The sequence below is a fragment of the Lichenostomus cassidix genome, chromosome 1Aa, assembly GCF_008360975.1.
Source record: "Lichenostomus cassidix isolate B80296 chromosome 1Aa, HeHo_3.0, whole genome shotgun sequence".
NCBI lineage: Eukaryota > Metazoa > Chordata > Aves > Passeriformes > Meliphagidae > Lichenostomus > Lichenostomus cassidix.
Window position 1 is genome coordinate 53625065 of NC_139480.1, and position 144179 is coordinate 53769243.

Consider the following 144179-nt stretch of genomic DNA (forward strand, 5'->3'; position numbering starts at 1 on the left):
CCTCGCGGGCAATGGGAACCGCACTACTGAGGGTCCGCACTCACTTGGGGAATCCGGCTGCCGGTTCCCCTCTCACACACACACGTCCCACTCGCCGCACTCCGGGAAACCACCCCCGACCGAGACGGCTACATCTGCACAAAACGGCAGCTACTTACGCGTCCTGCGTCTTCGTCCGGACTTTTGTGCACAAAATTTACGGGAGTGACCGGTCTTCCTATCCTATCCTTTTGAATTTAGGTTCGTCGGATCGAGGGGAGCACCGGACGGGATCCGAGGCCGCCTATAGGGCGGGGCGCCCCCTCAGGACCCTCGTCTCCGTGCTGGAATCTCGATCCGAGTCACGGCACCAAATTGTTATCGATAGAGAGACCACGCCAATCGGTCTGAGTTCAATTACAAAATTTATTAATTACAGCAAGCAAAAGGATAGGATAAAGCAGCGCTGGGGTCGACAGGGGAAGCATAGTTCCGCCTACTGTCGCCCGCCTGGTCCGGCGTTTCGTGGCTTTTTAAGTTGTCTAACTTCCCGTTCTGAGCTGTACTCTGCGCATGTCTTGGCTGTTGTTAGGCAGATGTGGCAAGTTTCGTTGCAGAGGAGAGGTTGCCGTTTTGCAATCGTTGCAGAAGAGAGGGTGCTGTTTTGCAATCTTACAGTTTAGATCTTCCTGTGGAAAATAACTAGTACATAATTGTTAGCAGGGTCCTCTACTCCGGTTAAAATCTTTTTTAGGGGATTAGTGGTTCCAATGAACAATCAACTCTTTATCACAATTATCTAGTCATCATCTTCCATAATTTGATATCCTTATCCTTGCCTTTGCAAATTTTTTGTCATTTTTAAAATGAAACCAATCCAGGAGTTTTTGCTCGTGAGGGACTCAAAACTCAATTTCTATTATGTAATCACAAATCATATTCTAAACAGCAGTCCAAGCCTGGTCTAGAGCTGGTCTTTTAAGTATTCTACACTTCAGTTCTACATAGTTGCCTGCTTTCAATAATTTAGGCCACAACTTCCATGAATTATATAGCACGTGTTATAAACCGTGTCTTAGAGCAATTCAGGAGATTCACCATGGTTTTAAGTGATCTGAAAGACAGATCTCTGTTCAAAGGCAGGAACAAACCTTCCTGGGAAGTCTAAAGACAATCAGATCTCGCACCTCTGCCTTGTCTCTAAGGAAAAGACTCCTGGAGAACATCAGTAACTATTGACAGTACAGCACTTGCAAAGACCTGTACTGTGAGTGGTGCCACTTAGGTCTCTTACCTGTTAGAGTATTTGAAATGCATTGCATCTCCTTTAGCTCTCACCAACGGTGACAACTACCTAAAATACATATCTATGACATGGAAATAAGTATTCTTCTTAGGCTGGCTTAGTAGTACTGAGGCAAAAAGTGCAGGTAGCTTCAATTGATATTACTTCAATTGATATCTCTCCTTTTAGCTCTGGAACTTTCCTCAGGGGTTCAGGAATCTGCATCTCCTCCCAGCTTCAGTGGGAACAGTGTTAGCAAGTTAAAATTTTCAAAATATGGGGCCAAGGATTTTGCATTTTGGAAATGCTGAAACAAATGTCATAAGAAACAGAAAGATAAATTTTTTGCGTGTAAGACTTCTCTCAATGTTATCATAGTTTTCATCTCAACAAATGCAGGGCACTATAGACCCAAAAAATGTCAGGTAAAGTAAGATTTTCCAATTTCTTCCCCTGTGTTTTACTTCTAAAAGGAGGGAGGAAATAAAAGAGGGAGAAAAAGGTAGAAATAAGAAAAAAGACTGTATTTTTGTAAGTAAAAAGTAAATACATTACAGAAATACCTTGAAATTTCTTTTCATGAGTAAGAATGGCAAAAGCTTTTCAAAATAAAATTCCAACCAATTCTGCTAGTTGTGGTTTTCCTATCAGCTGATATTGAACCAGTTTAATTAAACACCAGTTACCTGGGCTGAGTGGTAAGTGATTTAGCCAAATATCCATTTCAAATGAAGTCACTTACAAAGGGTCTGCTTAATGAAGGTAAGGGGGATGTGCAGCTGTATTTTCCCTCAAAGACACAAATGTTCCCAGAGACATCCTCTAAAGCATCTCTCCTTTCTCTTCCCCTCACTTTTTCTCACAGTTTCTTCCGCAGTTCTGTGGAACAACATGAATCACAGTATAATTAGCTACTTTTTTCCAGCAACATAGTATTGCCATAGCAATAAAAACAGATAAAGTGAGTTTGTTGTGGTTTTTTTAGTCTAAATAAAAGAGTGCACACGCACATCAGCTGCTTGGAGCACCCTACAATGTATGAAATTAGTACTGGACATATAAAGTCATATTTCTATCTAGGATTTTCTGAAGAGGGAAATGGGACTTTGACCTCCTGAATACACCATTTAATCTGTTCAGGCACAACATGTCACATGTATATGATTCTTACCACAAGTGGCTGTTGCCTTATGTTTCAAATTTAAACCCAGTAATGTTCAACTGCTCTCAGACATCTCTCAGCCCCACCTTGCAGTTAGCTGCTGCAAGTTGGCTCACAGAATCTGTCTCATTGTAGATAAAACACTTTCCTTTGAAACAACTGCTGCATGGTGATGCATCTACAGACCAGATTTGGATCTGTACAGATGGGATTCATTTTTAATTGCAGCTGGAGGGACAATGCTTAACATTTTACAGCAATGCACATAGACCAGCGGGGTCTTCCTGAAATAAGTGGGAAGGGGGATGAATTATTTCATCAGAAGACCTGAGTGCAGCCAATTTACATACCAATTCACAAAGTGAACATTTGGCTAGGGTGGTTCTGGTCATGTTTGTTTGATGGTCTCCAGATTGCCTCAGTGTGCCAACATTTCATATGCAAAGATGCAAAAGAACCCATGGGGCCACTTGAAATGAGATAGTGCTGCCCATGACAGCTGCAGGGACAAGATGTAAAACAGAGAATGAACCCTGATGAAAGTCTGTTTAATTCCTTTTTACATTTCTCAGACCATTTCCTTTATTACAGCAAATCTGATGTAAATGCCTCTGAAGTCACATTAATAAATCTTATGCTGTCTGCCAAGGGTCTGCCTGGAAGCATTGTGCACTTCAGAGAGGTGTTTCGCTGCTACTGTTCTACAGGAACTGCTGTTTTCACCACAAAGGCTGTTTAATTTTCTATAATTTCTGTACCATATGGTATTGTTTTTATCTTAGACCTGGACCAGGTTGTGTTGTAATGATTTCTCCCATTTTTTCCTTTCTTATATGAACCCTTTAACTGTGCTGACAGGCTGGTGTCACGGGCTTGGGATGAAGTATTGTGGAAGTACCTTAGATATATCCTACCCAGGAGCTTCAGAAAGTGTATTGGGAGAGTCTTTGGGTGCAACATTCCTTGTGACATAATGTTTCTGCAGTATGCTGAAGTTTTAATTTGTTTTCATTAATGGGATTTTGTATCCTCTGCTGAGACACTGCCTTCCACTGCTGTGGAACTGCCATTGACACGTCCTACTGTAAAGGAGCAGAGTTATTTTAAATTAATCTTAATCCTTTTGATTATTTTTTATTCCAGGTTTTAATCAATGTAAAGTGAGATTTAATAAAGTTCTGTGTGCTATGAAATGGTACATTTAGATTTACATTACCACTTCCTGATTTCCAGTAAGGGTTGCAGATGACATCAGGAAGAAAACAAGAAAAAATACCAGATCCAGGACATTAGTATTTTGTACTAAATACAGGGGTAGCTAATAACACAAAGAACAGGGCATAGTGAATTAAATCTTCAACTACTGCACTTAATCTGCTGCAGTTGAATTACCTGGATGACATATCATTAACTGAAATACAACACAAAATGTGATCACAATGATTTTAAATGTCTTTGGGGTTTGTCCTTTTTATGGAAGTGAATTTTAACAGAAGTTCTTTTCTCTTCCCAGAGGCCTGAACAGAGACTCTGTTAAGAAGTTTAGAGGTATGCAGCTTCAGAGACTGGAGAATGAGGATTTAGATAAAAGGCATATGTAGGACCCTTTATGGTTGAATGTTTTTCTGAAAGCAAGGCAACTGCACTACATATCTTGCCTGCAAAAGAAAATATGGATCTTCTTAGGGATTAAATACATCCTCTTATGGTAGTGGATTTTTAAAGAATGTATTCTATATGGAACAAATAACAGGGAAAAAAGCAAACTGTATTTGGTATGCAGCAGATGTCAGATTTCAGGGTTAGTATAGGCAAATGAATTTCATCTTTTCCTATCAAAGAGATTTCTAACAGTTTTGATGATTTGTTTTCCCTTGTGCTATGCATTTTTCCCAACACAGGACGTAGCAGGGCTCACGTATGACAACTTCTGGAATTACAATCACAGATGGAAAGGCATGTGGAAGACATTCTGTATGGCTTCTAGCAGGTCTAGTAAAAATGGTAGGGATGGCTTCTAAAAGACAGTTGTCGTTATTATTGCCCTTGTAAAATATTCTCTTGCTCTACACAGTAAGGCAGATACATGCAAAACATATACCAGGCTGAAAATTTATTTCCATACCTCAAAGAAGAAGGAAAGAAAAAGATAACAGGTAAAGTTTTCAAGACTTTAACCATATAGACACTGTCATTCTCCATGGGGTGTCACAGTCATATCCAGGGAGGAATAAATTCCCACTATCTTCTGTACCTGGCTTAGGATAAAAAGAATAATCATCAGAAAATGTATTTTTCTCTCCAAATGCTATATAGGGAGCCTAGTAACAGGCAGAGACACAAGCAATCAAGTATCTGCCATTCAATCCTGGGTGAGGCGAGTTCTGTGTTTAGTATCTAACTCCCCTTTCAGGTATTCACACTGAAATTAGACACCTAAAATTTTTATTTCTGACGACTACATCTCTAAAAGCCAACATTTGTACATGGGACTAAACAATGTAGCTGCCTTGGTGAGTTTAATGCGATAAAATGAACCTGATCCCACATTAATTCTGTTTTGGTTGCAGAGGGTTTAAAATCTTTCAGGTGGGTTTGCTGGGTTAGAAATAATGAAGATTTAATGAAGAAATAATGAAGAAATAATGAAGATTTTCTGGGTGACATGAAAGAATAGTCTGAGTTGTCCAGTGTCAGCCTAGAGGACTCAAATTCAATATAGCACAGATGGGGGAGTCCCATCCCTGGAGGTGTCCAAGGAACAACTGGATGTGACCCTCAGTGCTCTGGGCTGGTGACAAGGTGGAGGTTGGTCACAGGTTGGACTCCAAGATCTTAGAGGCCTTTTCTAACCTTAATGATTCTGTGAGTCTTTAAAAACAAAAAGAGTACCTTTTTTTCTCACTTTCTCACACACAGAATGTTCTGGATCACATGTAAGATCCAGAACATTGTTGTAATTTATGATATATGTGGGTCTATGGGTTTGGTAGAATTTAAATTATGTTACAAAAGGTTTACTTTATGATATTTATGATGCAACTCGTCTTCACTCAGAGGATGTGGAGATCTTGTATTATTCTTGACAGCCTTGAAAAGCCTCCAATATTAAGGAATAGCTCTCAGATTTTGTGGGGTTTTTGAAGCAAAAAAAAAGCATGTAATGCAAACCACATGTATTTGATTGCCAATGTGGCTTTTTTATTTATCTTTTTTTTTTTTAAATAAAACAACCTTTGTCAAACAGAGCAAATAAACCTGGAGATCTGAAAATTTGTGTTGTGTGCAGGATCTAACTTTGCAAGCAGGTTTTGCCAAAGTTAAGAGCTACCAGGGCAAATGGTAGCATTGCATTTGGTGCCTCTGACTCCACCATGGCGCCGCTGTCCCTCAGAGATCAGAAAGTTTGTAAATCCCTGTTCAAGGCCTGTGCCTTTCTACACCTTTTATAGAGATGAACTCTGAGGTCTGGGATTTTCTCATCCTTCTCCATATAGAGTTCTTTGCTACTTAGATGGCTCTGTTGAAATTTTGCTGTATATATTTTCCACAACACTTTTCCCCATAGAAACCAGGCATAAAAACTTTTTTAAAAAGCTGTGGAAAATATTTCAAATAATACTGAGCTTCTACTGCTTCCCCCCTCCAAGCTTAATCATAATAAATATTTTAAATGGACAGAGAAGTTATCCTAAAACAAGGCTGCATTTTCCATTGCATTAAAAAAATTAAAAAATTGAGTCTTTGCTACTTCTTTACAATTTTCTTGGTAGATCCATTAGTTTTTCTTTAGAGAAAATAAGCAATGTGTAGTTAAAACAAATATAGCAAACATTTTTTTTTAAGTAGGGTTGTGAGTGTGAGTAAAATTAATCTTGAAGGCTGTGTCAGTCTGATCTTTTTATACAGTGGCATGAGTTCTGACACAGCACTGTGGGGATTCTGTCACTGTGACAAATTTAGAAGCAAAATAAAGACTTGATAGTCCATAACTTATATAATCTACTCTGAATAATTTTTTTTATTGCTCTGCTAGCATAAAGCCCTGGTATAAATTATATAAGCTGGTTTAAAATCAGTCAAGGAATTTATCCAGCTAAGCACAATGAGAGGTTTTCTCCAGAACAGCTACTTCAGTGTCAACCTGCACAAGTGGATGAAATGATGGTGATTTCAGCTCTTCACCTAAGAGATGGAAAAGACAAGGAGGCTGCAGGCAGCTACCTGAATTTGGCTGATAAATGGGAACTGGTTATGGCCCAGTGCCTTGATTGCATGTGTTGGAGTGCCATAAAGCATGCGTAGAGGGAAACCTATGGATTGGTCCACATATAGAAAATGGCAGAGAGAGCTGCTGGCAGCTGAAACCAGAGCCCCTTGCTGTGGGAACAGTGTCCAGAGTGCAGCTACCCTTCCTTTCCTGGTTAGTGAGTAAAATAAACCAAGACAATTCAGGTGGGGAGTGTCCAGCCAGGACCTGTGGCAAATTAATCCACGCTGCAGCGCCTGTCAGGTCATTTTCCTCATGTCGGTGAGTCCTAATTCAGGGAAATCTTTTCCCATGCTCGCTATTCCTCCACCATTTTGGTTCCTTTGGGTTCAGCTGGCCAAGCTGATGGAAGCCCACCAGGATGTGGAAATCAGTGCCAGCCGGGCTGTGGATTTCACAGAACAAAGGAGACAAAACTCAGCGGTTTTGTTAAGATCTGCTTAGCATTTTTTTGCCTTCTGCCTCTCCCTCCCCGAAGCCAGCAGATGAAGCAGCTTCTGCCTTTAAGCTGCCCATCCGCCATGGTCAGGCACTCGGCTCGCTCCGGGGCCGCGGGGCCACCAGCCCGCAGAGGGACCCCCGCCGCCGGTGAGTGCCCCGGGGGAGCGGCGGGGGCTGGAGCCCGAGGGGGCGATGCATCCTTCCGTGCATCCTACCCTGCATTCTACCACGCATCCTTCCCCGCATCCTTCCCTGCATCCTTCCCACATCCCTCCTTGCATCCCTCCTACATTCCTCCCTGTGTCCTCCCCGCATCCCTCCCCGCATCCCTCCCCTCATCCTCCCCTGCATCTGCTGCCCGATCGGTCCCTGTGTCCAGTTCGGTCCGTGTGCTCGGTTCGGTCCCTGTGCCCGGTTCGGTCCCTGTGCCCGGTTCGGTCCCGCACCGCAGGCACCTCTGCAGCCGAAGCAGCCGCGGCTTGGAGAGATATCGGTGCCAGAGCTCATCTTCTGGAGGCTGACTGGGAAAACTGGTGACGTGCTGGACATGGGGGTACCTGAGGATCAGCTTGTTGTTGTTTCCATTCATTTAAAGATCCAAACATTCCCTGAAACATTTTGAATTCCTGTGATTGCCATTGCTTTCCTCTCCTTCCCCGCTCCCTCTCCTTGGCAAATCGAAAAGCCCTGACACAAAATGCCAGATCACAGCTGAGTGTTCTGACATTTCAGAGCTTTTCATTTCTCTTAATCCGTTTAAAATGCATTTCAAAGCATTTTAGCTTGTTGCATAGAGGGATGAAAGTGCCCCATTTAGAAGCAGCAAAATGGAACATGCTGGTTGATTCCATGCTCATTTTGCCTTATTTTTTTCCTTCCTGTTTAAACAATTTAGTAGAAAAGACTACAGAAAAGAACTGAATAACAACAAACTAAATGTTCCTGTTTTGGTAAATAAAATTGTGACCATAAATGTTACTCACTTCTGTCAGAAATTATATGTATTTTCAAAAGTATCACATGACAATGCTATTTCAGATGATGATTAGATGGGTTAAAGTTATTTTTTTTTTAAATCTTCTTTAACAAACATCGATATGTAGCAGAACTCAGAAACTTTCAATCCACGGTCTCTTTACTAAAACATTTAATACAGGAAAAGAGAAGAAATAAAACAAAAAAAAATAAACGCAAGTCAAAGATTTCAAGTGCCTTGGAGGACTGTTGAGGTCTGTCTCAGTTACTCAGTGTAAAGCTACGTTAGTGTTTCAAATCAATGGGAGATAACAAAAGGTACTAATTATCTGTAGATCTGAGGTTTTTGATTTCTTATCCCTACAAAGGCCAGGTTTGAAACATCAGAGAAAAAGGAGCAGTCTGGATTTGCTGAGGTTTTGATAAATCCTGCAGTGTTTGGCTTCAGCCGTGCAACTCCATTCTCAGGTCAGAGTCCACTGTAACCCCATTCATGGAAACATCTTTGACCTCAATCCCTTGGAAGTCATTTGCTCTCAAATGATCTAGACACAATCTCTGGATTCTGCAAGGTCTAAGCAAAATTCTGTCCTGAGGGTCTCTAGCTCTAGTACCTAATGACTGAACAGGAATTGGTCTTGATGATCCTTGTTGTGTCCCTTCTAGTTCAGGATATTCCGTGATTCCAACAGCTGTACTCAAAACCACCCTGCACTGCCACATGTCCTGTGCTGCAACACAAGTCCCAGATCATTGCAATTTATGGCCTCAAGTTGTAGGGCTGACGTGAAACTGTCACGAAGGAAAAATCTGAATTTTGGTTCATGTTTGTTTGACGGCACTGCGAGAAAATGAGCAAACAAACCAACTGACCACATATGGGCTCTCTTGGGACCTCTTTACCTCTAAGTAAACATGTACAATGGCTTTTGCAACTAGAAAATATTCTCCCTTGTAAATAGGGGTTATTGTACTGAAAATTGTACTCCTGGTATGAGCATCAAATTAGTTTGGAATTTTATTTAAAGTTTAAAAAAAGCTGTTTCAAAAGAAGCAGATCTGTGTGATCAAAAAGCGAGATTTCATCTGTATTTTAAGCAAAAGAGCTGGAGGGATTTTGGTAAGTGAGTAAAGCAAAATATCTGAGTAGACTCTTCTGCTTAATATGGTGGGAGACATGCAAAATTATCAAATTCAAATTATCCAAGATTAATTCCAAAGAAATCAAGAGCTGAATCTCTGCAAGCCTGCCAAAAGCTAGTCTACCTTGTCTAAATCAATTACTTCAGAATAGCCATCTGCTAATAGTCCATGTGCTGCAAGGCAGCCTCTTGGAATCTTACTGCTGCAGAGAGGGAAAAATGAAAATAAAAGCAAGCAGAAGAAATCCCAGGGGACTGTAGCTTCAGGAGGCGAAAAATTGGTGCTTTTTGCTTGCCTGTCTCTTCCCAGTTTCCTGCCCCCTTCAGCATATGAGAAAGACAAGAAGAGTTTGTGCACTTTGGAAACTCGATAGGAGGCAGCAGCTGATCTTCCCATCACCAGCCTAAAAATAATCCACTCCAGGGCTTGGAGCGGCTTCACTAAGTGGAGGAAAATCCTGCCATCGGGATGATATTGATCACATAGCACAACCGAGTGACACTTTGGGTTGGTATTTTGGGGTTGTGTTGACAAAGGTAAGCCGCAGAGTTTGATCTAACATTCAGCAACCAAACGGGGCATGCGATGACCCTCCCCCCCATTATCTCCCACTAACCACCTCCTCCTCCTCCTTCCCTTTATATCTGTGGGACAGGGCTGCTCCTCGCTCTTTCCTGGGATTACAACTCCAATCTCTTTTTCCTTTTCCATTCGCAGGCGTTCTCAGCCTTTACCGTCCCCTCCTGCTGATGTTTTCTTTGCTGCTGTTCACAGGGTTATGTTTCTTTTTTTAAACTGTCCTGTCCTGGCAATGTGAAGTCGAAGGTTTTACGGCAGTGTAGCACGCGCGTTGTGTGGAGAAGCTTTCCAAAAAAGAAAGAAAAAAAAAAAAGCGATGTATTTAGATGTGTGAGACCACTGCAGATGTTTGTGTGAAATGCTTTGCAGTGCCAACAGCCTGTTTAGCACCACTGCCGTTGTGATTTTCCCTGTGTTTGGAGCCTGATCCAGAAGGCTCCCGAAGTCAATGAGATTCTTTGCATTGACTTCAGCACCGTTTGGATCAGGCTGTGGCACACGGCAGTTAGCGCTGCGAATGCTGACAAGCACCAGAGGTAATTCATCATCCTGAGGCCCAGGGGAGCTGGGACAGTGCTTAGCGAGGAAGAGGGGTCTGTGGAGGATAGGTGGTCACGGCTTAAAGAAGGAATAAAGAGAAAATTATGTTTTTATAGGGTCATTTTTGATAAAATAGATTTTAAAGGGGCCGAGCGTCCTGCCGTTACCTCAGCAGAACTCTTTGCAAGACTAAGGATCACACAGGTTGTGTTAGAGTGCTTTTAGGAAGGTAAGAAGAGCAGACTGGAAGGGATAAAACTAGAAAGGCAAAAGAATCAGAGCACTAACCTAAAATCTGTGGAAAACCTGAGTTAGGCCTTCCATTGTGTGCATTCAAAGCTATAAATTAATGATTTGTCCTTAGTTAAAATTTACTATGGGAAATTCCAGAAGGAAAGACAAATTCTCGCTTTTGTAATGGCTGGTTTGTTCAGAAGATAAGAACTAAGTACTTTTGTAAAACTCAGAGTACTTTCTCCATCCTGCACCTATATGCATACACATATGTATAACATACATGTTTATATGTATATATGGGCATATAATGCACATGATAAGTTAGACCAAAATGAAATTTGATCTGAACTGAGACACAGGTATGCTCTGTAAATGGATGTATTTTAATTAGGAACTGCAAACATCAATTTATATATTTTTTTAAAATATGGACAACAGAACAACTGCAATAAATATTTTTCAAAATATTCTTATACCCCCAAACGAGCTCCACCTGAGGAGTGTACTTATACTCTTTTCTTTGTAGTCATAAGTACCTTGCAGAGCATGACGATCAGAGTGATAATCCAGGTAAGATGAAACTCTTGAATATGAAGATTTTTAAGTCCACTTTAAGAGACCCTTAAGGTAGTTAAAATGTCTTTAATTAGAATTCTTATAGTTTTGTACTTGCAGAGGATGTACAAAATAATTTTAATGGAAATTTAGATTATCTATCATTTTCCCATTGTCTTCTTCAGAATTGCTTATGGAAAATATATCTCATGAACTGGCTTAGTGCCCTGAGAATCCCCATTTATGCTTGTTAAAATAAGATTTGTGTGTGTTTAGGTTCAATGTTTTGTCATTTCCATGTTTACCACTTTGACGTCTTTTCTTTCTTCCCAAAATCTTTCTCTTCTTCACAGTGAATATTTTTTCATGAATCACTTTTGTGCAGTTTTCTGTTTATTCTCTCATGACTATGTCTGTCCACCTTAGCCTAAAACCAGGAAGTCTCAACTTGCCAGTAGTGGGGCTCTTTGCATAAAAATTTAAATGTTTAAAAGACATAAGGTTTTTTTGGCTATTGCGTTGGAGGGTGAACTGCTGTTCAGATAGTTCACATCGTTGTTAAAATAAACCAACAGGGAATCAGAGTCCCAAATGATGTAAAGGAGAGCTAAAATGTGCCTTCCACTGGTACCAACATGGGCCCATCCTCCTGATTGTTCTTTCCATTCCCCTCCTCTGAACTGAAGTTTGGCTGGTGGCTTTAGCTCATCCTAACTATTCAGCACAGGCCATTCTCAAAGGGAGAAAGAAAAACTGCCTCTGAGAATGTCTGATGAGTTGTAGAGTTCATAAAGACAGAGGTTAAAGTGAGCAATTTGACAGTGACTTGGAAGGACAAAGGCCTTCTAGCCTACAAGTGTTAAAAACTTACCTGGCACTTGGCACTCCTGTGGGGTTGCTGAACATAGCTGGTGTCCTCAGATGGCACATGCTTGTTATCAGATGATCTTTGTCCCATTACTACATTTCCATGACTGAAGTGATAGATTTAACCTGGCATGCTTGGCAACATTATTATCAAATAAAAAATTCCTGCTGTAATTATCAGTGAAGCAAATACATGGTGATGTACCCACGCTGGTGCAATCACCCCAGCATAACTTGTTGGCCTACAGTATTCAACAGCAAGTGAAATTTTCTCTGGGAAAGCCAGTTTTTTAGTGACTACGAATAACATGGTCTTTTTAAATGAGTTTATGAGGACCTCAACAATTCTTCTGAAAGGCTGCTACTACCAGATGAGAAATAGAGGTTCATAACTGCAGAGGACCAACAAATTTCAAAATAACTTGCTACCCCTTCATCTGTTTACTCCAGAATATTCATGTTTAGGTTACACAATGTCTTTTTTCAATGTGATAGTTAGACTGCTCCCATTTAGTGCACATATTGCTGTTTGCCAGTCAAAGCCATCTGCCTGTAGAGAAGCTTTCAGCTCCAAAGATTCCAAGGGAAAAGGTCAGCCATATGAGGAGAAGAGGCCTTTGCTTTCCAGTGCCTCTCCCTTCCTTTGGAAGCCACAGATAAAGTTTTGCTTAGAGGCTAGTGGACATTTCCCCATGGTCCTTGAGACAGTCCTGCATGAGCTAATGTGGGAATTGGAGCAGGGCAACAGCAACAGTTCAGCTCTGGTGTCAAGCTTGCTGTGAGCAGGGCTCCTTATCTTGGAATGGCACCACGGTGCTTCGGAATGTTAATTGTGAGACTGAACTAATATTTGTGTAGCTCTCCACTAAATTGTGAGCTGGTTATAAAGCAGACAGCTGCCTGCAGCAGACTGCTGAGGGTGATAAAACCACCTGGCTTTGCTGCTTGATTCACCTGTGTATCTTTCTAGGAAGGCTGGCTTTGTGCTGCTTCCAGTGTTTCCAAGGGAGGGTCTAGGCAGGTGTAGGAGGGCAGCTGCTGCTGTGGAATGCAATAACCTCTCTGAGCTGGAGCATTAAAGGCTTTAATCTCTTACAACAGAAATCCCTGTAACAACAGAAATTCCTTCAAACTTCTCCTGTGGCTCTGCAGCCCAGTTTTACCTCTTTAATCTCCTTCTGCGTACTTACTGTGGCCTAAAAAGTCTTTCTCCTCATCTTTGGGAAGGAGAAAATCACCTTTGGCTACAGGGTGGGAAAACTTGAGTAACCTCTGTATTCTGACTGGCTCAGGGTTAATTCCAAGACCTTCAGCATTACAGATTTTGCTGTTCTGTGTCATCAGCATTCTGTCTTTTTTGTAGGGGAAACCAGAAAAATATTCAGTGTATTTAGTTGTGTGCTTGCATAATGCTCAGTGTGGAGAGAAATAAACAGCACTTCCTCACATGGGCAAGGTTCCTCTATTTCCTTCTCCACAGATCTCATTCTGACTGACACCCAGCATTCAATTACTAGAAGAGTTAAAGCCAAGAGAAGAATAGTTTCATTTTTATTAAGAGAACAAGCTTTGATCAGTGGTCAGTTGTAGAAGTGTTCTGTCTTCCTTTCTAGCTGCAGTTTTTGTTGAGTTACAAAAGTAAGCACAACTGCAATTCTTCAAATCTTTATGTTTTGGGTTTTTTTGTTTTTCTAAATTTACTGTTCTTCTTTTTCACATTTTCATTTCATGAAATGAAACTTTATGGTTGTACAGAAAGGAGGGAATAGTGCCTTTTCACTCTTCCATTGGGTGACTGCAATCAAGACCTTCCAAACTGTCTTAATTTCCAGGCTCAGTTTTTTGAGTGTAAACTTTCAAAACTAGGACTCATTAAAAGTCAGTGTAGCTGTGGCCTTTTAAAACTCTTCAAAATTCTTGGAATTAAAGATCTCTTTAGCCTTAACTCCCACTACTGAAATACTGTTTGAAAATGCAACTTAGACTCTCTAATTAGTCTGAAGGTTTTGAACATTCTACTTACACTTTTTGCACTCTTAAGAATGTGTCCTTCTGTAGCTACACTGAACTTTTCAAGCATGGGATATCAGTGTGGGCACAAGAAATTTTGCCATTTATATTATCAAATTTTTATTTGAAAAAGATTGAAGACTGCACTGTTTTCTTGGATGGGCAATGGCTTCTAAAATTTGTCATTTTAGGTCCAACTCCTGTTATTTTTAGTGGAGCTGCAAAAGCATTGTTGAAAAATGCCCTGTACTGTCTAGAGAAATCAAGGATTTGTTCTTCTGCCTTAGGGGCTTTTCTTTCTGTCCTTCTTTGGAGATGAACACAGCTTGTTAAACTTTGAGGCTAATGAGAATGAGCTTCTGGAGGCATGCCCTGCTGCAGCAGAAAGTAATGGCCAATTTCAGCTTCAAACCAAAGGACATTGACTGTAAATGCAAAGCATCCTCCCTTAGATCTCAGCAAAACTTCATCCAGTATATTTCCCTTATCTGTGAAACTTGAGCCAAGAAGTAGGAACTACATTACATGCATTATTCCAGGAGGTGATGTGTCTGTGCACATCTCCACCTCCAGAGTCTCCTCTGTATCTAAGTTTTCCAAAAAACAGAGCAAGGTCCAGCAGTTTGAGTCACCAAAGGGTGCGTTGGATCTGCCTTCTGTACCAGAAATGGGCGGGAAGGGAACGATGGAGAGGTTCCTTGCTCCCCACAAGACACACTGGAGATGACATTATTTCTCAGGACTCTAAGGAAGTGCAGGGTGTTTTCATACACCAACCCCTGAGGATGCAGAGAGCTGCCAGCAGCCTGTCTGTGCAAACAGCAGAAGGTGTTCTGAATGTTGGGATTTGCCAACAGATGCAGAACATGAGTCCTCCACTTCCAGCCACAGCTTGTTACTGGCACAGTGGAGAAGGACAAATGGGAGGAAGGAAGGAAGGAAGGAAGGAAGGAAGGAAGGAAAAAAAAAAAAAAAAAAAAAAAAAAAAAAAAAAAAAAAAAAAAAAAAAATCGATCACTGGACTATTAATGCTTCCACAATTCCTGCCTCCTCTGTTCCCCATCAATGCCATACTGTACTGGGTGTGTGTCCTGAGCTGGCTGCTGCTAAACAGGGAAGTTGGACATTTTATGATTTGGCATTTTATGAGGACAAAGCTGCATTGGGTCAGCACACCATCACAACACTGATCAGAACATTCTGATAGATTTTAAGCCTGTGGAAGTTTGATGAACATGGTGACTGGATAAACTGATTAATGATGCAGCTTCCTGATTAAAAATCTTACAAATTTAGTGTCAATTACCCTATATAATTTCATTTGCAATACAATATTTTTTTTAATTTTCTGGGGATTTTTTGCAAACTAAGCAACCTAGGCTTGATTTTCTCTCTCATTTTCAGAGAAGACAATAAATTTTACTTCTCTCTCTCTCTTTTTTTTTTTTTAAATGAACCTGTAACAGAAGTATTGTGAATAGACTGCCTATACCTTCTCTTGAAAAATTTCACCAGTATGATGGGCACTCTCTCTAGACATCAGTATTAACTAAAAGGACCAGATTCTTTTCTCAGCCCTGGCAATGTGCAAAGGACAATTAGTTTTAATAGTGTTACTGGACATACTCCATCACAAAACTAGGCACAGCATGAATTCTCGTGGAGATTCAGATGTAATTCTTCAAAGATGCATCTTTCTCAGGAGCTTTTAGGGACTATTGTTTGAGGTGTGATAAAAAACCTTGGCAAACTGATGGTGGGCTCTAGTTAGGACATAACACTCTCCCTGCAGTTAATAGTCCTTCACTTGAGCATTTACTGCCTCTATTCCATTTCCCTTCCAGAAAAATGGGAAACAAACCAAACAGTTCCCATCCTTCTCTTGGATGTGGTTTTCATCCTTTCTCCCAGATTGATTTTTGACTAGAAGCCAAAAGCTACACTGGGAGTCAATGATTCAGTGCTGATCTGAACCCAGGATTCTCCTGCCTTTCAGTACCACTCCAACCACTAGACCACAACAGCATCTTATGCTGCCTCAGAAAAAAGTCATTTTTGTGGGAAAGGGAGGAAAATTCCCAGCAGAACTCCCTTGGACTTCTGACCTTCGATAAAAATGAGGAAACAGCACTTCTGATTTTCAAGAGATTATCATTATGTTTCTCTTAAAGAAGACATGTCAAGCTTTTACAAATTAAACCCAAACAACCTCTGTGTATTTTTTTTAAAGTTCAATACTTGTTTTGCTAAGAACTCCTTGATATATTCAGACAGAGCCCATATTAACAGAACGTTTCTTTTTTTGTTACTAGTCTTGTGCATTTATGAACCTATTTTATATAAAAATAAGCTGATAGAATGATAGTGGTCATATCACTCTATTCATTATAGAGAATGGGCCAAACTCTTCATCAAATTGTGTTACAGCACATGGACTACTGCTGATGGTGGTTCCTGAAGTTTGAATCTGTTGACACTCAGCCTTTGCCTCACAGTGAGTACATGAATGCGAGTTATGCTTAACTTCTGGCAAATCTGAGCCACAAACTGCTGATATATTTGGGAAAGGGAGTGCATCTATCACACTCTTTTCAAAGAAACTCCTCGTCACTGATGTGTTTTGATATGGATTACGCTTTTCAGGTCCAAAAGGAACTTAGTTAAAAGGGGGTTTAGCAGAGGTTCAAAGTGCCTCTCTGAATTTTGTATTGTTGAGCAGATTTGCATGTTTATTCTCCCTCTAAGGGACTACTTGTGTAGTTTATGCTTACCTTGTTATGATTGCCTTGTTTAAACAACTTACAGAACTAATCTGAACTGTTTGAGGAAAGAAGGAAACCTTTTTCTGCACATTCAACTGACTTTTTTTTTGTTTGTAGTTAAACTGCATAAATGCATTTTTTGCATCCCTATCTTGTTCTATTTCTGCAAAACTCATCAATGCCAACGTTGTTGCAGAAAGATGTTTTGCTGAATTAAATATATTCCTTCTATTTTAGTACATAAAATTTGAGAAAACAGAAAGGGGTGGGTAAATGAGTTTACAAAGCTTATTCTACAGCACTATCTTGCTCTGTGTGAGTCTCAGGCAAAGGAATGAGCAAGGAAACACTTTGTTTGCAATCCTGTTTGGTCTTCCTATGAAGAAGAATGAAAAAATAAATGATGCACGGGTTGATAAAAGGCAGAACCTGGCTATAACTCTGGGTCACCCTATGGCCCATGCTCTGCAAGCACCAACACAGGAGCTTGTCTAGGTGCACAACAATAATCTGATAAGAAACCATGGAAGTCAGAGACTGCTTGGATGGGTCTGAGCACGTGTGCAAGGGTTTTCAGGATCAAGCATAAGTGCTGATTTATTGCCCATGCAATCTTCAATACAGCCTGCTTTGGTTAGGAGTTCATCACTTCTCTGTAATGACTCGTGTGTGTGGCCATTGTTCTAGGTGACAATGAAGGAATACAAAATATCAGTGAGTGCAAAGCCAGATCACAAATATTCAGAGCTTGCACTGGGAATGCAGTGCAAAAAATTGTTAGAGATATTGCACAGACAGTGTTGGCTCACCAAAGAAGCAGCAACACACAGGAGTCAGCTTATGTCCATGTGGCTTTTCTCATGAGAAATGGAAATACTTTTTATTCAAAACTTCTATGTTTTTTCTTTATATTCGCACAGAGCTTTTGCAGCATAATGTTTGTGCCTATAATAAACACTAGAAGTTATAGCATAATGTATTTAAAAATAACACTTAAATAATAAATGCAGCTAAAGATAAACAATATTATAAAAATGTAAATAATACTAATGCCATATAAATACAACCTTCACTCTAATGGGCTTGTATTTGACACAGCCCAAAATAATTTTCAAAATACAACTGTGTTATTCTCTTTGTGTTGTTCAGTGTTGTTCTTCCCTTTCTCTTTACTATATTTATTTTTTCTTTAGCCAAAGGGGATGCTAGCACTCTTGGTAGCCAACATTTCTCTCTTTTCTGTAGTAGCCAGACCCTCTGGAAGAGATGACACTCGCCTTTTGTGGTAATGACAATGCCTCAGCCTACAACATCAGTGCTGGTGTGCTCAGGAATGTCTGCTTTGTGGATGCCCTCAACTTGGTCCCTCATGTCTTCCTGCTCTTTATCACCTTCCCAATTTTGTTCATTGGTGAGTTATTCCATGGAGCTGTGCTAACCCCTGAGCATGTATTTATACTCAGTCATGTTGGCATGGGATTGGTGAAACCCCTGGATGCTTTGTATTTATGAATTCCAAAAAAGAAGAGGCAGAATGGCTTCACCCAGAGGATGTGAGGCCAACCTGCTGAAATGTGGGTATTTTAGATATAAATCTGAACTAATTAGCATGTAGAGATGGACAACCAGAGAGGTCAGATCCAAATGCTACAAAACCTCTCTGCAGAAGTTTTCTTCAGATTTTAAACTGGCAACTTGCAACCTAGTGAGCAATAGAGATATTTTTCCCCCCACAAGAATAAAAAATAAGAAATGATAAATCTTTCTTGAAGAAATTTAGGACAGTGGAGGGGCTCTAACTGACATAGTCTTGTAAAAACCCCCATCTAAGCTAGTACTCTAATGATACCTTTTTTCTATAGTTGTCTTTTTATCCCAGTTAATTTGCGGTGGTGAAATAAATACAGTTGGATACTTTTCCAGAGATGTCAAACAGTGGAGTTCTAACTGATCATAGGAGATCAGGAGACTTCAATAACCATCAAAAATATGAGTGAAAATAAATATTCTCCTGACAACTGCATGGGAAATGCCCATGTCAGTTCTTCCATGTTACCTTCCTGGTGTTGCATATTTACATGGTAACAAATTTCTTCCATAAGGAAGATTTGACTTTGGGACTATGTTTTAACTTGAGATTTAAGGGCTTTCATTGTGCAAAAAGACTCTAAAGTGATTCAATAAATCACTTTATTGTGGGCTGATACACTCTGTACCCCGCTGTGACATGATCCAGTGACTAAAAACTAATTAAATAATTAAGCAAGAGAATAAGAAACAAACTCTAACAAATTAATAACTAAAGACTAGAAAGAAATCCCAGGGTTATGGAAACTCTTTCCAACAATGCTGGATTTTTACCCCAGTGCTGGCTCTTTCTTTGAGATGAGATGCAAATCTCCATCCTTGAAGGACAGGGCTTTGTGCAGAAGTATTTGGTGGAAGTACAATGCAAGGTCTGAGGGCAGAAATAATATTTTTAAATACTCCGTTATGCATCAAGTACTACTTTGATTTTTTTACAGGTATTAGCAAATTAATTTTGAAATAGTATTGCAGCCACTAAAAATTCCCTCTATTTCATAACAACATTAAAAAACCCGCCTATTAGTTTAAATTGCATGTTATTTATGTAAATATGTAATTCTTTGTTTGTATTTTGTATGTTAATGATCAGGACAAATAGTTACTGAACAGAGCATTAAAAGCCAGCTGGACTCCACAGTATAGACTGACTCCAAACCAGAAATTCAGGGATGAGCTGTGTTTGTGCAGATGTATGGGCAAAGAAAAAATGAAAAGCAGCTTGGGAGAAAGATGGGAGCAAAGTCAAAGAAAACCACATTAGATTAAGAAAGTTAGAAAACTGTAGAAAATGCTTGAGACAGCTATGGAGAAGAGATAATAATTTGTTCCTGCAGTATTTTACATATTAAACAAGGAGGAAATGGGGAAATCCTGACAGTTTCCAAGAATTAATAAACTTAGGTTCTGGTTTAGGTTTTTCTGAGCCACCTGATAAGCCTCTAGGCACAAGGAGAAGCTGCATCCTTGTGTATCAAAAGCACATCCTGGGTTTTAAACTCAACTAGTTTTGGTTCCTTCTGTCCGGTTGCTTTATTTCCCAAAAACGTGCTGTTGTTGGGATTCTCTATGGGCTTTTGGGAAGCCTGTCAGGGAATTCCAGGAGTTGCCTTACAGTAAGAGGGACTTCTGGGCTTCCTGACTCAGGACATCCCTGTGTCCAGGTGGGAGGAGGCAGAGGCCAAGGCTGTCCACCATGCATGGTCAACCTGTGGTCAGCCCTCAGCTTCCCCCAGCCCTGCACCTCCCTCAGGGCCTCCGTGTCCCACTTCTTGCCAGGTTCTGGCCTTAGAGAGGATCCTGCCTGGAAAGGACAGGTGACATCTGAGGTGATGACATGGAAATAGGCTTCAAGTTTAATCTGTTGATTAATTTGAGTGCTGGTGCTGTGCTGGGAGCTTTAGAGTGCCAGGAATGGAGAGGCCGAGGAGGCCGGGCTGTGCCTGAGGGACAGAAACTGTGAAATCACCATCCAGCATCCCCTCAGACTGTGCTCCCAACCAGGCCTGACAAGGATAATAAGTGTTACTTGTTTCAAGTAAATGCATCTCTTGGAGGCTTCATTTGAGGATGCAACCTTTATATCAGTTGGAAATTTTCCCCACTCTTGTCTGTGACTGTGAAAGACGTAAGGACGACATCGCTTCAGCTCTATCAGTCTGAGGGTGACGCTTGGGAATGGTTTTATTTGGTTTTCTCATCCTTTTTCTTGGCCAGGGACAACTTGTCTTTGACTGTAATTTGGGAGAAGTGTTGTCTCATTTTCTTTAGGGTTAGATTGAAATTGTGGGGGACTAAGTGGCAACAGAGACACTCCTGGGTCATCTTTTTAGTAACAACAGCCCCAGTAGTCTTGTAGGGAGTTTGCGTTGATTGCGTACAAGTGTGCCCCAGAAAACTGATAACCAGATCAGCCACTGACTGGCTGTGAGATAACCTTCCTCTTCCCTTACCATCATTTCCCAGGCTGGGGAAGCCAGAGCTCCAAAGTGCAGATTCACCACAACACCTGGCTGCACTTCCCTGGGCACAACCTGCGGTGGATCCTGACATTCACCCTGCTCTTCGTGCACGTGTGTGAAATAGCAGAGGGGATCGTGTCTGACACGTAAGTGGCAGAGTTTGGTGGATAACCACGCTAATTACATTTGTTGATGGAATTGTTCCTTTGTTAATGTAATGTGTTCATGTCTGGTGGAGTGGCTAGTAAGGCATAAGGAGGTTTTCCCCCAAAAATTCATAGAATCCTTTTGTGAACTGTCTAGGTTTTAATGGGATGAAGGTGAAGCCATTGTTCTTAGCATTTATTCTTCTCTCAAGGTGTAATGGCAAGCAAATATTGACAAAAGTTAAAGCACCCATGAGGACAAAAATATTTTTGTCTCTAGGAAAGTAATGTTTGTCCTCTTAAACAGATTAGCAGTACACCTATGGTTACACACGGTGGTGAAAAAAAGGCACCAAATTCACTAATTTACACCTGATTTATTTTCAGACAAATGAAGTCTCGCCACCTGCATCTCTTTCTGCCAGCTATAATGGGATTTGTGGCTGCCACTGTATCCATAGTCTATTACCATAATATTGAAACATCTAACTTTCCTAAGTTACTGCTGGGTAAGTCTAAGTCTGATATTTATGTACTCTTACCAATCCCAGTAGTTTAGGCAAAGTCAGTTTGTGTAGGTTGAAGAGGATAGTGGAATGTGTGAGAATACTAAAAGAGAGAGAGATAATTCTTTGCTCTTCCAACTGGTAGCATCATAGGAGTTACTGCACCTTTTAAAAGGTACACACTGAAAACTGCTTTTAAAATTATCACAAGACAGAAAGCCTTGCATGCCTGCTGCATTTCTATAATGAGCTTTTAGGTATTTTTTAACACTGCTCATTTTGGGGGAAAACCTGTCTGCATTCTAAAGGGCTATTTCAAAAGGCCATTTTTCATAGTGATCTGACCACAAAATCATCCTGTGCAGATGCTGCTCTTTCTCAACATCTTTTGCAGTTGATTCTGAGATTATCCCATCTGCCGTCTCAATCAGAAGATGGTCAGACTAGACGTTGCAGAATAATGTTCCATACAAGCATGTTGTCCAAACTGCCTATTCAACCATCTGAACAAGCCCCTGAACAGATGCCAGCCAGAATGCAGGATACCACTAAACTCCACAAACCCTTTTTCAAAATGAGCACATTTCCATATTTTCACTTGGGATGCACCCTGCTTTTTCAAAGAGGCAGTATGACATTTGTTAAATTACTTTTTTTAGAAAGACTTTTACTTTCACTTTAAGAACAAAGTTCCCCTTCAGATTAAGTCCCCTTCAGGACTTTCATAAGTGTGTGAAGATCTACCTTTGTGGATCTGTTTGAAGGGTTGTGACCCAGAAAAGAAAACAGTGGGTGGTGACGTAGAGGATCACTGTGCCTGCATTGCACCAAGCCATGGAAGGTAAAATGGTGTAGTTACATTTATTTATTAGTTTATTTTTAAATTATGCACGTGCATGTGTTTTACAGCTCTGTTCCTTTACTGGATAATGGCCTTTGTCACCAAAACCATCAAGCTTGTCAGATACTGCCAGGACGGGGTGCCTTTTTCTCAGCTGCGTTTCTGCATCACTGGAATCATGGTCATCCTCTATGGGCTGCTGATGGCTGTGGAGATCAATGTCATCCGAGTCAGGGTGTGTGGCTTCTTCCTCAGGGACTGGGTCAGTGGTATCATGGGGATGAAGATGGCTCCTTAGTCCCAGGAACTCTGGCTTATGTCAAGTTTAGGCCTGAGTTTAGCTTGGCCTAAGATTGGTTCATTTTATGGAAATCACTGGTGATTTAAATCTCTTTAAAATGTGTGTTCTTGATGTGTGCCCTGGTCTCGGTGCATATGTGTGCCTGTGTGTTTTTATCCACACAAACTCCACACATATTTGTATAAGAAGATGCATATTTGTGCACGTAAGGAGGGTATATGTCTGGGGATGCAATCAATAAAATATATACTATGTTAGTGCTGATGAACTATTTATGTAGTGAATGTCTCAGTTACCATATGTTCTTAGCCATGATAATTTAAAATATAATTATTTCACAAGAATTCTCTTCTGTTGGTGTTCAGCTAGAGACAGGTGGTACTGGTAGGGTACAGAGCTGTTTCCACATCCCATGTTGCTCAATTGCTTGCCAGTTATCTGTCAAAATGGAAATGCTCCGATTTGCAGGTGAATTTATATTTAAATTCAACATGTAATTATCTTTAAATGCAAATTTGACATTGCACATAATTTTTACTAAAAAATTACCATGAATAAGGCAATTCCTGAGCCCATGTTGTCTGTTTTCTCCTCTCCAGAGGTATGTGTTTTTCATGAACCCTCAGAAAGTAAAGCCTCCAGAGGATCTACAGGATCTCGGGGTGAGGTTCCTGCAGCCCTTTGTCAATTTGCTCTCCAAGGCGACGTACTGGTGGATGAACACTCTCATTATTTCTGCTCACAAGAAACCTGTGGACCTGAAGGCCATTGGGAAGCTCCCAATTGCAATGAGAGCACTGACAAATTACGTCTGTCTCAAAGAAGCCTATGAGGAACAAAAGGTAACCACACATGTCCACTGTTTCAAATTCACTTTGAATTTTTTCAGCTTTCACGAAGTCTTTGTTTTAGGAACTTGTAACTTAGGACTGTTTGTTCCAAGGTGAAACATTGGCGTAGGAAGTTCCAATCCAATAGTTAGTGTTTGGTTTTAAGTGAATTTATAGCAGGAGAGAGTTGCCAAACTGAGTGCAACTGGAAACTAAAACCACAACACACTGATCACTTGCTGGATTTTAATAGTGAAAGATTTGTTTAAATCTTAGCTACTTATGAAACTGGAAGACATTCTGTCCATAGTTTCAGCTGGAAACACTCATCTTCACTTTTTTTTTTCTGCAGAAATAGCCAAATCCACACATCAAGAATAGCCAAAACAATGATATCTTAGTGATTTAGTCACCAGTCCCAAACATAGCACCATACAGGCTGCTATGAAGAAAATTAACTCCATCCCAGCCAGAGCCAGTACAGAAAGCATGGTTGGGAAAACTCACTGGGTAGGGCAGGACTTCCTAGGGAAACTTCAGGATGCATTTAGGCAGCTCTCAGCTCCCAGCAGCTAATGGAGCTGCAGGCTCCTTTCTATGCCTTCTGAGATGGGACAACAACCAGTACAATTGTTTATATTTTAACAGATATAGGTTGCTTCTCTTTCCTCCTGCAGTTGATGGTTACAGAGACCAGAGATCAACATCTTTTGGCTTTAAGCAGCAAACTCCTGACTCATTGGAACTGAGCTTTTCTCAGCAGCTTGGGAGAGGAAAAACTTGGGAAAGGTGCATCTTTTGGGCAGATATTTTGGGTTCTGTAGCTGTCTAAAGTCTTGAGATTACCACAGGCTCTAGCACATTTGTACTACTATTCAAAACCAGGCTGTAACCCTAAAGTAAACAGGTATTTTGTAGATAAAGTTTAAGTAAACCAAATGGCTAAAGCAAATCCAAGGAGCCAGGCAGTGGAACTCACTGCAGTTCATTCCTGTGGAGAAATGTGTTGGCTTGTGCCTGGCTGGGCCAGAAAACAGCCACGTAATCAGGAAAATTCTTCAGACTGGAGTGTGGTCTGCAATCTGGAGGAGGTGATAAACCACTGTCTCTGCTGCCAGTGTGTATTTTAGACTAATCTCCTGCAACTGCTGAGGGGAGCCCCACAGCCTCCTCTGGATTAAGTGGGGTTACCCCTGCCTGTGCCTGGAGATAGCTGAGCTCAGCTGTGCTCCATGGCCCTGCAGAGAGAAAAATTCCTGTTCCTTCCCAAACCCTTATGACACCTTGATGAAAGATGCTGAACATGACCATGAATTCTCTATATTGTAAAATGCCTTGAAACTGCGCACATGACATTGTCTTGCTATCTCTTCTGCATGCTATGAAAATGGAAATAATTATATCAATTCTCACATTATTCCATCCACCCCACCAAAAAATTGGATCCTGTTTCTGTTGTTGCTTTTTTGTGTCAGTTTCTATAGAAGCAGTCCAGGTGTTTCAAACCACATATCAGTGCATCATATATCACATATCCAAAAATAGATTTAGCCCATTGATATTCTGTTTGGTTTACCCCACCAACCTGAATCCTGTATAACTTGTCCTGGCAGTCAATAGAAAGAGATGTGCCCATTTCTTTTGGGCACATAATAGAAAAATCCATTTTTAAAGTCAAGGACCATTTGTTTCCTATGCCTGCTATTCATATGCCACTGTGGATCTTACCTGTTGGGGCAAAAAAAAAAAAAAAAAAAAAGAGGAATAATATTGCATTAACTTTACATCACAGGGACAGAGCATTGCCCTTCAGCACTTATGTTTAGCAATAGAGATTACTAGGTAATTTAATTAGAATTTTTTTCCAGTGAAAAGTAAATAGATTTCATGTAGTGATGATGGATGTGCGATTTGTAGTAATAGTGAAAACAGCTATTAAATAGTTAGAGAAATAAAGATTTGCCATTTCCATTTATCAGATTTACTATTAAATCAATGCTCAGGATAATATGACATTTTTTGCCAAAACATGGCAGCTGTGTTTCCTCAATAGTTTAGCTTAGCTCCTCTCAAGGTGTTATAGTCATTAATAATTTATTTGAGGAGGGTGATTAACCCTTTTAGGGCACTCAAAACTCACTAGGCCACAAATTCAGAGCCTTTTGTTAGGGCAACTCACATAAAGCCTTGTGCTCTTTCCCTGCTCAGAGGAAGCAGTTTCATTCTCACCCCTTTCTGAAATGTTAGTTCTAATTTGTCCCCATGGTGCTTATTTCTCCTTCCCAAGATCCTTGGCATTGGGACCAGCCTGGCCCAATCTGTGGCAGCCACCTGGTCCATCTGCACCTTTTTGGCACCATGCACATAATCCATACTCTCAGGGGAAAAAAGGAAAAAACTGAGAAAAGAGGAAAAAAGACGTGAGGCAGGCAGGTTAACAGACATACTTGCTTTTCTTTGGGGAATTTGCTGGAGCAGGGGGTGGTTGTTACTGTGTTGTGCTTAAAATGTCTCTGTGAACACTCAAGAGGGCTTGGCTTGCAGCTTGCAGGCATGTGTGCTACTTGAGAAATGACAGATGCTTGTTTAAAGTGTCAAGAGCTGCTGCCTGAAGTGCAAGGAAGCACTCTGCAGAGCACAGCTCTGGTCAGTAAAACTTCCTTTGTTAAATTGAAAGGACCTCAGAGATATCAGGACTCCTCTGATTACACAAACACATATCTGCTGGTTGGTGTTCTAGCCAAGAGTTGTGATATTGTGTAAATTCAAGGATCTGAAGGCTAGAAAGGACCCTGGGTTGGTTTAATCAAACTTCCCATCCTGGCCTGCTGCTTTCATTTTTTGAGTACGGTAATCATTGATTGGTTGAAGTGTGTTATCCTGGAAGGCATCGAAGAGATGGAAAAAATTCCAGATAAATTAAATTTAACTACATTCTTGTAATTGTCATGTATTTTTTCCTTCAATCAGAAGGAAAAATTGCTGGATTAAGTGGTTTCACAGCTTCTGTGAACCCAGGATTACCCATGTAAGCAGAAAGGTCACACCTTTCCCTTAGCACACACATGACAAGGGACAAAGCCTGCCAGGATGATTAATCTGGGTTTGCATCCCTGTGTTCACAGGTTCAGGAAAGTGGTAGGATACGGAGGTGAGAAACCACAGGTACCAAGGGAGGCAGAACTGGAATTTGCTGTGAAGAATATCTGAAATCTGTTGATAGCTACAACATATTTGCCCCCTCACCTGGGCCAAAACACCTTTCAGGAACCATCTGGGCACCCACACAGGAATGCTGCCATATAAAGCCTGCGAGGCTTCTCCTAATGCATGGGTACCTGTTTCTGTTTTCCAGAAAAAGGTGGAAGACCATCCCAACCGGAGTCCCTCCATTTGGCTGGCCATGTACAGTGCTTTTGGACGGCCAATCCTGCTCAGCAGCACCTTCCGCTACCTGGCTGACCTGCTGGGCTTTGCTGGGCCACTCTGCATTTCTGGCATTGTCCAGGGCTTCCAGAATACCACCAATAATACAAATTCCACAGAAAAGGTAACCTGACAACGTGCATTGGAAGGCTCTCGTAGTAGTTTTAGACTCATATCAGGTATTTAAGATACCTGGCTGCCTTCTTTGATAGGTTTGTAGTCATCACTGTGTGATTGCATGATTCCTTTCGAGCAAATTGAGTATTTCTGTTGTGAGAGACAGTCAAGGTATATACCTGAGCAGTGGGAGCCTTGGGTATGATTGGAACACAGGTTGTGGAGGCTCCCTGCAGTACCCCTGTCTGTCTTGATGTGGTCATCCCAGCAGTTCTGGGAAGAAGGAACAACTTTCCTGCTCCTCTTCAGCTGTGCCTCTTTGTTTCAGGCAGGACACCTCCACCCAGCATGGGAATTTTGCTTAATTCCTGCCCATTTGCCTGGCAGGTTTCTCTGAAATCTGTTGTTTCACTGGGAAGCTGAGAGCAGCCAGTCCCTGTTTGTGGCTGATTGTATTGATTGCTGCAATGATGAAATATGTTGGCACATGTAAAAAACTGGGAAGTATCCACTTCATTCGGTGGTGTTCTTGATACTAGAGATGCACAAGAGATGCCAGATCACAGCTCATTTCAAGTTTCACTGAGACTGAACTTTTAGAGATCAAGCCTCTGCTACAAAATATTTTCTATCCTAAGAAAAAGAATTTATTAGTAACTAGTGAAAAATACAGGTAAAATTATTTTACTGACAGCAGAGAAGAAATGACAAAGGCATTTTCCTGCGTTTGTCTTCTGATACAGAAATATCTCCATACAGTTTTTTGGAGTGTTTTGTCTCTGAATGAGCACATAGGTATGTAATGGAATAGCATTTTCCTCTCCAGATAGAGTATTTGACTATCATCACTGTCCAAGTATCTTTCTCTTGGCTGTTCACTCCTGACAATTTTTTTCTTGACTGTTGGTCTCAATTTGGCTTTAGGCTTTCACTGCACTGAAGGAGAGTTTAATTGTACAGCTTATCAAATAAAGCTTTTTATCATCCTTGAACCTGCACATGCTGGATTTGAGCCACAGAGTTACAAGGCAAAGTGCATGTTTTGCCTTCAAAAATGTTTTTCTTTTTTTTTTTTGCATGGTGAACAAACAAGGTATTTAAGCTTGAAAATAATTTCTGGATCTCAGATTTAGGAATCTGCATGTTGTCTGCTTCCTTTTATCTTTTTACTCTTCAGTAGAGTGGTTTCAGTTGTGGCTTTTAAAAAAATTTAATCAGCATTGGCCAAAGGAAGGATTGGAATCATTGGAGATCTTGAAACCACTTGGCTTGGTGACAGCTCTTATTTCTCTTGGATACATTTCAGAATACATTTGCCTTTAATTTATGGATTTTGATAAACTTTCTTGTGGTTGTTCTTGCTATTAAACATTTCTCCTTTAAATCTGTCTAGTTCCAATTAATGTGAATGAATTTAATTTTATGCTTATTCTGCCTTAATTCTGTGAACTTTATATGCACTGAAAAAAGGTATCTACAAATGTGATTTTATTATTGATATCCCCACTATGAAAACATGGGGAAGTTAGATGCAGCAGAACATTAAGACATGGGTTTTCAAATATATTTATCTGACCAATCATGCACTTAAACAACCCTTCTTTCAAGGAGACTTGGGCAGATGACTTTCTTTCCTGTATTGCCCAGGAAAAACTTTCAGAATCAGGCTGCATATTTCAGTAGAACAGGCTTTTTCCTTCCTTTTTCTTCTTTTTTTTTTTCCCCCTGTAAGAATTCCAGTACATCCTGCTTCCAGCTGGATCGGAAATACCAAAGGAACAGTCCTCTTTGGAGTATTTTGGTACATTTCTTTCCTTTTCTGCCTGAAACAGAGCAGAACAGTGAACACAAAAACTAGAAAATGAAAACAAAGGGCTTTAAACAAGCTGCTTTTTTTTTTTTTTTCTCTTCCTTGTTGAAGCATTTAAACATCATTTTGTGGGGAATACTTGCATGTATAGCCTTATGTTATTTAGAATTTATGGGTATCAGAGACTATATTTCTGGAAAGAATTGCTTCCATAATATGCAAATGCAATATAAGTAACTAATTCTGTATAATAAAAAATATTTTCTAGCAGCTTCTCTATGGTGCAGGTATTTTCCACTGAGTAGCATTTCTATGCTACAAATCATCAGAATTTGATGAGGAAACTACGGACAAGGCAGACATGGTGATCTTGTCCCCTTCCTGCTAAAACCAAATCGTTTAGAACTGCTAAAAGATCTCAATCCTCAAGTCTTTGGAACAGGAGTGGAGTTTATAATTTGTATCCAAATGATTTTGATATGTAGGTCAGGGAGAAATGTGATTTCTGTAACTTTCCCATAATACCATCAGTATGTTTTGCTCTAATGCAATGACTGAATTTGCTTGTTTCCAGCTTCTCAGGAATACACAATCCCTCCTATGGCACTTGCATCACTTTTTCCTCTCTTTTCAGGTGAAGGATCCATCCAACTCATACCTTTCCTCGGAGGAATTCCTCAGGAATGTTTATGTCTTGGCAGTTCTGCTCTTCCTGGCCCTTATCTTACAGAGGACATTCCTGCAGGCCTCCTACTATGTGACCACAGAGACTGGCATCAACCTCCGGGGTGCCTTACTGGTGAGCAAAGATCTGCCAGGAGATTTACAAATACCACCTCCAGCTTTGTACTTTCATTTGTCTCCTTCTTTACCTGAAGACTGAGCTTGAAATGATGGTTACAGAGAAGATATGTGCTGTATTTTTATACAGAAAACTGAGCAAAGCAGTGCTGGGAAAGTGCTGGCAGCAATTCCTTTTGCTAAAAACTAATCCCGTCATTCTAACCTGTGGAAGTTTAACACCCATAAAAACCCATGCTTATAAAAACACATCTTTGCAGGCCGTGAGAGACAGATGAGGTGAGAGATAAGCAGTGTTGTTTTGTCTCTGCATTTGCTTTGTTCATTTGCTTCTGAGTTTGCTCCTGCTGACTGTGGGCAGAGTCATCTGCAGAGCGTACTTGTTTTATGGGAACGCCGTGCATGTGTCAGGAGCGGCAATTCTGGATATTTCTGCCCTTTTGCACAGAGCCCTGTGGGATGGGATGGGAGTGATTCATCTGCAGGACTGTGTCTGTAACCCCAGCATCCCTTAACCCTCTGTGAAAGCCTTGTTTATGAACTGGAGCCAGCAGCTCCGGCCCAGCACGTGGTGGGGGAGTAGCAAGCCTCTGCACAGACCAAACTCCACAGGCAGCAGTAGCACTCCAGAAGCTAGAACTGATGTTTTGCCAGATGTAACTAACCATGGGAATATCATCTCAGCATGGAAGCTTCTTTTTATTTTTTTTAATTTTTTTTGTGCTTGCTGTGATTGATGGAGCTGCTTCAAACATTTTCTGCCTTCTCTCAGGATAGATGGTAGAGATTTGGGGTTGAAAGAGTTATAATTTTAATAACTGTAAAGAAATAACCTGGTTATTTTTTTTGTGACTCCTTTTTGTGACTTCCACTTAGCAAAATTGGAACTCTGAGAAGCGTATGTAGATGATTTAATTCACCAGGGCCTGTAGGCATTTCTGATTAATTCTACAGGATATACTTCGTTCATGGAGAAAACAGGTCAAAAAGGACAAATTATTTTTAAAACTTCCTTGGAGCTGCAGTGCTTGGTACTTGGTCATAAAGGCAAACTGGGCTCACAATATTTGTCTTTAAAATCCAGTAGATGTAAGTCCTGATTAATTTCAAACCCTGTTAAACTCCTACAGATTTTAAGGATAGGAATGGCCAGGTTAGGGAGAGAAACCCAAAGGAATACATACCCACTCTGATCAAACTTCACAGCATGAATTTAACTGCCTTATCAGAAAGAAGGATCTCTTTGACAGACAGTGTCACAGAAAAGCAGGCATACCAAATGCTTGTTAAAAAAAAATCTTTGGCCCATTTCCTAAATTTTGATGTTTTGTTGTCATTTTTGTTGTATTTTAGGTCTGTGTTAAGCAACCAACCTTTTAAGAGGAATTGGAGTTTTTCTAAAGTCAGTTCTCTCTCTTGTGCATTCTCTCACTGTCTCCATCTCTCTCTGTCTCAGGTGAGAGACTGGGAGAAGAGCTGTCCTGGGTAAAGGCTGATGATGCAGTTTGAAACATCCCACAGCTACTGTTCTTTTATAATTACATTGTTTTAATAGCTTCCTCTTTTTTTTGGTTTTTTTTTCCCTTTCCTACAGGCCATGATATATAATAAGATCCTGAGGCTTTCTACATCCAACTTGTCCATGGGAGAGATGACACTGGGACAAATCAACAACTTGGTTGCCATAGAAACAAACCAATTAATGTGGTTTTTGTTCCTGTGCCCCAATCTGTGGGCAATGCCTGTTCAGGTAGAGCATCAAATTTCAGAGATCCTCCAACCTGGGTGAGGAGAATGACTTAATGACCTAAGCCATGCTGATTTTCTGTGAAGCTTGGTCTCCTGTAGCATCTTCAAAATTTTAGCTCAGTGTGTTTGGCATGTTTCTTACCTGTCAGTGATCTCACTGACATTTAAGAATTTTTAAAAGGATTTTTAAACTCTTATAGTAAATCTGTTTTGCTGAATTTCCTGAAACTGTATCAGTAATCTATTTTATTAGTCAGCAATATTACTACTGCTAATGGGCTGGGTAGAGTTTAGAGTGTCATGAAATAGTTTGTGGATAATAGACAAGAAAGGTTACATGGCAACAGAAATTAGAAATAATGTCGAGGATTTCATTTTAAGCCACTTTCACATCCAGTGAAATGAATGGAAGTGTTGCTGTCAATACTTTGAAAGTTATTAAATGAACAGGTGATCTGATTGCTGTGGCTAGGTACAGCAATTGACAGTACAGGAGCCTGAAAAGCTAAATATTGCTTTAAAAACGCTAAACTCCTCTGATTCTTACTTCTGATGGTGTATAATGAGAAGGGAGATTTAAAGACAGACTTCAAGAGATAAAAATATGGGGTATACAACTAGTTCTGAGGACATCTCTCCACCACAAAGGAGAGCCTGTAACAGAAGTATTTATGTAGTAAAGCTTGTGTTAACTCAGGAACCAGAATCACAGCAGTTGCATCACAGCCATTCCCAGGTAAACTTCGGAGGGAAGTGTTCCCAAACTCTCTGCGGGGCTAAAGCAGCAATTTCCTCCAGAGCTACATGGTATTGATGCCCGAGCTCAGTTTGTGTCAGTCCCAGCACATCTGCTTCATGCCCCAGTGCCTGTCTTAGATGTCCCTCTGCCTGCATTGCACAGGGACACTTCAACAGAATGCAACTGTGATCCATGACAGCCCTAAGACCTCTGGATGCTTCCAGAGTGAGGTAAGGAGCTCTAGTGTAAACAGGATTCAAGGCCAGGAACTCTGTAAAATGCCTCGGGGCAAGCACCATCATTTTAGTGCTCCTTTAGTTTTGTGGAAACCCAGTCAGGAATTAGAGCTACCAGGCACTAACACAAACTATTTAGCTAATGTCAAAAATAAAGGCTTCTGGGTTTATTTCCCACACTTTCCAAATGTGACCTCCTGAAGCAGGGGCTCGGCTGATTTCTATGAACCATTTAAGTGTTTATTAGAAGAACAAACATTTTTTCCCTTGGTGTGCTTCTGGTGTACTGAAATCTACTTTTTTCCCTCGTGTTGCTCTTTCTCCACAGATAATAATGGGTGTGATCCTCCTCTATAACTTACTGGGAGTGAGTGCCTTGGTTGGGGCTGCTGTCATCGTGCTCTTAGCTCCCATCCAGTACTTCATAGCCACCAAGCTGGCTGAGGCTCAGAAGAGCACTCTTGTAAGTGAATTATTTCAGTGGCATTTGTGATCCAGAGATGGGAACAGGACATCTGGGTTTCTGGGTTCTGCTCTTGTGGCTAGTGAAAAGCGTTGTGTGCGTTTGGGAAAGCTGTTCCTCAAGTCCATTGTCCCTCCCTGTCTGTTTTGCTGTGGCTCAGTGTCTCTTCCTTCCCCACATTAGTCAGAAGAGAATCTCAAAAAAGTATGTGGGCCTTGATCTGCCTTCTCTGCAAAGAATATTTTTAATCCAACTGGCACAATTCCATCTGAATTCCATGCCATGAAAGGGTGTTATTCCCACATGCAGATGTTGTATTTCATGGGATGTTAGCAAATAGTGCAAATGGCTGATAAATTATAGCAGGAAAGCATTAAAGAATGTGCATAACCTCCCTCTGAAAAGTCTAGAGACTTTTTGCTCTCAGTCCAAGCTTTGGTATTCTCTAAAAATCAGTTGGCACTGCTGGATTATGATCTATTCATATCTAAATTCTTCAGTGCTGTAAGCTTATTTTGCTGCCTAATTTAGCTCACCAATTAGAAATTTTCTCTGCTCTTCTGTCTAATTTTTAACTTTATTGCTGCGACCCTTGAACTTTTTAAATAAGCCTTTGATGTTTAAATTGCCAATTACTTAGAGATCCTTTTTATCTTAATATTCAGTCAACAGATTTTGCATACATGGATCTACTCACCAGCACACTTCAATCCTTTTGAGTTATGCCAATTTGTATAACCTGTACAGATTGTACAGAGGATTTACCTTTGCATAATTTCAGAAATAATCTCAATCTTTCTTGCCCCTCTTTTCTGACTTTCTCTGACTCGTAACATCTTTTGGATTATGATTTTACCAAAACTTATGATTACTGTTTTCTGGTGAGGGGAAATTAGCTAAATACTTTGATAAATATCTCCCTTATTTTCACGACTGGATCCCAGAATGATTCTTGCATCAGCAAATACACACATATAAGCTTCTGTCTGTTGTTATGGACACCACTGACCTTCTAAGACACCTCCCTGAGTTTCACCCTCTCTTTGAAGGGTTGGGATGTTTTGGGTTATTTTTCTTTGCTGAAAAGGGTCACTTGATTTCTTGTGGTTGCAAATATTTTAATATCTCCAAAGAATCTAAAATTTTATATTCTTTTTCTCAGTATGGCACCTGTACAAAATCACAAACAAACAAAGTTATTTTTTAAATGAATTTTATAACAGAAATGAGGAGAAATGAGGGGTCTCATTAAGCCTACAAACCATTACCTATTTTTTTCCCTGGTTTTCTTTTGAAATGAAGGACTATTCTACTGAGAGATTAAAGAAAACCAATGAGATACTCAAAGGCATCAAGCTATTAAAGCTGTATGCCTGGGAGCACATATTCTGTACAAGTGTGGAAGAAACGAGAATGAAAGAGCTCACCAGTCTCAAAACCTTTGCACTCCATACGTCTCTTTCCAGTAAGTAACTGTGTTTGTAGTGCTCAGCAAAGAATCCTGCTTTCCATGTCAACGTTCCTCCCAACTTTAACTGAAGAGAGATACAGCTGTGCCTGTGACACTTTTGTCTTTGTGTAATGCCATTAAAATAAAAAGGCATGATAAATGCATAACACAGAGAGTTGAAAAGATAAAATATATATTGTTAATTTTTTTTTGCAGTGAGTTTTCTGTTACCTTCATTGTGACATTACAGTTAGGAGTTGCTTCATAGTAAGGAGGCTCCAGATAATATTGGCAGCTCTGATTGCAGTGAAGATAAATTATGTTTTCTGCATACAAATTGTGTTTTCTGTGGTGTAGAAGAGTTGGGTAATGTTTTAGTTGTGTTTCATATTAATTGTATACATAATGATTTTTATCCCAGTTTACTGGAGTATACAAATGAGAGAATTTCATGGCTTATTTGTTGATGTGTTTAAGATGTCTGACTATCAGGGAAGGAAATTTCTTCCTGCAGAGTAATTTTCCTTTGGGAGTTTTAATGAATTTACTTGAATTGGGAATAACTGGATTCTTCTAGTGTCATACACTTACTGTAAAATTGTTTTTTCCTATTTCCTATAATCTGATGTTTATTTTGTTTCTCTTCCCCAGTTTTTATGAATGCAGCCATACCAATAGCAGCTGTTCTTGCAGTAAGATATGGGCTTTTTTTCAGTTTTCCTTACAAAAAAGGGAGAGAAAAGTGAGGGGAGGGGGTGTAAAAAGGAAGAAAGAACATCATTGTTATGATTGTTATGACCTGTTCTTCATAAAACCAGCAGATGAGTTGATGTGCTCCTGCTAACTATAGGACAGCATGACACTGGAAGTGTCCATTCCCGGAGTGTGGAGTGGGCAAACCAAAGAGAAAAATAAATTTTATTATAAGAAAAAAAAATCATTACAACTTGGATCTTTTACTAAAAGAAAGAGAGAGAGAAAGAAAAGAAATCATTGTAACTTGAAAGAAGACCCATTTTGAAAAGCTCTTTTTGAAAGGGGTTTTGAGTGGCTTTTCTTCTCTCCTTAGCAGCGAAACTCATTCCTATCTCAAAATGCATTAGGAGGCACCATTTCAGTTTTCAAGAAAAAGTACTCTGCAGTTCAAAATGGAATAAATCTTGCTTGTCCTCTGGCCAGGTTTAAGTCTCAGCCTCATGCACTAAAGGAGCTATGCCATGCTGGGCAGTAAGGAGCTTTCACAGACCAGATTTTGAGGGCAGAGTATGCTGACAGTGTGTACGAGAACTGGAGCATTTATGACCAGAATTCTGCCTCTGTGAAAAAACCCCTAAGATTTGTCAGATTCTTACTGTTCTTTTTCTGGGTTGTGTGTTTTATGTAAACCCTAAAGTTAAGTACAAAGCTGTAATTAAACACTAGATTTTACAATGTAATTTTTTCTCATTTTTAAACCTCTTTCCCTGGTGTGACAGACCTTTGTGACTTATGCATACACCAATGACAAGCCACTGCAGCCTGCCCAGGCCTTTGCATCCCTGTCCCTGTTCCACATCCTGGTCACACCTCTGTTCCTGCTCTCCACTGTGGTTCGCTTTGCAGTCAAGGCCATTGTAAGGTAAGTGGCTCTTCTCGCTCCTCCAGCTCCCAAACACCTGCATTCAGTGACAGAAAAGGTTCTTTCTCCCTGCTCAGTTGGGAGTGTTATGAGGTGGGACTGTGATGCTAAAGATCTGGTAGAAATCTGAGTGATTATTCCTTTTTGCTGCATGACACAAAGAAATACAGCCCAGCAAGGACATGGAGCTGCTGGAGCCACAGCAGGGACACCAAGGGCATCCCAGGCATGGAGCAGCTCTGCTGGGAGGAAAGGCTGAGGGAATTGGGATTGTTCACCTGCAGAAGAGAAGCTTTGGGGTGACCTCACTGTGGCCTTGCAGTGCCTGAAGGGAGCCTGCAGGAGAGATGGAGAGAGACTCTTGACAAGGGCCTGGAGTGACAGGACAAGGGGCAATGGCTTCACACTGACTGAGAGTAGGGTTAGATTGGCTATGAGGAAGAAACTCTGTCCTGTGAGGGTGCTGAGGCCCTGGCATAGGTTGCCCAGAGAAGCTGTGGCTGCTCCTGGATCCCTGGAAGTGCTCAAGGCTGGATATGGCTCTGAGCAACCTGGGACAGTGGAAGGTGTCCCTGCCTGGGCTGGGATTTTGGAACAAAGTAGCCTTTAAGGTTCCTTTCAACCCAGGCCATTCTGTGACTCTGTGATTCTTAATATTCCATTCTTTTTATAATTTCACTAACTTTGGCAGTTCAGATTCAGACCTGCACTGTCCTTCCTTGGGATATGCTCCTCTCACAGTGTGGCCACACATCATCTCTTCCCTAGGACTCTCTGGGCTCCTGTCAGCACAGAGGGGGTGAGAGAGGTGGGTGTGAAGCTCTCTAGCAAAACCAGCCCTGCTGAAGCAAGGCAAAGTAACTGGCTTTACTCTTCCTTCACAAAGGTTGCATTGGGCTATAGGTGAGAATTTAGTTATGTCCTGCATCCTGTTCCAGGTATTTATTTCTGTAAAACAGCCCAACAGAGCAGCTTCTTCATGCTGAGCTATAGAGTGCTTAATCTTGAAGGAGAAGGTTGGTATTCAGTCCAATTTCAGGCTTTGGGCTGTCATGGCAGTGCCCTGTATGGACAGAGTCATGGTCACAGGGCAGTTGTGCAGACCTACACACTGCCAAGATGTCCCAAGAAGTGCAAACTGACACCTAGCTGGCTGTAGTGTGTCAGATGCCATTCACTAGCAGGATGTGAAGACAGAACTAAGCTCTCCACCCAGGAACATCATTCCTTCATGCCAAGGCTGAGGCACGTTGGCAAGGTAGTGCATTGCTGCTGTCACTGCCTCTTTTTGGTGGGTAATGATAGTAACAAATAGCAGCCAAGGGGACTTCAGGCTCCACAGCTGTCATTTGTGAGCATCACACTGACTTTAAAAAACAAAAATAATTAAGCAGAGTTTATTTTTATCAAAGCAGCAGGAGGATCAGGGCCACATGAAACATTTTTCCTAGGTTGAAAATAATTTCTATGTAGTGGAAAATCTCCTCTATAAATCATCCAAGCCTCTCCATCTCTGCTCTATGTTTAGCATAGCTCTCATATCAAAATGGTGTATGTACATTTTCCTTAACACTGCTGGGCACCCCTCGGGGTGGTATTTAAAGACCAGATATGCCAAAACAAACTGCATCCTTTGTCAAACTCATTTCCTAACATCTTTCTCCCATGCACATCATGTCCCTCAAGTAAAGGAAGAAGAATGTGTGTTTGGCCACTCCATGGGTCTCAATCCTCAATCCAATACATACATTAGTATGTACTTGTTAGTTTTATCATTAAGGGCTTATACTTTAGTCAGAATCTCAATTTTCTCTCCAAGAGTAGTTCTAGTGCTGTTAAAACTTCTGAGGGTACCACATTTGAATGCAAAGTAAGGGTTGATGTCATCTTAGGTGCATGATCAAAACAAGGTCTTATATCTTCTGCAAGAAAATGAATTCTTGCTTGGTGCATTTCTGTAAGATTGAAATTCTGGTGTGGGAACATATCAGAATTTATGGGGTGCATAAATTTTCCATTCAGGAGAGGAGGTAGGAACAGGCATGGTGGCAGGAGGAAATAATGACAATAGCAGTGCTTTCTTGCCAGCCTGTACCTCTGTGGCTTGAGGCTGTGTTGATAATTTAATAGAAAATATGCAGACAGGATTGAGATGGCACTACTTTCCCATTAGCAGATTAATGTTCAAATCACTGATCTGAAGGCAGGATATCCTTCTGCTTTCTCAGTCACTGGCTCAATGCACCTTCATTTGAGTTTTTGCAAAGTAGCAGCTTCGCCCTGGCTGGTGTGTGGTTTTGTTCATCCCTTTCCCAGAATGCTAAAGAGCCAGGTGCTCATGGAACTCTGAAAGGAAGAGGGACAGAAAGAGGATCAAATTCTTCTATGATGAAGAATGAATTGAGCCTCTGTGCTGTATTTCCCAGTTTTAAGAGCCAGGCAAAGAGTTGCTGTGTGTCTCCAGGGCTGGCCATGGCTGTGCTGAGGTGTGCAGTACCCAGCTCTGCATGCATGCAGTGCACAGAACCATGAAATCCCAGAATGAGCTGAGTTGGAAGGGACCCATCAGGATTGTTGAGTCCAGCTCCTGGCCCTGCACAGAACATCCCAGCAATCCCACCCTGTGCCTCAGAGCATTGTCCAAATGCTCCTTGCAATCTGTCAGGCTTAGGGCTGTGACAGCTTCCCTGGGGAGTCTGTGCCACTGCCCATCACCTTCTGGGTAAAGAACTTGTTCCTGATATTCAGCCTAAACCTCCCCTGACACAGCTCCATCCTGTTTCCTCGACTCCTGACACAGGTCACAGAGGGCAGAGATCAGTAGTTGCCCCTTCACTTCCCCTCATGAGGAAGCTGAATAACTTTCCCCTTCACTTCCCCTCGTGAGGAAGCTGCAGAACTGCTGTGAGGTCTCCACTCAGTCTCCTCCAGGCTGAAGAGACCAAATGACCTCAGCCCTTCCTCACATGGTTTCCCCTCCAGACCCTTCACCATCCTCATGACCTCCTTTGGATTCTAGTAGCTTTACTGTCTCTCTTATATGATGCCAAAGCTGTGTCCAGGTGCACCCAGTGCCCTGGCATTTCCAGAGGTGGGTGAATGACTCATTTGTGCACCCTGACTGCACAGGCATGAGAAAGGCACAGAAGAGATCAGCCTGCCAAGATGGAAACCATTCCCACGGAGCTCCCTTGGCACCCTCATGACTAACTCTGCTCTTCATTCCCAGCTACCAGTACAATGCTTAATTATTTTCATCTGTCCTTCTTCCACGCACATAAATCTTCATTTGCCATCAGGGTGGCAGATGAAAGTATCCCATGGATTTCTTTTGGAACATTTCTGATAAATCCTGCTGGCGTGACTGCACAAAAAAGGAAATGTATTCGTGGAAACCTGGGTTTATGTAACTCACTGTCCTGTTTTCTTTCAAGTGTACAGAAGCTGAATGAGTTTCTCCTGAGTGATGAGATTGGAGATGACAGCTGGAGAGGAGGGGACAGCTCTGTACCTTACGAATCCTGTAAGAAGCACACAGGACTTGTAAGTTCTGCTTCATGACACTGAATTTCAAAGCACAGAGGCCACATAACCCCATACAACACCAGTGGCCAAGCTGACAGAGCCTGGGAGCTTTGACTCCTAGCCTGACTCTAATGTTGACCAGTTTTGCCTCTTCTATTTCTTAATGTCTGTGTTTTTATGACATGAAGGTTCTCCATATACACTTAAGCATTGCTGAAGTGCCTATAGTAAAAAACAAATCCAACCTAAAACAACCATAACACACCAACCTATTTAAATATTACTAAAATTCAACATCCTTAGTTTTTATAGAAGGCCCAGGTGGATTTTTGGTGGTTGTGAGGTTTGTGCTCTGTATTGTCTGTACAACCCATCTATGTTGGGCATCCTTAGGGAAGAACAATTCCTGCTCTGGGGAATTCAGAACTGAAGGTGGAAAAAACAACATCAAACTTTGTGAAAAGGGAATTAATTCCAAAATGCTGTTTCTGAAGTACTAAACATAGAGTGAATTTGAGTAAAATTTGAGGACAGAAAACCACAATTAAGATGATTTGGGAAAACGTGGGTTTTTTTAATTTTGAAATTTTTTTACAGCTATATATTTCAACAATTTCAAACTGACTATACAACTTGAAATGTGACTGAAACTTGAAGATGGCAACAGAAAGAAAGGATTGGCACAAAATAAATTTTATTTTAGTTTGCCAGCCTGGAACAATACCTTTCTTGTTTTTCTGGGCTAACAATGATAACAAAAGAAACAAAAATTAGATTGCTTCAGCCTTTATTTTATTTGTCCTGTCCACCTTTTTCATAGTCCTACAGACACAGACAAAGTCTAGATGACGGGGAGTTGGTTTGAGGGTGGCAGAGCTGAAATTTGGGATGGTTATGCATGGGAAGCAAAAAATTCTGGTATTTTCTGTTCTCCTGTGAAGGTTGTTTAAAACATTTAAAACATGCACACATGACAGTGTCTTTATTATCACATACTGAAAAGCACCGGCTGCTTCTCCTGAGCTGGAACAGTGAAAGGGATTGGATTGTTTGCTTCACAGGGAACCAAATGCTGTCTAGCCTTGAGGATTCCAACATTTCACCTTTCTTCACTTCTCTCTGTGCAGCACACCAAGGCCATCAACAGGAGGCAGCCCCTGAGGTATCAGCTTGAAAGCTATGAGCAGCCAGCAAGGAAGCAGACACGGCCTGTGGAGATCGATGATGTGGCGATTAAGGTGGTTTGAGAACTTCATCTCACTGAAAAATGAGACGAAAACTCATTTTTTCCCTCATGAAAATAGGGAGCAGATCCTCGAGCAATGGCACCTGATGGTACCCAATTGCTGCTGTTGTTTCAGATTTTCCATGGCAAGAGCAAGCCCTTAAATAAGTCAGCACTTTAGCCAAATTTACAGTGAGAAGAGTGAGCTTCAGACCAGGTCTTTATAGTTATTTTGTGTCTCCTCTGGAAAAAAAGAGGCATACTGAATCTAAAGGAAGAAAACCTAGAAAATCTGATGTGCAGAAATCAATACAGATGAGGCTTTCCCTTCATGCTCCTCTCAATCAACCTCAGAAACAAGATTAGAGCTTTTGAGCTGACATTGATCTGTTGAAGGCCACCAAGGGCATCCCAGGGATGGAGCAGCTCTGCTGGGAGGAAAGGCTGAGGGAGTTGGGATTGTTCACCTGGAGAAGAGAAGCTTTGGGGTGACCTCACTGTGGCCTTGCAGTGCCTGAAGGGAGCCTGCAGGAGAGATGGAGAGAGACTCTTGACAAGGGCTTGGAGTGACAGGACGAGGGGCAATGGCTTCACACTGACTGAGAGTAGGTTTGGATATTAGGAAGAAATTCTTCCCTGTGAGGGTGCTGAGGCCCTGGCACAGGGTGCCCAGAGAAGCTGTGGCTGCCCCTGGATCCCTGGCAGTGTCCAAGGCCAGGCTGGATGTGGCTCTGAGCAGCCTGGGACAGTGGAAGGTGTCCCTGCCCATGGCAGGGGGTTGGAACTGGATGGCCTTTAAGGTCTGTTCTAAGTCCTACTATGATTCTATGATTATTTAATCTATATTATGACCTGTTGTTTACTATGATATTATTTTATATTCGTCATATCTTGCCCCATATGTGCTCTGTACAAAGAATGTTTCACAGCCCTGTCAACCCCAAAGAAAAGATGGACAAAAAGGCTAAGTTCCACTGGGGAGCATTTTCCTCATGTCCATCATAAATGTTGTGGATATTCAATTTGTACTTTGGTAATATGTTCCCAAGTGGCCATATATCACAGTTTGCAGGATGATTCATCCCTCAATAGGCTCTGATATTTAGATTGTCACCTGTGGGGTTGTGTGATTGTTTTTCTAAGTTTTTAATCTCATATTTGACAGAATGAAAGTATTTGGTAAATAGAGTTTAGCTCAAGATCATCCCTTTATTGCATTACATATGTTTTTTATACTCTGTATTTACCTTTTCTTATTCACAAAGTTTTTGGGGTTTGGCAATCTTTACAAACTTAGCTTGCTTTTTTCTATGTGTGTACAACCATACCACACCATGTCTATTAATCACAGATTTATATTATGAACATATTTAATATCTAAATTAATCATTCTATTTTTATCCCTCATGTGTTTAAATATCTGATTGAGGTAATTGTTTTGTAGGTGACCAACGGATACTTTTCATGGGGAAGTGGTTTAGCTACACTGTCCAACATAAACATTAGAATCCCAACAGGTAGGATAAAAGCACACCTTCAACATGAAATTTATTATGTCAAATTGTTATTAATTCCACTTCGTGATGTTTTGAAATGCACAAAGCTACAAATTTAGAATTTTATAAGAAAAATATTGAGGTTAAAAGTGTATACAAGGTCATGATCTATATTGTTGATATAGAAATATCATGAGATAAATTATGTGCCTTTTACATATCTATATAGTTTGTCTAGTTCTATAATAGCACAAACTAAGTCAAGAGTAAGAATAAACATGAAAAAATGGTTGAAAAAAATTTGCTATTATTTTTAATAGAGAAATGGAAAAAAAAGAAAGAGGGAGAATTCCAGGCTCATTCAAAACAATGGTACACCTAACTCAGTATATTATTTTCAGCAACACTCATGTATTATACTTTTCCTGCCATTTATCAACATTATGGCTTCCCATTTCACGACTGTTTTCATCCAGAATATGCAGTTTTTCTGGCAAGAAATTCTCAGTTGTCTCTCAATGAATTTCTCTTTGGCAAGCTGAGTTCCTGTAATTCCTTGCAACCTTGATGTCTTTGGCTAGAGATTCCACAGGTTTACAAAACATTGGTTTGTTTTGGAAAACTTACACACCAAGTGTGAAAAGTAGCAACTATTATTTTATATTATTAATAACAACAACAGCAGCAATAATTTTATTTATAATTTTTTTTTTGTTTTAATGCTGTAAAATTTGTAACACTGTATGCTGGCATTTCATGTTATTAAATAGTCTTATGCTTTATCTCCTATCTAGGGCTTTGTTTTAAAACAGGGTGTTACTTTAGGTTGATGCCACGTGGTAATTTAGTTAATAAAAGGGATGGAGGGGGTGGGGGCTGAAGGAAAGGTACAGCAAAGCAGAGAAGAGTAATGGGTCTGCTTTCAGTTCATTTTCATTCATTTATTTCATGGAACTCAAGACTGAATAATCACTCCCCACCATATATCATTTGACTCCAAATAACTTCCATAGAGTAACACAGTCCTGTAAAATGAATGTTAATATAGGTAAGAGCAATAGTCTCATTCGTTTGGAGATTCGTGTGTTATTGCAATCCATTCATGTTTCTGTAGATAAATTAATGAAGTATTGCGCATTTATGCTAAAAAAATTAATGAAGCTGTTCAAGTGCTCTAGTGCTGGATCTAGTTTGGCCTTGTGAACTAGAGTATGACTGGGTTGTTTTTTTTTTCTTTTTAAAATGTGTTTTGTTGTTTTTACCATCATCATAGGTCAGATGACAATGATTGTGGGCCAAGTTGGCTGTGGCAAGTCATCACTTCTCCTTGCTATATTGGGAGAGATGCAGACCCTGGAGGGAAAAGTTCACTGGAGCAAGTATGTTTGTAGAGCTATTAATTGCTGTATTCCTTTAAGGAGGAGGTTGAGATTTGCTGTGAGAAATGTAAACTTCATGCCTCAGAAATGCATGTTGAGTGATTACCATCACCCAGATCCTCTCTGGAATGCATCACCTGCAAATTCAGCGACGATTTTTCACTGTTTGCTCAGGGTTCAGAGCAGGAAGGGAAAGAGGCTAGTCTGGTGATTAATATCTAATATATTGGCCTAGCAAGTGACCTGGATAGCAAGCATAGACTATTCCTTTTATGAAATAGGCTTCAGTACTCACTATGACTGAAGCCAGCATTGTGCTGCTCCTGTACCCACCAGTGAAAATGTGCAAGGCTGGAGCTTCTCCACACCAGTGGGATGGGTGGGGTGCCAGCATAAAGGAAAGGATGTATTTCACACTTAGAGCTGTTGCTGCTGGCATTAAAAAATGGAACTACGTGTGAGCAATGCTTTTCTCCTTCGCTGGTCTCTGCACAAGCCTCACCTATGGAACAGTGTCACTCTTCACCTTCATACACTCAAAAAGCAGCCTGAGCACTCCAAACACCTTAAGATAAAGTCTGGGAAAAAAGGTGTTTCTGAAATGAGAATTACCCATGAGATCAGGCCTTGGATTCAGAACCAGTGAATGAGAACTTCTCAGAGAAACTAGAGTGGAGGAAAACTCTTCAAGCCTAGGCAGTGCAGAGACAATGGAAGTGATGTGCTGTAACCCCAAGACTTGTTCTTTGGTTTTAAAAATTAGTTCTGTTTCCTTGATACTACCAAGCCAAACTCCTCTCAGTTAGTTTTTTGCTGAGAAAGAGGGAAATTTATCACAGAGAGCAATATTTTTTTGCCTCATCCCTTGACTGGTAACCTCCTTTGTTATATTTTTCTTACAGCAATGTTGTGAACTGAGTGTTTTTTGCTTTTCCTGTGACAGTATCCATGGTATTTTTGCTCTCTAGCTATATTTCACTTTCTGCTATTCTAAACATATGATCTCACTGGAGTAGCAGGTACAGTTGAAGCCAAGGCTAGACTAAATTTAGTTTAATTATATATAAATTTAAGCTTTGAAGGAAGAAGAAGATGTGACTTACCACAGTTAATTTCTTTGATACTTGTAATGAAAGTTTTTACACCACAACCAGGTATTGTTTTTCTTAGTAGTCAAAAACAAACAAACAAACAAACCAACAAAAAACCAGGAGCAAGTAGAGTGTACTTTGAAATGATTTTCACAATTGATTTTAAAGGTGTATTTGAGAAAGACTCAGATTTTTCCTAGGGAAAGATATGGAACCTTGGAAAGATTAGAAAAATGAGAGATCTTAGAAACATAGTAGTGGCAGCTTATGAAATATTTTGTAATCATGAATTGGGAAAAAAAAAATTAATGTTGCTCAAGAGATAAGATCATATGTCAGTTAATTAGCAGTCTGTACATCACCACATCAGCAGGTAACTCAGGTTTTAGCAAACACCTCAGCCTTTTTTTTCATTGCACACTATAGTTGTGATGTAGCTGATGCAAACATGGCTATGTTTTGCTGGTAATTTCAGACTGCCTGGCAGACAGATGAATACAGAAGGATACTTCAGGTATTTAACTAAGTGGATCCTGGATTTTGCAAAACCATAATAAATGTCCTATTTATGCTTTCAAGTCCCTTTCCATGTGATTCTCCATGCATGACTAATGCAGCTACTGATCCAGGGATGAAATGCAAGCAAGGTGAATTCCGCCCCCAGATTGAGGTGTAACAGCACAGTAATTGTAAGGATGGATAAGATTGCAGCCCCAGTTGCATGGGGACAATCCTGCAGGGCATCACTGGGATTCAAACACCCTGTTGCTGTGGAGGCTGACTGCAGTGAGAGCTGTGTGTCCTGCTGCCAGGATTGTCACTGCTTTGGCATCTTAGGGGAATAAAGCACGGCAGTGTATCTTTCTGTAAAAGATCTTGGCCACGGCAAATCTTATGGGCTGGGGCTCAGTTTTTCCCACTTAGATGAGACATGCCCCAGAAATGTGACACCCTTGGACGTGAAGCTGGCTTTTTGTTTTCCTGGTGAGCAATCAGCTTGAGAGGCTTCTTAGACACTGATGCTTGGGGCTGTCTGGGTGCAGTGATTCAGCCAAGTCTGTTTCAGTGCTGAGTTATTCATTAATCAGTTATTTATTATTAACAAATCATGGGGATTATGCAGAGACATATATTCCCCTCATGCACATCAAGCCAAGCAGTCAGAACCATCTCCTCAGACTGCCAGGCCAAGAGGGGCTAAGTGGAAACCCTTCACTTGCTACATGTTTTTTTGTACAATGAAATCATTTCTGTGCAAGCAGGTTGTTGTACACAAAGTGAAAAGCTCAGGGAACACGAGAATTATTAAACAGATTCTCACAACTGGCCTGTCCTGTCCTCAAGTGTCAAGAAGGATGTGACAATAATTAAGAAAAGTCAGTGTGCCCCTCAGAAGGTTTGCCAATTACAATGGTCACCGAAAGGTTACAACCACAGGAGCTCACAGAGGCCTCTGAAAGGCATAATGGGCACTGGAGGCATAAATGATCATCCAGATCAATGTCAGTGGCCAAAATCAGCATAACTACCAGTGCTGCTATGGCAGGGAGAGGACTAAATTCCTCTAAAGTCCTGGATGGGATTTGTGCAGGTGCTAGGTGCTCATTTTGCCTCAAATTTCTTGCCTACATTAGCAGAGGAAATGGTTCATTCTGGGGTTACAGTGGTAACCCAGAGATTTTGTACACCTTTATTCTCCTCCCCTTTTACTTTGCAGAATAGGGTCTGGTTAGAGATCCATTACTCTATTTTAAGACATTCACAGTTACCATTACAGTGTCTAAACCTGAACAAGGTTTCTCTTTAACTTTTCCCTAAAACCTTGATTAAAATTAATTTTCCTTTTCATCTTACATATCCAAAATCCTATAAAAATGACTAATTAATCTAATCAGTGTGGTTCTTCCTACCATTTCAGACCTGAACTTACCTGACCCCATTTCAAGCAATATGTATATTTTATAGTACAGCTAAAAATCAGTATAAATAGCCCCATCTCAATAAATAAATGAACTAGAGGGAAAAAATGCTAATCCCCTCAGGCAAATAAAATACTCTTTTAGAAATCTCAGGAGCTTTAATTTCAGCCCACTCCCATGCCCTGCAATCACATCACTCTCTCAGATTCAGCAGGGTAATAAAGAATAAAATCAAATACTTAATCCCCCTGTTTATGATGGCTCCAGCTCACTAAAGGTCTTATATGTGTTTATTCATGGGATTATTGGTGAATGTGGGTTCTCACAGAAAGCTCCTTCATAATTTGGGAGAATAAAATTGTATTTGTCAAGCTAAGCTGGGAATGAAATTTCTAACCAAGTAAAAAGGATCCTAAAATTAGTCCTCACCCATTCAGATACTCTATTTGGTTCTAATGGCAAGCATATTAAATCTGGTATGGAATTACCAGGAGTCTTGCAAGGCTTGTGCCCAGTTTTTTTTTAAACTGTAGCTCCAAGGGTGCTCCCAAACTTATACCTGAAAGCGTTTTCTCCTTCTCTACCAGTGCTTTCCTGATAAAAGTTTGGGGGTCTTGAATAGAGCAAATTTAGGGTTTCTTCTTTTTGTTTGCCTTCACCTAATTCCCAGCCCCTTTTCAACCTCTCCTTAGATTCCATCTTTTGCTTTCCTGTAACTTTTTTTCCATTGTGGAGAAGACTGTAAGCTTCTGCTGAATGAGAGAGCAGTTTTAGAGAGGAGCTGTCTGTTTTGAGCCTCCATGTATGGCTCTCTGACAGTTCTGAGATAACCAGCAGCACTTGCTCACCTCTGATTCAGTACCTTCTGTGGCATTTGGTGCACCAAGAAAACACATATGGTGCATTTCAGGAGGCCTGAATGATCAAAGTCCTCACAGAGCTGATGTGCAGCACAAAAAAACCCATGTCTCAATTCTGGCATTTTGGGAAGGTGCTTCATACATGAGTGTGGCACTGCAAGGACTCTGCTATTAGAGGTTTTTATGTCTTTTCTAGACTTGGATGTCCTGCTAATGAATGCAGGTGCATTTATTGGTATCCCAGCAGTCAAGCAGTCATTTCTATCTCAACTTTAAATTATTTCATCTGGAGTATTCATAGGCCTGAGGGGATTTGTTTGTTGGTGGCTTTTTTTTTAAAGTCAGGAAAACAATGTTTTAGCATGAGTTTCCTCCCCCCTCCCAATGCCTGTTCCTATTTATCTGGTATAATCTTTTCTAGGTTTTGCACTTTGCGGTGATGCATCACCATGCCTGGAATGAGCATCATCGCTGGTCCAAAATTGCTTTCTCTGCCATTCCAGGCCCTTGACACTGTTAATAAGTCAATTAACAAACAGAAGGAGCTGCAAAATCATTCATGTCACTACTGCCATTGAATGCTCTTCAGAGTGTATTTCTTAAGGGTATGATCCTTAAGAAGTGGAGGATGACAAGGAAAACCTACATGTGGTAGTGCTGTGCACAGCTTTTTGCAGCCTTAGTGCTACAAAGAGATTCAAAATCTGTTCTGATCCTACAGTGTAGCTGCAGAGCTTATCTTTACTACAGGGGAAATTTGACATCAGTTACCAGCTTCTGCAGGCCATTGGCAGAACTGTGTGGAGAAGCCAACTCGTTGCTTGCCAGGCAATATTACTATTTTAATTTTTAAAAGGTTTTATGATACAATTTAAATTTTTAATACATTTTCTAACAACGTAACTTGCCTGTTCAGCCACAGCCACTCTGCCTTATACATAAGAAACTGACACATTTAGAAAAATGTTATGCTTTTGCTTAGACTTAGTTTGTTTTCCCTTCAAGAACAAAAAACCCCAAACTTACGTTGAGTTCCTAAAATATGTACTTAACTTTGAATTCACTGTATGTACAACTAGCACAAAATGTTATTCTTTATATTTCCTGTTTACTAAATGTCATTTACCATAACTTACAGTGTAAATGAAACTGAACCTTCTTTTGAAGCATCCAGAAGGTATTATTTCTTTTCTAGTGTATCATAAAACGCTCATCAATTTCCTCAGAATTTCCCCGAATCCTCATCTTTGTGCTCTTAAGCCACTTCTGTATTTCCTTACCATGCTGATAATTGTTTCCTGTGGGATTAATTGATTGATTGTGCATATCCTGTGGATCCCAAACTTCTCCAGCCAGTGTTCCACTACCTCTCTCTTGCCTGAAAGATGTTCAGCTCTCATTTGACCCCAGTGGGAGTTTAGTGTGCTCACTGTTGTGCAAGCCAGGATCTCTGGATATGAGGCATCATTAGGAGTCTCCTCCCACATAATTTTAGTTTTCTGCCCAGCATGGGGTTCCCCGAGGATGTGATGGAGCAGGACACAGAGGGAGCCAGCCCAGTTCCACCCAAAGCCAAGCAGGGACTCCACCCCTGGCTCCAGGTTTAAAAGAAGGACAAGCTCAACTAAAAGCACATCATAAATGACAGAGAGGTAGTGGCACACAGAGCTGGGGTTGGGAGCCACAACCATGATTTGCTGCCCCATAATCCTGAGGACATATTTCATCTGAGTGCATTTGAACATCTAAAACTCCTGGGGGTTTTAGGATACTGCTGAGAGCTTCTAACCAGCTGTTTCTCCTGCCCTAGCACCCTCTCTCTTGATAGTAAATCCTACATGCTTACAAATGAAGCTAAACAAATGTTGTACTGGAAGCAATACTGCCAGAGACTGAGAAGGAATCTAACTGTGGCCTTCCAGGACCTGCAGGGAGCCTACAGGAAAGATGGAGAGAGACTCTTTACAAGGGGCTGGAGTGATAGGACAAGGGGCAATGGCTTCACACTGACTGAGAGGCGGTTTATGTTGGATATTAGAAAAAAATTCTTTATTTTAGGTGTGGTGAGGCCCTGGCACAGGTTGCTCAGAGAAGTTGTGGATGTCCCATCCCTGGAAGCTTTCAAGGATGTGGCTCTGACTAACCTGGGATAGTGGAAAGTGTCCCTGCCCATGGCAGGGGGTTGGAACAGGATGATCTTTAAGGTCCCTTTCAACCCAAACCATTCCATAATTCTGTGATAAGTGTTCAGATCCATGAGCTGGTACCAGTTCACACCTCCTTCTTCACACCATCTTGTGCATCTCAGAAAAATGTCTGAAATTGCATGACCTTTTTTGCTGCTGTATCTTGGCAAAACAACCAGAAGTAAAGAACATTCATACCCCTATTGACACATGTCATTAGGCATATAGACACATCTGTTTATGTCTCATAAAACCCCAGGGGCCTGCAGTGATTCCTTCCCAATCTGTATTAAGCTGCTCTCTCTTCCTCCTTGAGGATATTTAAAATTATAGACTGAAAGGGAAAGAAGTATTCACTAAGAAGAAAGTATCTTACAAGTGTGGCCACATAAAATAATCTAAAACTTCAGAAAGCAGCAATTCAAGTGTACTGATGCCATTTGAACGGTGCCTTTTCACTCCCTGTTCTAAAGTTAGAGAAAATTATGCCAAATAACTATTCCTGTGAGAATCCAATATTTCTTGTTATTATTTATAATTTGCATTTGGATTTAAATTGCAGTTACTAGATTGAAGTAGGTAACAGCCATTTATAGTAGAATAGAATACAACCTAGGATATAGATTTTGCCATCACAGGAGAGAGTGGGTGCTGCTCTAACAAAAACATCTAATTTAAAATTCTTCCCTTTACTTTGGTAACAGTTGTTTTGCTCGTGTGTTTCCCTGTATTTTTCTGAATGCACATTTATGAAATTAACTTCAAAAAACCCCTGATTCTCAGACATTTCATAGTGTGGGGTGAATTCCATTCATTCATGGATTTAATTTCAATTGCTTCTCACTAAAGCTCTGTGTCTGTCTGCAGTAGGAACAGGTACTCTGTGGCTTACGCTGCTCAGAAGCCATGGCTGCTCAATGCCACCGTGGAGGAGAACATCATCTTTGGCAGCCCCTTTAACAAGCAGAGGTAAATATCCACCTCCTTGCAAAAACACCTGGCAGCTCCTTTCAGGGAGGGTTTTTCGGCATCTTCTGGAGGAAGTTTGCAGATTCTGGAAAATGTCAATCAGTGCTCTTTAGCCCTGGGGTGGATTTAGCTGACCTGACTTTGTTCACCTCCAAGGAAGGTTTCTGGTTCAAGTTAGCCTTTCAAGGCTGCTCCTCTAACCAGAGCATGTGTTAAGATGTTTGTGAGAAATCCCCCAGTGCCAGTGGCTCTCCATGGAATACAGCTGAAGTCATAAGTGCCATTTCCAAGGCAAGATGGATCCCATCTTTGGAGACTACTGATGTATTTTTCTTTTGTTTAATGGACCCTGAGGTTGCCAGAGGCCTCTGGAAATAGGGATTCTAGGCATGTTTCCACTGAGTTTATGTGCTAATCCTGCTGTGATCAAGCTACTGGAGCAGCCACTTCCCAAAAACAGTGCATGTATGAAGATGGGGTGCCTTGAGGGAATGGCTCAAATTCTTCCTTTAGAAATAGAGGAGAAGGGAGTGTGGAAGTTGAGGTGCACACCTTCTGTTGTGCCTATCCAACACTTCTTGCATCCTTCTAAAAGGCCAAGTAACAAATGTGAGAAAAGCAACTGGACTTAAGGAAAACAAATTGCTGATGTTTTCAAAGGCAACACTCTCTCTGTTTTCAGTTATTAAAAATATATCCCATTCCTCTCAGTCTGTGCTGTATTAAGATCTTTGACTCCATTCTGACTTGATAAAACTCAACCATGACCAAATACCTTGAAACCCAGAAAGGCACCAAAATTTCAGGGACCAGATTCTTCCACCACTTCATCATTGATTCAAAAGGGCAAGGCTGAGTTTTATCACCCAAATAGTCTGATCCCAGCTGCTCATCAGCAGATCACCTGCCATAGACCCAGAAATCTCTCAAGCAAATTTCAGAATTTTGCAAGTGGTTCACTGGTTCTGGCAAGATCAGAAGCACTGTAAGGATCCTTTGTCCAGTAATATCACTCCCAAGAAAATGAAGAGGCACCTAAAGTGGGAAGAATAAAAATTCAGTGGAAAATAGCTTCAAACACTCCAGAGTCCAAGCAAATAACTCTTTGGGAGGAACATAGTAATTCACATGATGAAATCTTAAAAAAACAGTATTGCCAATATGGACCTCCAATAAATACATCACTTTTTTAAAATGCTCCAAGATTAGTTCTGAATAATCATTTTGCCCTACTTATTTTTGCAATTATCCAACCATCCCAGAGCCATAAAAAGTTTGTGGTGAAATCTTGCTGGAGGTTTTTGTGTTAGCAGGGTAAATAATTGCAATGACCAATTGTTTTTCCAGGTACAAGGCTGTTACAGATGCCTGTTCCTTGCAGCCTGACATTGACTTACTGCCATTTGGTGACCAGACAGAAATTGGAGAAAGGGTAAATAACCTGAATGCTTTAATCTCTGCTTGGCCTTTGTATTAAGAAGACACTCCCTGATGTCAGTCAGACAGTTCTAGTCTGTATTGGGCTGCCAGACTGGGAAATAATTGTAATTCACCAAGGGTTATCACAAAAAAAAGTGGAAAAATTTTCTCCATTTTCACCTGTTTCTCAAATGAGACTTCTTGACCAAAGTATCCTGTATTTTCCTTGCAGAATTTCCTTGATGCTAGTATTGGTTACATTTTTCAGTCTAAAAAGCCTACTGTTGTCAGAGCAGCTCTTCACAATTTACACTTACTCATGAATAATAATTTTTCTTCTGATGTTATATGAGGATTATCCTTGTTTATCACTAGAACTAGCATTTTAATGGGCTTTTATTGGAACTCTGTAATTGTAGAAAAATCACATTTCCGAAGGCATGTCATAATGTTTATTCAGAGATGCCTACTTCTGATCCATTTTACTCATTAGGGGATTAATTTAAGTGGAGGCCAACGACAGAGAATCTGTGTAGCTCGAGCACTCTACCAGAACACCAACATTGTCTTCTTGGTAAGATTTTTCTTTTTTACATGGAGCGTGGAAAGCTAGTACTAAAACTGTAATTCCATATATTTAGTTGAGGTTTAGAAGAGCTGTAGGGACTTGTATTCAACTCCAAATCCAAATTACAGAGATAGGAAATAAACATCCATCAGCAACAGAACACACTGGGAGATTGATGAAGGTGGGATTTCCTGCACAGATTAACACTGGAAGAGTGGAAGAGATCATCTCAACTTCTCCTTGCTCTCAGTGGTGACCAACTTGGCACCACTTGTCAGGAATTTCAGAAGGCTACTGCTCATGAAGGGGCTGTTGGAGCCTCTTCAAAATTAGGTAGAAACTTCTTGAAGAAAATGTGTTTGCATATTCATATCCTTATCTGAATGTTGCCTTATTTCTAGCCACACTCACTAAAAGTGAAGATAAAGCACCTCTGTAGTTTAGTGTGGAGGAAATTAGAAGAGTTGCTAACTGTGCTTTAATTTTCCTGTGCCAGTTTCACATCAAAACTGGGCCCAAGCTTGGCTTTAGATCCTGACATTTTCAAATTTGGATGGGAAATTTCAGTTCTGGTGTTCCTGCACTCTGTCAGTGTGGCACCAGCACTGTGCACAGCCAGACACAAGAACTGAAACTGAGCCCATTGCTGTGCACTGAAGAGCAGTGGATTCCTGCTCACTGTTTTGTAGTGCAGCCCTCTTACTGGGTCTTAGTCACTAGACAGAGATGAAACATTAATAAAGGCAGAGGCTTTCTATTTTAAAAATACTGTTTTAGAAATAAACCTCACTTTTGTATCCTGTTCTAATACTTTTTAAATTTGATTTGATTGCAGGATGACCCATTCTCTGCACTGGACATTCACTTAAGTGATCACTTAATGCAGGAAGGGATTTTGAAGTTTCTGCAAGAGGACAAGAGGACTCTTGTTCTGGTGACACATAAATTACAGTATCTGCCACATGCTGACTGGGTAAGAGAGGAGGTACAGGGGGAAAATCTGCTAAGGATGAACATACACTTGAAGTTAACACCACAACATTTAATGGGATTATTATCTTTCTCTGCAAAGAAGTTCCTCCTTAATTCCATATGCCATGTGGCTAACTGCCACTTTAACACAGATTTTAGAGTGGAAGAACTATTTAATTTTATGTTATTTTAGTAGATTTTTTTAAATTGGAAAGCCTGGAGAATTCTGATTTAATTGCAAATATGTCTACTTGGTATATCTTTTCCATGCTTTTTACAAATGCAGGAAAACATGACTTCTAGGAGTTTCAGTTTAGGTGCTGTGCCAGCAAACTTAAGAAGTTATGAATAAAATATGGAATAAAATTTGCATAATGATATTGTCACTCATGGTGAGATATGTCTTGTAGGATCCAGGTCAGTGATTATGGTGTCTGTGGTGTTGAGTGCTGGGTGCTTTCTCCCCTAGATCATAGCAATGAAGGATGGAATGGTGCTTAGAGAAGGGACCCTAAAGGATATCCAAAACAAAGATGTTGAGCTATATGAGCACTGGAAAACTCTGATGAATCGCCAAGATCAAGAATTGGAAAAGGTAAATAGGAGCATTTGGGCAAGGATGACTTTTCTGTAAAGAAATATATGTCATATAATTAAAAAAAAACCCAAACCATGTCTGAAGCAAGTCCTATACTTGACTTTAGGGCAAACCAACATGACCTATAAAGAGTTTTAGGGGCTGGAATAGACTGTCCAGGAAGTGTATGGTATATCCATCATGGGTGGTTTGTATGGACATAGCCAAAAAACCCTTTGAAATGTGGTGCACAACTGACCCTTTGGTGGGGAAAGGGTTGGACCAAGAAACTTCCTGTGGTATCTCTTAGCCTTTTATTCTGTTATTGCCATGAACCTTTAGGATTCTCTAAAGACTATTTTTGAAGTTTTTATCATCCCAGGAGAGAGGGAATGAAGGAATGGCAGAAAGAGAGAGGGATGAATGTGGACAAAGCTGATTTTTCTGAAATTTAAATGGAAAAATATTGTGTTTTTCCATTCTGTGAATTAGATTATCCTCACAAAGTTTCTTTGAGGTGATTGTAGTAGCAGGTGCTACTACAATTGGTGAACAGCTAAGATCTCAAATTAATAAATAATCTCTCAAAATAATAAAATCCATTATTTATTAATTAATAATAATAACAACCTAACTCTTTCAGGATATGGAAGCTGACCAGACGACTCTTGAGAGAAAAACACTTAGGAGGGCCATGTACCCCAGAGAATCCAAGGCACAACTGGAAGATGAAGATGAAGGTTTGTTTTACCATTTCACTCTAGTTACTACCATGTTTCATTGCCTTTCTCCTTTTATAACTGGCAGTTCTTAGCAGCCAAATGTGAAGATGTTGATGACATCATGGTAATAATAGTGGAAAGTCTGACATTTTGACCTCTTTACAATAGGGTTTGTTCAAGGGCTTCTCCATATATTTCCCTAAACATTGTGCAGGGATAAGGGTGTACCAAAACAAGTTAATTTCTTTGCTAACTCACACTGCCTGGAGGTATTGAGGGGTGAGACAGAAGTAAAACAACAGAAAGAATTAAGAAAACAAATTGTGGTTGCTGTCAAGAGCATGTCAACCTTTCCTTTCTTCAAGTGCAGCTTGCAGGGCTGTGAGATAAATATTCTTATGATCTGGAAAAAAAATCATGTCTATACACCTCTGAAATATGTATTTTCCATAGCAGAAGTCTTCTACCAGTTGTGTTTCAGTAGAATGTGATCAATTATCATTTTAGTACTCTTGACTGAAGGGAAAATGGAACTTTTTCATGCCAACAGATGTTGAAGCATCTGGATGGAAAGGTTTGGAGGGTTTTGAAAAATCTTCTAAATTGCTCTGCTGACTGTGTAATAAAAGCTGCTGAACAGGTTGGGAAAGGTCTGGTCTCTGCTATAAATAGTCAGTGGTGAAAACTTGGCTTACAAAAATTTTTATTAACAAAACTGCAACAAGTCAAAGACTGGCAAACTATAGAATTGCTTAAAGAGCAGAGGGAAAGTCTTATGCAAATATGTCTGAAGTGTTTGCTGTTCTTAAATGACAAATTGAATTCTGACTTTAAAATTGAAATTCAAAGCAGAAGGAAAAAAAAACCCAACAAATCTGGTAAAACAATTTTTAATTCTTAGTATTGAATCCAAGCTAACTTGATCAAATGTCTGAGTCACAGAGGAGGAAGAGGAAGAAGATGAAGATGATAACATGTCAACTGTCTTGAGGCTCAGGACAAAGATGCCATGGAAAACCTGTTGGAGATATCTAACCTCTGGAGGATTTTTCTTGCTCTTTCTGATGATTTTCTCCAAGCTGCTGAAACACTCAGTTATCGTGGCTATAGATTATTGGCTTGCTACATGGACATCCATGGACAATAGAAATGAGACCAGGAATGCTGATGAGGATAAGAACAAAGAGAAGGTGAGCCAGCTCTTGGAGCTTGACAGGGAAAAAAAAAGAAAGTGTGTTCTAAAGTAATTATTTGCTAGATTGAAACAACAGGTAGACAATTGTACAGGATGGACGAATTCTTAATGTTAAAAGAAGGCAATTCAAATTTTATCAGTCTTTTTGAACATGCAAAAGTGAAACAGAAGCATGTTTGGGGGTAGAAAAATAATTGACCTTTCAAAGGAAGGAACCTTACACTAAACTGTTCCATCTGGATTTTATAACTGGTCTTCTAAGTCAACGACCCCACTTTCCTAAGTACTGGCTGTTGAGTAGTGTCCTGCCAGACAATAAAATAATAGAAGCCGTCAATTGTCCTGCTTAAGTACAATCTGCTTGCAGCTGTAAATCTGACTCATATACAATATCTCACTGGAATCCACTTACTAAACTTTCAGAAGGCTGAAATGTATTATAAACCTGGCAGATCAGTTTAGGATTTGCTCTGGGAATTTTATGATGCTTGAACTTGCTAAAGTGGAACTTTCCAACATCTCTCAAATGCCTTAATTCTTGAGAGGCTCTGCTTGGGTTCTCTAAGTTTCTTGGCTAACAATCCTTTGCATTTGTCCATACAGTCAATCTTCACAGTCCTAAGAATTACCATTTCAAGGTCTTGAGGGGTAGAGTGAGGGATCTTAGAACTGCCAGAATTTCTAATTATGTGAATTTAACGAATTGCAGTTCCAGCATAGTTATTTTCTTTCCCAAAGATGATATACAGTTCTGTAGTATAAGAGATGTGATATACTAGCTGATGGGTACCAGGTACCTTGGGAACTTCCAGCAGGAAAGAGAAATGGGTGTTTATTTCTAGGTTTGATGTATTTGTCATTCTATTAGACTTACCATGTAGCTGTCTTCAGCATCCTCTCTGGAGCTGGGATTGTCCTTTGCCTCATCACATCCCTGACTGTGGAGTGGATGGGCCTCACAGCAGCCAAGAACCTACACCACAACCTCCTCAACAAGATCATCCTTGGACCAATCAGGTGCAGCAAAAACTATGTCTCTGAAAAGCCACATGGTCAAAACCTGTCCTCTTTGTAACTGCAAGGGTACTTCTATGAAAAGCTCTTGTGTTTGACCCATTCCTTTCAAGGCCTCAAAAAGTGAAAATAATTAGTGAGGTAATCATGGGGGGGAAACATTCAATGAGAGAACGTGTGAAATTTTTTACCCCCGTTTTTAATCTGGCTGAAATGTGCCAGAAAGCTGGAACCCCCTCGAGGCAGGGGGGTCAAGGACAGCTCTGAGGGCACCCAGCTCCTGCTCTGAGCAGCGGCCATGGTGTCAAACCATGTGGACACCAGGGCTTCTCCTGTGCACAGTGCCCAGGGTCTCACAGGCAGCAGGATGGCCAAAAGGATGCCTGAGTAACGAATAAAACTATCACAGTGCTTCCATGAAACATCTGGGGTTGGTGGCCATTGGAAGGAGGCTGAGCAGTAGGCACGGACAGGCTGTGATCTTTGAAAAGGGTCTCAAATCCTGATGGAGCAAGAAAGATCAGGATGAAAGACAGCAGGTTTTTGGAAGAGGAGATGATTTTTTTTCAGGCCAAAAAAAGCATTTAGACAGTCAGGGTGTAGATAAGATCATCTGACGGCTTAGAAAACGGCTGTACACAACTCTGTGTTCTGTCTGACTGAGTTTTTAATCCAAAACTGCAATTCCTTTACGGGTAACTTTTTAATTTTTCCAACAGGTTCTTCGACATGACTCCACTGGGGCTAATTCTAAATCGCTTCTCTGCTGATACAAATATCATTGATCAGGTAGATGTATCAATATATTGTTTCATTATCTCGGCTTTGCAGATTTTCACTTAGTTACTGAATAAAATGATGTATTAAAATATTCAGTAGAGAAAGGCATAGGAAAACCAGGCTCTGGGAATGATTTAGGGGACACTGAAAGTAAAAAGTACATGCATCTGTAGTAATGAGGACAGGTTAAAATAAACATAGTGGGACATGGTGGCTCTTAATTTCTTCATATGCAGACTGATTTCTTCTGTTGGAAGATCTGGATTAAGAAAACATCAGATTCTGGGCTCGAAACAGGAAACAGAGTAGAATATAACAACTTTGAATAAGTGGGAGTAGATGTGACAAATAAATTTTCCACCCTGGCCGCAGCACATGTGGATTTAGAGCATTCAGGGAGAGGGAGGGCTGCTTTCATTGTGGCTGTGCATTAAAATTTTTGGATGAACAATAATCCCGATTGTAAGGGTGATGGGAACATAGAAGGAAAATGATGAGGCTCTGAGACAGAGCACTCTATTCCTTTAAACGTGTGGGACATCAAGAACAATTTTCTCTTCCTTGCCTGTTGCATAAATGAGGTGGAAATGGCTCCTATTTCCCCATGATATTTGAAACTCTGGCCTTTAAAAAACAAACCCCTCATTTTTTAACCTCTGTACATTTGTCTACGAGACCCACAGAAACATACAGGCTCCTGATATTAGAAGAATATTGATAAGTGCACAGTGCCATCATCCTGTTTTTCCTGCAGCCCTCTCTAGGAAAAGGCTTTCAGTGATACTACCAGGGATTTTTGCCTCATGGATGCTTTTCATTTCCCTCCAGCACATCCCTCCCACGCTGGAGTCTCTGACCCGCTCCACCTTGCTCTGCCTGTCAGCCATTGGGATGATCTCCTACGCCACTCCATGGTTCCTCGTGGCCCTCGTGCCTCTGGGCATAGCATTCTATTTCATCCAGAAGTACTTCAGGGTTGCTTCCAAGTATGTATTCGAGGGCTGTCCTGAAAGTTTCCTCCACAAAGTATCGTAGGTAATGAGTGTGAAGGGATGTGAGGTTGTAGGAGCCAGCGTGAGGGGGAAATAGCCATGGCATCCTGCTTTGATCCTGAGCCATGAGTTTGAGACCTGCACTGGGGGATATTCCCAACTGGCCTGGCTACAAATGGACTATTTGGGGAAGTAACACCAATTGCATCAATTTTTTTGGCTCTAGAGTCAGATGAGCATGACCTTTGTTAATTCTTGATGAGCTTGCATCTGGTCAAAGCTCTTCCTTGACCTTCTGAGGGTTAGTAGAGAATGGAAAATAACTCCCTGGATTAACATCAATCATGGCTTTTCCTTCACATTGGGGAAAAACGCTCCACAGAAAGTCATTTCCACTGTAGAGAGTTTCATATTCAGGGTGGTTTGGCTGGGTGTAAAGAGTACAATTTTTCAGCAACAGGAGAGTCATGCTTCTAGTGCTAAATTCATTCTAGAATTTAGTAAAGCATCTTCAGCAAGCCATTTGAAGTTTTTTCTTCAATTCAATCCATTACTCTTTTGTTATCAGCCAGAATCTTCCAAGAAGATTTATTTATAAGCAAACTCTGTAATCAAAATTCACAAACCAGAAATGTTTAAATCTGAAATAATTTGCTTAACTTCTCTGAAATTTTTCAGAAACCTTGTTCTTGCCCAACCAAGCCTCCAAACTGAAGCTGTACGTGGCAGTACAGCAGGTCCCAAGGTGGCTGAGGAATCAGGAGACCTGGTTTTCACTCTTAAATTATTCTGTTAAATTGAACTCTTTCAAATCACTCATGAGGCATTCTGGGTTGACTTGTGTTTTTTCGATGCACAATAGAAGTTACAACATCCAACTTATTTCCCTAAAAATTAGTCTTGGGAAATGTAGGATGAAGGGATAGCTTCAGCCAGTGTTTATAACTTACTTGCATGCAGTCCTCTGCAGGCATATAAGCCTCACTAATTTTTAGAAATGCAAATATTTACAGTATTTCATGCAGTGCTTTGACTCTTTGTTGTATTTTCCATTACATCTTTCAAAACCTTCTGAGTATTTTCCATCATAAATTTGAAAGATATTTATCATCAAAACATCAGCAGCCAATTCAGTTCTGTGCACTGCAACATTCAGCATCATTGAGCAGTTGTTTCTCCTGGCCTGTATAATACAGTTTGCAAACTTAGTAGGACTTTGATAATGAATTTTAACCTCTAATGATCTGGACTCTCTTCTGTTTGTAAAAATGGCTGCTATGCCAATGGCAGACTGTTACAGAAAGATGTATTTTTTTTTCTTTTGGTTTGGAAAGCATTCCTGTTTCAAAAGACTGAAACTGTTTTTGGACTTAAATATTGTTGCTCCATGCAGGTCTTGGAAGGGCCATTGCTGAGTAATCAAGGAAATTTATCTTTCATATTATTTCTCTGTCAGTGCTGTCTCTGCTACAACCAATGTTGACAGCAATCATCTGTTATATTTCACTTCCAGCATGTTGTGGTACTTCCAGATATGGAAAATGAGGCAAGGTTTACATGGAAAGACACCTTTTTTTTGTTAGGCCTGCTGTTACAGTTGCCACAAAATATATAAACTTCCTGATACACAGACCCTATTGTATGCCTGACCTCAGGGTCACAAATAACATGCTGTGAAGTTTAAAGTCAGTAGTTCTGAATTTGAGTTAATTTTATTAATAAATCAGAAAGTGGGAGAATCAAAGATAATTAGGATCAGTCTAAAATGGACAGCAGATTTTTATCCAGGAAAGACATGATCACTGGAGGGCAAATAGAAGCCTAAAACGACCAAAAATAGATGGATTAGACAGCAGGGAGGTGATTCAAAGGCTCCTGTGGCAAAAAAAGGGATGTGATATTCCCACGACAGTGCCTTTCTGTACTACAGAAATACTATTTTGTGTGTTCCTGAAAAGAATATGTGCAATACATAAAATATCTGCTCTTGCCTGCTGTGCAGCAAAATTCCTACAGACAAAATGTTTACATTGTAATGGGTGTCTGTTGTTTTTTGCACTCCCAGGGACCTCCAGGAACTTGATGACAGCACCCAGCTCCCTTTGCTCTGCCACTTCTCTGAGACAGCTGAAGGCCTTACCACCATCAGAGCATTCGGGTAAAATTTGTAAAACAAATTATTAGAGGGAGGCTTGGGGGTTGGGCTGGCCCAGGCAGCTTCCTTTGGAGCACGTCTGAGGGCAAACTGTTGAATTTGATGAGCTTTATTAAGCTCTCTCTCAAAAAAAAGAGATTTTGTTTCCCTGTTTCTTTGCCTTGCCTCTAAAACAGTTTGCATATTTTCAGTTAACACACGTATTGGTGGTTCCACTGAATTAAAGATGATTACATTTTTAGGAGATGATATTTAAACTTTTAATGAGTCTATTTTAACCATGCATGTAACCTGGGCAGCAGTGAGCTCTCTTTTGCCAAGCAGGCAGAGGCACTGCCCCTTCAAACCCCCTGCTATATTGAAATTCCCCTGAAGCAGTTCTGTGTCCAACTTACTTCCCAAGCATGGGAACACCATTATGGCACTCTCCAGCTGAAAGTCAGTGTGCAACTTGAGGGACTTCCCAAGAAAACTGCAGCAGAACTGAACTTGATCTTAATGTTGTAAAATCTCCCTTTGTTAGTCAAAACTTAAATTCTGTAAGATTCAGACAGTTTTGCCAACTTTCCACACATATATTTTCTCTCTATTTACTATATGAAATATAGGGCAAACTCTCCTCTTGTGTTCACTCCATTAGGATTATAATGACTCTGTCAAAGGGTCAGTTTGAGGTATTTTCCCAGAAAATGCACCTTGCACCCATTTTGCACTATGTAGAATTTCACCCCAGAGCAGATCCTACTGCAATGCCATTTCCACACCTATTGGATCAGCTTAAGACTATTTCCCCACATCAGGCTAAGCATTAGGACCTCAGCTATTAGCACAGAGTGTTGCAGCAAGGCCTGTGGAAGGACAAGTAAAAATATTGTTATGTTGAAGAGATGTGAGCCACGGGTCAACAGTAAATGTCTTAACAAGCTTTATCAACAGATTGATGTATTGAAACATGAAGTCATCATTAGGGCCTGCTGCTGATATATGCTGAGTACTCCTTGAGAGGTTCAGAGTGGCTTTTCATCATGTTATCTCCTGAGAAAGATGAAGGAGCTTTGCACTTTTTGAGTGGTTCAGCTCTGCCTCACAGAAAGGCCATGATGGCTTGGGTGGCAGAGAGCAAAAGGCAACCCGAGAGCATCACAACCAGCACTTCAGTTTTTCAGGATGTCTGGTGCTCGTTGAAGCTATTTAATTTCCCTGATTGTGCTCCACTACCCATCAGACCTGAAGTCTCCAGCACTTTTTGTCTGCAAGTTCATATTTAGTGATAGTCCTGTTAGTCATTCTCTGCAGTTTGGGTTCAGTATGTTCCAGGATAAAATAGAGCAGCTCCTCACATAACTTACCACAAAGTAGTACAGTTGGATCAGAGAGCAATCTCTGTGACCTTTGCTGTTTGTCATCTGACAGGATAGAAGTCTAGAAGTGCCCAGAAGATGAGCTGAACATGGATGAAAACACAGATTGAGCATGTCAGATGTTTCATTAGATCAGGAGTTTTTCTGCCAGGAAGGCAGACGAGCAGAACAGTCAGGGCATCCTTGCTCCTTCCCTCCTTACTGGTACCAGTTGTTCTGGGGAAGTTGCTTGCCATGTTTACCAGCTGTGCAGGGGGAAATAAAACATCAGTGGAAATAGAAGGGCCCTGGGACTTCAAAATGAAAGATAAAATAGACACTGAACTTCTGACTGAAGTTCAGCTGGTTTCTTCAACGGGGGGTATTCAGCAGACAACAGAATATGGAAAAAAAAAATTATTTCCAGCTGAGTGTGCAAGGGCACCATGAATTTAATACACTTGCACCACCAGAGATTTCTCCCTCCCCTCTCAAAGTGTCCCTTGGCTCTTCAGTGCTCTGGCGTCCTTGCAGTGGTCTTTAAATGTGATGGGCATTGTGTGGGGGAGAGAGGAACAAGTGACAGTGGCAGTAACACCACTAATTTTTGTAATTTAGAGGGGATCTATAGTCTCTGAGCTGTTCAGGCAAAGTGTGACTGGCTGAGAAAACAGCTGAGCTGAGTAGCTGAAAGGATTGATCTACGGATCACTATTCATCCACGTTAGTTGGAAGTTTAGGGATGTCCCCCCTGCTGAAGAGCCCTGCAGCTGGCCAGGGAACTCCTGAAATCAGATTTAAGCTGACAGGTGAGCCCTCTGCCCTTGCTAGTGGCTTGTGAGGAAGAGCTGAGGGGCTACAGCAGCACTCACCTGTGGGAGGAGTGGAGAAAGGCCACAACCCACAGCTGTAAAAAAATAGATCAGCTCTGGGAAACAAAACCTGTCGCAGCACCCTGGCATTGCAGTCTCTTTGAGGGGACAGACTGTGATCCAAACCCAAGTCCAATCCAATTGTTTGTCAAACAAATCCCTCCCCATTCCACGTGTCGCTTTGGCCATGGGGAGCTGTGGCAGCAGATGCAGGTTCTTAGGGAAGAGCTTTCAACCCAAACTTTGGCAAAAACAAAAAGGTGAAAAGTTTTGGGCTGGGGAGAGGGGAGGCAGAGCAGAGTCAATGCTTCACCCTTTTGTGTGAGAGTGTGAAATATATTGTAATGTAACAACTTTGGTCTCGGCAGGCACGAAGCCAGATTTAAACAACGTATGCTGGAGCTGACGGACACGAACAACATTGCCTACTTATTTCTGTCAGCTGCCAACAGATGGCTGGAGGTCAGGACGGTACGTTCAGTTTTGTCCCAGCCATGGTTTTGAAACCTTGGAAGCAAACAGAGACTTTGCCTGATGCAGAGAAGATAATGACGAGTATTAATCTCGCGAGGAGATTATACACACAGTTCCTTAAAATAGATCAGGATTGTTATGTTAAACCCGGAGGGTTTTTCAGCTTTCTTGGCCAGGAGTAAGAAAATACAAGTCTGCCTCATCTTCTGCTGCTGTGCTGTCTAGCGTCTGAAGAGAGTGCAAGAACAAACATTTACATAACTTCAAACAAGGCTTTCTCTACTACTGTGCAGCATCCACAGACCTGCTGCAGCAGGAGCTGCTTTCAAGGCAGAATGTGGCTTTTTAGTGGTTTTGGGAACTGTGCCATCCTTCTGCCAGGGCTGTTTTAGGCGCACTGATCTTCCAGGTCTTGAAGTATCTCTCCAGCAGCAGATTTAATCCCACAGCTGTAAGATAAACCCTTGCAGGGGCACACTGTTTGTGGGTTTATTGTTTAAGATAATGAAAGATAGCAAAACCAGACTCCAGAAAGAAAATGACAGCAGAGCACAATGCAGCCACTGACAGTGACACAGCCTCCTGGGTTTTGTGGGAGATGTCCAGGGGCAGCACGTGAGGGATTTCCCTGATCTGCAGGGCAAGAAGAGGCAAGCAAAGTGACTGTGATTCCCTTATTCATCTGAAACTGAAAGAGCAGTGAATAAACAGAGCAGTGGCCTGGTTCTGCTAGACACAAATAGCAACAGGCATGATTAATCCTCACATCACAGGCTGTATACTCACCTTCTTTTCCTGGTATGCTGTTGGAGCAACAGTTATTCTCCATTTCTTAGTGGTGACAAAGCTTCCCCTTGCGCACGAAGCCTTCAGCTTCTTACAGCATCCAAGATCAGGCTGAAATTGCTTCCAAACCTAAGGCAGATAAATAACAGAGCAACAGCCAATCCTGGAACAAGCCTGTTAATGTCTCACAGTCTTAGACTTGCTTACACGTGGAATGAATTTGGTTCAGGAATATGCCTCGCTGCATTATAGCTTTAGAAATAATGTGGTCTTGCCAAGGAGTAGTTCATTTAGCTCTGCCTAATGGCACAGTGGTACTAAGGTCACCAAAAAGTTTGTAGGGTTTAATAGCAGCTGTTAAGTCCTGTCCTAGCTGCTGATGGAGACTCAAGACCATTGTATTTTTAATTCTCCATAGGTGTGAGTCACAGAATCCCAGAATCCCAGAAAGGTTTCGGTTGGGAGGGACCTTAAAGATCATCCAGTCCCACCCCCTTCCATGGGCAGGGACACCTTCCTCTGTCTCAGGCTGCTCAGAGCCCCATCCAGCCTGGCCTTGGACACTGCCAGGGATCCAGGGGCAGCCACAGCTTCTCTGGGCAACCTGTGCCAGAGCCTCAGCACCCTCACAGGGAACAATTCCTTCTCAATATCCAATTCAATGCCCCACTCCATCGGTGTAAATCCATTCCCCCCTTAAATTTGAGTCTGTATTCTGCTAATCAAGACATTTTGCAGACAGATGAACTAGGCAGCCCTCATTTCAAGTCTCAGAAAGAAAGATCCCAGGCAGGATATTCTCAGACAGGAGAAGGAAAATGAATGGAAAATGTGATCCAAAGTAAATGCAATGCAGGTAGCAATGGGAGAGTGGGAATATCAACTATATCCCATTAATCAGCACCTTGACTCCAGGAGATGACATGTGGCAAACACTTCAAAACTGAGGCAGACATCAAGAAAATGGGTTCCAGCTCCTTCAAAGTTTCTGCCAGTAAACCATGTGCATGACCTATATGAATCTTCTACCAAAAGCCTTCATGGACTGAAGTCAATGATACTTCCTTTTCTTGAGGAGGCAAACCTATGTTTGAGAAGACCTGGAGGAGACTGGAGAGAGTGGAATTGATTTGTTTTAGTGGTAGGAATTAGGAGTATCATTGTTATATCATTCTCATGATTTTTATTTTCTTTAATATGCTTATTAGATTTTTGATCCCTGCTCTTTTTGGGGTGGCCACAATGGGATTTGCAGTAATTACTGTCCTGTTTCACTTCTATTCTGCAGGTTGCTTTGAGTGTTTCAGGTTGGGCACCACAACCCCTGACCTTTGCCAGTAAAAAAACCCAAAACACAATTAAGGCCTAGGTGTCATTATATAAAAAATTCTTGGTAAAGCAAAACAGCTCTGCAACTAAAAAAATCTTCTCATTGCCGCACTTTTTTCCTTTCTTTGTCCCCCTGTCTTTCATTCCAGGATTACCTGGGTGCTTGTATTGTCCTGACTGCTGCTGTCACTTCCATCACAGAAGGGCCAACCTCGGGGTTCGTGGGGCTGGGTCTCCTCTACGCTCTGACGGTAAGTGCCAAGTGTAAGAAATTCCAGACCAACACAGTATTTTATAATATTTTCATGGGTATACAGTCATCTCCCAGCTTTCTTAATCTTGAAAAAAAAAAAAAAGAAGCCTGCAAATAATGGATTTGAGCCAAAGTTGAGAGAGTTCAGGGCAGCTTGGATTTGCTTCAGGTTTTATGAGCCAATTAAAAAAACACAACCATTCCCAGGCCCTGCGTGCTCCCAAGCGGAGCAGGGAAATTAAAAATGCGTAAGAGGACCTGCTGTGCACTCTGTTTTGTTTAACGCAGCCCTGGTTCCGCCTCTACATGGAAAAACCTGCCAGGAAATACAGATTGTCATCATCTGGCTAATCTTTAACCAAAGACCAAATAAAATAATTGCTGAAGAAATAGAAATACGGGTTTTGCCTTTGCAGGGAAACTACTCCGATGCCCAATATTGTCCAATATGTAATTCTGAATGGATTTGGGGATTGGGGCATTTCTGGGCGTGGTTCATCATGCCAGGTAGCAGCAGGAAAGCAGAGGAGATGGAGTTAGGAATGACAAGGTTTTGGTGGTCCAGTAGCTGATTCATTTTGCCACTGTCATTAGCAGCGAGGATGAGTAACAGTATTTTAGTGTACCTGGCTGCAAGAGAGGCTGAGAGTTCATTGTGAGCACTGAGTGAATGACAATCACCACAGAGAGTAGAAATATTCCTGAATTAACCACGGGAGTGGGGACAAAATATTCCTGGATTAACCACGGGAGTGGGGACAAAAGCAGGGTGATGATAGTGGCAGGAAGAGCGTTTGAAACTATGGCTGGAGCAGCAAAAAACTGGCTGCTTTGAAGCACTGCTGTGAAGGAGGGATAAAGGTGTGTGTCTAACCCTGAGACCTGGCTTTGCACATAAATGCTGGTGAGCTTGTGGCTACAACAGAAAGTCCTCAGCAGCTGCCTTAGGGTGGCCTTAGATCCCCTCTGTGCTGCTGTTGCAGCAGTGTGAGAATCTGTCAACAACTGAGAATCAGTCCCAGGGCATCAGCTTTGCTCTGAAAACATTCCTGGTCATGCTGCTTCATTAGCAGAGGTCTGGAAGCGCCGGGATGTCTGCATCATCTTTGGCTTCTTTGTTTTTAGCCTGTGCTTGCAAACAGTTAGTGTAAAACAGGCACGTTCTGAATGAAGTGTGGCACAGCAGGGGAAGAAGAGCTGTAGCCCCTGAGTGATCACCTGTCTCTCTCCTGCCCCACAATAACTCTGATGAACAACTTCTGCTGAGTCTCTGTGAAAATTATTTACTGTTTGCCTATTGCATCAGTATTAAGTTACAGGAAAAGAAGTGAGACTGGGTGATTTATTCATAATAAAGTGCTTATTTGGCACCCACCAAAATGGCAAAGACTTTCTCTGAATATGTTTGTGTAGAGGGGGTTTTTATTGTGTTAAGTTTTAAACCTTTGTTCAGGTACATAAAGTATCTCAATTTTTAAATGTTCTTGACACTCAACCGTCCCTAATATGATCAGTTTTTCTTTAACATATAAACATCTAAAGACTTAGGAAATAGATTTACAATTTTCAGCCTCAAACAATAAGTCCTCCCTAGAAAAGAGTTTGTCTAAGCTACTGAATATTGTATTATTTACTAAAAGTAATACTTTTACTATTGATCCAATCCTTTTCTTTACAGATGAGAACAAAATCAGGAAGGAAATACTGCTGAACTGATAGCACATTCTTTTCCTCATGTATTTCTATGCTAAAACCTTCTCACATTTTCCACAGAGAGAAATTAATTATCTAAATAATCAGAATTAATCAGAATTAATCACTGGCAGAAACAAATGAAATGATCATCAAATCTTTTCAATATATTTGGAAATAGTGAACTTTCTTAATCTTCAGCTGCAGTCTTTAAAAGATGGGAGTATATATAATAGAAAGTATTTCTGAACAGCACATCCAATTTCGATTCTTCTCTGTGTTTGTGTGCTTAAAGAAGACACCTTTCAGTGCTGATTATTAGATGCTGGGAACAAGAGATTCCCTCAATCAGTCAGAATTTAGGTACAACTTTTCCCTACTTCTCCTTCAAAAAACAAGGTTGAGAATGTCAAGCACTAAATTACTGTCTTAGGGCTGATTGTGTTGGAGTAGGAGTGGCCTCTTTTGGTTTTGATGCTGTTGCACTGAGTCTTGAACTGCTGTAACGTTAAAAAGAGATCTGTTGCGCTGAGCCAGGCCAAGGATTTTCATAAATGTGTCCAACCTTTGATTGCAAACGGGTAGGTGAACAGAAAGAAGGCTGAACCCTGTCCTTGTTTTCATTTTGTGATGCAGATAACCAACTATCTGAACTGGGTAGTGAGGAATCTGGCTGATCTGGAGGTGCAGATGGGTGCAGTAAAAAAAGTGCACAGCTTCCTGAACATGGAGTCGGAGAACTACGAAGGCTACTTGGGTATTGCACTCTAATCTTTCTGGGGCTTGTATGGTGAGGTGAAAGAATGGTACATTTGGTCTGCAAAATGTACACACCTCTCTGGCCCAAATTTGTTCTGATTGAGGTGTAGGAAGTGCCACTGGTGTGAATGTCAAGGATAGATAAAAGCAGCTATGAAATATGTTGCTCATGTTTGTCAACCTGAAAAAAAAATCCTATCAAATTCCAGGGAGACAGAGCAGGACCCTGTAGTACAATCAGCAAATGCCACAGTTATAGATGAGAAGAGCAAAACATCCATGTGAACCACTTAGAAAACAAAAATAAAGATAAAAATTAGAAATGCACCATCAGTCACATGCTTCAAAATCTCTGATATTTGTAGCAAATGAGGACTACAGGATAGGGCCATGCTGGCAATCACCTCAGCAACTCTTCTCTGAACTGCACATTGGAATTTGTGCTCCACACGCTTCAAATTGGCTTTGACTGATATTTTAGAAGTGGTTGAAGTGCAAGAAAAGGCTCACAGGCCAATGAGGTTCCCTGGAGAGCCAGGCTCCTTAGTGCTCCTTAGTCCAGAGACAAAACCAGCTGCAGATTTGCACATCAGGATGAAGTAAGAGCTGTGATAATGTCAGCAGCTCACTATGTGTGGCAGTAACAAGTTCCTTCCTCCCTCCCTGTGCAGGTCACTGCCCCAAGGCCATGCCAGCACTGCCCAGGGAGGAGAGAGGGGAAAGGGGACTGTCATAAAGGGTGACAGTCAGCAGCAGTCATTTCAGTTTGTTTTTCTGTAACTATTTCAGATCCCTCTCAAGTCCCCAAAGACTGGCCCCAGGAAGGGGAAATCAAGATTGAAAATTTGTGTGTTCGGTATGAAAACAACCTGAAGCCTGTTCTGAAGCACGTGAAGGCCTACATCAAGCCAGGACAAAAGGTACCATGTCAAGCAATTGTGCATCACCCTCACTGTGGTGCAGATCCCTCCCTACTGTGCTTTCCTTTCTAAACTGGCAGGAGAGCAAGAATAACAATTGGTGGTGGAAGATATATACATTTACAATCCTCTCTGAGGTCCCTAAGTGCAGAACAGGAACTTACACTGAGAAGAACTTATTCTTGACTGGGATCAGTTTTCCTTCTGCGAGTCCCATTTCTTTCCAAGTCCATCTTCCTTGCATAAGAGTGAGCCTAGGTGGCAGAAAAATTAGATGGACACCAGACTGGAACTGTGTAAAAACACAAGAGTATCTCATATTTCAGCACACAGTGTCATTGGCATCCAGGTCAGAATGCTGAAATGTTCCTGGGACAAGTCTTTGGGATGTGTAGGGGCAGAAAAGGGAAGTGTGCTCATTGTGCTGTTTTCTGTTTTCCCTGGTGTGCCACAGGCCATTGGGAAGGACTTTTTTACTAATCCCTAGCACAATCCAGTCCAGCTTTCCTAAAAGAACTGCAGGTGTGATTTACAGCTTCCCTCTGTGAGTCAGTGACATCCTCCTTTTTTTTGCAGGTTGGGATCTGTGGTCGCACTGGCAGCGGGAAGTCATCCCTGTCCTTGGCATTCTTCAGAATGGTGGACATTTTTGATGGTCAGTTTTCACTGGAATATGTTGTCACTCTTCCCCTGCTACCCCCTTATTTCCTCAGAAGAAGCAAGGAGGCTTTTTGATAGTTTATAGCCTGGTTCTCTGGCTCAGAAGATATTTGATTAGAATTTTTATGCCCGATCCTTCAATGTACAGAGTGTCCTATTGTGAGTAGCACTTGGTTCTTCCAGGAAATGTTGTGAAGAGATTGTATTTCTAATAAAAAAAAAAAATTACATATGCTCTAACAAAACAATATGCAATTCTTTAGATAGTACAAAAAATATGTAACTCTCTGGAGTATCTAAATGTCTCCCTAAAGAATAACTGCATTAACTTATTATAGCTGTCAAAATATTAGCAGAGTAGAAACTGGAATGCAACAAGTCCATTCCCTTGATTTTTTTTTCAAATTTTATTGTGCTTTCCCACAACTGCATCAGAATCTGAGTCAAGGGTTGGAAAAATGTTGCTATATTTTCACTCCTGCAGCATTTCACTGTTGCAGCTGATTGGCATGAACTGCTTTTCACCATTTATAATCCAGATGCATGTGTGCTGTTGCAGGAATACAGAAAGCCACTGGGAAGTCATCTTTTTGTTTCAAAGTTCTCCACACTTCCAATGTAGCCATTGTGCATGGAAAGCATGCCAGACAAAGCCCAGTAGGATGTGGGAGGAGAAGTGAATCTGATGCAGCTAATACTTGCTTCTGTTGTGGTTCTGTGCCTGTATGTGTCTATGGTCACAGGCTTCTGATAAATGGCCAGGATTCCTGGATATATAAATATTGCAAAGAAATAATTACTATCCTTATGGCCAGCTTGAAGTTTCCTTCTACTTAAGTCTTCTTTCTGTGTATTTTCTCTGTCTGCTTCTTCTGTAAGCCTGATTTTTCCCAATGGGAATGTCTAAGCGTTTTCTAATCAAGCTTTGTTTATCCTTTGTGCACATCCCTCTCCCAGCTAGACCCATAATTGGCCTCTGTGCTGGTCCAGTTCTGGGTGGGGTCCTGACTCTAGTAAAAGTTACATAATGAGATTTCGAGTAACTTTACTAGAGCCAAGATTTCATTCATGTTGTTCCTTAGGTCTTTGTTATCTCCTTAAATTTGCATCTGCCCCAGTTTATTTCCCTACTTTTCCATCTTTGTTCTTTAGTGTTTCCCTCCTCTTGCCCTCTGTTCAAACAATCTCTCATTTCTCTTGTGTCTTGCCTGACCAACCCTCACTCCTTTCCCAGTTTCCCAGCTCCTCTCAAATTTACTTTTTCCGTTAGGTCTTCTCATCTCTTTTCTTTTCCTTGGGCACCCTGGCTTTTATCAAATATGCATTTCCCTATTTCCCAGACACGCCATATTAATTTTTCTCTCTTTATTCCACCTCATCTTCTGCTAACCCACTCTAATGTCCTCGTTTGTGAAGGAAAGGAATTGCTTAAATTTATGCAATCACCAATGTCTCATACAGAAGTCCTGTAATCTGATTTGGACTTTCTTGAAGTCTGAATGCAATTGGACTTTGCACCATACAGATAAAATCTTGATTCTTCTGGCCATATAATAAAAGCATAAAATTACAACAATAAAAGAAGTCCAGCTGGGTGGGGATGAAATCTTCCATTGGAATGGGGTCACACAGAACTACTTACAGTATCATGATAAGTGGGTAATTCACACCACACACTCAAATGAAACTGAACTGCAGGTGACTGGAATTAAAATGCCTTGGAGCAGGACATACTTTTTGTTTTCCTGATCTGCCCCTTGTGACAAAGTTATGTTACCCCACTCCTCCTGGAGCTGGAAGGATTGTTTTGGCTCCTGATGAATGGATTGCAGATATATACATATATTATGCAAAAGAAATTGTGCACCGTCTCAAAGGAAGTATCTTCTGCAACTGTTAAATTCAAGGGGAGCAAAGAAAGGCACAGCAACATAAGTTGCTCTTGTTCTTGCTCTGTTTGGCTGTAATTGACAAAAAAGAAATCATCCTGCTGCTGCTATCATTAATCACATAGCAGGAAAGCCATGTATTTCCCTTAAAGGCAGGTGGGGGAAAGAAAAAGGGAAAGAGCGAGGTGGCAGTGTCACTGATAGGCTGGGACATCCCTGACTTGTGTGATTAGATATGTTCACCTTCCCCTTGTGTGACAGTGCTGAGAGCTCACAGACACGCTGTCCCATCCTCTGGAAACTTTCCCAGAGGGCCTGCTACCTGTGGATCATGTGCTTTGTGCTATTTCCTCACATGTTCTGCACCTTTGACACAGGGAGGATAGTGATCGACGGGATCGACATCAGCAAACTGCCTCTGCACACGCTGCGGTCGCGGCTCTCCATCATTCTGCAGGACCCCATCCTGTTCAGCGGCTCCATCCGGTAGGTGTTTGCCATCAGGGGGTGGCAGGCAGCACAGCACAGCCTGCCTGTGATGGGAGCTGTGGGACAGGAGAGGATGGAAAAGGCAAGGAACCTTCCTAGCTCAGTCCAGTCTCTCTGCACAGCCTGCCCAAGGGACGTCCCAAGGGACACTCGCAATGCCAGAGTGTTAATTAGCAGCAGACCTGAAGGGTCCTATTATTGTTTTTTCTGCAGCTTTAATTTGGATCCAGAATGCAAGTGCACTGATGACAGACTCTGGGAAGCTCTGGAGATTGCTCAGTTGAAGAACATGGTCAAGTCATTGCCGGGAGGCCTTGGTATGTCTGATTATGTCTGATCTCTGGGATCATGGGCCAATAATGGGATCATGCGGGCAAGGGAATGCACACAGATGAACTGATCCATCCCCTCTGACACTCTGGACCCTCATGTAGGAGTTGACAGGCATTTAATGAAGATTCTCCCTTCATGCTAGAGAGAATATTCTTCTTGAAAAGCTGAAGAATCATCTGGTTTCCCATGCACTGTGGAAAAATCCTGCAACACTTCTGCAGCATGGTGTGATTCTTGGGACTGTCCTGTGCAGGACTTTGATGATCCTTCCAACTCAGAATATCCTACGACTCTGTGATCACAGTGGTATAATTAGCAAGGAGAAAAAAGAACAATTTTACCTCCTTTAGCAGAACATAGCTCTGCCAGCAGAGCTGTAGCTCTTGTCTAGAACACCAACAGAGCATTTTTCTTACCATTTCAGATCCGATTCATGAAGGAAACTCACATATTTATTTCCATCTTAAGCATATTTCATATTACTAAGATATTACTAAAAATTTGTGCCAACTGCTTGTTCAGTGACATATTTCTCCTTTCCCAAGAAGCTGTGCTCAATTTTCTTGGTATCACTCCATTCTACTGGTCAGTCTAACCATAATCTTTTATGGTTAATGGCTTTAATGGGGATTTATTTTGCTTGGCCCTGGAACAGCTCACAAACAGAGAGCTCTCAGGGGCAGCATTTCAAGGGTGCTGCATTCAGAGGAACTGGTTTTGTTACAGATGCCATGGTCACAGAAGGAGGGGAGAACTTCAGTGTAGGGCAAAGGCAGCTCTTCTGTCTGGCCCGAGCCTTTGTCCGCAAGAGCAGCATCCTCATCATGGACGAGGCCACAGCATCTATTGACATGGCCACAGTGAGTACAGCAATTAGCTAATTATGCATCTACCAGGAGAAAGGCATCTTCCCTGTGTGCAAGCCATGGAGGCACAAGATCTCTGCAGCAGAAAAAGCTGGCAGTGTTTTTGTATATCTCAAGATAAAACAAAATGCTTTAAAGATCCCCCCTGCTTTCACAGGTGTGATATTTCACTGCTGGGAAAGAGCTAGTGTGGAACAGGCTTGAAAACATGTGAATTAGAATGTAACAGGATGAAGTAACTGGAGTGAGTCTTTTCCCTTGACAGGAAAACATCTTGCAGAAGGTTGTCATGACTGCCTTCGCCGACCGCACTGTTGTAACAATAGCGGTAAGTATTGATGCTAGAAAAAGCTATTTTTTCCCTCTTTCCTCAGGCAGATAATCTTGCCCTTCACCAGTTAAACACCACTATAGAAAACTAAAAACATCAGAAAATAAACTAAACCATCAGGTCAGAATATTCCCAGATACCAGAACAAGTCAGACGCACCTGAAATTTTGCAGTAAATGCTCTCTTGCAATCAAGAGGGCCAAACTAAAACACTTGGATCTGAACAAAGGCTTTACAGGGAACTTCAGCATCTGCACTGTCTCCAACGAAATTTGAAGTAATTTTCACTAAAAAATTTAATTCAAATACATGGGTTGAACCATCATGGAAAGTTGCATCAAAGTCTAGGTCTGAATTTTGCCTTTGAAGGCTGTGCATTTGTAGTGCCTACAATCATGGCACAAATTTATGAGCTGAAATTTCAAAATATTTTTGATCTGGTTTCTCAAGTTGGGTTATCTTTTCTGTCTTTCGGAATAAAAATCTGGGTTTAAGATAAAGGTTTGAAAAGCTGGAATCAATGGGAATTACCGCCCATAACTAATATCTTTTCAACTAGGGGTTTATGATATTCTTTCCCATGTTCCTGCCATTTCTAGTGCCCAAAAGTTCCATATATCCATGCATGTCCACACATACACACGCACCAACACATGGTGGGTACCATTTAAAATATTTCCACCTTGTGACAGCAGCATTAGTCAACAAAGAGAGGTTTTCTCCAGGAGATGAATATGTGTTTCAACAGCTGTTGCATTTGCATTGCCTAGAATCCAGTCCTGTGGTTAGAGATTAGAGTCAGGCTGCCTGGACTCTGGTTTCAAGCCTGTCAGTGAGTCAGTGAGTAGTTGGGGTCAGGCAAACCACTTAGGCCAGCTCATTTACAATGTGCTTCAAGGTTCTCGGCTGTGTAAATGCTGAAGATCCTGGTGGTGAGATTGTTGTCCTTCAGTTACATGCTGTATTGTCCTCCTGGCTGGAATCTCACTTTCCTGTCTTTGCCTCTCCAAAGTCAGCACCCCAAGCAGAATAGCACATGTTAATACATAGCTTTCCTCATGGAGCTGCTTCATTCCTTCCTCTCCTCATCCCCAGCTGATCCTTCCTTCACCCACCTGTTTCTCTGTTCTTTTTTCCAGCATCGTGTATCTCAAATCTTGGATGCCAATCTTGTCTTAGTCCTTTCTGAGGGCTTTCTAATTGAATGTGACACTGCCTCAAACTTACTCCTCAAAGAGGACGGCCTGTTCACCACTTTGGTGAAGACTCACAAGTAGACTCTCTCAGTCCACCCTGTTCACAAGACTTCTGGCTCCTTGGTAGCTATTTTTACCTCTTTAGTTTCCTTCCCCTCTGCTTCCTTTCTACTGCACAGCTTCTGAGTGCACAGTGCAAGAAAGTGTTTATTGTGTGGCTCCTGGGGTTGTTTGATTTCATGACTATTTATGCTGATCATACCTAAAGCTTAGACATTGAAACAGCCATGTCAAAGGAATCCAACCCATGAAGAGATCTCTGACTTTCAGCCTGTGAAGCCTACCACACTTTTAAGACCTCATTCCATCTATACCTGACTGGCTGTATTCATATGGCCTTGAAATTCAAGTGGTTTCAAGCCTCTTGCCTATAGGATTAAACTGTTGCCTGGAGCACAATCAAATTAGATCTCTGAGGGATTTACAGAAGGGAAGAACCCAGGAATGCCCTGAGATAGATGGAGAGCAGACTGTTGGGGTGCAGAGAGCAAGGAGTACAGCAGGATGCTAAGCCACCTGACAGTGCAGGATGTTTCTCATTCATATTTCCTACAGGGGAAGGTGTGTTTCAGTGGGGCCATAGGGATTTATTCCAACAGCTGTGCTGTCTATAATGGCAAAAAGTGAAGTTCATGCTTAAGTATTTTCAGGCTTGGTGGCAGAGGCTGTAAAGTAATTGAAGATCTCCTCAGGCTAAAGATAAACAACAGGAACCTATTTCAAATATTGCTGTAAACAAGGACAGCCTTTCCCTGTCCGGGTGAACCTTGCAAGAGGCCATTTAGTGACTTACAGCAGGAGTTATCCACATGAAAACCCCTGTTTGCTTTCCCTTGTGGCAGCACCGGGTTCACACCATCCTCACTGCAGACCTGGTCATCGTCATGAAGCGAGGGAACATCCTGGAATATGACACTCCTGAGAACCTGCTTTCCCAGGAGGATGGCATCTTCGCTTCCTTTGTCCGGGCTGACATGTGAAGAACCACATTTTAACGCCTTCTTTTTAAACAAATGAAATGCAAATATTTTCTAATCGGTGTAACATCACTTTTTTTTTTTGGGGGGGGGTTGTTTTTTAGGGCTTCTTTCTTCACACTTCCATCTTCCAAAATAATAAAGCCTATTGCAATACATGTATGCCTTGAAGCAATAAAAATGTCACTTTATTCAAAGCAATTAAACTTCACACACACACACATGCACACATGGAGGGAGAAGTTTCTACTTCCTGGGAATTTGGCATTTTCCTTAGACGTTTTATTGACTTTATTTTCGTTTAAAGAGAGCAAAAGAATGCACTGATCTTATAAACTGCATATGTTGTGCTGGAACCAGCGATCAAATCGTGCAGTTTGTCAGGGAAGCAAGAGGTTCCCCAGATGCATTCTGTCCCCAGAGGGAAAAAATTAGGAAAAAAATCCAAGCCTATAATGCTTGGGGCAATCTGCTGCATTCCAAAGGCATAAACTTTGCTCTCCAAGTTGTAGCGGAGGGGCAGTGAATGAGGGAAAGGAATTTCATCAGGAATAAGGAAGTTCTTCCTGTCCTTCACTTTAGTAAGCACACTTCAGTTGTGACAGAACTATTGTCAGTGCAATGATGGTTTATTCCTACAGTCAGTTCCTAAATCCATATTCATTCTTCCGACTTTCATTAGAGATTCAAATCATCCTATGATTATGCATGCTTTGAAAAGCTCATAGAGGAATTTTGTACAGTACCTCAAGACTTTGTATTAAAGTTGATCTGAATTTATAAACTTGATATTAGCCGATCTTTTAATCATGTCCACTAAAATATTCTGCTGAAAATGGCATGTAATTAGCCAATCACTAACTGTTTTGTATGTCTTTAGTCCTTCAAGTTATATTTGGGGACAACCTTTATTTTCCTTTACACATTGGTGGCCTACCTCTAAAACAGATCTAGTGCAAGGAGGTGTGATTTTCAAATTATTGCTGTAGCTTCAAGGATGTAGGTGAAGTTAGACACATATTTACATCAGGCAGCTTTGGAAAGGTTGCCTGCACATGACTTTCACCCATGGTTAGATCCCGACCCATGGACAGTGAACACCCAGAAGGAGCTTCACAGACATATTTTCAAAGGCACAGCTTGAGCCATCAGCTTGACTGGTAATATTCAAGGTGATTCTTATTCACCTATGGCTACAAGATTCAGGAAGACCACGAAGTGCACTTAAGCCTATTTTTAGTGTCGTTAAAATAACACAAGGCACAGTATTTGCCCCCCTCCAGTCCCCCCAAAAATGCAATTAATTCCGGAGATGTTGTAGGACTTAAAATTGGGATAACGTTTAGTCTCGCAGTGTAAAAATGATACAGTGGTTTATCTTTCTTCTTGATGTTTGGAGATTTTTATTTTCTCTGAATTATTGGAAATAAAAGCTGTGTGACACAACTAAACAAAAGAGCTCAGTCTGGAACATTTTGTGAGGGGAGGTACTGCTGTGATTTCCCTGTCTACTGCTGTGAAAAATTTTTGTTCTTTTCTGGATCAATTTCCTGTGCTCATCTTTGTCATACAAATAAAATACATTTTAAAAAAGCAGATGTCTCCAGCAAAAGTGCCTATTGTTACCCAAATTTCATGGCCAAAAGGCCAAAAGGCCAGAATCATTCTTGATTTCATTTCATTGTCTTCAGGGAAAAGCTAATTGGATTCACTGCTGTCAGATTCGGTATAAAGATGAAATACAAAAAGCTTTGTTGATCTGTGTATCTTTAATGCTGATGCAATCCTGTCCTTATGATGGTATAGACTCACCAAGGGCTTAGGCTGAACTGTTTTGTGTTTTCCTCTGTAGGAGGAGGATGTTGCCAACAGTTGCATGACGGTTTTGTTACTGAGGAGGGTGCAGGATGGATGAAATCTTTGAAACAAATTTCTTTTGATTTCAGGTAAAGGTCTGAAGTGTGTCCTGTTTGGGAGCAGTTTCCTTAGGCTGTGGCATGTGCACAGTAAGGGAAACATCAGCCTGGGGATTTTGCTTCTTTGACTCTTGTCGCACTGCCTCTTCTGCTTGTCAGCCCTTCCTCTCTTCCACAGCCTCCTTGCTCTTTTTTCTTCACCATCTCATTGTTTCACATCACTTTGGAGCTCCTGCTTGTGTCTCTGAATGCTCCTGATTCTGCCTGTGCCCTCCCACTCCGTCCCAGCTTAGCTCCATCCCCTCTGCCCCCTTTCTTCTCTCACACGGATCTACATCACTCTGCTTTTCCCCTGTCTTTCTGTCCCTCCTGCTCTTCAGGGGGACACTTACCCTAGTGGCATCATGTTTTGGGCTTGGTTTGTTTTTCTAAGCATTAAACTAAGCAAGCTTTCATTATTGTGATATTATGCTCCAGAACTAGGAAGTTCTTCCTGTCTCAAAGGAGCTTTGATCATGAACATTGGCTATGAGTAAATTTCTTTTAACTATGGACAGAGGAAAGACATCTCTGTGATAGGGCCTAAATAATATTTCTCATTCCATCTGCATTCCTTTTTCTGTTAACTGTTTCTCTGACAGAAACAGCAAAGTAGAAGGAGTAAGGCCCCTTGTTGCCAATCTTAGAGTCACAGATTGGTTTTGCAGCTGAAAGAATATCTTCTCCAAAGCTTCTCAAGCACTCGGACAACCCTCTTAGGTTTGTGTAAGCTAGCAGAACACCTCTGCCATAAATTCATACACCTCTGTGGAATTCAGTTACTACCAGCATGAACAGAGCCCAAAGAAGTTTGCATCTCATTGTTATGTAAAACCTCTGCAAAAAGTGATCGTATTGAATTATGTTTTCTTAAAATAGAAATACGATTTTGAATGTGGTCAAGCAGTAAAAATTCCTTCTATAAATAGAAATAGTTTTATTTAATTAACTGTGTTCTTTTTGCTTCCTGAAGCAATGGGCTGTGGTGCTTTATTGTCAACAGATGTTGATACACTCACAGACAATTTTGTTAATGTGTTATGAGAAGCTGAAGGAAACCTCACATGAGCATTCTACTCAAGCTTTGTAGGTATTTTATCAAAGAAATAAATGGAGATACAATGCACTTGAGTCTATAGCTGCCTTTATAAAAAAAGCTATGGACAGGGGCCATGTTTTCATTGTCATGTTTCCATTATCAAATGTCAGAAGTTGGAGTATGTTCCCCTTGGCAGCACTACAACCCTGTGTCCCCAGTGTGATACTGCCAGTGGAAATCAGCTCTCAAATATCCGGTGAAACCACAGAGCCACTTGTAAAAACCTCTCTGGAGCAATGATTCTCCCATTAAATGTGATTAAAAGCAAGAATTAACTCAGCATATTTGCATCCTCAAGTAGCATCTTTTGAAAGCCTTATTTAAAATCGAAAAATATTATGCAAATTCTCTGATACTAATTCCATGATGGCATGTGAAGAACTCTTTAGTTTCTTCAGAAATAAACCCTTTCAGAGGCAAAACTAAGAGAGTACTAAGAAAAGCCTGAAAACAAAACTGTAAATCAAATTGTTCATTGCCATGCAAATATCCAAATAATTTCCACATTGGTCTTTTACTGCTCTGTTTATTCTCAACTAAAATAGACCTATGGGCAGAACTGTGGGGAAAGACTATCAGGTTTTCAAATTATCAAAAAATTGTTGTGAGACTGAACTTCTCTGATTCATACAAATTAGCAACTTGTTGATGCTGTTTTGGCAGGACAGCTTAAAGTATTGGCTTGAATGAAGCCAAGAAGCTTCCAAGGGTAATCTATCAAGAGAAGAGAGATTTTTAGAAAATCTATTTACTACAGTTACTATTAACTATTCACTATTGATAGCATTTGTCTGCTGCTAGATACTACCCATGCAAACGTAACGCATTCCTGGCAGGAGCTGCTCATTTCTCTAATATAATAATCACATTCTGAACACTATAAACAAGCAGTTATTTAGAATATATTTTTAATTGGTTTCTATTAGCTGTAATTGTCATTCATCATGTACAAGATGCCTCCTTTCATTTTCATGGAACACAGAGATTTTCCCCCCGTGAGCTGTTATATAATAATGCAGCATCCAGCCCACGACACCACACTGCACATTTCAGTGCCCAGTGCATTCATTCCCATGTATGTATGCTAGTCTGCTTTATATATAAATACATTACATGGTTATACAACCCTTGGATTAAAGGTATAACTAAGTAACGAACAGTCTCAGCTAGGACTGCCCAGAACTGTTCCTCATAGCTATTCCCATGACATTTCCTAACTTTCCCTTTAATTTACTTCAGGATTTTCAGGCTAGATCCATAAATATCACTTCAACGTGCAGTAAAATATTTAACCATGTAGCTAAGGAACTAATGCAGCTTCGTGTAAATGACATGGTCCAGAACCACCACCCTTCAGGATCACAGCTACAGGCTCCCCAGGGCAGCATATTCTTTCATATTTTATGGTTTTATTTATTTTTATTCTACCATCCACATTACTCTTCCAACAATATGACCATTAGACTTCTCTGTCAGAGGCAGGAAGGTGAGAGCCTAAGAATCTCTGAGTACTGCAGATTTTCATGGCTGAATCATCCAGGCTTGGGGCCCATCTAGTTCTTCAGGTCTCACCACAGCATCCGAGATTTGATGGCTTGGAGTTGCCAGTTATTCTGTGATGTGACCTTCAGGGGAGACATGGCATCTCCCTGAGCCAGTTCCTAGCTTCCCAGAAAAGAAGACAAAATTCTATTATTCTAATCTTAGGCTGAAGCCAGCCAGAACTTTTGTGGGTTTTTGCTGCCTCCAGCACTTTGCCACCAGGAGCAGCTTTATGTATTCCTTTCAGGCTTTACCTACAGAGCCAAATACAGTGGGGTAAGTGAAAGAGCCCACCTGTGAGAGCACTGCAAAATAAGGTTGCCTTGTCCACCCTGCATGTTTAGAACAATCTATGCCTGGAGCACCCTGCACCCAAGCCATTCCTGGGTACTGGGTGGGAGGGTGCTGCCCAAAACAAGTCCAAACCATGCCATGGAAGATTCACAGAATCATTTAGGTTGGAAAAGGTCTCCAAAATCAAGTCCAGCCTTTGACTGATGACCATCTTGACAACCAGCCCAGAGCACTGAGTGCCACATCCTCTTGGACCTCTCCAGGGCTGTGGATTCCATCCCCACCCTGGGCAGCCCCTTCCCATGAAGAAATTCTTCCTGAAAGACTTGGGCAAACAACACTGCAGTGGAAGATGTTTGAAAACATTCAGGGATTAGACACTTTGAGTTATCATTTAGCGAGAAAAAAATGTCAAAAAATGTCATTAGGGAAAAGCCAGTGAGCCAGAGAGGAGATGTACCTGAGGGCTACCACACTCTATGGACACTTACTATAAACATGAATTACCTACCTAGAAACATAATTTCACAGAAATTATGGCATGGGGAGGCAAGGAAACAATCTCAAACTGGGGTTACCCTTGCCAGAGCCTGAGAATAAACTCCTGCTCCAGGAAAGGACATGTAATGAAAAAATTTCACTATGCAGCTTAAACGGGACGAGGGGCACTAGTTACATGTATTTTGATGATAAAACCTATTTTTGTCCTGCTGCTCTTGCATGAAGCTGGGAGGGGGAAGGGGGAGAAAAGAGCTGCTTCAGGGTAACAGATGCCCTTAGTTTGCAGTTTCTGCTCTTTCATGTTTGATGGATGTCCTGCCAGCTCATGTAGGGAAGAGTTCACCCACGCTATCCGAATATGGCTTATCAGCTTTGTGTCTCTGTGGAAGCCTCACTCCGAGTGCATGACATCTCTGGACGCCTGCAAAGTCATCCTATCTCTAAGCTAAGATTAGAATTTCAAACAGAACTTACTATGAAGCAGGATTTTCTGAAAGGGCTGGACACAGCAATAATGTGGAAATTTCAGATTCATGTCTAGGGGCATTATTTAATCCTTTCTTTTAGATAGGCATAATTGTAAAGTGATATTTGCCATAATATCAGTTATGCTTGGGGGTGGAGGGGAATGAAACAGCAAGAAGGAGACACATGGAGGGCCATAACAAAACTGGACCTAAAACTGCCATCAATTCTGATCATTTTTTTTCCTGAAAAGGCTGTGTTCACAACACTCAGACACTGTGTTCCTTACCAAACGGGTTGGGAGATGGTTTAGGAGATTTTCCCAGCTATTACTTAAATCTCAGACTCAAGTGTGCATGTGTTAACCAAGCAAGCATTTAAAAGGTCAGAGGGGAAGGGTTTTAGTAGCTGTCACTCTCCAGAGCATGTTCCTACACTGGAACTTGGGGAAATGGATGCTGTGCTCAGAATCATGTCTGGAGCTCCTGAAATTCACATCCCTGTAGTCATGGCCCAGCAGGCTTCCTCAGAACTAATCGCCAGCAGAAGTGAGGAGGAAGGCATTTCTTTCAGTATTGAACAGGCAGGGAGGAAAAGATGGGAATTTATGAGCACTTTTCCTCCAATGTCTGATGATGGCTGAAGGGATCAGTAACTTCTGTGCAGTCACACTGGGGCTGAGTGAAGACTAGTTGTGTGGTTTGATGGATCTCTTCCCATCCTGGCTACAAAAATTCCAGCCTCTGCATGGTGCCCGGTTAAGGGGGACAAAACCTAACAAAAACTAACCCACTAGGTTAGAGGGGAACACGTGGGGCTGAAATCTCACAGAGGACTCCTGACAGTGTCAGTGCTGGCAGCAGTTTCTCTTCCACATGGGGAGCTTGAGGAATGTTGCTCCTTGCTCACACCTGCCCTCAAAGATGGTTTTGACCCATTTTTCCAAACGAGCTGCTATTCCACACCCTGACTTTGTGCCACAGTGCCAGCAGAGATGGGTGAGGAGCACAGCAGCAGCTAAGGGGCTGAGTGAGAAGGAAATGAGGCTGAAAAAAGCCACAAATTTGGGTTACGCTCTGAGTAAATAAAGCAACATTTCTTGATTTTTCTGTGTCCCTGCTTATAAAGCTGTGGATTTCAAGAACTTCAGGGGAAACTGTGCAGCTGGGCATGTGGCAAGAGTCAGTTTGTGTCGGAAGCAAAGCCATACAATTCTAGGATTTTATCAAGAAGTGAGGGGTGGGAAGTGTCCCATACCCTTCCCAGACAGTTATTTTTTGAGTTGCACCTAGCAGCATTACTGGGGACCATCAATCTTGTTTCTAGCCCTAGCACAGAATACTTCATAGAAGCAAAAAAGGGAGAAAGGCAGAGGAAAAGAATAAGGAAAAAGGAAAAAGGAAAAGGGAAAAGGTTTTTTTTAATATGTATTAAACCAGTTATTCCCAATAGTTACATCCAAGTGAGATGCACTTTTGGAGGCTGCATGAAACAAATGAATCAGCCCCTCTAGAGCTGTCTCTGCCACCCCACTTGCAGCAGGATAATTTCCCAAGCTCTCCAAGCCCTGCCCATTGAAGTGCCACACACCAACAAGGTTGACCCTGCAGATACCCACCCATGTGACTTTATGTATTTGCACTCAGAGTCTGGTTAGAATCTAAAGGTATTTGGCTTAGATGCTAATTTTTCAGCTTCCCATCTGCCTAAAGTTAATTTCACACACAAATATTTAGCTAATTGCCTAATATGACTGGGGCTTTGTGTCTGTCTCTCCTCTGGCTGTGGGGTATGTGCTATTAGCAAAGGGCAGTGTTGGAGAAGTTTCCAGGAACCACTCATCTATTTAAAGCTGAGCACGTGCACGTGTCCAGCAGGGTGGATATCTTCAAGCTGAGGATTACACTGCATGTCAAATGTGCCTTCTCAGTTTTTCCAAGCCTGAATACACTTAAAATCTTCCTGATTGCAGCAGGCCTGTCAAGCATTTCCCTGGTTTACACAGAGGAGTAAGGTATTTTGTTCTGTATAAATTTTATACCCTACAGGTAATTCACTTGATTGATACACAGAAAAGTTTGGAACTTCCTTACCATACACACACACTCACATTCCTTGGATATGGGGGAGTTAAATCTGACACAATCTCTGCACTTTGCTTTGTTAAAATCTAACTTTAGATAGTCTTACAAAGTTATGTACTGTTTATTCTTCCTATTACAAATCTTAAGACTTCAGGACCAAAAAGAAAAAAAAAAAAGAAAAAGCCACAATTTCCAAGAATGCAAGTTTCCATTAAACACAAGGGCCAAAACTGTAAACCCCAACTAGTGGGAAAGAGAAAGAACTTCAGGGATTTCACTGGGGAGGTGGGGTGTGTGTGTTTGTGATTGTGCATAATTCCTCCTACACCCATCCCAAATACAAATCCCCATCTGCCAGTGCCCATTGCCCAGCTGAACATTACAACGTGCCTCATGCTGTTCAACAAGAGCCATGACCCGTGAAAAGAAATGTCCGTCCTTCTTTTCTTGCAGAGACAGGTAATTAAGTTTGTCAAAAGCTGCAAAGGTCATGAGATTCTGGCTTTGGTCTCCCAAACACTTACGCACATGCAAAGCTGGGAAGGCACAACGCTTGGCTTGCCAGGGGAGGTGAGCAGGAGCACAGCTTCGTACAGCCAGCGAAATGGCCCAAAGCAGCAGTGTTGGCACCTTGCTCCGCTGTTCAGTGGGCTGGACCCTGCCTAAAGCCCCTCAACCCATCGGCCGCAAGGACTGCGCGGCGCAGGGAGCGTGTGCGCCCGTGCCCCGCACCGCCCCGCACCCCACCCCGAGTCCCGCATCCCACCCCGAGCCCTCATCCCGAGCCCGCATCCCACCCCGAGACCCGCATCCCACCCCGAGACCCGCATCCCGCCCCGAGCCCGCATCCCGCCCCGAGCCCGCATCCCACCCCGAACCCGCATCCCACCCCGAGCCCTCATCCCACCCCGAGCCCTCATCCCACCCCGAGCCCGCATCCCACCCCGAGCCCGCAGCCCACCCCGAGCCCCTGCCCGGCTCCTCCCGGCCCCCCCGCTCCGCCCTGGCCGCTCCGCCCGGCCCGGCCGCGTCCCGCCCCGCTCTGCGGTGAGTGGCGGCGGGCAGGGGGCTGGGGGGTCCCTGCGAGGCGCCGGGAGGTCAGGCAGCCCTGCCCTCCCCCGGTGGGACGGGCCAGCTTCGGGGAGCCGGGCTTTCCGTGGGTTTGTTCTGTCCCTCGTTCGGGGACAAAGTTTGGGAATAAAGGGCGGGTTTCCCCGCCTAATCCGGAAGGGAAGGAGAGCTGCAAGGGGAAATGCGACCGCCTGCTCCGTGGAGTCCTGTTGGCTGCCTCCCGCACCTCCAGCTCAGCTCCTTGTGATGCTCTCGGGGTTCGGGGCAGGGGCTCCCGGCGGGCTTCTGGCTGCGCTGCGGGGCTGGGGCAGCCGTAAGGAAGGAGTCTCCACGCTGTCTCCGCAGACTAACTTCGGCTCAAGCCACACACGTCTGATTCTTCAGGTCCTGAAGGATGCGAGTAACTTAGCGCTTCGTGTTCTGCTGCCCATCTGAGCACTGCTGTCTCCCGGAGAAGCAGCCTGAGGAGCCGAGCTGGTGTCTGTCACGGTACTTTACGCCGAGTTTGTAACGCGGTTGTGCAGCTTCCCTTCATGGAAGGAGCCTCCCAAGACATCTTTCATTTCTGCTAGGGGCTGATGCCAGCTGCTCGTATGAAAATGATGTCTGAGAGAAGGAGGGCACGGCAGAACCAGCATTTAATGCAGTGGGGTGTGGCAGGGGGTATCTAACCGGGGCTTCTGCACAGGTGACAACTCTGACCAGGCTCTCTCTTTTTTGCAGGGTAAAGCGAGCCCCGCGGAGACGCGCTAGAGGGGCCACTCCCCATTTCACATCCCGCTGAGTAGACTATGGTGGCAGGAAGATGCTGGCTCGCAAGAGTATCATCCCTGAAGAGTATGTGCTGGCACGGATCGCTGCCGAGAACCTGCGCAAGCCGCGCATCCGCGACCGGCCGCGCAAAGCCCGCTTCATCGCCAAGAACGGCGCCTGCAACCTGGCCCACAAGAACATCCGCGAGCAGGGGCGATTCCTGCAAGACATCTTCACCACCTTGGTGGACCTGAAGTGGCGTCACACGCTGGTCATCTTCACCATGTCCTTCCTGTGCAGCTGGCTGCTCTTCGCTATGATGTGGTGGCTGGTGGCTTTTGCCCACGGTGACATGGACCCGAGCACGGAAAACGCTTCCAACAGCACGAAGTGGACGCCGTGTGTGACGTGTGTCAGGTAAAATGGAGTTGGTGGGATGAAGGAAGGGGGGGAACAGAGCTGCCTGCTGTCCTGGCGTTGTCTGAAGCGCAGCTTTTGGTTTACGTGAAGGGTTGTGTTTGGTTGAGACAGTTGAAAAGTGCAGTGTTTTCCTCTAGATTGCGTAAACTCAGCAAGCCTCCCAGGCTTGGAATATACTGTACTGTAGATGTCTTTGATTCCTTACAGGATCTGAAAGAGAGGGAGACCTGCTGCTTTTCATGTGTCTCCACACTCTGTGGGTAACTCGATTGCCTGTCGAAATAAGAGCCTGCTGCAAGAGTGGGTATGTGTTATATGTATTGTAACATTGTCTACTGCAGCGGGAGCATCCCCAGCCAGAGCTGCTCCCTCCGGAGCAGTGCCCGAGAGGCAGGGAACCAGTCCTGGGTGTCAGGCAGGGCGCCAGGCATGGGTAGCAGGAAATGTGTCTCTTAGGGCAAAAGCAGGTGTGTTTCGAGATGACTCTCGTGAGGCTGTTGAATGCGTGGGGCTTCAAAATATCTTGGTGAAGCCACAGGCTAGCAGTTTGATGGAGGAACACTTTCCACACTGTGTATGATGTGTCAGACAGTGAAAGCTTAAGGCATCACTGGATGAAATGTCACCTGTTGAAGTATTCTACTCTCTGTCCCCAAACTCACAACAATTGTCAGGGCACTGATAAGCTGACACAAACATGCACGGAAGAGAAGGCTGTTAATTGCAGGTGGGCTGAGCCATAAGATCACTTCAGGATGTCATCAGTAAAATCTGGTTTTATGGCACTGGGTTTTTAGGTAGAAACACCCTGGTTCTGTATCACCAGGCTGCCCCAGATGTGCCTTTACAGTGTGTCTCTACACATTGCCATGCTTTGAGGGTCTGGGGGCTGCAGGGTCCTCTGAGACATCAGAGTATCTACTTCCCTTTTCTCCCTTCCCCCACAAAGTTTTGAGGCACCTCACCAAGTCTGCAGAGACATTGTATCTGGCTCATGTGGTAGCAGAGATTTAATTCTTTTGTTTTGACACTTTTTTGCTAAATGGGGATTTTCCAAGGCAAAAGAGGCAATATTTCCCAGACAACCCTCACTAGGTTGAGGGGAATTGGAGCAGGGGTTGCTGTCTTATTTCTTTTCCATTGTCTGGCCACAAGCAGTTTCCTCTGAACTGTCACGACCCAGCTTGTGCCCGCAGGAGCATTACCCCCGGCATTTCTGGGATTTGCAGGATCTGGCCAACTGGAATTAGCGAATAGCTACAGCCCTCCAGCTCTTCAGGGTCAGCTGAGGGGACACCCCGTGGCGTGGCTGCTGGTTCACCCCACAGATCCCGAGCTGTGCCACTGGGACTAGGCACATCCACAGCCAGGACTCTGCCCCCATTCCCTTCCCAGAGCTACCTGGGGCTCTTCCAGGATGTCTGCTAGGAAGCACAGGGAATGAATCAGTATAAATTTGGGTTTAGCCCATGCCAAAGGACACACACTCCTCACTCGTGGGGTGTTCAGGCAAAGGCTGCTCAGGTGCCCATGGCCAAGCCATGGGAAATCTTTTCCCTTCCTAGGGAAATCTTTTCCCTTCCTAGGGAAATCTGGCTACCACTTTGGTCCAAGTCATGAAGTGATGATGTGGTTGCTGACATCCTTAAGAATGGCAAGTTGTTGGGTGTAAATTTTCTTTACTATTGCAATGATATGTATACCAAAATCACAGCATATAATTTTTAACCTACTCCCCTGAGATTTAGGCCCATGGATATTGCAGGAGAGCTTTCTTGGGCAGGTGCCATTACATATGTACAGGAAAACCTGGCCTTGGAAATCTTAACCATTGCCTGGAGCTTGCACAGCACATTCATTTTGCAAAGTACTGCAGAAATTTCTAAGCCTTACAGCTCTTTGCCACAGAAAGCAAACATTATTCATAAAGGAAAGCTGCTACACAGCTCTAAGGGGAAGGAACTGGAAACAGTGTGATTTGCACTTTCTCTCTCCCTTTTCACGTAGTCAAAATGATTTCCATACTTGCTCTTTCAGTTATTTCCACTGTTAAAAAGGTGGATTTTTTTTTTAATAAGAAAGGTAATTGCTCAGGGAAATCAGCCTATTTACTGGACAGAGTTTTAAGTTTAATTAAGCTGAATGAAGTTTAATCCAGAAGCTTCATTCTGCCTGTAACTGAATATTCAAGAATATAAGAAATCATTCCATGGATTCTATTACACCTTCATCCCTGATTTCTTCAGAGTGAAACAGAAAAATAAACCCCCTCAATACAAAGGAATTTGTTCATGATTAAGAAAAACAGAAAGGCAAAAAAAGAAAGAGTAATTTCAAAGATATCTGTGCAGAGACTGGCTGGTTTTCTGAAAGATGGACTTTCTCATTCTGCAGAAAATTATCCCTGATACTGCCTATGCTATTTTAATGTGTCTTTCTGACTCCAGTGAAAATATGGCTAGAAAAGGGAAAAAAAGAAAAAATATTTTAAAGCAGAGTAATTGAAAACCAAGGCAAACCCAATGAGTAATCTAGACCCATCTACATGGGCAGGATGTATTTTCCACTGGTAAAGCCCTATTAAGCTTTGGGATGCTTCAGATTTATTGGATTGCACTGGAAGGATGTATCTGGTTATAAAAGGAAGTTAAAGACCCTGATATATACAAGGGATATGACTTCCTGGCTACTATACATAATGCTCTTTGGCAAGTTTGTGGACAGCATTTTCTGACGTCCAGCACCATAGCGTTTTAGGGCATTTAACTTAGCCCACACTTCTACAACCAACTTGTGTGTTGAAATTTTCCAGCTGCTCTTGCCCTGGCAGTGAGCTTAGCCCAGCCCTGGGTCACAGCACTGTGCTGCTGCCAGGATGTGCAGGGGCTACCGTGGGGCCACTGGCCTCTCTCTGCAGCCTCACCCTGCAGGCTCAGGGTGAGGCTCAAGGCGAGCAAGGGTTTGGGAAGTGGCACAAATCTGGGAAAGCCCCCTTTGCCCCCCAGGAAATTCTGGGTCATGATTTGGGTACCATGAGTGGAATGCTGCAGTTTTCCATTTCCTTTCCCTGCACAGGCTGGTGGAAGGATCTCAGCGGGCCAGCTGATTTCCTGCTATTGCCAAAACCACCTCTCTCCAAGAGCTTCATAGGATGGAGAGGGTGGAAAGCTGAGCTGTTACCGAGCTTTTCACAACCCAGTGGGCAGCCTGTGCTTCGGGACACAGATTCCCTGAGCTGTTCAGAGTCACCCAGATGGTCTTTGAGGAGCTCAGGCTCTGAGGTCTTCCCTGCCACCATCAGATATTACACCAACCACACAAATCTGAGCCACAGTGCTTTGGCTGGTGTTAAAAGAAGGTTTCTGTGTACTAGAACCACACAAATAGGTCCTTAAGTTTGTTTGTAGGAAGTCCATGTTAACAGCCTCTCGGTCTGTGTTCCGCGTATTGAGAGTTAACTCGGTGCAATCTTCCTCTACAGGTCTTTCACCTCAGCTTTCCTCTTCTCCATCGAAGTTCAGGTGACCATTGGCTTTGGGGGCAGGATGATGACTGAGGAATGTCCCCTGGCCATCACGGTCCTGATCCTGCAGAACATTGTGGGGCTGATCATCAACGCCGTCATGCTGGGCTGCATATTCATGAAGACGGCGCAGGCTCACCGGCGGGCCGAGACGCTGATCTTCAGCCGGCAGGCGGTCATCGCCGTCCGCAACGGCAAGCTCTGCTTCATGTTCCGCGTGGGGGACCTGAGGAAAAGCATGATCATCAGCGCCTCGGTGAGAATCCAGGTCGTGAGGAAGACCACGACCCCCGAAGGAGAAGTCATACCTATTCACCAAGTGGATATCCCCGTGGATAACCCCATTGAAAGCAACAACATTTTCCTCGTGGCTCCCTTAATCATCTGTCACGTCATAGACAAGCGGAGTCCTCTTTACGACATCTCCGCCTCTGACCTGGCGCTGCAGGACCTGGAGCTCATCGTGATCCTGGAAGGGGTTGTAGAAACCACGGGCATCACGACGCAGGCGAGAACCTCCTACGTGGCAGAGGAGATCCTGTGGGGTCACCGCTTCGTGCCCATCGTCACCGAGGAGGAAGGCGTGTACGCCGTCGACTACTCCAAGTTCGGCAACACCGTCAAAGTGGCCGCGCCGCGTTGCAGCGCCCGGGAGCTCGACGAGAAGCCCTCCATCCTCATCCAGACCCTGCAGAAGAGCGAGCTGTCCCACCAGAACTCCCTGAGGAAACGCAACTCCATGAGGAGGAACAACTCCATTCGGAGGAGCAACTCCATGCGGAGAACCAACTCCTCGCTCATCGTGCCCAAAGTGCAGTTTATCACGCCCGAGGGGAGCCAGAGTGCCTCAGAAACGTGATGCACAGCTTTGTGCCAGGGCTTTGGAAGGAGGAAAGGGAAAACACCTGTGGTGTTTTGCTTCAATTTCCCTTTACTGAAGAAAACAAGAACACGATGCAGAAGAGAACTGTGCAAGAACTATTTATTCCATTACTTACTGAAAGCACCACCTAATGGCATTAGAAAACACCTTAGCACTTAGTGTATGAATTAATAAAAAACGGCACGTACACTAAAGAAAACACACTTCACTCATGTAATATAAAGTGTATTTATACCTGTTTTAATGGCATGCTGATTTTTTTAATTGTATTTTTCCTATCAAGGGTCTCTTTCTTATCTTCTGCTGCCTGTCACCAAATGTGGGGCTTTCCTATATAAGTGGGTTACCCACGTGCAGGCAGAAGTGTGCGCTGTCACAAAACTCCTACATTCAACAGCTCCCATGGATTTTGTGCGTGACATTTGGATGTTGATCTTTTCATGTGAATTCCTTGTTCTCTTAAAAGGATTAGCCAAATTCCTCAAGGATTTCACTGAAGAAGAGCCACCATTTTACCTTCGGTTTTCCAGGCTTTTTCTTTTTTGTTGCCGGTTTGTGGCAAGGGCATTTTGAGAGCAAATTCAGGTCAGGTGAAGTGACCTGTCCACCCCACAGGAAACCTGGTGTCAGTCCAGGCAGGAAAATCAGCGAAATGATGGAGTACTGCTCTTCTTATCAGGGTGAGACACTTGGCTGCAGGACAACACACACCTTAGAGTAGCTGTAGCCCAAGCTGAGAAATCCCAGTCCTTCTGGCTGCCACCTGGGCATCTGTTTCACTAAAATTACTCAAGCTGGAGAAAGCAGATGCTTTTTTAAAATTCTCTTCATAGTGGAAGACCAAATCCTGTTTTGCTTTCTTTGGTAGATTCATACATGGAAGGAAACACATGTACTTGTTTCACTTATTTTTCATAGGACTAGGTCTGCTTGCTCCAGCAGAAGGTTATTTTTTGCCAGTGGGAACTCATGAATTGGAATGAGAGGGAACCCTGCCAATAATATTAGAGGTAGTATTTTCAAAACTATCTGAATGATTTTCAGGGGGACTTGGGTGCTGCCACTGAATTCCTGTTATTTAGCAGTGCCTCACCTGCATTTTTATATAATCTGGCATTGAGAATTGGTGGGAAGTAGCTTTCCTCTTCAAATTAAAATGGGCATTTGTTACCTGGAGCCTTCCCAAAAATGTCATCACAAGTTTTTCTACAAGAATACATAAATGTAAGACAATTAATTCTGTCACATTTGGTAGCCTAAATTGATACATGTTTTTCTCCTGTGTGGACAAATTCCTGTTCAGACTTCTTGCAGAAATTGTCTTGTGTCTGTGGCTCGAGACAAGTGCTATCCTTGTTCTGACTCTCCAAGCCACTCAATCTTTTAAATACTTCTGGAATTGTAAATGTTTGCTTTACCCTTTAAGTTAAAACAATCAGAAGCCATGCTGGATTCTCATTCTCTTTGGAAGTAGCTCATCAGCAGTTGTTGGATGGATGGTTTTCAGGCTTCATGAAGCATTGGGTGGTGGCACAGAGGGACATTGCTTTGAAGTGTAGACTCCCTGCATTTGGAACAGGTGCTCTCCAGAACAAAAACTCTGACAAAATATTTCATCAGAAGCAGCAGCAGAAACTGAAGTTTCTGCTACAAGCATTCATTCCTTGGCCTGCCCATTAATGTTCTGGAAGGGTGGATGGTGACCATCTGGAGAAATTAATCTGTCTGTGGTGTGTGCAGACAATGATCAGCTCTAGGGCTGTGAATTTCTCTGAGGCTGGATGGATATCTGTTGGATACATGGTTAAATCAGATGCTGTGCAAAAGCAGGTTTTATACAAAATAATAAAAAACAAGTTACAATAATGATTTCTTCAGTCTCTGATTTTTCCCTATTCCTTTCCTTTTTTCCCCTTCGTATTCTTCATTCAATCTTCTGTACTCTTGGTCCTTCTTCTATCCCAGCCTCTTCCACAGTCCTTTTGAGTAATAATTTTATATTACCTCATTATTCTCTCAATATTCCAAAGGAGCTTTTGTTTTGCCCACAACCGTTTGCTCATTTTCTCCTTCCAACTTTTATTTCATCTCCAAGTGTCTCTCTGCTTCACACCTAATATACCCTGTTTCTTGGAAGACTACTGCAGGGATATTGGTATTTTGAGGTAACACTAAGACACCTCAGTCATATGCCAGGATGCTGAACAGACAAACATGGAAGAACGGTGCAGAAAATCCTTTACTGCAAAGCCCCTTTTTTGAGAGAGTTCTGCAGTCCTGGAGAACTCTCTCAATAAAGAGAAGAGAATAAGAGAACTCAATAAGAGAACTCTCTTCTGCAGTCCTGGAAGAGGTGAGGGACAGAAGCAGGCAGTGGTGGAGACCAGGGGAGAGGTTTTGGTCCTGTGAGCTGTGTTCCTCACTGAAATGACAGCTTTGAGACCCAGCCTTGCAATATTTCCTATCATTTCAGAGCCAGCTCTGCCTGCTGAGAGGGGATCAGCTGGCAGCAGCACAGCTCAATATGTTTAATTATTTATTCTCCTTGCCACTTTATCAGAAAGGGGCTTTATTTTAAATTTGAAGCTTTCTGTGTTTAACACAGACTGCCAAGATAGGAATGTCAGGTGAGATTTCTACCAAATAGTGCTGAGAGCTCATGTTAGCAATTAACTGTTAGCAATTAACCATCTCATTGATAATAATTCAGTAAATTAGATGCAATAAGGTATCAGCATCATCCCTTTACACTTATTTGTGTCCCTACCATTCCCATCCCTCTGCAGCATGGTGTAACTGGAACTGCATTACTTGACATCACTTACTCTGTGTATTTAATATGATTTGGCTCTTTGTGCAGCCTACCAGAAGAGCAAAACTATTTTCTAAGCTTAGAAAAGTAATTACAAAATCCTTCCAGGACAGGCATAATGTCTGGCATTGCACTTTATCTTCTAGCTTTCACTTAAAGGACTTCGGTGTTTCAAGCAGAAAAATGGCAGTGAGACCCTTTGTCCTCTTTTTGGACACCCAGAAGATTCAGAGTTACAGTGGTGGGGACAGGGAGCAAACAAACACAGACAGTGCCTACAGGGATATAAAGATTAATGCTCCAGGGTCGAAGCAAGCCTCTGAATAACAGGACTTGGAAGAAACTTCCCCTGCTGGCAGGTTATTCTGTGGCTGTCACCTTCAGGATTTCTTGCACTCTCTTCTGCAACATCTGGTGTGAGCCAGGGACGGAAGCAAGAGCTCAACATGGAGCAGGGTGGGAAGATCAGGTCTCTGCAGGAGGGCTGGCAGCCCACAAACACAAGGGCTCCTCCTTTCCTCGCAGCCAGAGCAATTCCATGAAACCCTGCAGGCTGCTGGAGACCCCCATGTGCAGCCAAACCTTGCTGGGTCATGCAACACCCAGTCACCCAGTGCTGCCTGGAGCCCAGAAAGCCTGGAGCCCTTAGTGCCTATGGCATGGAGAAGGGCACTGCTGAACCAGCCCTGGCTTGATGCTTGGGGCTGCCCCAGGATGGGCTGAGCTGGCTGAGCAGGGCTGCTGGGGTGGTCTGTACTGCTGGAAAGGCAGTGGGGTTGTCCTTTGAGCCTTGGCTGGAGCAGGGCTGATGAAGACACAACCAACATCAGCACCTAACCATTACAAATTAATAGAAGTGGGGATCGTGACTCAATGAGCAGTAACTGGGGGTGTTTTGGGTGCCCCAGGACATCCTGTCAGCCCCCCAGAGCGGCTCAGACAGCCACTGGTCTCCTGTCAGGGCCACGGGCACAGGCTGCCCAGAGAGGTGGTGGATGCCATGTCCCTGGAAACATTCCAGGCCAGGCTGGATGAGGCTCTGAGCAACCTGATCTCATTGAAGCTGTCCCTGGTCATTGCAGAGGGTTTGGACCAGATGACTTTTAAAGGTCCCTTCCAACCCAAACTATCCTGTGATACCCTGACACTCCTGTCTGCTCAGAGCACCTCTCTTGGGCACCCAAACACATCCTGCCTTCCAATCCCCCCCAAAACCTGCCGTAAGCCACACTTTGAGCCTCTCCATCACCCCTGGCATCACTCTGGCCTTGTAAAACAGTTCTGGCCTTGTAAAACAACAATTCTGTGAAACAATTCTGGCCTTGTGAAACAATTCGGGCCTCGTGAAACAGTTCTGCCCCTAGAGTATTTCTTCATGAGCACGTTGCACCATAGCAATCTGCCTGGCTCCTTCCACAGAAGGGTTACCCTTCTTTCTGGGCTTCCTGGGGCACTCAAGACATTGTAAAGTGAGAACCAGAGGAATATTCAGATTTACTTAGCAGCTCATAGATGCCATAGGCCTTTGCCCTGAAGCCATGTGTTGCTCCAGGCTGAAGGGTCATTTCAGAGGCCTTGCCTCATAGCCATTGTGAATAAATTTTATTCACGATTATTATCTACATTTTATAAAGTTCAGGCCAGGAATCATGCTTTTGCTTTGCCATCTGGAAAGCAGCATGGACACACCATTTTTTCTGACTGAAAGTAGGAAAAAAAAAAGATGGTTAATCCTCCACATCTTTTCTTCCCTCACAAACTAGAGATTGAGGACATTTTGTGAAACCAGTTTCCAAGCACTCCAGTGGTTATTATTAGCAAATGTTTTTTGCTGCAAGCTGCAGAAGTAGCTGGTCCAAGACCAGAAAGGAACTTTCACTGGAGAAAAAAAAGATTAAATATTATGTGATGAAAGGAACAAAGCTTTCATTATTTTGACAAAATATATTCTCTGCAGGACCTGGTATTTTCAAAAGTGGTGGGGGTTGCTTGAATAGCCAGGTGAGAATTAACTTTTTCTCCCCCAAATGTTTATATTAAAATATTTTTCCTTATGGTTGTGTTTACATCACAATCAGACTAATCTAAGCTGATAGGCAGGAATTATAATACCCCTAGAATATTAATAATTCTTCTCAGCCCTATCTCCCTGAATTATGTTTCTTATTTTCCCTTAATAATTCTTTGAATTTGGAAAAAAAAAAAGATTTCTCAAGTGATAACCAGACAGTAAAGATAAAACACGTTCCCACATTCCCTTATCAGACAGTGAAGAGAGATTTATCCTGCAGAGACAAGATGAGTGCTGTCCAAGAGAAACAGCCACTGGGATTGAGACACTCACAGTCAGGACACATCACCAAGGGGCTTGGATTAAAAGAAATATTATAAAATACGAAATTTTCAGGGGGGTTCTGGCTGAGGACTCTCAGAACACTGCTGAGTTATTGGCTAGTAGTGAAGGGAATAGTCTAGGATCATCAAGGCACACTACAGTGTAAGAAAGACAAAAACCATTCATCCAAGGAAAATCTTGTCCATACTTTAGTCATTGCTACCAACTGTTTTAACATTAAGGTTATTAAAAATTCAAAGAGGCAAACAAAAAAGTGATGGATTCTCTTTTCACCTTTGTGTTAAACCACAATGGTTTAACACCTTTTTTCATACTCTAAAGAAGAGTTGATCACTCTGAAGTAATCACTCCTGCCATAAACAAGATGTAATTTTCTGGAGGATAAGTGTTAATGTCTACACACTTTTCTGGGCCCAGAGCAGGAGTAGCTATGCATGATGTCATGGCCTGTTCTGCTCAGCATGTCAGATGGGATGATCTAATGGTCCCTGCTGCACTCCAAATTTATGGTTAGGGAGAGTTAATGAGTTTTGGTCAAGAGAAAGTTTTCCTCTGAGTCTTAAATTAATCTCCCACAGAGGAAACAAACAAACATGGGGGATCAAAAACCCCAGCAGAGTTAGGCATCCCCAAATGGTTGATTTATTTTGACAAATGCATTTCAGTGCTAATTATGGATTCTTCAACCAGCATTGACAAAAGTCCCTGGGGATAATTTATAAAAAATTAGGGTATCTCATTGTTACAGGAGTTTGCTTGGCTTCCTACTGTTGTTAAATTCTGGCTTTGTAGCAAGGATGAGAGAGCCAACTTCTGTGTGGGCCAAAGTGAAATTACACTTCTTGGTTTTATGGTCTGAAGTCTACTACAAAGACCATAAAACTGAGGAATGGCACTGGAGTGACTGCAAAGGGCTGTTGCGGTTTGGGGCTCAGCATCTTCCTCATCCGAGGGACATCACTGCTTTCCACAAGTGCTTTTTTCTTTTGTAACCACAATAGCCATGGAAATTGATTGCATCCTCCCATGGCCCAGCCTCATTATCCTGCAGGGTGTATTTTTGATGTTAGGTCTTTGATTCTGGGTGATCTGGGCTGCTCTGGCAGAAAGGGGCTGCTCCTGCTGACTGCCATGGTTTTCAAACTCAGTCAAGGGCAGGGCATGAAGCAAAACTGAAGGGTTGTGACACACACTGAAAGAAACTCTGCTGAGTTCCAGTGAGAGCAAGTGACAGTTGTCTTCCCCTTGGGTGGTCAGCTTTTCATCTCACAGCTTTTCAAAAATATAGCGAATACTAGTAAATGTTGTCTGCTCAGCCTTAGCTGGTGTTTTAAATCATATTATAAACAGCTACTATTCTTGGCTGATCAGATTAAATTGTTTGGGATGTGCTATTTTTTCCATATACAAAATCTCAGCGCATTCTTTAAATATTTTGTGTTAAATTAAGAGAGTAATAAATTTTCTGAACTGAAGCTCTCCTTATAGTCAGCTCCTTTGTGCTGTCTACATCAGCATGAAAAATGGAATGGAAGAGTGAATGTGCTCCATGAAATATTAAATTTAACATAATTTTAAAGACATGAATATCCTTCAGTTTATATTAGTAGTAAGTATGGTGTTTCAGTCATGGGTGTTTTCCTTAAGGGACAATAATCTGTTCAAATAGCAATTCAGATCCTCTGGTCAAAGATAAAAAGCAACAGGCAATGAATCCAAATTCATTCATATCAATTACTAGAGAAAAGGCACAAACCCAGAGAAAATAGAAGTTAAGAAGACTAAAATAAAGATATCTTGACCATGTACTGAATGGTAGGTGGAACAGCCTTCAAAGCAGATGTGCCAGAGACTTTACTGGTGGAAATGTTTAAATTGAAACCATGCACAAGACACAAGTGCAATAATTTAGCATGGAAATATGTGGTCAATCATATCTTTCTCATTTCAGATGTCAACATCTGATCACTCGCTCACTGAGAGGTTGCTAGTGGTGTCCACAAAATGAAATATCATTTTGAGTAGGTAGCCACACCTTGCACAGTGTTTGCAATTCAGATTACTCAGACTCCTCATGTCTTTCCAACACCATGCATCTGTGTATATCAATACATTATTTCCTATTCCACTTCAAGCACAGAACTGTTAATTCCTCAGTAAAATCCTTCAACTTAAATTCTCCTTGTGCACATTATCAAATCAAAGGAGAAAGGCTTGTTTAGCTTGGTATCTATATATCTATATATACACACACATATATTTAAAGAAGCAAGTGTTTGCACTGCCAGATTTGACAGTAGGGATTCTCCAAGTTATTTTTACTTCAGTTTTCCAGCCAAAAGATTCCACTTAAAGTTTAGTCTCTGGCCACACACACACACACACATATTACATTTACACACACATCTATATCTATACCTAATCTATATCTAATCTATATATCTATATCTATATCTATATCTATATCTATATCTATATCTATATCTATCTATATCTAATCTATATCTATATCTATCTATATAATCTATATCTATATATCTATATCTATATCTATATCTAATCATCTATATCTATATCTATATCATCTATTTATATCTATATCTATCTATCTATCTATCAATGTCTAAACCTATATCATCTATATCTATATATCTATATCTATATCTATATCTATCTATATCTATATCTATATCTATATCTATCTATATATCTATATCTATAATGAATCCTCATTCTCAAGGACTCCATAAGGTGCTTTAGAGAGCAGAAGACCCTCACTAGGATGAACTTCTCTCCCACCTAGGACCCCAGCCAGCTACACTGACTACCAGCTTCATCTGTTCTGGCAGACATTAAGGAAGGTCAGACACAGCAGAAGATGCATTTTTTTGTTTGGGAGAGCAGGCTGTGAAGTGGGAATTTTCATCCTTATTAGGTCAACCTAGCAGTGATTAATGCGGCATGATGTCACAGCAAGAGCGCTGCTTTTGAGACTGATTTTTGTTTGTAGCTCTTTCCAATGTGTTGGTTTAGATTTCTGTCAAGTGTCTCAGTGAGTTTCACATGGTCCTTTTCCTCCGGGAAGTTTTCAACTTGACTTACATTTGCATGCAGTGGTGGAGAGAGGCTGGGAACTCCTCCCCACATTGGGATTTCCAGGCATTTCATATGGGTGCTTTGGGAATGTCATTTGGGATATGACACAGGGAAATAACTGCAGAGGGAGAATGTGGGCCTGTACAAGTGTGTGTGTGTAAATACACACCCAAAGATTGTTGACCTTTTGTTCCTGTTTTGGAAAGGGAGGGGTTTTCTTAGTGGAATCGGATTCCCCTTGAAAAACCTGCCCATAATAATTTGGTGCCTGAAATCATCAAGAGGCTGTGGCATGGTAAAATTAGTAAAATTGCCACACATACAGACCCACCAGCCCCATGCACACAGAAGAGGGTAAAAATCCCTTCCAAGAGGTGGAATGTTCATTAGCAAAACCACAGAGAGCTTGCTCAATGCTTTCCCTCAGAGATGTGCGCTTTAAAGGGTAGCTCTTACTCTCAGTGCCCATTTGTGTCCCTGGGGAGCTCTACAGCCATGGCCAATGCCTCGTGGGAGCTGCAGGACATGGAATTTTGTCCTGGAGACCAGCAGTGAGCTCACAGCTACGTGCAGCCCCTCGGGCCAGGCAGGGACTCGCTCCCAGCTGGGTCCCACGCCGTGGCCATGCGAACTCCCAGCAGCAGCAGCGAGCACAAGCCCTGCATCCTCTTGCTCTCCAAAGCACATGTGCCTGATGTGCCCCCAGGGAAGAGTCGCTGGAGCTGCCAGAGCACAGTTCAGGGGGCTGTCAAAGGCAGAGCAGATTCCTGCTTCCCTTCTGTGCCTTTTGCTGTTCCTCCTGCTGAACAACTGATTATGGCACGGGAGGGTTTTGCACACACTCTTTGACAACGTGAATTCTGTGATTAACATTCTATGATTAACGTGATTAACAGAGTGAATGATGAAACAATTCAGCTGGGCCTCTCCACTGAATCAGCTCAACAAAGGGCTGCTGGGCAAAAGGAAGAATAAAACCCAAGAATGTTAGGATGAGCCATCTCCAGCACATATAGAATATTGTAATGAGACAGTGACCAGGCAAGATGGAAAACAGGGCTATCAGAGACAGCAGACTTGAAGGGATGCATCATCCAAGGGAGGAGAAGACAGCTCCTCTAGGGAGCCAGGCTAATGTGGGAATGCTCTGAAGAAGTCTGGCTGGCTTTTAAGGAAAGCAGAAGTGAATGTCAGCTAGCCATGGTTTTGAAAACATCTATTACTAGGTGTACTATTCTTTTGGCTGAAGTAAATGTGGTTTTGGTTTATTTCAGTTCAAAGGCTTCTGAAAGGGAGATCTGAAAGTGCTGGATTTCAGTTGTTGTGCTGGGAATGACTTGCTAACACATAGGTACCTAATAAAGTGTGAACTGTGGAGTATAGTCTGCTAATATGAATAAATATAACAAAATTAAATACTGGGGATGCTGTTACTCACTGAGATAAAAAGTGTTCGAGGCCAAGCTGCATGAAAATCTCCACAATCTGATCTAGTGGAAGTGCTCCTGCCCATGACAGGGATGTTAGAACTGGATGAGCTTTGAGGTCTTTTCTAGTCCAAACCATTCTGTGATTCTGTAAAACACTTGAGCACCTCTGAAATCCTAAACAGTTCAGCATATCCCTGTACATTTGCCTACACTTCTCCTCCAAATTAGGAGAATTCTTACTGATTCTACAGTTAAATATATGACTGAGAGTCCAGGCAGGAAGAGCATTCAAAGGGAAAAGTGGCAGGATCTCCAGAGCATAAATCTGTCTAGCAGGGGAGTTCTCCTAATCCTGAAGCAGCCCTTCCCAGGCAGTGTGGGTGTGTGCCTTCCAGCCCCAGGGAGCTCTTTAACCCTAAACTTACATACAACCACAAATATCTCTGTTTAGACATTTCAGTGCAACCTCTGATGTAAAAGGAAACAGCAGTAAGGTTCCAGCTTGCCCCTTCCATATGGAGCCTTTTGTTCCATAGGTTTCTGGTAAAAAGAGCAGAGGAAGATTATGTAGCAACAGAACCTCAATTAGTGAAAAAAGAGACATCAGTAATCTAATAAGAGAACAAGATTTGGTTTTCCCTAATATCTCATGGTTCAGCGGTGGTTTTGAAAGAATTGACTCCTTTTGGACAGAGACAGAACTCCAGACACTGCAGGGCAGACTGGTGCTGTTTGAAATGCCAGATATGAAACCTGTTCAATGAAAATAAATTTACATAGACTGTTTGGATCACTTGTGTGCATTTATTCAATCTGTCCTTCCTGTCAGCCTGCAAAGTGCCTTCCAAATGCTGGGAATGTGAGCAGCTCCTATCTGAAAACACTATCAGGTGGAGGGAAGCTAAAATTGGTGATTTTTTCTGACATAATCTGAGCACAATCTCAATCTGGTGCTCTGCAGAGGACTTCAAGTTTTCCAGATGCAACCTCATCATATTTTACAACCTTTATTCACACTAACTCTGCAGTATTCCCAGAAGGTAGGACAAATATCTGCTTTAATTTTGCAAAACAGAGTTTGTTTCTGGTTCAAGAACATAAGAAGTACACCATAGTTTGCATTCAAGTGTGTTGGGCCCCAAATTTGCTGTGTGACAATGTATGAGAGCAGGGATGGGCAATGGCCCAGAACTGAACAGGGATTTCCTGAGCCTGCTGTGCTACCTGCCACCACAACATGGCCAAAGTAACCCAGCCCAGCTCAGCCTTGCTCCGAAAAGCTCTGGGAGGACAAACCCCTGAATATCCTCTGCCATGAACCAGTTTAGCCTTAAGCCTTACAATTACATAATTACATGTACTACTTGTAGACAGGGACAGAAAAATTACTTATCTGAGCAAAGGTCCAGTAGTCACTTGAGAAACAAAATGTCAAGCAAGAAGAATCTCCAGGGTACTGAGCATTCCCAGAGGAAGCAGAGGACACGTTTCTTCTCAGGAGATTTTCCCACCGTTGGAAAACAAGGCTGTCACGCAGTTTACATAACAACAAAAAAAGAACAGATCCCAGCAGTAATAGATCAATTGTGCTGCTTTGGCGTGTGATTGTTTTGCTTTGGGTTTTTCCCTAGTCCATAAACCTGAAATTAAATACCCACAAAGAGTGTTTTATATAATTTTCCTGGTGATATGGCTTTCCCTTTGCCGTTCAAAACAGAAGAGCCAGGATTGCAATGCAGAATCTCACTGGCAGCAGAACCAGACCACAGTGCACACATGCCCTTCTGACACACAGTACTGTGCTGTGTGAGAGGAGCTGGAAAACATGGTAAGTATGTAATAGCTTAATTCACAGGAATTGGTTTGCTGCCGAATTCTCCCATGGAACATGTCCCAGGGTACAGGAAAGGGAGGCTCTGTCTAGGGCTTTGTGCACCAGGCAAAACTGGATTTGTCACAAAAATGGAGAAGCACCTAAACACCCAAAATACATGTCCTATTTTGATTTAACCTTAACTGAGTGCTAAATCCCAACATGCTGAGGAGAAGGATAATACTTTGGTTATTTTTCTGCATAATAAAATGAAGTTCTGGAAAATCACCGTTCTTCCCTCAGTCTATTTTTGGTAGACTACAGGGTAGGATGAAAATACAGCCATAGGAATGTATTCTCATTATTGATCAAGCCTGGAGGCAGGCTGTCTATCAGACTGGCTTTACAAGAAACCATAGCAAAGAAATCCCCAGGCATTCATTCCCTTCCACACAGTACAATGTTTTGGGAGAGTGGAAAATCAGAAGAAACCTTCTTTACTCTGTGTGTATATCTCCACATAAACACATGTGCACATCTAGCTTAAGGAAGAACTTCAAAAGTGAAGATCAACAGCTATCCTACATTAGCCTTGTGTGGTGATCTTCTAAAATCTCCAACGGATTTCTTCTGAAGGCCTTTAAAAAGATGGATCCTGACCTCCTGATCCTGTGCCCTGCTGCCTGGTTGGAAGAACATGCAGAGAAGATCAAGGCTTGTGTAAGAAATACATATTCTCTCTGGTGGAACAGCTAAGAAATGGGCACAGTGTCACCCTTCAGTGATAAGGAACTATTGGATCAAACTTTGTGCAGAGGAGAAGCCATACTGCAGCATATTTCTTGTTGCACTCATCAGTAAAGAAGGGCCTATCATTCACCACATATTTTGGCAATCCATGCTCTGAATTTCCCAGCAAACATATTTTTCCATCTTTTAACCATGTCCTACGTCAGTGGTCGTTTCTCTGAGTGACAGATATGTGACAGAACTCCAATGAAACTTGCTTGCCTTCCTCCTGCTTTTGTCCCTGCTTTGGCTGAGGCAGACATAGCTGATCAGGGACACACAGAGAGATTCAACAAATACAACCATAATTTTCTTTGATGAAGGGAAAAAATGATGGGTGGGTGGGTGAACAGAGTTCCCTGACTATTAAAGTGTAGTTGGGAGCATTGCATTCTTCAGTATCACTGGCCTGTCACCTTGGGGAGTTGATTTCCACATAAATCAAACGTTAACCAGACAGGGGAAAACTGTTCTCACTGTTACAAAGGAGGCAGCTGGCCAGCTCAAAAGGACAAAATCTCTATTCCTCTGGGACGTATGGAAATGGTCATTACAAGACAATATTTATTTATAAACACACTTGGCCCCGTCAATTGGGTTTGAATATATAGAGGAATGGAGCTTATTAGTAAGATAAAGCTTTCCCATGACCTATAGAGGACACTGCATAGGGACCACAGATGTTCTGTATTAAAAAAGCTGGAAAAATTATGTCAATGGCCATGAAAAGCTCAGTTGGAAAATAAGTAAATAAATAAATAAGGAGGTCACCAGCAAAGACAAGGTTAAGGACACTGGAAAATGGATCTTCCAGGATACTTAACCTTTATTTATTTAATTAAGGGGAACAGATCCTGACCTCAGTTCCATGTGTCTCTTCTGAGCAGCTCTGCTGAAGGTACCAGAATTATTCTGGATTTACACCAGCACAGAGCTGGGCAGATGGCTGGTCTGTCACACAGGCAAACAACCCCTTGGAAATGGGATTCACACAATTAGTGCCAGGAAAGAACTGTACTTTGGAAGTATGTGCCACTTTCTGATGCAGGTATGGAAAAATCTCTGTACCTGACAGATAAACTTGCAAGGGCTCATCTTCAGCTGCATAGCCTAAATCATGGAGCTTGTTAGCACAGAATCTGTAGCCTGTGAAAGCCAGAAAAAGCTTCAAAGAACCATCACAACACCAGATTCAGTTTTTATTTACCTGGCCCTAGTCCTTCAGGTCACAGAATCAGAGAATACTCTGAGCTGGGAGGGACCCACAAGGATCATCAAGTCCAACTCTTCAGTGCATATGGGGATCAAACCCACAGGTTTGGTGTTATCAGCAACAGCTTGGACCAACCGAGCTGACCTCACACCAACTGTCCTGTCCAAACCCATGGATCCTCTCAGCTCTCAGCAGCTCCAAATGTGTCCCCAGCCCAATGCAAACAGTTCCACATCCTGGCTGCCCTGAAGCCTGGAGTCCCAGGTGTGTGTCCCTGTGTCCCTGTCACTGGCTGGGAGCTGGGCAGCACAGCTGGTGTTGTTTGCACAGCTGCAGACTGGCTGAGCACCTGCAGCCTGCCTCACAGCCCCTGCCTGCACCTCAGATATGGATGGAGCTTCACACCAGCACCTCCTCGCCCATCTGCACTGCCAGGGCCTTTCCTGGCACAGGCTGGCTCCTTGGGTCTCCCCACCTGCCAGAGGGATGCCTTCCCTGAGAACCCTCTGGGAGATATCCAGCAGGGAGTACTGATTTTTCCAATCATTCAAATGGCTTTCATGTGCTCAGGTGTGCCAGGACACTCACTGGCACAGCAGGAACGAGGAAAAGAAATCCCTGTTTCCTCCAGGACTGCAAGAAGCCCCATTAATGCTCAGGAAGAGGAGTGAGCCCACAGAAGAGTCACAGGGAATGAGCCACCTTCCCTTCACAGCTTCCCAAGGAAAACACTTCAGCTGGCAGAGCAGCACAGCTGTGTGAGGGACTGACTGAGCACTGCCAGGCAGCTCAAGTCCCAGTTCTTCTACACCCTTGGGGTGCTGCAGGAGGTTCCCAGCTGTCCCTGACTTCAGAAGGCCAGGCAGGCATTCACACAAGCACAAAAGCATGGCTGCACCTCCACTCTCAGTTTGCCTCCCTTTCTGTTCTTCCCTAAACACCTGGTCTGGCAGATGACCTTTCAGCTGACTGCATTCCAGAGCCACCCAACTTTCTCCTAGGTGTGGAGAAGGCAGAATATCCTCTGGATATGCCAGAGATATGGGGTCAGGCTGATGTACACCCATTCTGCTGGGACACACCAGCCTGGACCTTGCTGGAGGGAGGAATTCCTGCAGCTGGTGAGGCCCTGGAGGAGCAGGGGACTGTGAGCACCCCAGAACTGGAGTGCCTCCTAAAGATCTGAAATTGCTGCTAAAAACTCAAACAAACCACACCACAATTCAACATTATCTAGTACTGTTTCCCATGGTAGGATAGATATAAAATATCAGTGTGATTACTGCAGTTCAGGCTGGGTTTGCAATTACTGAAGAATTCTTTTCTTTTCTTTTCTTTTCTTTTCTTTTCTTTTCTTTTCTTTTCTTTTCTTTTCCTCTTTTCTTTTCTTTTCTTTTCTTTTCTTTTCTTTTCTTTTCTTTTCTTTTCTTTTCTTTTCTTTTCTTTTCTTTTCTTTTCTTTTCTTTTCTTTTCTTTTCTTTTCCTGCGAGCTCAGTTTACACTGAGAGAAAAAAATCTCACAGTATTGTTTTACAGTCATTTTCCTTACATTTTTGTTTCAACTTTTCTAGGTTTTTTTTTTTTTTTTTAGAGTAGTAGGAAGGAAAAAACCAGTTGAAGCACATATAACCCTCTCTGGTTTATGAAAATGCAAGAAATTCCCACTACTTTCCAATGCTTTCCATCTGCAGTGTAATAATCACAGAAATATGGATTTAGTTGGATATGTTTAGTTCAGTCTTTGATCCAGTGAAACTTTGTGAGGACTTTTGCAATTGGAAGTAAAACAGGATCTGTGATCATTTAGTCTTTGCAATAAAAATAAGAGAAAGAAATCAAATTATCATCACTTTCACAGACCTTTAACAGAATTTTTAAACAGTATTTGCCCCAGTATGAATTCCTGGTGCACACCACTGGCGACTGGTTGAGGTTATGGGCTTGGTCAGGCATGATTTGTACATTGGTACCTGACTATTCCTATTCACATTCTTGTCCCTTATATGTTAGGAAATAATTTTCAGGATCAGTTGCTCCATCACCTTCTCAGGGATTAAGGTGAGGCTGGCTGGCCTGTAGTTCCCCAGCACGTTCTTCTTGCCCTTCTTAGCCTTCTCCAAGATAAAGGTGACATTTGCTTCTTCCAGTCTGAGGAATCTGCTGATTGCCACAATTTTTAAAAATAATTGAGAGTGGCCTCAGCAATGACATTGATCAAACCTTGGGGGAGCAACCCATCAGGACCTATGCAGGTGTATATGTCCAGTTCATTTGTTTTCACATTTACTTATTTGTTTTAATAATTTTTTGGACTCATCTCTCTACTTCTAGAAACTGTGGTGCTGAACATGCACACAAACCATGCCATTAACAGAGTCAGAAGTTAGAGACTTCTCCCACACTGGAGTCTTCCCTTTCTGCTTCATCCCTCAAGGTATTCTGGTTTATAAAACACAGGAGATTAAACAATTTTAATGCTGTTCTCTGTAATGAGAGCCCAGAACCTTGTTTGTGTGCATTATTTACTCTGGCTCCCCCTGAAACAAGCAGCAATGTTTCCAAACCAGTGCTGTGTGTTTTGATGCTAACCTCTCCAGTTCTCACAGACAGAGGCTATCCTGGGTGGAATTAGAAACACTGATTCATCCCAATTATCTGTGCTCAGAGCTGTTCCCCATCTTCCCATGCAAGATTCTGAGTAACCCACAAAGGGAAAAATACTATCACAATACAACCTTTCTTTCCAAATCCTTCCCTGTCCCTGGATACCACAGGAGCCTGTTTCAACCACAGCAGGGACCAAGATATTTATTTTGATTTATGCTTTCCTATCTGCTCTGCCTTAGCCACAAGAAGCTGATCTCCAAGCAGACGCATCAGCTCTGCGTATCTCTGCTCCCCAACCAGACAGTGACCTATTTCAGATGTCAAACTGAGATCAAATGTTACTCTCTGGTTCATGGGTAAAAAAAAAACAAACCTTTGAATCACAAGAGGAACTAGAGGGAAAAGATGTTCATCCTGCACACTGCTGTGCTCACAGTGAGTATGGTTGGTTCCTTTCCCACACATCTTGGCTGTTTATTTGTTTTTTGATTAAGCTAACATGCATTTCAACAGCTGGATCCCTGAGAGTTTTAAAACTTATCTAGGAGTAGGCTAACCCATTAGCAGGGAAAAAAACACAGGGAGAAAGAAAAATCATAACCTGAGAGATGCCGAAGCTTGTTTTTCTCGTAGTGTGGTGAGGTAAATTCATGTGCAAAAATTTCACAAAGCACACAATGACAATACAAAGTGAGGCTGGCCAAAAAAGCTGTGTATTGGTCATCCCTGGCAGCATTCAAGGCTAGGATGGATGAGGCTCTGAGCATCTTGGTCTAGTGGAAAGTGTCCCTACCAGTGGCAGGGAAATTGGAACAATATGATCTGTAACATCCCTCCCAACCCAAACAAGTCTGTGATTCTATGCTTCTATGTTTCTATGCTTCTATGTTTCTATGATTCTATGAAGTGTTAGTCTTGTTTAAAAAAAAAAAAATTGTTGCATCTAGAAGGAAAAGAAAAAGGAGAAAGCAAAGGAGATGGATGAGGAGAACGAGGTGGAGAAGGAGAAGAAAAAGGAAAGTTAAAAAGCAAAAAGAAATGGGAAGGGGAAGCAGAAGGAGAAAGGGAAGAGGAAGGGCAAGAAAAAAGAGATAAAGGCCTCAAAAGTCCTTGTTTCAGCAGATTAAAGCTGGAGCCATTGACCATAAAGTTCATTGACCAGCCAGTTCTAATGCTGGGTCTGAGTCCCAGAGCTCATACTCATGGTAGCTCATGGTCAGACTGAGGCTTTTAAATCAAGGTACAGAAATACCAAAACAATAGAGCCTCCCTATATTTAAGAGTATTTAGAGCTGAACTCTATAACCTCAGCTTCTTGCCACATCTCCCTTTCTGTTGCACCACTAAAGCTTCAAGGTTTTTTTGATCTATGAACAAAAATTATTGTCTGCACCACAAAGCCACTGGCTGAAGTGAACAAGAAAAACATTCTTCTTTGCTCAGTATGTCATCAAAACAACAACTAAATAAACATTCTGTTTCTTTTCATTCTCCTTATAGAAATAATGCAGAACTTTGCCTTAATGGAGACAGATTAATTGTGTCATGTCTAAAAACTGTTGCTTGGAGGACTTGTCTTGCTAAACCAAGTCTGTTGGTTATTTGTCCTCAACAGAAAACAGTAAACTTTTAAAAAACAGGTGGAAAAGAGAAAAATCTGGCTGAGAACCAAGCAGCTTCCTTGTACCTGCCCTAAAACTGATCAGCCCAAATCTGTGCTATTTTTTATGGCTACTCCTAGTGCTGATACTGGAGGTATGAAATGTGCTGGTAATAGAGGCTCAGTCTGGTTCCAACAGAAATAAAAGGATTTCTCATGTGTTGCCCTGGAAGCAGCCAACAGCATGTGAAAAAATCACAGAATCATTTAGGCTGGAAAAGACCTCCAAGGTCATGGAGTCCAACCTTTGACCACCTTGTCAACTAGACCAGAGCACTGAGTTCCACATCCAGTCATTTCTTGAACATTTCCAGGGGTTGTGACTCCACCACCTCCCAGGCAGCCCATTCTAATGCTTGACAAAGGAAAGACTCTGCCTTGTTGTCAAATGCTTCACCAGCACAATCACTTGGCCAAAGTTTGTTCAAAGAGCAGGGGAGACAGGGAAAATATAAAAGAAAACACGGCTTTATAGCTTTTCAGGATGGAGAAAGCTATTTGGAAGGAAGGAAGGAAGGAAGGAAGGAAGGAAGGAAGGAAGGAAGGAAGGAAGGATTAAAATTTCAAAAACCAGTGACAGACCTGAGGGAATGGCATGAAGCTGTGTCAGGGAAGGTACACCTTGGATATCAGGAAGAGGTTCTTCACCCAGAGGGTGGTTGGGCACCACAATGGCTCCCCAGGGAATGGTCACAGCACCAGGCCTGACAGAGTTTGAAAACATGACTTCAGGTTTCCTCATAAAGCAGCAAGACAGATTTAGGGGTTTTCAAATCGTCACTACTTGCCAACCAGCATCATTAAGTACTCAAATAGTTAAATCCTGGATCTGATTGTTTTGAATAAAATCTGCAGAGAAAAGGTAATTAAACCAACGATTTCCACTTCCCATCCTACTTTGAGTCAGGGCAAAGTACCACATGGTGGTTTGAGCTGGATGAATTGCTTTCTGCATCAGCTCCTCTGACAGCATGGTGAGCTAAATGAGAAAGGAGGACTTGCTCTAGAAGAGCAGGAGAAAGAGGGACTTTTCTGCCTGGCATATCAGCCTGAGCAGCTCTGGGATAAGCACAGCAGAGCAGGATCAGCACCAGCAAGCAGTCACTAGCCCAGCTTTGCCACCTGACCTCATCCCCAGAGGGGAGCTAAGACCCTGCTGAGGGTCCCACACTGCTCACCCCTACCCAGGGTTGTGCCCTCACAGCTTCTTGTCTCCCACAGACTCACAGCACAGGGGTGCTCCTTGCTGCTTGCTGAACCTGCAAAGCCTCCCTCACCTTGTAGAGCTGCTGTTGTTGAGCAAAACCCTCATTTACCTGCCAAATGCAATGACAAATGGTACAGCTTCAGTGTACTCTGGCTCATTTGTGATTAGCCGCGGTGTAACTGTTCCAGGAAGACAATGTTTAATACCCCCATCAGCCAACAAAGCTGCTCTTTCACTGCTATTTACAGGAAGAGCTCCTTCCCCTCGAGTGAGTTTGCTTTGACGTCGTTGGGAGAGCTTTTGTGGCAGCTATTTACACTGGGCTGAGTGGCTGTGGCATCCTCTGAGCACATTTCTCCCAGGCTGGGAGCCCAGGCTGCCAGCATCTGCAAGAGCTCTTCCCACAGCACCTTATCAATTTGTTGTGCTGCCCGAGCGGCGTGATGACTTTTCCATGGCCGGGAAGGCTGACTAACCCTCCCTGAACCATTAATCTTGGGACAGCTTGAACCAAGAGAGAGTTCTGTAAAAATAGACCACAAAGAATGCATCGGAGACGAGAGGCTTTGCGTCTTTTACAGCTTCTTGACCTCTTCTGGCTGGATTTTTTTTTACTAATGGGGAGGATTAAAGGGAATATGCTGGAGCCTCAGCGCGGCGCAGTGACCGATGTGCACAGCTGCTCTCAGCCAGGACTCCGAGCTGGGTGGCTGCTCAGGCTTTGCTGAGAAGCACACAGAAAGGGCCTGAATCTTTGCTGTTCCAACTCAGTTTCTGTCCAGTAGCTCAGATTTGCTGGGTCTCAAACTCAGCCCTGATTTATTGTCGGTTTTGCTGGAACCAGGCCGGTGAAAAAAGGGAGGGAAATGGCATGAAGGGAACACCTGAGAACAGAGCTGTTTTCCCAGTGTACAGGTTCTCCCTAGGTGGTGATCAGCTGTGGTAGCAGGCCACCTGGCCCCAGTAAATCCCAGCATTTGCATCTGATACCATAAAATAGAATTTTATATTTTACATAAAGTAGCTTTTATGTTGTTGGAGAAATGCACTCACTTTACCGACTGAGTCTCTGAAGGCTTTTAAATTGACAAACTAAAAAAAAATTAAAAACTGGAGTAGTAAATATTGTTGAATATGGTTCTTTAATCAAGGTGAGTGCAATAATCCAGTAAGTCTTCATCTCAGACTGCAGCTAATCATATATCAGTGTCACTGCCTTCATGTCCTTATGCTTTTAGCTACACCATCAAATTCACTGTTAAGTGGAATACACACATTAGGTAGCTACACCAGCTGAAATGCTTGTACCAGCAGATATATCTGCTGATTTAGACACAGAAGGAATTCAAATTTTACATTCCAGTATGATTTTTGTGGGGGTAAACCTTGGTTGGTAGTGTGCTGCCTGTGCAAGGACTTGGCTGCAAAGGTGAAGAAAATATTTATGCAGGACAATGTTTGGACTTTGGTCTAATGAACACAGATTCAGCTACTTGATTTGGTGAGTTTTCTGCTAGAAATGACTGTTTGGGGAATGCAGGAACAGGTGAGTGGCCAAGACACATTTGAATATTCACCAGCTTAAAGTTTGTTCCACTGCAACCAAACCAACCCCTATCAGGACTCTTACAGGCCAAAGCTGCAGAGAAATAAATACTCAAGCAACAGTAAAAAAGACCTTTACCTTACCCTCTACATTATCCTTTTATTTCATTTCCTTTTGAAAAGAAAAAAAGGAATTTGGTTGTGCCTTCAGGTTTTAAACCTTCCACCAAGCAAAGCTGCTGCAGCATCACCCTTGCAATACCTGGGTGCTACTGCCAAAGTTGGAATTGAACCATGAATCTAAACCTTCCTGCCTTTAAATACAGAAGAAAAACAAAGAAAATCTGTAGCAAGCAAGGAAAACAACCCTTTCCCTTTGCAGCCAGCTGCTCTGAAATTAGAATTACATCTCCAGGGTCTGTAACCCAGCCCTTTGTGGCTGTTTCAGGGGGAGCCACGTTCTTTCCCACTGCTGGGCTATGAAACTGTGGTTCATGATCACATCTGAAGCCTGATGGGGAGCAAATCAAATTGTCAATCCTTTCCTCAAACAACAACATCAAAAAGAAAATCCCAACCAACCCAGAAACTGCGTTGTTACCACCATCTACTGGTGGCCTTGGTGGGCTTTCAGAGAGCACTTCAGAACCAGAACCCCAAGAATCCCACCATATTCTCTTTCCCAAGAAAATCCCAAATCAACCTCAAAGCACTGGGCAAAACCAGCTGTAAAATGCAAACTAAATTACACCGAGTGAGGATAGAAATAGGTTTTTTTAAAATATGACCACTTGTAGTGCCATAGTGATCATATGCCACTTCATCTTTCCCTCAATTTTCCAGATGCTTTTGGTATGGGGATCTCTCTCTAAATATTAAAAGGAGTCAAAGATAAAGTACTATAGTAGTTACTGGTACTTTGCTTTTTCATTTCAAAATAGGTTCAGGCTATACAAATTAATAGATGACATAGAACAGGTGGGTTGGGTGCTCATTTTTTCTTGTTTCTCATAAAGCAGTAAAGTGAAAAGACACTTTAAATTATTTTTTAAAATAATGTTCCCACACGTGTCTCCTATCTTGTTTAATTATTATATGCTCAGTAGATAATTAAACAAGATGCCTGTAGGGACATTCAGAACTTCCAGAGAGGCTTTAAAATTTAAAACTTACACATCTGTGCTTTGGAGCAAGTGAGACTCATTAACTGAAAAGCACATTGCAGGTCCTCTTGTTTACTGCATATTCTCTTAACTCTCCTTCTGAGTCTTTACCCAGAGAACCTGGGAGAGAGTTTTGCTACCTGAATTTCCCACTTCCTCCATTTATTTCCTTCTACCTGTTCATTTCCAAACACAAGAACACTAAAACTTCACGAGATCCTTAACCTGCTGGGAAATAAGGTACAGATGTGAACTAACCTGGGTGATGCTGCCGGTGGAGTTTCTGCTCGGCTTTCTCGGGGAAAATGCCCCAGTTTCAAACTGTGGGTCTGAATTCAGGCTGGCTGAACGAGAGGAAGCTCCAAATTTTGCTATGACCATTAAAACAGGGGCAAAGCTGAAGCAGTTCCCACGTGCTAAGGCTGTGGTTTTCAGCTCGGTCGGTAGATGTCAGCGATACACTGTCAAAATCACACACGGACAAACCGTGACACCAGAATTATAAGCCAAAATACTAAGCCTCGAGATAAAACGGCAACACTTTTTTTTCCTCCTTGGTGTCAGGATGCAGCGGGTGGGAAAGGGGAGAAGTCAATGTGCTTCAGAGGGAAAATGTTCCTGAGAAACGCTGGAGATTCCTGTGCCCTGCATATGCTGAAACAGCAAAATCGGGCAGTGACAGATTCAGGACAGACAGACTTAATTTCAGCCTGAATTTTGGAAAGCTTTCATTCATTCTTGGAGGAAAACATGAATTCTCACCATCCCTTTTCAGCCTAGTGCCCCCTCCACAGCTACACAGTTCAAAAGTATAGAATGTTTAAATTGATAGGCTGAGCCTAAAGCTTTCTCCACTGAAAACAAATTAAGGACTGACTCATTATACTTCAGCCCAGCTTATAGAAGAGTTTATTAATAGTATATTTCTTTTGCAGCATAGTAAATCAAGCCAGGCAAAAGAACATCTCATTCAAGAATAAATTCAACGTGGCTTTTTAAGTCTCCAGAACCTGCACAGCTTGCTGAATTGCCACAAAGAGTTGCAAGACTTTCCAAAAATCAGTAGGCCAGCCCAGAAAGGGTAATCATTTGACATTTTCTTTGGTGCCTGCAAGAGACCCAAAGCTCAAGGCTTATGAAAGGTTTCCAGTAATGAAGACAATAAAGGGGAACTTGTGCATTAGGAATAAAAGATTAATGCACATAAATCAAAGAGGAAATGATTAGAGGGTGTTGGGGTTTTCTAATTGGGTCAATGCAGAGAAAGTTTGTCAGGTAATCACTATTTAAACTGTCTTTGACCTGAAACTCAATTGTAGGTCCCACCTCAAGGTTAGTTGGGTACATGAATGCTACAGCTCTAGCCACAATTTCCTCATGCAATATTCACAGCAGAGGATTAAAAGCAGTTCAGATGCTGTGAATGCCCTGGTGTGACTATACAGGTTTAGCAGAGGTGTCTGAATGGCCTAATAATCCAGATCTGGGCCAGGTTTGCATTCCTTTGCATATAGATTTGGGAAATGACTGCTTCTCTTCCTAAAACCACCAACATTTGCACAGGAGTATAGATGAATAAATCAGGGAGACTTAGTATTGCTTGGTGATTATTTCTCACCTGCTTTTGTTGCTCATGGCCCCCTTAGGCAAAGAGACTAAGCTGAAGAGGGAAAATGCTCCTGCTAATACCAGCTACCCCTCATCTGCAGTCGGTACTGAGTGGTAGAAATGAGTATTTTATTGTGATCATTGATACATTTGCTTTTAGATATTGTTGCACATCTTTACTGCATGACTACCTTGGCTGCCTGTATTTCAGCTAACTCTGTCTCTTCATTATATAAGAAACACAAACCCCAAAGAGAGAGTTCCTAACATTGATTTTACCCAGCAACTGTTGTTGAAGCCTTGATGCCTGAAAACTTTCCTATTTTTTTTCCCCAAGTAATTTGGTGAAGGGGAGTAGCACTCACTGCAAGCCTAGGGTGCAAAGTGGTGCTTCCCAGAGTATTTCTTTTATCAGCATTAAAATGTCCATGAGGCTTTCCATTATATGGAGGGGATCACTACTGATTCCTTTGCACTTTATACTTCCAAGCTCCCAAATCAAAACAGAGACTTGATGCAAACTTGCCATGTAAATGCCACACCTGTTTTTTGTTTCACCTTTGCCTTTCACACATGATTCACTCTCTCTCCCGAAATTCCTCAACAGCATGAGTTCCCCTCAGAGAAAGCATGTACAGATTGGGACCATGGAAGAAACTGGCATCAGAGAAAAACATGATCATGATTTGGCACCGTGCAGACCTAAGATGCCTGGCTTGGAACAAAAGGTACTTTAGACCCCTGGAGCTCAGCGCTGAACATCTGACAGGCAGAATGTGAAACCACTTTGTTGGCAGCTGTCGGTGTACATCTCCATTAGCTCTTCCTGCCCTGGCTTTATCCCTAAGGGAGCATTCCACAATTAATTGCCTTGCCAATTATTTCTTCTAAAATCCTCGCCCACCTGGGAACACTAAAAGAAGCTCAGATTGGCTAAGAGCCCTTGCAACTTCCAAATTTTTCAACATGCAAACCAGCATAAAGAGTCAGTGAAAGTACTGAATTATCCATAAATTAGCCAACAAAATAACCTCCCTGTCCTTGCTTTTCCTAGTTCTTGGCACACCCACATACATATGTGCACATCCAGGTGCAGTGCCAGAGATCCCAGTTTGAACACAGATTTTCCTGAAGGCTTTCTCTGAAGGCAGTCGTTGCCAAACCTTTCAGAAGTATAAAAAAAAGATGACTTTGATGACACATATCCATCGAGGAAGCTTTTTACTAATCAGAGGCAGTTAGAAAATTACTCATTCTTACTAATGAGAGCATATTTTTCTCATATCCCTTTAGACTAAATGTAGATATTAGTCAAGTATACCAAGTCTATTTCTTTTTTTCCAACCTCCTCCTTGTTTTCAGACATTGTAGTATCAAAAAGCAGCACCCCTGGGGCTGACTGAGCACACAGGAGGCCTTGCTGGAAGTTCTCATTTGTGTCCTTCATTTGTGCACTTAATTTGGAAACACCTTGGAAACACTTGAGAGGAAAACCTGTCAAACTGAGAAAGGAGTATACAGGGATGGGGAATAAGGAAGTGCATTTGGAAGTCCCATGCTGCAGGCTCTCTGCAGAGCAGTGCTGTCACTCTTCAGCCCACTCTCCTGCCTATTTTTAAGAACCAGCCTCCCTAAAACCTCCTTTCTAACTATAGCACAGGCCAATAAGGTGGAGCACCTCTGAGTGGCACTTTTGTACCCTTGCCTTCTTTTCTAACCAATTGTTTTAAAGGATTTTTTTTCTTTTTAAGGGGATTTCTTCTTGTGGCACCCACATTTAAGCAGCAGCCTTGCAGAAGTGCACCCAGCTAAGTCACCCTGGAGAACACTCAGGGCTTGCTATATGACACTATCATAACAAATCACTCCAAGACAGCATAAAAAAGGTTTTGTTTATAGGGAAAATAGGGATATGGAGTGTTTTCAGTAGGGTTACAGAACAAGTGGTATCTGAGCAGGGAAGGTGCTGTAAATCAGGGTAAAACAACCCAGCAAGAGTTAATATTTTCACTCTTCTCAGTAGCACGATCAGCTGCTGGTGTTTCAAGTCATTAAGCAGATGTCTCAGCACCCACATGGAGCTATGAGATCCTCACATCCAGGCACAGTCCAGAGGCTTGGTGGAGGCTGGGAGCTGAGCAAGGCTTTGGGGCTCTTTTTTTGGGAGGTATTTCACTTCAGGTAAAATGAGGCAGGACACCCAGCTCTTGCAGAAACAGCTGCTCATTTGTGGTGCCTCTGTCTGGGGACACAGCAGATGTCCAACCCAAAAAAATTCAATACAGCACTGAAAACCAGACTTCTCCTACTGTGTGTTGGGCAGCTAATCTTGCCAGCAGCACCAGCTAATTTTTTTTTCTTCCTGTTTGTGTCATTGTTTATCTTGCAATAGTGATATGAAGTGGCTCAGGAGGTGCTGTGAGGCACAAGTAATGTGTGTTTGTAAAGCACTCCAAGGCACTTGACTGAAAGCAGGTAGGGAAGTGTCACCCCTGGCTACCAGCAGGGTCAGGATCTCCACAGCAGCCTGGCTCTGGAAGCAGTAATTCCTGCAGGATGGCATGCCAGGAGTCACTAATTACATCTCAGGGCTGCTCTCTCTGTGAGGCATGTGCCCTCTTTGGAGTGGCAACCTGACATCCTCATTAAGGCTTCCTCAGGGGTCGTGGGCTGTACATAATCTGAGAATGAGAGAAAAACCTTCCACTCTGAAAATGGGAGAGGTGGCCACTCTGATGGCTCACCTGGCCTGAAGTGAATCTAAAATATCCCCACTATTATTTCCATGTATGCCCAGAGCACCCATTAAGCCCCTACATGAATCAGGACCCTGGTGCTCCAGGAACCATCCGCAGGCAGAACAAAGCAGCAGCTTGGAACAGAATCATAGAAATGCTAAGGTTGGGAAAAACCTCTAAGATCATCGAGTCCAGCCATTAATCTAGCACTGCCATGTCACCACTAAGCCGTGTCCCCAAGTGCCATGGACAGGAGGTAACATGTAAGGAATGAAAAATAGCAGGAAACAAGGAGAGGGGATCAGACAGTACAAGTTATGTCACCCTGTGGCCTTAAACGTATTCCAAGCTTTTGCTGGCATCCCTGCAAGAAAGGTCAGATAACATGGGAATGGGAAGGGGAAATGATAGTTTCTCTGGATGCTCCTCAGTGGCATCTTGCACAGAGGCTGGGGGGCAAAACACACAGGTGCTGCTCAGGCTGAAGAAAACTACAAGTAGTTACTCAGAGTCCCTCTGTCCAAACAACAGAAAAGCCACTGGGCATGGCAAAATTACTAGCCAGACACTTGCTGGATGAACCTGGGAAACTTTTAAATCAGGTTTCAAAAGAATGAAGGGAAAAAATATACTTTTCTCCCCAGTTGCTGCTGTGCCCAGGTGAACAGCCCTTTGCTATATAAAGGTCTCTATAAAGGAATTCCACCAAATAAATATTTGACTCTCTCATCTGTTTCTCCCTCAAGGGAACAGCAGGTCCTTTCCAACTCAGGAGATTCTGTGTTTCTGTAATTCAGCTTGATGTTGCTGAATGCTGGCTGCCTCCTTGAGCCACAGTATGCTCAGGTAGAGGCAGGGTGCACCAGGGATGTTTTTCAACCCAGGCAGGTAGAGGTGATATCATTAACCTTTCCTTAGATATTTGGCACTTTCTGTGATGACCAGATACATAAATAAAACCCCACAAATGAATTTTCTGCTTCTTCTCTCTTTGCCTGAGCTTGGGCATCTTTGAAAGTAGAGGCAAAATTAAGTTTGCTTGGATTTTGGGTGAAAACAAATTGGATTTGGGTGTCTTTGTGTCCTGTTGGGCACAACCCCTGAGAGCAGCAGCATCTCTTGAAAAGCACCACACACCTTGCACCAGAACAACTCATCAGAAGGAGCCCTTCAGTTTATCCAGTGCTTTGTGCCTCCTCCTCCTGATTCCTAATCCTCCACGAAGGACATCTCCAGGTAAGCACAGACCCCACCCAAATCCACATCAAGACCCTTTCAAGAAAGCAAACTCACTGCCCCTGGCCTTGCTGCATAGAGAAGATCATAATTAGTCTTTCTTCATATGATAAAACCCAGTTGGACTGAGATGAGTTTCTGCATTGGACTAATAGATAGGAGATCTAATAATAATAGAGAGATAGGAGCGAAGGTGCTGCTTTTCTGTGCATCCACTCTTTTCTGTGCTCTTTAAACTTGTTGTATGTGTGTAAATACTTCAGATGTACATATCTATCTATATATATCTATATCTATCTATATCTATATCTATATCATCTATATCATCTATATCTATATCTATATCTATATCTATCTATATCTATCTATATCTATATCTATATCTATATCTATATCTATATCATCTATATCTATCTCTATATCTATCTCTGTATCTATATCTGTATCTATATCTATCTATATCTATATCTATATCTATCTATATCTATATCTATATCTATATCATCTATATCTATCTCTATATCTATATCTGTATCTATATCTGTATCTGTATCTATATCTAGGTGGATGGGAAAGTAAACTTGCAATGTCACAAAATACTCTTTTTGGGTAATTATATAAAACCACTCACTTTTTAGTAGGCTGGTTTTGTAACAGACCAGTTCATCTGCAGTGGGTTAGAACATGCCAATTAAGGAGACAAAGAAACATAATTCTGCTTCATCAGTTGACTAATTACCATGAAAAGTTTGCAGCTTGGAAAGTCTGAACTGTTCTGCCACAGACAGCATGTAAGAAAAGCAATGCTCCAGTTAAAATTTAAGCTTCCCATGCCAAGTCTGTATTAACTGCATCTCTGCTTTGAGTTTGGTACAGATGCCAGCTACATATTTACCAAAATATTTAAAGTAGTGAGTCAATGAGGTCCATTACATCAGTTTAAATGAAATTTGAGTCCTGCTGTGCTCCCCTGTTTCAGAGGAAAAGAGGGAGGAGAGAGGGAAAAGGACCCAGCAGAGCTGAATTCTCTCCACAAACTGAAGATACCCAAAGTGCCTGGAGGCACTGCTGGAAATACCTTCCCATGTACACTGAGCTCCATGAGGACCAAGAACCAACTTCTGAAGCTATTCTTCTGTCTGAAATCTTCTCTGCACATGAGGGGGATGAGGGTTCCAGCCTGACAAGTGGGAAAGAAGCACTGCCATGTGCAAGGTGTCTCTGCCAGCCTGGGATGTACCCAGGCTACAGCAAATACCAATAGCAAAATCAGTCACTCCCTTACAGGAACAGCAGCTGTTGCCACCACTGTGACCCAGGATGAAAATTTGGGTGGGTTTCTCCATTCTCACTCTGCCATGAAAAAAATCTCTAAGTCTTTTTCTCTTAATTTTAAATGTAGAGCCACTATTTGCTTTCCAGCTTGGCTTTTCTGAGCACAGCAGGAACATTTTCTTTCCCTAAACTTTGAGTGAGATTATTTTCCCATATAGACACATAATCTGAGATGCTGTGGACTGTAAGAAAGATTTTATCTATCTATCTATCTATCTATCTATTATCTATCTATCTATCTATCTATCTATCTATCTATCTATCTATCTATATGTATATCCTGAAACTTGTGTTGGCATCATTGTCATTTGGAGTACCTGGACTCTTTTTCATGTGAGGACAAAGCTTTATGGACCTCATTTTTGATTTCACTCTGAACACAATTCCTCCTTTGTTGGACACAGAAATGAATAACCACAGCTCCACAGAGTCCAGCACATCCTTTATTTTCATTTTCAGGGCAGAGCCTGTTCACAAATGAGATCTTGGCTCTTACAATCAGTTCACCAAAGGCTTAAATGCAGTCTGTGCCATGGGGGAAATAGCGGGAAAGACTGGAGACCTCTGCTCTGGTTATATCTGGGTAACAGCTGTCAGATCTCATCATCTTTGGGACAGCAGAGTGGATTTTCCATCACAAATGCCATCAGGAGCATCAGAACAGAGCCTTTGATAACAAACTAAATAGCAATAGCCCACATGAGTCACTAAACAGCTAAAGAGAAAAGGTAATGAGAGAGAGCTGTCCAGAAAATCCATTGATTAAGAGGTAAAAGTGGCTACTGTTCCCTTAGGAGAATCAGAAAGTTCCTTGTTGGAAGCAGATTCTCAAGGTACATCACAGATTAGAAGACAGGTAGCAATTGAGGGCAAAAAGCTGTGCCCACACAAGCAAAATGTGAATTAGGAGCACAGACAAAGGAGAGGGAGGCTCATCTGTGGAACAAACGACAATGCAGATGGGATGAACTTCAGCCAGCAGCCTTGTGGGGACACATTCCTTGTGTCTGCATCTTCAGCATGGGAACTTCCCATCAGGCTCCAGTTTTTTAGAGATATCACTCAAGGTCCCTGCTGTCACACCTGCAGAGAGGTGCTGCAGCCTTCCATGCACTTTACAGACTCAGCTACTCAGCAGCCTCTGCTCTCCAGTTAGAGTTATCTGGAATGATGTGTTTCTGTAAGGAAAGCCTGCCAGAGGAATGTCTGATGGTGACAGAGGGAATATTAGATGGTGATACAGGGAGACAAAATCAGTGTAAACTGACTGGTTAGAATAAATGTTCCTCTTTTCAACCTTTATCATTCTTGCCACTCACCCCCTTGTACTTTTGCTGGTGTGGGTAACACTGCACTGACAGCTTGGTGAAGACTCTTGGTGCAAATCTCCTCCAGAGCTGATTCCATAGGCCATGGCTGGAGCTAGAGCACTTTATGGAAGGGAAAATGCTTTGCTGAGCACTGTTGAAAGTCCTGCAAGACTGATGATGGTCACATCCAAAATGGTTCTTACTGAGTCAGAAAGGCCAAGATTGCACCTGCCCTGCTCCAGCAGCTCCCAAGAGGAGAGGAAGGAATCCTCACAGCAGTCAGGAGCAGCCCACAGCTGACACAACTCCTGCATCTGCTGGGATAGCACTGATAAAGAGGCCTGGTTTTGGCTGGGGTAGAATTAATTTTCTTGTTAGGAGCTGGTACAGTGCTGTGACTTGGATTCAGGGTGAGAATAATGCTGATAACACACTGATGTTTTAGCTGCTGCTGAGCAGTGTGTACTCAAAATCAAGGACTTTTCAGCTTCCCAGGCTTTGTCAGCAGTCAGGTGGACAAAAAGCTGGGGGGGACAGGGTCAGAACAGCTGATCTGGGTTGGCCAAAGGGATGTTCCATACCACAGAACGTGGTGTTCAGTACAGAAACTGGGGGAGCTGGCTGGGAGCTGCCAATCCCTGCTCAGGAACAGGCTGGGCATCAGTCAGCGGGTGGGGAGCAATTGCACTGTGCATCCCTTGTTTTTCTTGCCTTTGATTCCCCCCCTCTTCTTACTATCTCCCTTTTCATTACTATTAACATTATTACTATATTTAATTCTATACCAATTACTGAGCTGCTCTTACACCAACACACAGGCTTTTCCTCTTTCCCCCCAATTCTCCTCCTCACCCCAGCGCTGGGGAGCAATGAGGGAGCAGGTGTGTGGTGCTGAGCTGCCATCTGGGGTTAAACCATGACATAAGGAAATACACAACGCCCTGGCAGGAAGCCTGGGCTGGCTGGGCTCTGACAGGCCACTGGAATTACTTCCTTGCAGTTTATCCCATCAAGAGCAGCATGTGACAGAGGAGGAAATGCACAGAGAAGCTTCCAAGGACAAGGTCACTGAACCTGCCAGTGGCAAAGGCAGAAATAGGAACAACACTCCCTTCTGTCCCAACACCAGAATTATTCTGATCAGTTTTATTTTATGTGTGTCATTGGGACACTGCTGAGGAAAAAAAAGTGACAATAAAAAGACAGCAACTACTGGGATATGAAGTGGAGATAATATGGAACAAAGTTTTCAGAAAAATACAAGGAAATGACAAGTTTAACCACAAGTGAAACAGGAGCCTGGGCAGAACTGATCACACCTGTGAGACCAGCATCAATATGAAAGAAAAATCTGCAAGAAGGGAAATTTTAGATGAGTGACTCACGTGGTGCTCATTTCAGGCAGGGGAAGTGACAGGCTGCAGTGAGAAGCTGCCACTTCTTGGGCTCCACAGCCATGAATGGCCCAACTGCAGAGAGCCCAGACCTCTGGAGAGACTTGAGAGGCTCTGAATGAAGGATTTCCTGCTATACCCCATCCATGACAGAGCCCCAAATGCTCAGCATGACACAGGGTGTCTGCCTGAGCAGTGTGAAGTGAAAATCAGGAGTGATTTGTGAGCAGCTCTGAACCCACAACTGAAACAAACTGCCCAGCAGCAGTAAATCTGCAGTAAATAACAGACCCAGAGCCAAGAGACAGGAAAAGGGGCAGCTCTCTCCTCCCCTGCCCTCAGGAGGAGGTCAAAGGCTGGTGCTAATCCCTTTGAAGCTAAGGGGAACATGTGGGTGTTTTTAGTGAGCCCTTCCAACTCCTTTGTGTCTCACTCAGCTCTCAGTGACACAGCAGCACTGCACTTTAAGGCACATAAAGAAATCAGAAGAGAATTTCTCATGGCTTCTTTGGGTTTTGCTTTTTGCTTTTTCCCTTAGCTCATCTGGGATACTTCAGAGATTGTTCATATGAGTGCAGAAAATAGCAGAAAGGCAGCCACTCGTGGAGAATGGAAATGTTACTGCCAGCAGGAAAGACTTTTAATGAATGCAAATCATCCAGGTGACTGGAAAACCCTTCAGTGTAAAGTGTTAGTAATTGCCCACAAGCAAATAACAAGAGGAAAAAACGTTCTCTGTGATCTGGAGTGTTCAGTCCTCTCCTTCCACCCCTCCTTCACATAATTAAAACTAAATTAATCAATTGCTTTGTCCTCTGTCAAGAAACTGGGATCTTCTTGGCTGCCTGGGGCAGAGGAAAGGCTCAAGGGAGACAAGAGTTTGGACCAAAGATTGCTGCTCTAGCCTGTCACCCTCACCTATCTGTAGTTTAGATAATATTCAACCACTGCCCAAACACAGCCATGCGACTGCTGGGGAGTTTTATTTGCTGAGGCAATCATTAGCAAGTGTCTGTCTTTCCAAGGCCTCTCTTACCTGTAAAGCTGTTTTGGCATTGTGAGATGGATGCCTTTGTGTGTCTTCTGTAACAAAATGCCTCCCACAGCCACCTCCTGGGTGGTCCAGGGGACTAAACAGCCCCCAGGTTATTGGTGGTGCTTTAATTATCAGCTTCTGAAGGGCAAAGCAATATACCACGAGCAGATAGGAGGGCATTTTATAAACAGCCTGAGCAAATAGGAGAGCATTTTATAAACAGCCTGTTCCCCTTTCTTCTGAGCTTTGCAGAACATTCAGAATGATGCTAGCACTGTGTTTGGGGCATTGCTAGGAAAACAGGCTGGTTTTGCAAAGGCTTCATTCCCTGATGTGCTCCCTATTGCTTTGCTAATTCCCTCTTCGATTCCAAAGGCTGGGAAGGGAGCTTCACCACCAGTGTTTTACAGAAGAGCTGGGGTTAACAGGCATTAATGCAAGCCATGACCAACACTGAACTGCTTTGTTTGTGTGGCATCAGACAGCTTATACAAGATAGAACTCTTTTAAATCCACATTGCGTCATGTGTGCATAAGATATGATTTAAATTCCAGTTTATAAGTTACTTACAAACCCCTTCCTGAACCAGAAACAAAATGCAAAACCTTGTCCAAGAGAGTAAAGGACTCCTGGGGTTCTTTATCCATTCAGTTCTTATAGATCAGAATGTCCCATGGATTTTCTCCCAACTCCAGAGTTTCTTTTACTTCCACCCAACAAATGTCAACTATTAAAACCACCAGAGCAATGACTTAGTCCACATTTCATTGCCTGCACTAGAATAAAAGTTTCTGTGTGGTCTGCCATCAAAGCAAGCTTCAACCTCTGTCAAATAACTATGGTCACAAGGAGAATTTTCAGGAGGGTTTTCTAAGATGTACTAAAAATTGTTATTTATGATGACACAATTAGAAAGCTGCAGCAACAGGAATCAAAATAACACCCTATGAACACAATGATCTGTAAGAAACTTCAGCAAGAGGCAGTCCAGACATACTTGTGCTGTAGGCAAGGACTGCTTTAAGTGTTTCCTTCCCACACTAGCTCTCAAACCATCCCATCTGCACTTTCTCGACTGGAAAATGGGAATAGAGGTGCTAATCTGTTCCTTTGATTAGAAACTACTTGTCTACTGTACACCTAGAATGTAAATATTCCAGGAACTTAAGTCCAAAATCTGATGAACTCAATAGACATGACTTAAGTGGCAATTTCTCAAGGTTTTGTCTGTGAGGTACAACAAGGTGTGAATAGGGATGAAAGGGTTAAATTTTAAACGAAGGCTGTAGGGATGCAAGATTTCATTAAGACTAAAGAAAAAAATACAGATGAGACAAAACAGAATCTTTGCCTTTGGAACCTGAAAGCTTCCAAACAGCTTCAAAACACAGGGGGAAAAAAATTAGCACTTTACACCATGCTCTAACATGCTTTTCCCGCCCTGAAATAATGAAGTAAATTGAGTTGTTTCAGTAAAGAGTAAGAACCATTCATTCTCCTACAATTCCTTTTTGTACATCTGCGATTCCATCCTTTATCATGCATGAACAGGAGATTGAAGTGCTAAACTAATTCTGCACAGAGGAAAAAAAGAAGCATGCTACCTGAAACAAGACTCTTTTCCTACTTAACATATATACATATATATCCCAATTATTTCCAAAGTAGGACTTTCACTCTGTTAATTACATGCACAATGACAATTCAGGTTATTGACATGAAAAAGGCATATAATAATTGCACAGGAAACTCAAATGGGTGCTCTCCAGCCTTCTCCCTAAAACACTACAGATTTCTAAATATCATATATTTTGGCTGTGACAATTATACACTTCCATCACAAAGACATGACTGGGGTTTTTATCCAATTTACTCGCCTGGTGTGTGTCTTAGTATGGAAATGTTATATACATTGCAGAAGTTTGCAAAACCACAAGCACTGCTTTTGCCTCTCAAGCAGCCTGTTCTGCTCCCAAATAACAGCACCACTCCTTTTTTAGCTCAGATACTCAATACCAGCAGGTGAGACAAGAAATCCTCAGATATCCTACCAAAGATTCTGCTGTTCTTTGACTCTGCACAGCATCAAAACACAAAAACACGTGGTGGAATGAGCACCCACAGCTGTTTCAGTGGAGCATTTTTTCAAAGCCAGGAATATAACTTGTGGGGCTGTTGCCATCCCAGCTTGTGCTGTACCGTTGCACACCCCTACAAAGCAGAATTAAAGTTTGAGGTTCATTTCCCAAGGTTCAGCCTGCAGCCTGCTCTGTAATTTGAAATAGCCATGCCTCACACAGCAACAAAGCTGAAGGGGAAGCTGCCAAAGGTTAATCTTTCCTCTGGTATTTCGACCGCAGCTTTGCTTGGCCGGAGCTGCCCTTTGTCTGAATTGAGCAGGACAACGAGACTATTAAGCCGTTTGGCTTTGTTTTGCACGCTATGGAAACCCTAATTCCCTCCTGGGAGGGGATCTCTGGAAGAGGAGAAGCTGCTATTAGCATCTGCAAGAGGAACCAGTGCCTCTCCAAGGAGCCTTGTATTCTGTGTTTTACACTGCTCAGCTCATTCAGCTCCTCACCAGTGATGCCTCTGGTGATGCTGGAGTCTTTAATTTAAGTTTGTTTGAGTTAAAATGAGCACAGATTACTTCACCTGTGTGCACAGAAAATATTTTACCTACTAACAGAACTAGTCGTACTTTCCACATTATCTTCCCCCACACTCTTTCCTGTCTTGTATTAAAACAAAAATTGTCATGAAGCACATTTTCAGTGAAATGTCATTCAAAAAGGCTAGAATATGAAATCTTTCATGCTTGGTGTGAAATAAAGGGACATTACTTGCAGTGTGTATAACAAATGTTTTGAAAAGAGCCAAGTCAGGCTTAGTGGCCAAATGCAAACCAGGTCTGGGCAATACATTGCTCCATCTGGCATTCAAGTCCCACGCTGTTCCCAGCCCAGCTCTGACTTCAGGCTGAGTACCAACCCACTGCCTGCCAGGGACTAGCAAGAATTATTCCTCGCCAAAATGTCTGGCCTCAATAATACTGGATACTAGGTGCTTTCTTTCCTGAGGGTTTTTTTTTTTTTTTCTACTCTGTAATATCAAACATTTTCTACTAAGAAATGCTGAACAACAACTAGGATGGAACAACATAATTTTAAGGGTCATATCCTTCTGCAGTTTCAGAGAAGAAGAATTCCTGCACTTTTGCATGAACACGTGGAGCCACAGGGAAATAGATGCTGTGGAGAGGGAGAGCCCTTGAGAGACAATACAAAGGCAGACTCAAGCCACAGCAACAGGTCATCAATAATCATCACCTGATTAGGGAACTTTCCATCCATCCCCAGGTACAATTGCATGCCCAGGACTTGTCTTGCATCATCTTGTTCAGGGTGCCCTTCTCTGGACAAAGCTGGCTCCCAGCATTGCCATCTCCTGTGTTAAAGGTGGGTGTGACACAGATGGTGCTGGACTTTTCCTTCCAGGAGGTTTTTGGGCCGTGGCTCATGAGCTGCTCTGCGTGTGCATCAGGGCAGAGGCATGGCTGTGCCCCGGGGCACTCAGGAGCTTGGCAGAGCCAAGCGGGCACAAAGGCTTTGCTGAGTTCCTCTCCATGAACCCCAGGCTCTGCCAGGTGCCTGACACAACCCCTGCTCCCAGAACAAGCCCAGATACCACTGCAGAGCCAACCAGCTGCAGATGCACTGAGAGGGAGCTGAGGGAGGACATCAGCACCATCCAGACCTCCCATGTGTCCTCAGTGCACAGACCAAGGTAAATCTGCTCTGACTGGCCACAGAGGATCCTACACATGGAATCCTAGCTCCTCACTCGGCACTGCCCACATCTGACAGCTTCTCACATCTGCCTGTGAAACAGGCTCTCCCTCATTCCCTCCCACACAGCTGCTGTTTCCAGGCCAGTGTTTAAAACCACCTCCCCTGGTGCAAGGATGATTCCTCATGGTGTGAGATGGAATGCACACCTGTGGCTGCTGGGATGCAAACCTGTTTGCTACGGTGCTGATCCTCCTGATTACTTTTGTACACTTGGCAGGCCTGACCATCCACGTGGAGCTGGCACAGCAACACAGAAATCAAACTGAGTAAAAATAAAGCCTTTAGAGGACAAATATAAATGACTAATAAGCTTTTCGCAATGCCAGCGTGTGCCAGCCAGACATATTAACGAAAAAGCTCAGTTTGCTTCTGCTCCTTCCTCCCCTGTGCCACTGAGGTGTTTCCTCCAGCCACAGGCAATCATGGATATGATTTCACCTCACTAAAACTCACCAGGCCCAAGGGCAGAAGCTATTTTTTTCCAATTTACTTCTGGAAGCCAATCCATCTCAGAGCTGCACGAGGGATAGCAAATCTGCTTATCCACTGCACGCAGGCAGATGGCACATCAGAGTGAAGCCTTGAGTCAAGGATGCTGGTCAGAATTCACCTTGCTAAATACACATTCGTGCTGGAGGCCACTACATTCAGGCTCAGCTCCATCAGGCAGTCCAGTTGCTCTGGCATCCTCACTTCCTAAACGGGATTGGGAGATTTAAACATTAAAAAAGTGCTCCAGGTGCTTTCTTGTCCGTGCAGAAACTGCAGGGCACTGCAAACTCTAGTCCTCCACACCTCCCACAGCCCACACAGCACTATATGATCACCTGTCTGCTTCCATATGTGCACATACACAGTCTGCATGGAAAAAAACCAGTTGGCACAGGAGCCACGGGCTGGGAGAAAAGCTGACATTGCTGCTGTCACTGTGCTTGTGCTGCAAGGGACTTGGTCCTGGCTCCCTCAGACAGCTCCAGATGTGCACCCCAGCAGCCCCCAGCACAGCCCTCTCTCACACCCTGACAAAGAAGATGCCTCAGAGCGCTCAGTGAAATGCAAATGCAGCTGGTTCAAAAAAAAAAGAAATTCAGAGGGTTTGCACAGGAAACAGCCTGGGGGCGGAGAAAGGAGGCTGAATGCCTTTCATTGAAATGCAAAGGGGAAATTTTCTTTCTCAGGAAGATCTAAACCTCCCCTCCCCGCCCCGGGGTGGTAATTTTGTTAAGGTAGCAGGAGAGTGACTGGTAGCAAAACCTATTCTTGATTGGCCCAGAGAAACCAAGCGAGTTAAATCATCCCCAGTGTTTTCCACTGCACGACACTTACTACTGTTTTGTCACTGATGGCTTTAAATACAAGAAAGAAAAAAAAATACACAGGGGAAGAAAAAGTCTATAAAGACTTAATAAGAGTAGAAATGATGCAAACAGGAGCCCCTCCAAAGTGATCCCAACGTGTCCCAAGCACGCTGAGTAATTACCATCTCCCCGTGTTCCCTCTTAGCTGGAGTCATTCATCTCTTCAGCTGCCTGTGCTGTGCTGCTTCTTGGTGGCTAAACCTCTTGCACACAAAACCGTCGGATGCAGAGGCCCCGACTGCAGGGCTGTTTCACAGACAACCATTTTGCCATCCTTAGCAGCTCTCTTTAGCTTTGCCAGGCTGTGCTTGAGTGGATTCATCACATCCAGTACATGAGGAAAAAATGGGAATGGGTTTGGCAGGCAGAAACTAAAGACTTGGCTTGGTCTGAAAAAGAGAGATGCTGGTTCAGCCAGTGGAGAGTGTTTGCTGGCAGAGGGAGCAGCCAAGAGGAACGTGCCTTGGAGGGGCCCTGAATTCAGCAAGGATTGATGCCAGGGAGCAATGGGCTGTCCTGGCACGTGTGCACAATGCCTGTCCCCAGCTCTGCCAGTGTCACTTCTCACAGAGCACTTGCGCTTCTCTTTCACACTCTTTTGGTCTCCATGCACCTCTGCCGGGGCAGTAATTGGCGATACATCCTCACACAGCAGCCACACCTCCTGCTCTCATCCTGCAGGTTTTGTTTCACCACTGCCCCGACCACCCTGACATGACACAGCCGCCTGTCCTGTGTCACCAGAGCCCTGCCCCGGGTAAGAACAAAGGGACAAGCTGTGTGGGCAACGTTTTTTCACTAATCAACAAACTAGTAAATTTGTTTTCCCCACGGCCTCCTTTGCACTTCCCAGACACCCAGTTTACACCACATGCTTCTGCCTGTGTGTCTGTGTGCCAACTCAAACCTTCTCTGTCCTGTTCCTGCAATGGCTCCATTGACAGGAGTGACAAATCCTGCCTATTCTTTCATTCCAGCTCCTTCTGAGCAACCGTGCATGATGAGAAATGCTACAGGCTGCAGAAGGAATGGAGTCTGTTCTAGGGAATATCTCTATCTTATGGACTCTTCAATGGCTCTGAAGAAAGCAAGCTCAGTACTTTCTACACAGGAAGGAAGCACAGAAAATTCTCTTCTGGTGCTTTGTCACTGAATGTGTAAACAGCCAGTGGTTATGAGAACTCAGCTTCCCCCTCCTGTGCTGAACTGCCCAGGCATTACTGGTAGCTCTCAAAAGATAACACAGTGATAATCACACACAGAAGCAGGGCCTGTAAAAATGATCACATTTGGAGCTGTGATACCTTTTAGAAGGCAGGGTGGAAGATATAACAAGCAGCCTAGGAGAGTGGGATGACAGTACTGGAGCTTTTTGTATCTCCAGCTCTAGCCCAGAGTGCTGAAGGAGGAGGTTGGTAGCCTGCTCTGTTTGCTGGAGGAGAGAAGGCTTGGAGCAAACAACTTCAGCTCTGGTTTTCTGTTCACCCCAACAAGCACAGCAATCCTCTTAAGTGCTGGAGATAAAGGTTATCTCCAGCATAAAGAATGCTGATGTTTTTGGGTAGCCCTTGTTCAGAGAGAGGAATAACTAAGCAAACTCCCTATGGACTTTGGGGAAACACAAAGGCTCTTCAGATTTTATGTGCTGAGATAAGGCTCCTGGGAAAAATTTAACCTAATCTTCCTCCGGCTGTTTGCTTTCATAGAAAAATCTATGTGTATCTATGTGAAGAAATCTCAAGAAGAAAATTTAATATATATATGTATACTTCTCTCTACCCAAGTTTCACTTTCTACATAGAAAGAAACAAATCCCACTCCAGCAGATCTAACTGGGAGATGACTTGAGTGATTGGGGAAATCAAAATGTGATGACATTCCATTCTCTACCCTTTTTTCTCTGCTGTATTTCATGTGTATTTTAGGCTCTCATTTTGTCCTGTGAAAGATGCATTTACAAAAGACTGAGTCTACATACAGTTCCCTTGTTGCTGTGTATATGGAATGGCAACCTGTTGAAAGGAAAAGTCAATTGTAAACACTTAATTAAAAATTTGAATTACATATTTCTGGATTACCAATACTTTTGGATACTCTATTTTGCTGACACAAGACAGTGTTAGCAGTATTGAACAGACAGTGCTGTTTTCTAAGTACTGTTGGTAATTTCTATTCCTTTTTGAGAAGCTGTTTTGAAATCCTTCACTGGATTCATCAAATCCAGGCTCTGAAGAGGAATGCACTGCCTTCTGCAGTTATTTTTTCCTCTTGAATTTGCTGGTTTAAATTCCTTGGGGATACTTCTGCCTGACTGGCAGAAGTACTAAATGAATAGCTCCTGGCAAAATGTAAACACCTGAAACATTAGGGGACAAGTTACCTTAACTGTGAAAACAAGCAATATTTGTCTAAACAATACTATAACTGCTTTAAGGAAGCAAATATAAGAATGGCTAGATAAGAAATGCTTTTCATCTGCTAAAGGAATTTCTTGTATTCATTTTAGGGAAAAACTACAATAAGCAATCCCATTGAGGTAAACAAACTCAATAAGGAGAAGTGCTACCCAAGGTAAAGAAGTTTACAAGCCCTTGAGACAACAAGGTTGCAGAAATGGGAACTTTGTCCTTGCAAGGGGTCCTTGTGAGTTAAGGAACATGGATTTACCTTCCAGAAGGTAAATGCAGACACTGGAATTGCTTGTTTGTGTTAGTGAACAGTTCCAGTGCCTGAGGTGATCACACTATAGTGCTTGTACCACAGCAGGGCTTTTGGGTTTGCCTAATGGTTACTTCCAAAAGTGTGCCAGTGGAGATACCGTGTTCAGAAAATTTAAATCAAGTTGTTTTACACAACCCTATTACCTGTAATGTACAATTGCTACAAAGCCAATGCAGCCATGAGCTGAGATTTTTCCTTCTGAGGAATAAGCTTGGATTGAAGGTTCCAGGCACTTTCCATGCTGGGATGCCAGAACTGAAGGGATCCAAATGTGTCTGGTTTAGATCTGTGTTTCTGCACCAGTCCTCCTTTTGAAAAAACAGTGGTTAGATCTCCCCAGGGTTTAACCACTGTACCATCCTGGAGCTGGTGCTGCTTTGGGGACTCCTTGTCAGAGTGTCTTTAGGACTTCACCACTGTGACTTCCAACAAATGACAGATTCAGCAAACTCCACCCCTGAGCCACTGGCTGCTGGAAGTTAGGAGGACATAAGTGAAGTAATTTTTTTCAGTATTTTTCATGCTTCTTCTATTCCTTTTTCACTGCAAAGGGCATCAAGATACTGGAATAAATGACCCATTGCTCTGACCCAATACAACAATCCTTAAAAACCCACCCAATGCAGTAGCCTCTCTGTTTCCTGCCAGCCTCAAAGTGCTTTACACATGGTGTAGATACAGAGGTGTCTCGAGAAGTGAGGGCACTTGCCAGCAATCTCTGAGCAGACTGACTCCAGTCACTCAGGAAAAGGGCTCAGATCTGCTTAGTGTTTCTTTCTCTTCTGTGGCTATTTCTCATCTGGCTCTTATACAGGCCCTGGTTTATAATTTTGGTGGTGGTGGTTATTACCTGCTGTCAGTCATTCTGTGAAGTTCAACACACCAACAACCTCTAGAGTGCTCTTGGCTTCAGCTGTGCTCTGATTCTATGATTACCACCCTTCCCTTATTTATCAGTCTTGCTAGACTGTGAAATGTAGTGGAAATAAATAATAACAGAGGCTGTAACTCACAATGCTAATTATGCATTAAATACTGCAGAGGTCCTGAGGTTTTGCTTCATGATAACAATTTTGCTTTCTTCCACATCTGGCAGTAAATCCAATTACAAATAAATTATAAACCCCTGGGCCTTGACACAAACTTTACAGCCGCTTTCATTTGCTACCTGCTCCTGCTGTCTCACAGACAGCCAAGCCTGTCTGGAGCCATTTATTTGCTGTTGGTTTACATGCCTGCTGTAAAATGCTTTATTTCCTTTGAAAGAAACCTCAAGCTCCAGCTCTAAGTTTGTGCTTTTGGACCACAGATTCCGTAAAATATTTTTTCCCGGGGTTATTTTGTTCTGCACCTAGTGAATAGACACAATTAAAGGCAAAAAAAAAATAATTCAGAGAGTACTTATACATAAGAAAAACAGTTGGAGCACCTCCTGTTCCAGTTTGAGTTTCCATTGGCTTTTAGGTTGAAGCTACAAGTAGAGCATAGAGTAAAAAATACTAGCTGGGGGAATAAACATGACCCTGGCACACTCTGAGCTGGCCAGCTGAGGAATTTATCCTACCAGAACATAAATATGAGGATGGAAGTTCTCAATAAGAACAGATTCCAAGAAAGCCATCCAACTGTATGGCTCTGCTCTTCATTTTCCACCTGAAGGAAACCATAGATAAGTACAAGCTGAGCCATCTCCACTGTGGTTTTCAATCTTTAGACCAGCTGGGAAGGGATAAGAATAATCAGGAAGCTCCACATGCTCTGAGGGGGAACAGCAGCAAAGAAGGGCTTATATGAAACTCAGTAGGAAAGCACCCTTTATTTCCTGGCCCAGATACCTGGAATAAGTGGGGGTTACCCAGAGCCAGTGAGGGCAGCACAATGTAAAAGTCATAGACATAATTGGTTTCATAATTAAACAGCCTCAATGGCTCCTGACACATGTATTTCACAATTACTTTTTAAAATAAGGGATGTTGGTGTTACCTGTTGCTTGAGATAGAAATACCCCATAACCTTTTGCAACACCAACTCCCACCTATTAAGATTTCACCAATGAAAAGGCACACTCATTTAAACAGCATTAAACTCCCAGAGCCACTATCTGAGGCCCTGAACAGCCAGAAGGACTTAGATTTTCTCTTTCTGTATTTCTGTGGTTGCTCTAGTGTCATTTTGCACCCTGAAGTGCCATCAGTTCCCTGAAGAGCCATCAGTTCCTTGAAGACTGGCCAACCCCAGTTTTACAGAGCAGGCTTTGCAAGGATCCACTGAGTCTCATTCATATGGAAACTCGATCTGATTCAACTTTTCACATCTGCTAAGCAGATCATGACAGAATTCATCCTAGCTGCAAAGCAGAGGCGGGCAGCAGAGGGAACCTGAGCTGGAGGTGGCACTCCTGGAGCTGCTCCCTTTCCTTGCTCAGTCTGGGCACGCAGTGCTGCTCACTGCTGCTATAAATACACAGCAGGCACTTGACCTTGGCAGCTGCTTTGGCTGCAGGAGTTCTCCTGTGCAGCTGGCAGGGTTTCAAGAGGAGCACATGCCCTGCTGCCCCTGGTGCTCAGCAGCAAGGAATGACCTTTGCCGTGCTCTGAAGGGTCAGCTTTGTGGCTGCCTCATGCTCAGCTGAGGACTAATCCCCAAACAGAGACCCCATCTCCTCTTTTGCCCCATTACATGTTCCTATTCACTTTTCAGACTGAATCAGACTGAAAATCAATTTTCCCCCCCCTGCTCCAATGATTCAGCCCACTTTCAGAGTGAAGGGAAGGAAAATGCAATTTTAGGAATCAACATGTTTTTCCCCTGTGGCAGACATCTGGGTTAGAACAGATGAGTCAAAATAACTTGTCTTTTTTCTTTCACTGAAGATGACTAGACAACTATAAATGTGTGCTCAGTTTATCTAAAGGTAAATTAGAAAACCACCATCATCATCATGTGTATCCACCTCTTCTACGTTTCCCCATTGAGGAGTTTCTCAACCAGCTCACCAGAACCCTTCAAAATCCTAAAAATTAAAATCCTGGGAAGTGAGCACCCCTGCAGGCACTTCATCCTCTCAGCCTGTATTTTAGGATTAGTCACATTGCCCTCAGGATCACATGTCAGGTGCTGGTATTCTGCCATTAATGTCTGTAGGGTGCTGTGTCTGCTCCAGTTAAATTCCCTAGATCAACAGCTCACCACTGGGCAAGCCAAGGGTGCCTTCTGTCACATCAGGTTTCAGAATCACAGTGTTGGCCTCATGCCCTACAGATCTTTCAATGAAGTGCTTTCCTTTGCCAAGGAACCATCTATGGGAGCAAAGGCTGCCCAAGGCCAGTGCCCACAGGCATTTTTCATGGCAAAAACAAGCAGAAGAGGGCTAGGCTCTTGCTGCGTATTTTTCTGCATTCCTTTAGTAGTCAACATCTTACAATTAGTATTTCGATAATAGTACAGTTCAAAAGTGCTACATTAAAAGGCAACTGTGAGGTTGCCCAGAAGTCTCAACAGCATTTTTTGTCATTAACTACACCAAAAATAAAGCAGAACCTTGGCTGATTCTTAGAAGTGCTAAATTAAAATTTAATTTTGTCAGACTACCACACTGTGCCAGTGGCACTTACTATATGAAGTAATGCAATCATGCCAGAGTGGAATTGTTCTCTAAGACCATTGATAGATATCAAAGGTGGTTTGGCTGATTCACTGCAAGTTTTCTTTGCAGAAGTGACATAAACTGTCCCAGAAACAGGAGCTTGCTCAACAAGGTGAGCCACCCCGAAAGACCTGGCTGGAACACTTTCCTAAGTCTAACTGCATTGCCAAATCCTTTCCAGCACTGGTGGAGTTTTAGCATGGGCAGAATTATAGGGAGAGAGTGCAAAGAGAACAGGAATAAGTACTTGATGAGGATAAATCATCCACGCCTGTGCAGCTCGTTCAGTTGCTCTCTGGAACTCAGGACAGCAAAAACTTGTTTATTTTATTAAAGGTTATTAAAATTACCTTGTACAAACAGTGACAGATGTCAAGGTCCTTCATTCCATGAAGCAATGATCAGGGATGTGGGGCTGTAGATGTCCTCTAAGTTTACTTCGTATCATAGGGCAGGACAATTTAATTGTGCTTTGTACAAAAGCAGAGCAACTGCAGAGAGAGCGGAATGTAATTATTTTTGTGTGTTTATTTGATTTGAAAAGTGAGCACCACATCCCTAAGTAGTTCCAGCAGCTGCAATGGTACCAAACATCACTTGTGACATAACCCAGGTAGGCACAACACAATGTGAAATGCTTTAAGCAGCATCACACATTCAATAATTTCAATGAGGAATAGGTTTGCAGAAGTGAGAGACTACAGGGTGCATCAGGAAAAGTAAACAATAAGTTTAGGAAATCACATCATTTTAAAGGGCTTTTAGTCTACTCACTGATGAAGTGTGTGATGGTCACTACAGGCAGCAGTGAGTAGAGCACCAATCTGTAACTACTGGAATGACTTGGAAAAAATTGAGAGGTTGACACCTATCACATAATGTTCATTAATTGCTTGTCTTCAGTTCCATGAACTTTTCAAAATATCTTGGATAAGGGCCTCCATCTTTCAGGCATAGAGCCAGCCCAACCAGGCAGAGCAGTCACAGTGATGTTATAAAAGGATAAGACAATTCATGATCACATAAAATACAATTTTTATCTGCTTACAGGAGAGTTTTCATGCAAAATGCTTCATTTTTTTTAAACTTTAAAAATAAACCACTTCTAGTTGTGCTTTTGTAAACTGGAAGCCCTTGCCATCTAACATTCACCCCTTGAAATGTATTAATTTTAATTACTAGTCCAAGTACTGGTCAATAAAACTAAAATCCAGGCAGGAACTTCTTTAATGTGCTAAAAAGCAAATCAAAAATCTGCAGGAATCCTGTGACTTTCCGAATGTGTCTCAGCATTAGCTTGCAAGTTTACAATGACAGAGATATCGGGAGTACAAGCTAAATACACACAGTAAATTTCTGGCACATGTCAAGGAAAAAAACTGTGGTGCTTATCTAGCCAGCGTAGCTGATATCGCTGCTGGGGCTGATTCAAGACAATTCACAACAGTTTACGTGCATGAGTTGCTATTAATAAGAAGTGTTGGAATTACAACATCGGGTACAGGAAGAGGCATTCATGGAGACTAAATTTAGCTGAGTGAAGCTAATTCACACCCCCAGCTCCTTCTGCAGTCTGGGGAAATGTAAGCTTCTCTAGAAGGCGGCTCAGAGCACGAGCTTAATTTAGACTCAAGTTACAGGAGAGGCAGAGAACTGATTTAGTGTTTCCCAGGCAAGACACAGGGAAGGGACTCTCCCTGGGTCTGTTCATCCTGGACCTCCCTGAGCTGTGTCTGGTGTGAGCTGGGCACTGCTGAGCTCAGCGAGCTGGCTAATGAACAAAAACTGCTTCAAGCAAATAGAAGTGATGGTTTTCTGCTGATTTAATGAGCTGCAATGGCTCAGGAAGAGATTAGGGAAGCTTGTGGGTGTGAGGGATAAGCAGGGGTGGAGGGCAGCCCTTTGAGGCTTGCCCGATCCCGCAGAGCTCGGCTTTGGACTCAGCTCGGCTGGGAAACATCACCCTTGGCTGCTCTGCTCGTGGAGAGAAATTATAAGCGGGCACGTGTTAGATCCAAATCAAAGATATTTGTTACACTTACCCTAAAGTTCCTGTCTCTCTTGGCTTTGCCTACAGCACTAGAAGCTAAGGGGGGAAGCTTGATTGGTTGAAGAACTGAGCTGTTCTATTGTTTGAAGGAGGAGATTCAAAATGTGCCCACTGCTATATTCCCTGATCTTTTGAATATCATCCTCTAGGATCACTGCTGGAAAATGTAACTCTCATCACTTCATGAGGAACTTGCATCTGTCCCCACTTTCAGTAATGATTTTTCCCCCTGCAAATCTCTCTAAAGACAGCAACAGATTGTCAGTCAGGTGAAACGAGCTGTGACTGAGGACACGCCAGGAGTCTCCTCAACATTCAGATGTAGACTGACACACTACATTTCTCTTCCCCTCCCCAGGAATCCAATACCAGCAAGGGTAGGGTGCTCGCCCACACCACCAATTAAGGCAAGCCTTCCTCAATACTGGGAAATGTTAAATAATGGTTACTGGAAGCTCAGTTGTGTGTCCACAGCTCGGTTGTGTCCACAGCTTTTTCCACAGAGCTTGTTCTGTGAACAGCAGTGCTAAGGGTCCAGAGTGCAATATGGCAAAGGTTACTTCAGATATCACTGGATGATTCCCAAACAGGAGAGTGGTCAGTCAGCCTTGATACTTGACATCAGCAATCTGCTTCAAAGGCAGCGCTGGAAGCCTCTGGAGAGCACAGGCAGATGTTTTCATAAAGCAGGCAAAGGTGAATGCAGTCTGTCTCCAGAATTACTTTTAATGAGGTAAATTGTGGGATCATGTAAGCAAAAGTCTAGGTAGGAGTGGAAGAGGTGTATCTGCTTTTTAGCAAAGTTCACTGTAACCAATATTCAGCCATTGGTGTTCAAATAACATAACCTGGAGTTCCTTCTCCAAGTAAAACGTGCATATGAGGAAACCTGGAATCAATTCCTAAAGAGGCAATAAGTCCCGCAGTTGTGGAACTACTTCAGGAGTCATTAAAGGCACAAGATGTGTTTCTATGAGAAGCACTACTGAAAAGCCTTCTGTAATACAATGTATTACTGTATCACAGGAGGCAATTCTTACCTACTACCTCACTGCCATTACAATAGTGCTGTACGGGACTACTGCAAAAATCTCTGTACACAGATCAACTGAGGTGCTGCACAGCAGATATGCTATGCTCTATGTGTGATTACAGGGGGTGATTGCAGTAATGTGAAGAACACTTCAGCATGAACACAGCTTTGCATCTGTGTCTGGAGAGGTGTTAGCTGACAAGGACATATTCACTCCTTCAGACATATAAACAAAACCACAAAATCCATGCATAAAAACTTTAGGACTACTAAGTTTTCTGAGCAGTTAAACTGTTCAGAGAGAAAAATAACCAACCCCATTGCATGGAAATTCAGCTATTGATAAAAATCACTGTCTGTCTGTAATTTCAAATTCATATGTTTTATCTTGCATAGGCACTGTTTGCTCCATTTCTGTCTTATCACTTTATTTAGAAGCTGTTTTTCCTCCTGAACTTTGTAATGAGCCAGAGCTCATTAAATCAATGCATTTTAGTTCTTACAAACTAGGTGCTATTACTTACCTAATTGTAACACTTAAAACCATTTGCTTCCTCTGGCATCAAAGATGTTCATTAAATGAGATCATCACATTTCACTCCCTTTGCACTATTGCCCCCAAGCTCACAATGGGTTTGTTTGCTTTCTTTAATTAACTACATTATAAAGCACTTAGATATTATGAGTGTGTTATCTGTATAACACTGTCTAATCTTTAAACAAAAATTAAACAGAAAGTAGGCTTGCTGCCAAAAATAAAGAACCGTTCCTTCAAACAAAACCAGGGTAAAAGAAGCTTGCAAATCTGCTCCTCTAGATGAATAAAGATAATTTTTCTTTATTGTGTGATGTATTTTCCCTTCAAATGGCAAATCTAGGTGAGAAGCACAGAATTAATATAGGTGGACCAGATTTTTAATTCAGCATCTGCCAGCATTGTGTGTGAGAGCACTAATGATTTCCAGCACACTAACTCAGTTATCTGTACTTTGCAAACCTACACAACTAATTCTTTTCCCTCCATTACATCTAAATGAAAGAATCCTCAGAACACATCCATCCTGCAGGGCAAGGACCTGATCTATCAGGCCTAACACACTGAGAGATGGTATTTACATTGCCACCAGCCCTGCATCCCATCTTGTGGTCTAATGGGTTCCTTCCCTTCCTAGGTTAAATTCTTTGTGATTTAGGACTACAGCCATCATCAGACCATGACCATCAGTCCATCAACATCTTGCTGTATGAAACAGTCCCATCAACAGAGTTTTTCAGCTGAGATCTCTCTTTTTAATCAGGTTTAACAGTAGTTTTGGAAAAAAGAAGCAGCAGGGAAATCCTACCTACTTTCATGGATCTTGGGAAGATGACAGGACAGATGCAAGTAGTGAACTATATCAGACTTACCAAATTACACACTTTGTACACAACCCAAAAGTTGAAATGATTAAAATGTATACTCAAAAGGTATGTTGTAACTGTAGCAAGGTTACCAGGCAAATTTATTTAGACTGTGTCGCTTAACACTAGGGTTTGTTTTTCTGGAAGACTGCACTTCATCAAAAATGCCAATGTTGCCAAACTAGAGCTGAACTTTGAAACTGTGACATGTCACCCGAAGACTTTCCGTGTCACCCTGGGGAGATCTTTTCACCTTTCTGTGCCTCAATCCTCCATCATCTGGAACAACAAATAAGTAAATAATTAAGAGCAGGAAGAGGGAATAAGCTTCTTTCTTCCACCCACTGTCTTGCTCCTGCCTTGTCTATTTAGATTGAAAGGACTTCAAGGAGGGGATTAAATATCCTGTGCTTTTAGCACTGCATGCAAAATGAAGCCTGATCTAAAGGCCCAGAAGAGCTGTTGTAACCTGTGGTAAATGGTCCAGTCTGCCTTTTAAAGCTTTAATATCTTCCAACTAGGAATGTGGCATTTCCCTCTCTAATTACAAATGCCATGGTGATAATTGATTGTTGAAAGTTCATAAGGAGAGAGAAAGATCCTGTCCAAAGTAGACATAATGCAGTGGTGAACGTTCCTCACAACAGGCACTGGCAGGACAAGAACCCATGGTTTTGGTGCAGGAATGAAAAAACCTTGCTCTGGTCCTTCCCTAAACTCTGCAGAACCTTTTCATCTCCCTTCCTCCCTATTTCCTTAAAGTTCAGCTGTGCGTGTTCCCGTTGTGATTATAGAAGATATTCTTACCCTTCCATTTCATTGTGTAATTATTTACCTCTAGCTTCCATTGCAGCTGTAATTTCAAAGTCTGGAATTGATGTTCTTACAGCAAACTGCTACCTGAAGCACCATGTAGATGGCTTCATTAATTTCTTTCCCTCCAGGGGACCCTTTGCAACACCAAACAATGTAAAGAAGCAAAGTAGGACATGGTTAGATGGTGATTTAACATTAGGTTTCATCCTTTGCTCTCCACCGTGCTCACCACCTCTCTTGGGCTCACACCATCTTTTTTGTTTGGCTGCTTAGTGAGCCAGAGGGAAACAATCCAGTTATTACTGAACCTGGCCAAAAAAACCAACCAAACAAAAAACCCCAACACACAACAGCAACAACAAAACCCCCAAACACACAACAAAATTTTAAACTAGCTGCAGCAACAGGAAAAGGAAAAAAAAAGGTAGCCATAGTTGTAGGCAGGCAGAACTAGGCTCTCTGCCTAGTCACAATTAACCCAGTGACTTCTTTGGGAGGACTCTGGAATCTGCTTTCCCTCTTCTGAGAGAGACTTAATCATGTGTGATGAAGAACCTAAAATCTGGTTTCTTCCCCAGTGCAACGAATTGCACACAATTCAGTGTTTTGCCTCTGTTTCTCTCCTTTACAGCTAGAAAGATGTAATGTTACAGCACTAGATGAAAACACTGTTATTTTTCCGTATTTTGCATGCTTTAGTGCTGGAGGAATCTCAAGGAATCAGCAGCATTGGCCGATTATATACCCAGATTTTCAGTTTTTCGGTTCTGTGGGTGCGAGGGGAAAAGATCATGACTCTTACTGCTACTTACAGTGCCGGACGTGCTTATTACTTTCACAAGGCATGAAACTACATTTACGCTTATTCCTGTACATTGCAATTTTAAAGGGATGCCCTGCTGGGATATCGCGAAAAAGAGGGACAGTGCGATACGGATGTGGCCGAAGCCGAGGGAGAGGGAGGAGGCGCGGTGGTGCCTCTGCTCAGGTTACATTCCTCGTCGCCCTGCCTCAGGTTACATCCTTTATTTCTGGCTCCAGGCCGGATTCATCCAGCCGCTAAAATTCCAACCGGAGTGCAGAAAATCCAATCCTCAGGGCAGAAATCAGCGCAAAAATCAGATACCCCTGACTGAGCAGATACGCCAACTTGAGCAACTTCGCCGCGGAGGCAGAACAGGTAGAACGCGTTATTTCTGCAGTATTGTACTCCCGCCTGCAGCGATCGTGGCCGAGCCCGCGGCTCAGGGACCAACCCTCGCGGGGTGCCCGCAGAGAGCCGTGCCCGCTGCGAGCCGTGCCCGCTGAGAGAGCCGTGCCCGCCGCCCAACGGCTGCTCGGGCCGTGCAGCCCGCGGGACACCGGCTGTTACACAGCCCCCGGCCGGCACCGCCAGCCCTGCGCCACTGCGGACTCGGGGCGGAGCGGCGGCATCCTTGAGGCTCCGTCCTTGGCCGGGATTGAGCGCGGCCGCCGCCTCCCCCCAGCCCCGCCGCCGGGCCCGCCCCTTCCGTTGCGGAGCGCTCATTGCTCGAGCCCCGCACGCTGCGCTGCCCTCGCCGCTGCTGCCCTGCTCCCGCTGCCCGGTGCGTACGGGGTGCTGGAGAGCTGCCGAGCCCGCCCGTCCCTTCTCCCCCCGGGCGGCTCGGTCCCGCCGGGGTCAGGCCCTTGCCGCGGGCCGAGCATCCCTGCCTGGCGGCCGGATGATGCCCGGGCTGGCTGGAGCCGGGCCTGGCTCGCGGGGGTTCGGGATGAGGGGAGCTGGGCTGTGCCTCCCGATGGTTCGGGTTTGGATCTGGGATGGCCGGGGCCGGCTGCGGCCCCCCGCGCTGGGGTTCGGGGTAGCCGGAGCGGGGCTGTGGCTGCGGCCCCCGAGGCTGGGGGTCGTGGGAGGACCGGCGGCGGCCTGTGGCTGCCGAGGGTTCGGGTTAGCGTTCGGGGCGGCGGGAGCGGGCGGTGGCTCGGGCCGTGCTCAGGGCCCCCCGGTGCCGCCCGGGCCTTGGCTGCCGTGCGGCCTGCGCGCCCCGCCGAGGGCTCTAGCTGCGGGCCCGCGGGAAGGAGGCGGTGGAGCCCGAGCAGTCGCGCCGGAGAGCCCCGGTGTGCGGAGAGGGGAGTGCCCAGGGGCCGCCGAGGCTGCTGGAATTTCCCCCTCCGGCGGGCGGCTCTGGGAACGCCGGTAGCGGGATGTGCTGCCGAAATGGCTCGCGTTCAGCCGCTGGCAAGAGGAGCTCCTCCCGGGAGCCGGAGCCCCGTGGCCGCGGAGGGTGTGGGCGGTGCGGTGTGCGGTGACTGCTGGCTGGGAAGGAGCCCTGCGAGCAAGGGCAGCGTGCCCGGAGCTGCCTTACGTAAAGCGGGCTGTGGCAGGTGACTCCTCCATTCAGAACATGCCTTTCGGCTCCCTCCGGCCCGCTCTGAGCTACATCGCGCTGTCTCTCCTCGCAGAACACCATGGCCACTCTCAAGGACAAGCTGATCAGCCCCATCGCGGCGGGAGCCACGACCCCCAACAACAAGATCACCATCGTGGGGGTTGGCCAGGTTGGGATGGCCTGTGCTATCAGCGTCCTTGGAAAGGTATGGCTCAAGGACAGCGCGCTCTCCAAGCCCCCCCTGCTGTCTGCTCTGCACTGCCTCTTTGCCTTAGCAAAGGGTGGGGAATTTGGGAGGTTGGTACAGCAATGAATCACTTGCAGCTCGGGTAAGCAAGCGGTGACCTACAAGCCTGACCTCCCCATCCAGCCTCTCCTTGTTTCCTCACGTTTCCATCTGTGCTTAGCAGTAAATCTCTCATCGGGCAGAGTAATTTTGCAGGCTGCTGCGAGGATGTAGGGAGGGATGGCTCTGAAGCATTGCCAAACTTTTCATTCTCATCTTAATTTTCTTATTCTTACATAGCAAAGCTGGGGTTTGCTTGGTGAGGGAGCTCTGCTAGGCAAAGAATGGGGACAGAGAAAAATCTAGGTGAAATAAGGGATAGGAATCAGAACTATGAATGTTTGCTTTTTATTCTTTTAAAGAATATGTGCCACAATAACTGAAAATACTGCTAGCCCCTTCAGTAGAAATCAGTTATATTTGAAGTGCTGTAACCTGTGAGGGAGCCAGGTGATATTACTACAAATTGAAGTACAATTCAGCATTCACTTGTGCTTAGTGCACTGTTCTAAGCAGGATCAAACTGTGCTTTCAGATATCTAAACACAAAATTTTACTTTTAATGAATAGTGTGCACCAAACCCAGAGTAAACACTGGTTTTAAATTCTTCAAGCATGGATGATGATAGGGAGTGTATTTCAGCCAGTCTTCTGCTCTTACTCTCACAACTATATGCTGCAGTATAAAACGTTTTTATAATGTTTTATTTATAATATTTTAATTTCTTTATAATGTTCAATTTATTTATAATGTTTTGTTTGTAACTGAATTAGAGTAATAGAATCATTTAGGCTGGAAAAGACCTCTTAAGATAATTGAGACCAGCCATTAACCCAGCACTGCTAGGTCCAGCATGTCCCCAAGTGCCACATCTGAAAGTCTTATAAACACATCCAGGGATTGTCACCCAACAGCTTCCCTAGGCAGCCTGTTTCAATGCCTGACCAGCCTTCCAGTGAGGATTTTTTTCCTCCTATCCAATCTAAACCTCCCCTGGCACAGCCTGTGTCCTGTCCCTTGCTGCCTGGGAGCAGAGCCTAGCTACCACCTGGCTGCCCTGTCCTGTCAGGAGTTGTACAGAGCCAGAAGGTCCCCCTGAGCCTCCTTTTCTCCAGGCTGAGCTTCCCCCTGTTCCCTCAGCCCCTCTTGGTGCTCCAGACCATTCCCCACCTCTGTTCCCTTGTGAGGGAACACAGATTTGAGCTGTGGCCTCACCAGAGCCAACTCCAGGGGGACAATCACTGCTCTGGTCCTGCTGGCCACACTGTTCCTGATACAGCCAGAATGCCTTTGGCCTTTTTGGCTAGCTGGGCTGGCTCATGTTCAGCCACTGCCGACCAATAAGATGTGGATTTGACTTGTGCAAGATGCCTGGCTCCAATAGGGATTTCAGTTTACTTGTGTGGTATTAAATGTATAAATTTGCATGATGCTAAAACTTCCACATGGGTTATTTTTAGCTCCTGCTCAGTTAGAGACAAGTCATTGATGTTGCCGTACTGATTTAGAAATGGGAGCATCTCCACAGCCACAAATAACTGCTCTCAATGAAAA

At 42.7% G+C, this 144179-nt stretch overlaps 3 protein-coding genes and 2 long non-coding RNA genes across 15 annotated transcripts in view; 3 read left to right on the forward strand and 2 right to left on the reverse strand.

Annotated features, from left to right (window-relative positions):
- The first annotated feature begins 6940 nt into the window (after positions 1-6940).
- On the forward strand, positions 6941-77610 carry ABCC9 (ATP binding cassette subfamily C member 9). 10 transcript variants are annotated; one of them, XM_085049037.1, is made up of 43 exons: positions 6941-7284; positions 9565-9791; positions 16435-16537; positions 18051-18216; positions 20856-20997; positions 21385-21506; positions 22413-22579; positions 23245-23487; positions 26831-27025; positions 29463-29627; positions 31224-31379; positions 32682-32816; positions 34119-34281; positions 34918-34958; positions 35742-35884; positions 39319-39427; positions 40537-40647; positions 42079-42151; positions 43404-43509; positions 45076-45114; positions 48518-48556; positions 50433-50534; positions 51882-51966; positions 52447-52527; positions 53357-53494; positions 53963-54088; positions 54714-54810; positions 55735-55982; positions 56856-57004; positions 57721-57790; positions 58610-58767; positions 60839-60931; positions 63509-63611; positions 65879-65980; positions 68311-68431; positions 69223-69353; positions 69930-70008; positions 72280-72388; positions 72605-72708; positions 73451-73584; positions 73856-73918; positions 75061-75240; positions 76020-76146. In XM_085049037.1, the coding sequence occupies exons 4-42, from the start codon at positions 18072-18074 to the stop codon at positions 75196-75198; spliced, it is 4725 nt and encodes a 1574-aa protein (XP_084905163.1). In that variant the 5' UTR covers positions 6941-7284; positions 9565-9791; positions 16435-16537; positions 18051-18071; the 3' UTR covers positions 75199-75240; positions 76020-76146. The 10 variants fall into 10 exon arrangements, with proteins under 10 accessions (XP_084905163.1, XP_084905165.1, XP_084905167.1 ...); XM_085049033.1 differs by lacking the exon at positions 75061-75240 and adding an exon at positions 11138-11181 and having other exon boundaries at positions 6945-7284; positions 76020-77610; XM_085049035.1 differs by lacking the exon at positions 75061-75240 and adding an exon at positions 11138-11181 and having other exon boundaries at positions 6945-7284; positions 18054-18216; positions 76020-77610.
- Positions 77611-80597: 2987 nt separating this feature from the next.
- LOC146443896 (uncharacterized) lies at positions 80598-84839 on the reverse strand. The gene is made up of 2 exons (XR_014849356.1): positions 84619-84839; positions 80598-80873 (listed from the first exon to the last, which is right to left on the reverse strand). It is a non-coding gene; the product is annotated as an uncharacterized LOC146443896 (long non-coding RNA).
- Positions 84840-85132: 293 nt separating this feature from the next.
- KCNJ8 (potassium inwardly rectifying channel subfamily J member 8) lies at positions 85133-92610 on the forward strand. Its single transcript, XM_085049043.1, has 3 exons — positions 85133-85654; positions 85889-86335; positions 89820-92610. Exons 2-3 carry the CDS (start codon positions 85971-85973, stop codon positions 90718-90720), a joined length of 1266 nt encoding a protein of 421 aa, XP_084905169.1. The 5' UTR covers positions 85133-85654; positions 85889-85970; the 3' UTR covers positions 90721-92610.
- A 46612-nt stretch (positions 92611-139222) lies between these two features.
- On the reverse strand, positions 139223-142404 carry LOC146443898 (uncharacterized). Its single transcript, XR_014849357.1, has 2 exons — positions 142315-142404; positions 139223-139432 (listed from the first exon to the last, which is right to left on the reverse strand). It is a non-coding gene; the product is annotated as an uncharacterized LOC146443898 (long non-coding RNA).
- Positions 140997-144179, forward strand: part of LDHB (lactate dehydrogenase B) — a 10826-nt gene continuing 7643 nt past the window's right edge. The window contains exons 1-2 of one of the 2 annotated variants that reach the window (XM_085049045.1): positions 140997-141149; positions 142412-142543. In XM_085049045.1, coding sequence (XP_084905171.1) covers positions 142418-142543 — 126 coding nt within the window. In that variant the 5' untranslated portion in view covers positions 140997-141149; positions 142412-142417. Of the gene's footprint in view, positions 141150-141354; positions 141556-142411; positions 142544-144179 lie in introns of those variants that run through there. The other variant, XM_085049044.1, reaches the window with a different exon arrangement.

What these genes read in the sequence shown, in the direction of transcription:
- KCNJ8 (XM_085049043.1), top strand. Translation starts at nt 85,971, where the DNA reads ATGCTGGCTCGCAAGAGTATCATCCCTGAAGAGTATGTGCTGGCACGG. An exon ending in CCGTGTGTGACGTGTGTCAG is followed by an intron (nt 86,336 to 89,819) that starts GTAAAATGGAGT and finishes CTTCCTCTACAG; the next exon opens with GTCTTTCACCTCAGCTTTCC.
- ABCC9 (XM_085049037.1), top strand. Translation starts at nt 18,072, where the DNA reads ATGACACTCGCCTTTTGTGGTAATGACAATGCCTCAGCCTACAACATC. An exon ending in ACTCCATACGTCTCTTTCCA is followed by an intron (nt 34,282 to 34,917) that starts GTAAGTAACTGT and finishes TCTCTTCCCCAG; the next exon opens with TTTTTATGAATGCAGCCATA. An exon ending in ACATCAAGCCAGGACAAAAG is followed by an intron (nt 69,354 to 69,929) that starts GTACCATGTCAA and finishes TTTTTTTTGCAG; the next exon opens with GTTGGGATCTGTGGTCGCAC.